At 38.5% G+C, this 144,179-nt stretch overlaps 2 protein-coding genes and 1 long non-coding RNA gene across 5 annotated transcripts; 2 read left to right on the top strand and 1 right to left on the bottom strand.

Moving 5' to 3' along the window:
• Nucleotides 1–4,815: 4,815 nt before the first annotated feature.
• On the top strand, nucleotides 4,816–87,414 carry chst10 (carbohydrate sulfotransferase 10). Of its 2 annotated transcripts, none has more exons than XM_026264338.1 (6): nucleotides 4,816–5,249; nucleotides 11,459–11,583; nucleotides 32,021–32,118; nucleotides 32,258–32,492; nucleotides 38,149–38,254; nucleotides 86,299–87,414. In XM_026264338.1, exons 2-6 carry the CDS (start codon nucleotides 11,484–11,486, stop codon nucleotides 86,846–86,848), a joined length of 1,089 nt encoding a protein of 362 aa, XP_026120123.1. In that variant the 5' UTR covers nucleotides 4,816–5,249; nucleotides 11,459–11,483; the 3' UTR covers nucleotides 86,849–87,414. The 2 variants fall into 2 exon arrangements, with proteins under 2 accessions (XP_026120123.1, XP_026120122.1); XM_026264337.1 differs by having other exon boundaries at nucleotides 4,819–5,249; nucleotides 11,459–11,586.
• A 7,936-nt stretch (nucleotides 87,415–95,350) lies between these two features.
• Nucleotides 95,351–96,115, top strand: LOC113099321 (uncharacterized). Of its 2 annotated transcripts, none has more exons than XR_003289391.1 (3): nucleotides 95,351–95,389; nucleotides 95,491–95,555; nucleotides 96,079–96,115. It is a non-coding gene; the product is annotated as an uncharacterized LOC113099321 (long non-coding RNA). The 2 variants fall into 2 exon arrangements; XR_003289392.1 differs by lacking the exon at nucleotides 96,079–96,115 and adding an exon at nucleotides 95,814–95,848.
• A 26,647-nt stretch (nucleotides 96,116–122,762) lies between these two features.
• On the bottom strand, nucleotides 122,763–124,161 carry LOC113099324 (uncharacterized). Its single transcript, XM_026264342.1, has 3 exons — nucleotides 123,597–124,161; nucleotides 123,283–123,472; nucleotides 122,763–123,118 (listed from the first exon to the last, which is right to left on the bottom strand). The coding sequence occupies exons 1-3, from the start codon at nucleotides 123,801–123,803 to the stop codon at nucleotides 122,784–122,786; spliced, it is 732 nt and encodes a 243-aa protein (XP_026120127.1). The 5' UTR covers nucleotides 123,804–124,161; the 3' UTR covers nucleotides 122,763–122,783.
• Nucleotides 124,162–144,179: the final 20,018 nt, after the last annotated feature.

Here is a 144,179-nt window from a genome sequence, read left to right on the forward strand (position 1 = left end):
GGTGCAAAACGCATTTAAATTTATGCATTTAACAGACACAGATCCAAAGCAACTTACAGTGCATTCAGGCTATCAATTTTTACCTATCATGTGTTCCTGGGGAATCAAACCCCCAACCCAGCATTTACACACACGCATCAAGAAATGTGAAGTGGTGGAGAAATTTTGCACATCCGCAAATCAGAACGTGAATTCATCCAATGAGAGTTGCACACTTGTAGAATATTTTCTCAGAAATGTCTTGTATAATTTTCTAACACAAACATAAAGTACATAACTACAGCTGCTTCAATCTGCTGCGACGAATCTCAAACACTGTTTTTCGCTTACAACTGACAGGTACAAGTTTCAAGCGCTCTCCCTTTTGCACCGAGATATTTGGTTCAAAAGTGAGTTGTGCATCTGTAATAATAATACAATACATTTTATTTGTAATACGCTTTTCTTAAACCCAAAGCGCTACAGTAATAAAGTAATAAATAAAATAAAACAAAACACCAAAAGCAATACAACAATTCATTAGAGAAAGACAGTCTTAAATAAATGTGTCTTAATCAACTTTTTTTAAAATAACCCAACGTTGGTGCATTTCTGTCGGGCAGAGGAAGCACATTCCATAGCTTAGGGGCCTTGTATGAAAATGCTCTTTCCCCCATGGTCTTTAGCTTACATGATGGCTGGTGAAGTGAAAGAGAGTTAGTAGAGTGAAGAGAGCGTGATGGAATATAAGGACTGATGAGATCACAAAGATACTCAGGTGCAGTCCAATGAAGTGCCTTGTATGTTAAAATAAGAATTTTAAAATCAATTCTCGCATTTACGGGAAGCCAGTGTAATTGTGAAAGAACCAGAGTAATGTGTTCATGAGGAGAAGTACAAGTGAGCACACCAGCGGCAGAATTTTGTATATACTGAAGCTTGCTCAACGATTTAGCTGGAAGGCCAGAGATCAAGGCATTACAATAATCTAATCTATTTGTTATGAAGGCATGTATAAGCCTTTCTGTGTTTGCAAAAGAGAGAAAAGGTCTAAGTCGAGCTATGTTTCTCAAGTGGAAAAATGCCATTTTAGAGATGTATTCAAATGATAATTGTGGATCAAAAATGACACCAAGATTTCGCACCTGTGGAGTGGGGATTACCGTACAGGAATCAACAAACAAACTGATCTGCTCGGCCTTACGAGTAGCCACCACTGTACCAATCTGCATCAGTTCAGTTTTGGAGCCATTCAGCTTCAGGAAGTTATGCATCCAGATAATTATCTCTGCTAAACAACCATGCAAAGCTATTAATGAGCAATGGACATCAGGACTAGTGGTGATGTAAATCTGCGTATCATCTGCATAGCAGTGATACCCAAGACCATGTTTTCTAATGATCTGCTCAAGTGGAAGCATATAAATGTTAAATAATATTGGACCCAATACTGAACCCTGAGGAACTCCCTGTCGAACAGGCATGGTATCTGATTTGTAGTTACCCAAGCCAACAAACTGGGCACGATTCGTTAAATAAGACCGAAACCAATTGAGGACAGCTCCAGAAAGACCCAACCAATTTTCCAGCCTGTCGAGCAGAAGAGAGTGACATATAGTGTCAAAAGCAGGACTGAGGACTAACAAGACCAAAATACTGCATGCACCGGAATCCGCCGCGAAAAGAAGATCATTTGCGACCCTAATTAAAGCGGTTTCAGTACTATGCTCTCTTCTGAACCCAGATTGAAAAGGTTCAAAGAGACTGTTCAGAGCTAGTTGATTATTTAACTCAACAGCCACAACACGCTCTAGAACTTTAGCCAAGAATGGGAAGTTAGAAATTGCCCTGTAATTTGATAAATCAGATACATCACAACCAGTCTTCTTAAGGACTGGTGTAATGGCAGCTATTTTTAGTTCTGGAGGAACAATTCCAGAAGTCAATGACAAGTTCACAATTGAAGTCATAAAAGGGCAGACTGATGCAAGGCAGTTCATAATGACTGAGCAGGGAACCGGATCTAAAATACTGGTTGTGGATCTCATGGACTACACTGTACTTATAATAAAATCATCTCCGACCATTTAAAATTTTGAAAAGGTAGTAGTTGGGAAGTTTGAAGGCTGGATATTAACTGTTTAGAGAATACAGAGTTTCAGCCAATCAGAAGAGCTGCTTTGGGTCATTGCTGAGTAGGGGGAGGCTGCAGACCTGGAGCCGGTAGACATCATAGACTGTATATATACGCCCAAAGCAGTTTTATGCCCCTGTTGTTCCTTATATAGGCTATGAAAACATAATTGTGCCATAAGAAATTTAGATTACATTATTAACATTATTATGATGTTCACTGATACTAGCACTAATTTATCGAAACAATGAGCACAATTACCACATAGCAAACATAGTTTACCACAGATCAAACAAATCACGTGAAAACCAAATCACAATAAAATAGTGAATGCACACTTACTCTAAGATTCTCAATAGAGCTGAAAACTGAATGAGCGTCTCCTTCCTGTGAGAGATGCAGGTAAAGGCAAGAGTGGTGTATTCAGTCCTAAAATAATTTTAAAAACAATTGTTAGCATTTTTTCCCATACAGTGCCAATAACAAAGAAACTACATTTTAACACTAACCACAAATAATATTATCATATAGTCTATGCATAATAAAAGTACAATTACTGTACTGTGCACTTAGTATGATTTTCCAGTAAACTCAAAACTGAACGACACGTGTGACTTTCTTGTGTAATTATGCCAGTGATGCAGCCACAGTCCTAAGTGAAAATCGTAACAGTTGTTAGCAATTACCAGAAGATGCACAGCTGATAATAAATTGCATCACTGATAAGAAATGATGCGTGTATATACACATGTCTTTCGATGGAACACTCATTTACAGCTTGCTTGATACATTTAGCCCTCAGATGATCATCAATGCCAATGACAGAGTATACATTTTTTTAACACATTTACACCAGAGCAGATGTTCACAAACAGAAGCTAAAGATGAATTATTATTAAGCACACTATAAAGTTATTCGCGAGCAGAACCTAGTAAAATTTTGTATAAACATTCTTACTCAAATATTATTAACATTATAACTCATATTACTTTTATATCGTTGCTGTCTATTTTATAGAACATAAAAAAGTAAAAGTAAAGTAGAGCTTAAAAAAAAGCAGAGCTTTAGCTTTAATCAGTTAGGAACCTAGGTGTGCAATTTGATCGCAATCTTTCCTTAGAAAGCCATGTTTCTAGCATTTGTAAAACTGCATTTTTACATCTCAAAATATATCTAAATTATGACCTATGCTCTAAATGTCAAATACAGGAATGTTAATCCATGAATTTATGACCTCAAGGTTAGATTATTGTAATGCTTTATTGGGTGGTTGTTCTGCACGCTTAGTAAACAAACTACAGCTAGTCCAAAATGCAGCAGCAAGAGATCTTACTAGAACCAGGAAGTATGACCATATTAGCCCGGTCCTGTCAACACCGCACTGGCTCCCTATCATACATCGTATAGATTTTAAAATATTGCTTATTACTTATAAAGCCCTGAATGGTTTAGCACCTCACTATTTGAATTAGCTCCTTTTACATTATAATCCTCTACGTCCGCTACGTTCTCAAAACTCAGGCAGTTTGATAATAATGCAGTTTAAATCTAGAATAAGACCTAGATCTCTTTAACCTGGCTTACACATAACATACTAATATGCTTTTAATATCCAAATATCCAAAGGATTTTTAGGCTGCATTAATTAGGTAAACCGGAACCGGGAACACTTCCCATACCACCCGATGTACTTGCTTCATCATTAGAAGAATGGCCTCTACGCTAATATTAGTCTGTTTCTCTCTTATTCCGAGGTCACCGTAGCCACCAGATCCAGTCTGTATCCAGATCAGAGGGTCACCTCTACATCCCTGAAAGACAGCGGAGACCAGGAAAACTAGAGCCCAAGATACAGATCCCCTGTAAAGACCTTGTCTCAGACGACCACCAGGACAAAACCACAAGAAACAGATGATTCTTCTGCACAATCTGATTTTGCTGCAGCCTGGAATTGAACTGCTAGTTTCGTCTGGTCAGAGGAGAACCCTCCCCCACCCCCCCAATATATATATATATATATATATATATATATATATATATATATATATATATATATATATATATATATATATATATATATATATATATATATATATATATATATGTGTGTGTGTGTGTGTGTGTGTATGTATATATATATATATATATATATATATATATATATATATATATATATATATATATATGTGTGTGTGTGTGTGTGTGTGTGTGTGTGTGTGTACACACATATACACACACACACACAGTAAAATAATTTATATATTTATGAGTGCTTGCTTTATCACCTGGGTCCATCTATATAGTGAAATTAGATTAAGATAGTAATATATAATAATAAGTTTGCATAATCATAATAATAATATTATTGCTATCTAGAAAAAGGTTAAAAAAGGAATCCATGAGGGTCATTAGTGCACCTTTAAGTAGAGATTCACTTACTCAATCAGAACCTTTTCAAAAAGTTAAAAAAAGAGATCCTTTAAGGTTCTCCCACAGTTGCAATGTAGAAGGAACCTCAAAAGGCTAATTTTTAACCTTTTGTACTTATTGTAATTAATGGGGTTATTAAGTATTTCCATGAATTAGATGGATAAATTGATATTTGCTTTTCATTAAATCCTTTAGGCCTCAAAATCATTGAGTTTGCATTAGTGTTGCTATTTTGTAATATCTTTAGTAAAAATAATAAAATTTTAAATGCACGTTTTTTAAGGGGGGCATCTTTCCCCAATATATTCCACAAAATTGAAACCGTAGAAACCAAATGTTATTTTAAATATAGAATACGGTATAGTAAATTATTCTGTATCCATCTTCGTCAGAGTACAGTACAGAATCTACAGCAGTAGATGGCAGTATGTTACAGTTGGATTGCAACCCCCAGTTAATTCACAGAAGAACACGAAGAAGAAGCCGGAACCGCTCTCTGGCCCACTGTAATTACGCCAAAGTCGAAATTCGATCATAATTTTTCTTCCCCTACTCGATTTAGGCCACTTAGTGAACTGAACAGTCAGTGTTATCTAGTGATGGATTACGGACGGAGCTAATGTTCACCGGAATACAGCACCCAGTTATTGTGGAAACCCTGACAAGAAGAGATGACGGAAGGCACTGACGATTTACATTGAGAAGGTTTGGCATGGGCTATTTAGTTATACAGGCAGTCAATGGTTGCGACCGAAAGCCTAAAAATGATGCCTCTATATAGGCAGCAAAGGCAAATTTGATTCCAATGATCGTTTCATATCCTGTATACATAGCCTTTAAGCTGGTCGGTTTTTGAAGACAGCCCTAGACTAATGCTTCGATACCTATGATATTCCACTATTCAGTGCGTTCGATTACGCCGGTCAAGCCAGCTGCACTTCAGAAAAACACGGTCAAGCCAGCCGCGATTGAAATTCGTATGCGTGCGTATTATCTTGATTACGGTACTGAAGGGAAAAAACACACACACACACACACACACACAGAGAGAGAGAACGCTTTCAGAGCACTTTTCATTTAACGTTAGACGCTCATTTCTCGATTTCTTTTTTGTACTTCTTTCTATAAGACGGTTTCAACGGCATCAACATAAACAAACGTTAATGCGCGTGAGCGCTTTTGTGGACCTAACTTAACTTCCGGTAGACTCCAAATAGAATCAATAACAACAGCCAAGTCCCTCTAGAGTAGATATTTTTTGATAACAAACAAAATGTGTTTTCTGTGTGGATCAGGCGGACTTAATGAAAATGCTAATTCATTATTTGCCAGCAGGAGATGTTTTAAAGCATAGACATAAAGCGCGAGAAATAGAGGTTTCCCTAACAGCTGTAAACAAAGCAGAGCTGGTACGCTCACACGCTGCTTTATCACGCATATAACATGCAAGTCTTGTTTCAGAAATACAGCGATATAAAAACACCCGTGCCTCGTTTTGATATTTAAACATAAATGTAAGGAATTATTATTATTAAACGTGCAGTACGTTACGTTACTCATGTTTATTTAACGAAGCCTTTTTGAAAATCGATCAGTTTTAAAATTGTGGCGAGTCTCCAAAAATAAATAAATGTATGGGAAACACATCCCGCAGCACAGCCACCTGAGCCCAACTTCAGTCTACTAATCACCTTGGCTTTAACTGCGTTTGTAGATGGCACTGCAGCCAGACCGATATACACAACACAGACCGGAAGTTAACTTAGGTCCAGGCGCGTGCCCCCGATGAAACCGTCTCATTGGTGTTTTAACGGTTGTGTGTTACTATATTTTTCGACCTTTCAAATCATAGCAGAGTTCTTAGGAAAGATTGAAATGTGAAATTATTAGATTTTAGAGGGAGTTATCCCTTACGAAAATAAACCATGGTTTTACTACAAATAAAACCAAAAAACTGGTTACTATAGTTAATCCATGGTAACCACAAATTAACCATGGTTTTGCTAAATTAACCATAGTATAACCATGGTATTTGTAGTAAATCTGTGGTTATACAAATGGAAGTCAACACGCCAAAAAACCATGGGTTACTACGGTTTTACTATAATAAAACCATGGTTATTTTTCATATAGGAATTATTACACTTTAGAGGCGATAAAGATACAATTTTTTTTCATGGTTTAAGTATTTATTGAATCGTTCAAATCAAACTTTTCGTTCAAAATGGCTGATTCCATTAGAAAGGAAACTTTTTTTTTTTTATTGACAGTTCCATTTACAAAACAAAGTGGCATGAAATTTCAGTAGTATTCCTTGAAAATAGATCGGGTGCAACAAATAAAAGACAAAACAAAAATAGTGCATCTTTTAACAATCATAAAGAACATTGTCAGAAAACATTGTAAGAAACATACTAGGGGCTAGGACTTGTTCAGCAAATCGTATCTTTCAATTAAATTATCAAGTTTAATTGCATATTTGCATTTCATTCTCTTTAAGGCTTTAGTTAAGGAAAAAGTCATTGTGAAAAACAGAAAACTTATACCTGTATTTACATTTATGTATGTAAAATTTACAAAGAATCAGGACATTGTTAATCAAAAAATCTAAATCATTGTTTTGTATGGTAATGCCATAAATAATATCATTCTGAATAAAGAGATCTAGTGAGATATTAGAAAGGAGCCAGTCATGAATGTCAGTCCACAAAGCATCTATGAAAGGACATTGGAAGAATAAGTGTTCTGTGGTTTCTATACCTTTACAAAAAACACAGCTATTTCTGTCAAAGCCAAATCGCAGATGTAGAAATTCATTTGAAGGATATATACCATTTAAAATTGTAAAATGCATTTCTTTAGATTGTGGAGAGATGGGGAATTTAAGATATTTGGTTCTTAGAGAGTGTATGTCCTTTGAAAAGAAGTTAGCTCTGGAGTTTCGGAAGGAAAACATTGGATAGGAGATTTCATTAAAAAGACTTCTGATTTTTTTATTGGGGAATTTGGTGGATGCAAAGTCACAACCGCCCACTAAAAGACGTGGAAGACAGGGAGTGACAGTCACAGAGTTTAAAAGGTTTCCCTTAATTAGGCCCAGAATGGAGGCAGGAATTGCTCTAGTTATCGAATGGAAACACAAAAAGTTGTGTTTCAAACAAAAATTTTCATGGGACATTATACAACCTTCTCCATCAATAAAGTGAATCCCAGACCAGATGTCTTTATCCATTAATTCCTTATTATAAATTGATTTGTTTTTAATCAGGATGTATCTGTTGTTCCAAATTGGTGTACTGTGTGGGGTGAAATTATGACTGTACAACATCTTCCAATATAAAAGCACTTGCTGGTGAAAAAGGGATAGCTTAATAGGTAATTTTTGAATGGTGAAGTCACATCTTAATAACATATCAATACCACCTAATTTCTTAAAAATTTCTCAAGGAATATGAAACCAAAAAATTTCATTACTTAAAAGGGACTTTAACCAGTTTATTTTTTTAAGGTTCCGTTTATGAAATCGAAATCTATGGCTTGTAAACCACCATGTTTATATTCTTTGGTCATTACAGCTTTTTTAAAATAATGGGTTTTCCTTTTCCAAATATAAGCAAAATTAATTTGGTTAATCTTTTTCACGGCTCTGCTAGAGATAGCTAATGAATATGCATGATAGATACACCTAGAGATGCCTTCCATCTTAGTCAAAAATACTCGGCCCAGTAAACTGATATCTCTTAGCAACCAGAGATTAAGTTTAGCTTCGCAATTCTTCAATACCTCATTTATATTCTTGTTTTCTCTTACAGTGACATCTTTAGAAATATGTATACCTAAATATTTGACAACTGTCCTTATGGGAATGTTGTATGCATTTGTTAATACACAATGATGGATTGGCATTAGTTCACATTTGTTTAGGTTGAGTTTGAGTCCTGAGGCTTTGGAAAAAGTATCAATGGTTTTTATTATCTTTGGGACCTCTGTTAAATGTTTCATAAAAACAGTTGTATCGTCTGCTAATTGGCTTATAATTAAGGGTTTACCAAACACATTTAAAGGAGCAATATTCAAGGTTTTGACAAAAATAGATAGCATCTCAGTGGCAATAATAAACAAAAAAGGAGATATTGGGCAACCTTGTTTGATTCCTCGTTTGATAGAGAACCTCGGCGTAGTGCCACCTGGTAATGAGACTGAGCTGTTTGCATTATCATATAGAGATTCAATGATGTTACGAAAATTGTCCCCAAATCCAAAATGTTTAAGGCACTGGAAAATAAAAGGGTGTTCAATCGAGTCGAAAGCCTTATAAAAATCAAGAAAAATAATAAATCCATCGTCTTCTATTAAGTGACTATAATCTAAAAGGTCTAGAACTAAGCGAATGTTGTTGTGAATCGATCTATTTTTCATAAAGCCAGATTGAGAGTCACTAATAATTTTGTCCAAATTGGATTTTAATCTGTTAGTATAAACATGTGTAATAATTTTATAATCAGTGTTCAGTAAAGTAATAGGTCTAAGATTATCTAAATTTTTTGGGTCTTTGCCAGGTTTTGGGATTAAAGTGATTACTCCTTGATTCATTGTTGGAGGAAAAGATAGATTATCAATTGCCTCTTTTAACATTAAAATAAAGTCTTCCTTAAGCAAGTCCCAGAAATGACGGTAAAAGTTGGATGTTAGACCATCACAACCCGGGGACTTGTTCAAAGAGAGGCATTTCACTGCCTTTTTGAGCTCATGAGCAGTGATATCAGAATCACACAACCCTGCAAAAGTCCTCATCTATAAATATATATTATAGATACAATTTTTAATAATTAGAAAAAAATGGTCAGTTCTTCTATGGGACTTTCCATTTATATGCAGTTCCCCATATGTATGGAAGCATATGGGTGGCGATATTCAGTTCGGAATGTAATATGTAAAATGACAATGCAATATGTAAAATGGCAATACATTTCTGTATTTATATTTACATTTTCCAATACATTTGTGCAACGTACAGTGCAAAATGAAAATTAAATTAAGCAATAATTACACACTGCAATAAATAAATAAATAATAAATAATAAAGCCCGACTGGTGGAGGGCTGCAGTGATGGTTGACTTTATACAACTTTCTCCCATCTCCCGACTCAATCTCTGGAGCTCAGCCACAGTGATCTTTGGGTTCTTCTTTACCTCTCTCACCAAGGCTCTTCTCCCCCAATACCTCAGTTTGGCCGGACGGCCAGCTCTAGGAAGGGTTCTGGTCATCCCAAATGTCTTCCATTTAAGGATTATGGAGGCCCCTGTGTATGGAGCCAAAAGAGTATCAATAAAGATAAATGCACACACTACATTCACATATGCACACATAGGATTCATACATGCACATACATAATTCATAAATACACACACAGGATACACAAATGCACACAAAATTCACAAATGCACACACAGAATTTAAAAAGCACAGAAGATTCACAAATGCTTACAAAATTCAGAAATGCACACAAAATTCAGAAATGCATATACAATTCAGAATTGCAAACAACATTCACAAATGCTCTCAAGATTCACAAATGCACAGGACAAAATTCAGAAATGTATTTCTGATGCACACACACATATATCTTGATTTACAAACTGCTTGCGGTCTGTGAACTTCACTGCATTTGTGTGTGAATTTTGAGACTCCTCTGACTTGGCTCGACACACAAATGCCTTTTTTTAAACAGGGAATGATCTGCAACCAATCAGATATCTCCCTTGTTTGAGCCAATCACAAGAATGCACCCCACGTGGGGGATTGTTCACTTATAAGCCAATCAGCGAACGACTCACTTTCCTCAGCGAACAACTCACTTTCCTCAATCAGCGAACGACTCACATTCCTCAGCGAACGATTCACATTCCTCACGCAGCGAACGACTCGCTTTCCTTAGCGAACGACTCACTTACCTCACGCAGCCGGCGACTCACTTTGCGCAGCCGGACACCCACTTTGCGCAGCAGGAGACTCACTTTCCGCAGCCGTAGAGTCACTTTCCTCTCGCAGCGAACGACTCACTTTCCTTACGCAGCGAACGACTCACTTTCCTCACGAGTCACGCAGCGAACGACTCACTTTCCTCACGAGTCACGCAGCGAGCGACTCACTTTCCTCAGCGAACGATTCACTTTCCTCACCCAGCGAAGTTGAGCGAACGATTCCCTTTCCTCACGCAGCCGGCGACTCACTTTGCGCAGCTGGAGAGACACTTTCCTCTCTCAGTGGACCACTGACTCTCTCTTCATGTAGGGACCGAATATTATAATTAAAGTGACTTCTATATTGCATCCAAAACACATTTGTGTATCCTGTGTGTGTATTTATGAATCGTGTGTGCATATGTGAATGTAGTGTGTGCATTTATCTGTATTGAGACTCTTTTGGCTCCATGCTGTGCTCTTAGGAATCTTAAGTGCAGCAGAAATGTTTTTGTAACCTTGGCCAGATCTCTGCCTTGCCACAATTCTGTCTCTGAGCTCTTCAGGCAGTTCCTTTGACCTCATTATTCTAATTTGCTCTGACATGCACTGTGAGATGTAAGGTCTTATATAATACCTAGGACCATGTGATATACTTTTTTTTTTTTTTTTTAAATCTGCAAAAATGCCAACAATTCTGTGTGTGTGTGTGTATATATATATATATATATATATATATATATATATATATATATATATATATAAGATATACTTTTTTTGTTCTCTCTCTCACTGTTGCACTGTATACATAACAGAAGTGGCCATATGTATTAGCATAACTATGTAGAAAATAAAGATTCTGTGTTATGTAAATTGTAATGCATCAAAAAATTTTAATCGTAGAAACTAATCATGTTTTTTTATGTTTTGATTTATTTATTTTTTTGTAGGATTTGACATCCTGTTCGTGTGCCAATGATGCGCCGTCATTGGTTGCTGGTTGGTGCTTGTGGCTGGGTGCTACTTATCCTTATGTTCGTCAGCAAGTTCATCAACTTCAGCTTCAGAATACCAGGTGGTATGTGTTTATCACATTAGGTCAGAGTTTCTATGCAGAGATATTGATTTAAAGTGTTTATCTATGTTGCAATGCAGTAACATTTAAAAACATTTTGAAAATGTACCCCTTTAAAACTTAATGCTTTATTTTTGACTGATCAGATGTTTTTTTGACATGTTTATCCTATGCATGTTTTTCAATTTTGCCAGCATTAGATCAGTTTTTACCGAGGTGAAAAGCATAGGCACCGATCACCCACAAAATACCTCTAGATCACTTTGGTCATCATAGTCAATTTCTCCTCTCAGTCCCTCATTCACATTTTAAAACCAAAGGCTACCTGGCTTTTGCTATGGCATCTTCTAGGATCTGGAACGATCTTCCCCTTCTATTTGTTTGTATAAATCTTCTTTGAAGATTGATTTGTATTCTGTTTGTTTTAATTCTGTTTGAGGGTGTATCTTTCATTTGTCCTTTTGTTATATTGAGGATGTATGTTTTTAAGTTTATTTTACATTGTTGTACAGAACTTTGGTTTCAACACCTGTTTTTAAATGTGCTTTAAAACTAAACTAAACAAATCAACCTTAGTCTTCAGTATGCCCACATATAGCTCATCGGCTAGCCCGTCTACCTGTGTTCGTCATACCAAAAACGAACATAAAAAAACTAAGATAAAAAACACTGTTAACCTTTAACATTGTAAAGAGTTACCAATACTAAACCAGTACTAATCTGCACATTTACCTTTCGCATACTGCATTATTTGAAATATACATTACAATGTGTTTTTGCCATAGTGAATTTATTATTTTACATATAAATAAATGCTATATAATTTATTTTTAGCAGTCTGGATGTTATGGTCAGCACACAGTAATGAAAGGGTTAAAGTCGGCATGAAACAGAAGTTGAGATTGTCATTTTTTCCTTGCTGTGACGTATATCCGAGTTAAACGGCTTCTGAAATTAGAAAAAAATGTAGGGCGGGGCTTGGTTTCGTCCATCGGGGAATTGATTGGATTGTTGGGCGTTGCAAACAAAATGGAGGCAGATTTGAATGCTAGTTTGCATTCAGTTGTGGATGATTGCTCTCCACCGTTACCCTCCCATCAAGGATTTTTTATTGAGGAGCCCGGCGACGAGAACGAGGAGCTAAATTTCAGGCAGGAATCAGCCCATATTTATACGAGCCTCCCGCAAACCAAGATGAGTCGAGTGAAGTTGTCGTTCAAGTTCACCCTCGAGAGTTTCTCTGAGAGGCGTTGCAGAAACGGGACAGACACCTATAGCCGCACCCTCATCGGCTCTGGCTGCACCCTTTCACCATGGCACGTGACCGAAAGAGAAGAGAGGTCGTTTCGAGGGGGGATGGTAGGGTAATGTATTTGATTAAAGATTATAAGGGTACATGAATTTTAAAAAAAAATAATGAAGTGCACAGATAAATCATTTATAATGCACACTACAATATTACATATAAAAATAAGATTTGTCAAATTTGATTTCATGCCGACTTTAACACCCTGACACAAAAATAAAATATATACAACTTTGGTAACACTAACTATATTGGTTAAAACGAACACTATTTATATAGCATTTATGAATCTTAGTTAATATTATGTTCAAAATGTACTACCGTATTTTCCGGACTATAAGTCACACTTTTTTTCATAGTTTGGCTGGTCCTGCGACTTATAGTCAGGTGCGACTTATCAAAATTAATTTGACATGAACCGAGAGAAATTAACTAAGAGAAAACATTACTGTCTATCTACAGCCGCGAGAGGGCGCTCTAATGCTGCTCATTGCTCCTGTAGTCTACACTGAGCAGCACAGAGCGCCCTCTCGCGGCTGTAGATGGTAATATTTTCTCTTGGTTCTAAATAAATGTGACTTATAGTCCAGTGCGATTTATATATGTTTTTTTCCTCATCATGACGTATTTTTGGACTAATGCAACTTATACTCAGGTGCGAAAAATAGTCCGAAAAATACGGTAATACCTTATTATGCATAGTTACCTAAAATGCATAGTTGATATACATTAGGCTAGTTAATATACCATGAACTAACATGAACAGTTTTATTAACTTATATTAACAAAGATGAATCAATACTTTTTAATAAATTAAATTAATGCATTAACTAATTAAAAAAATTAGATCTTATTGTAAAGTGTTACCAAAGATTTAATTATCTATAAGCAATTTTTATAATTGATTTTAATGATCTATAAGCATTCGCGAAAATGATATAAATCTATATATAACTGTTACGGAGGGGTAATCACAAGACTTTAGATCCACTTGCAAGCTTTTAATAAGAAACATCGTGGTCGTACAGGCAGGGGTCAATGACAGCAAACAAGACAGGGAAGAACAAGCAGAATCGTGGTAGGTACACAGGCAGAATGTCAGGGTGTCAAGCTGAGAATCACAGTCCAAAAAACAAACAATATAGTCCAGTAGGCAGGCAGCAGTAATCATAAACTGGGGAACAGACAAAATAAGCATCCGACAGACAATAGAAAATGCTCAGAAGTGTAAACCGTAGTAAAACAAGACATCGCGATAAACACAAGAATGCTGGCAGTTCAAATACTAAAATCCAATGAGCTACAGCTGGAGAGTAATTTGAGTCCAAGGATGGAGCTTGTGGGAAATGTAGTGCAATAGTCACTGTGTGTGTGTATGTGGTTGTAGGAAGAGTGGCAGGAGTGGCAATAGCTTGCATACAACTTTTACCTCATTTTCTCTGCTGCGGTCGAGTTGGGCTCTGCATTTGCTGGCATCTTCCATGAAGACGCGTCAACTTTCAGCAGTGATGCTGTGCCAGACAGTGCGACTCCTGTGAGGCTGTGACCTGTCCCTGAACCCTCAGGCGCGCTAGCGCGCCCACTCGCAAAGCAGACAACCACGCCTCTATTACAGCGGGCCTTTTTTTCCACATTTTTTTTAATTCAAATATTAATTTTCACCTTTCAAAATTATTTTTAAATTAAATTAATGCATTAACTAATTAAAAAAATTAGATCTTATTGTAAAGTGTTACCAAAGATTTAATTATCTATAAGCAATTTTTATAATTGATTTTAATGATCTATAAGCATTCGCGAAAATGATATAAATCTATATATACTCAGAATTTGTGCTCTGCATTTAACCCATCCAAAGTTCACACACACAGCAGTGAACACTAGGGCTTGCATAGACTAGTCGATTGATCGACTATTTCAACCACTAGTTGGCACTGTCAGAAACATTCGACCACTCAAGCATGCATTAATCATAATGCGTACAAAGAGTTTGCAAGTACGACGTGAATTTTAGGATTACAATATTGCTAATGTTACTTTCTATGACCTTATCTATCTGTGCCTGAAGCCGAATACCTTATTCCGAATGGCACTGATAATGGCTTCAAAAATGAATAACAGACAAGGAATAATTCTGCCTGAATACTCAGCTGAAGCTGCCACAGTCTGGAGTTTGCTAGATAGCAGGTGAGCCAGGGGATCAGTGCAGTATTATACAGAGACCTCTAAAGTCATGAGTGTGAATTGAATGAATGTATACTTTATGAGATAAAAGAGCGCAAATCAAACACAGCATTGCTGTTGTCTCTCTGTGCATCTCTCAGAAATCAGAGCTCGCCAAGGAATAATATCACCTATAATAATACATCATACACGTTCTATTGTTTATATTTAAAGGGCAATGCTTTAAACCACAATATGATAGGAATGAATAGATTAAGCACTGCACGCTCATCTATCAAACGGCCGCACTGCGCGTCTCAGTATCTCAAATACCAGAGAGAGAGCAGGCTAATAATCAACTTAGATATGGATACATTTTCTATTTGGCCTACATGTTTGCATCTTAATCTTTTGCTGGTTTGCGTGGCACACACACATTTGTTCACTAAACATTAAACATAAACATTACTCTTTAAGCAATCTTTGCTTTAAAGAGTTAATGTAATGAAAATGTGCGCAATGAATTGATTCAGTCGTGTTCAAATGATCACTGAATCTCTCTGCTTGCATGATAAATATTATTTTAGTTTAACACTGCATACTTGATCAGTGATAACTATGAAAAAAAAAAGATAGCCATAACGGTTTTATCAAGTACTGTACGACGTTGTATCTGTCATTTTTTTTTTTTTGATTGTTACAGACACAAATACACGTACTGGCTGTTTCATGAAAATGTAAATATGTAATGTCAAAATAGTTTTGACAATTTATATATGTAATTGTTGGATAAGGCTATGAATCTATGAGTATGAGGCTATGAGTAGTCGAGTAATTCAAGTATTTTTTAAATAAAAAATCGACTAATAGAAATCAGTAGTCGTGCAACCCCTAGTGAACACACACACACACTGTGAACACACACACGGAGCAGTGTGCAGCCATTTATGCTGTAGTGCCCGGGGAGCAGTTGGGGGTTCGGTCTTTGCTCAAGGGCACCTAAGTTGTGGTACTGCCGGCCCGAGACTTGAACCCACAAACCTAGGGTTCTAACCACTAGGCCACAGCGTCCCCTCATGAATGGATGGACTGTATCATATCTTGACATTGTATCTAGGGCTGGGATAAACGATTATTTTTTTAAACGATTAATCTAGCGATAATTTTTTTCCAATGTATCGATTAATCTCACAATTAATTTTCCTAGACCGATTCGATTTCGATTATCTCCCCATTAATTGACTACTAACAATTTATACATGTTGATTTACATATCTGAATGAAAAAAACATGAATTCTTTAACATTGCAATATATGTTTATTGCTCTTAAAATTACAAAATAAAAGACTGACTAAGAATGCATTACTTTGCACTTGTATAGAGATAGCATTCAATAAAACCTTGAAGCCTTGAAAACACATAGCTTACTGAAACAAGCTTACTGAGCACATAGGGCCTAGCTTACTGATAAAAAGTTCTTCTTTCAGATGAAAATAACAACAACTTGATGTCTAGCATTCAATAAAAAAGGTCACCCAAAATACTTTTTTAGAGCAATTGAAAGAATACAGTAACCAATGTAAACTTGAGGGCTTTAAGCTAATACAGAGAGTGCTTTTCCAAAAAAAAAAGTAACAGTGGGAGCCAGCAGCCTGTCATGGAGAAAAAAAAAATCTCTGAATGCTCCACGTGAAACTTTGGCGTTCCTCTCTTTTTCTATGGTGTCTAATGATTTTGGTTAATATGCACGAGGGAGAGAGAGAGAGAGAGAGAGACAGCGCTCGTGTAGTTTGAAGACTGTGCGTGCGTGAGCGCGCATGAAACTTTGGTGTTTCGCCCTTTTTCTATCGTGTTTAATGATTTTGATTAATATGCACAAGGGAGAGAGAGAGCAAGAAGCGCTCGTGTTGTTTGAAGACTGTGAGTGCGCGAGCAGCTGGGGCTCTTTCTCGTACGCGCCCTGTCAGGCGCAGCAGTCATTCTACATCACTCACCGATCAAATAAGGCTTTGACAGCCGCCAAAAAAAAAGATCAATGCAGAAAAACCCCTGGATTGGTTATATAACGTTGGACAGAATGTTGATCCGGCCATCGCGTATATTCAGCGCACATAAGGTAAACGTTTTGCAAACGTTTTTTAGAGAACTAAAAACAAGTCAACCAATCGATGCGCATATTTTGCGTCGGCTTATTTTTTGCGTCGACGTCATCGATGACCTCGACGCGTTGTCCCAGCCCTAATTGTATCATATCTTGACATGCACAGTATGTTACTACAGCTTGTGAGTGGTTAGATGTTGAGTGTTATTTGATTCTTTCCTGTGGAGCTAATGTTAATTAATTGATGTTAGCCTAACACTCCAACTGAAAAAAAAAAAAGTTTTATATGGTTTATTTTGATTGTCCCCTTAATCAGTCGACTGTAAGCAACTTTGCAAGAACATGCCAACTAACTCTCATTAGAGTATTAGTATGCTCAAGAATGTTTGCATCTAGTATGGTTGCAGAGAGCATAGTCAGTTTATCTGTTGGTTGACCATCAAGTCAAGTCACTTTTATTTATATAGTGCTTTAAACAAAATACATTGCGTCAAAGCAACTGAACAACATTCATTAGGAAAACAGTGTGTCAATAATGCAAAATGATAGTTAAATGCAGTTCATCATTGAATTCAGTGATGCCATCTCTGTTCAGTTAAATAGTGTCTGTGCATTTATTTGCAATCAAGTCAATGATATCGCTGTAGATGAAGATTAAAAATTAAGTGTTAGCATATTTACAGTAGCAGACATACTAATACTCTAATGACCGCTAGTTGATCTGTAGTTGCAGAGTTACTCATCAATAGCTGTCTAAAGGGGATCATCAAAATAATCAAACTGATATTACAAAAAAAAATATTTCAAAACAAATGTTTCACATTACACATTCATCTGACCTGATATGTGATCTTATGGCTGTTTGAGAGAATTTTTATTATTATTATTATTATTATAATTATTATTATTATTATTATTATTACTACTTATAAGTGGTCTTTGACTGCTTTAAGTAAAGAAGAATCAGAAAAATTTACAAGATATGAGACTTATAATACATTATAACTGAGAAATATAATCAATGCAAGTGGATGCAACGTGTTTATTGTGTTATAAATCATGATACTTTTAAAATGGAATAACGACAAATAAGTAAATAGTATAATATATTAAAACTGTTCTTTTTAATATTCATGAGATTATACAACATATTATAAGGATTTTTTTATAAGGCATTATGCATTCATTAAAATGCCTTATGAATGCACTTACAATGTATTATAAATATGGCAAATATTGACATTTCTGTCAATTGGAAAAAATTAGGGGAAAAGAAACATGTAGTGCATTTTTGTTGCTAAAAATTATCCCCATCACGGCTGCAGCTTCTCAGTGACAACATAGTGATGCTGCTCCCATCATTCACAGTTGGGTTATTAGCAGAAAACACAGAGCTGGACTTGAATTTTGGCGTGGGATTGTGGCTAATAATAACAATTCTTCTCATCCCCACAGGTTCCGTGCTTATAATGCGATGACAGGTGACGGAATCTATCATTTGCACGTGCTTTTTAGTCTTGAGAACTCACTCACGTGCTCTCATTTTCTGTGTGATTTTGCTGCGTTTCCTCAATGAAAATAGTTCCAAATATAGTAACAGCTCAGCCGCTTCGCATCTCTAAAAGCAAACACAGCCGAGTTTCATTCATTCAATGAAAGTGCGTTTTTGAATGAATCAAGTGAGTCAGTGATTCATGATTATCCATTCATAAAGACAGTCACTTGCTTCATTCCTGAATGAATCAGCCATTTGAATGAATTATTCAGTGATAAAAATGCTGACTTTAATCTCCAGATGAATGTATGAATTTAATTGCACTCATGCCACCTCTGAGCCTTATTAAACATCTGAATATCTACCTACAAGTCACTTTTGTGTTCTTCTGTGCCACCTCTGTATTACAAATTAATCTTTTATTAATACTAATTTCATATGATTGGTAAAAGTTTAGTTTAATTAGTATCTGTGCAATCATTTGCAATCTTGTCAGCAATATCGCTGTAAATAAAGTGTCCCCAACTAAGCAAGCCAGAGGTGACAGCGGCAAGGAACCAAAACTACATCGGTGACAGAATGGAGAAAAAACCTTGGGAGAAACCAGTCTCAGTTGGAGGGCCAGTTCTCCTCTGCCCAGACAAAACCAGCAGTTCAATTCCAGGCTGCAGCAAAATCAGATTGTGCAGAAGAATCATCTGTTTCCTGTGGTCTTGTCCCATTGGTCGTCTAGGAGACAAGGTCTTGACTGTGGATCTGTCTCTGGGGCTCATCTAGTTGTCCTGGTCGCTGCTGTCTTTCAGGGCTGTAGTGGTCCTTTCTAGGTGCTTATTGACCATCTGTACTGGATACTTACTGGATCCGGGTGACTGCAGTGACCATCTGATCTGGTGGCTATGGTGACCTTGGAATAAAAGAGACTAATATTAGCGTAGATGCCATTATTCTAATAATGTAGCAAGTTCATCGGGTGTTATGGGAAATGTTCCCGGTTCCGGTTTTGCTTTACCTAATCAATGCAGCCTAAAAATCCTTTAACGGATTTTGGATATTAGTAATGTGCTAGTGTGTTATGTGTAAGCCAGGTTAAAGAGATGGGTGTTTAATCTAGATTTAAACTGCAAGAGTGTGTCTGCATCCCAAACAATGTTAGGTAGGTTATTCCAGATTTTAGGCGCTAAATAGGAAAAGGATCGAATTGCTTTTTGAGTTTTGAGAACGCAGCTGATGTGGAGGACTATAATGTAACAAAAGCTCATTCAAATACTGAGGTCCTAAACCATTCAGGGCTTTATAAGTAATAAGCAATATTTTAAAATCTATACGATGTATGATAGGGTGCCAGTGCAGTGTTGACAGAACAGGGCTAATATGGTCATACTTCCTGGTTCTAGCAAGAACTCTAGCTGCTGCATTTTGGACTAGCTGGAGTTTATTTATTAAATGTGCAGAACAACCACCCAATAAAGCGTTACAATAATCAAACCTAGAGGTCATAAATGCATGCATTAACATTTTTACATTTGACATTAAGTGCATATGTTGTAATTTAGATATATTTTTGTGGTACTGCCGGCCCGAGACTTGAACCCACAAACCTAGGGTTCTAACCACTAGGCCACAGCGTCCCCTCATGAATGGATGGACTGTATCATATCTTGACATTGTATCTAGGGCTGGGATAAACGAATATTTTTTTAAACGATTAATCTAGCGATTATTTTTTTTTTGATGTATTGATTAATCTACAATTAATGAGCTCTATGAACAATGCATGGCAAAAAAGAAAAAGAAAAAAGTCCCTGGACATGGGGTTTATTTATTTTTTGCCATAAGTCTATACATTTTATTACATCTTTACTATAGTGATAATTTTGACTTATGTCTGTTCTAGAGACGTTACAACTTTTTGATAAAGCTCTAATTGGTTTTCTTTTGGAAATATATTTCAAATTAATCCTGAATGCATTTATGACTGTAAAAGCATATCGATGTGTGTCACAATCGCAAAATTGATCAAAGAAATCGCGATAGGTTTAGTTTTTTTGTCCATATCTCACAGCCCTAGTTCATTCAATAAATACAGTTAACAATCTAGCTTCTGAGTACTAAGTTATTAACCCAACAATAGCGGGGGTCAGTTAATTTTTTTGATGTGGGCCACGCAAACATATGTGTGTGGTTGTGTGGGCCGCGAGTTGAAAAAGGTTGGGAACCACTGTTTTAGGTTATTACATGCAGATATTTTAGGTCCTAAAATTAACACCTCTGTTTTTTGTTTTTTTTTCAGAATTTAAAAACTACTAGTCATCCATTTTTTTAGATCGACTATGCATTCCATTAGTTTTTAAAATTCGTATATTTCTTCGGGCCGCAAAGAAATGTAGAGCTGAGTATCATCAGCATAACAGTCAAAGTTAACACCGTGTTTCCTGATGATATCTCCCAAGGGTAACATGTAAAGCGTGAAGAGTAAAGTCCCTTGTACTGAGCCTTGAGGTACTCCATACTGCGCTTATGATCAAAATGATACCTCTTATATCACTGCTACGAACTGATGGTGGTCAATGCGTATGACCATGCTAATGCGCTTCCATTAATGTCAGCAAAGTTTTCTAGTCTGTGCTAAAGAATGTTGTGGTCAGAAGTGTCAAACGCAGCTTTAAGATCCAATAGCACTAATAGAGAGATACAACCACTATCAGATGATAAGGAGAGAAGTCTCAGAACTATGATGCGGTCTAAATCCTGACTGGAAATCCTTTTCTTATAACATTTTCCTCTAAGAAGGAATTTAATTGTGAGGATACTGCCTTTTCTAGTATCTTGGGACAGAAAAGTGAGTTTCGAGATTTGTCTGTAATTAACTAGTTCTTTGGGGTAAAGTTGTGGTTTTTTGATGAGAGGCTTAATAACAGCCAGTTTGAAGATTTTGGGGACATATCCTAATGACAATGAGGAATTAATAATAGTCAGAAGAGGATCTATGACTTCTGGAAGCACCTCTTTTAGGAGCTTAGATGGAATAGGGTCTGACATGTTGGTTTAGATGATTTAACAAGTTTATACAATTCTTCCTCTCCTATAGTAGAGAATGAGTGGAACTTTTCCTCAGGGGCTCTGTAGTGTACTGTCTGATGCAATACTGTAGCTGACGGCTGCATGGTTACAATTTTATTTCTAATTGTATCAATCTTAGAAGTAAAAGTACTTCATAAAGTCATTACTGCTATGCTGTTGGGAAATGTCAACACTCGTTGATGATTTATTTTTCGTTAATTTAGCCACTGTATTGAATAAATAAGACAGGTTACTTTTTACTTAAAACAAATATATACTTTTGTGTAGGGTAGAGCAGTAGGTCTATGTCATTATTTCTGAGGTGAATGAATGATCAGTTATTTAGGCAATATTTTTTTATTAATGTACTGAAGTCCACAAAATTACTAGTTAGTAGGCACTGTAGAATGAATTCTTTACAGCCTTTAAAAAATAATAATAATAATAATAATAATAAAGAGTAACAAAAATCTCTCCTGGTTTTAAAAGCAAATGAAATAAAATGCACACAATAATTACTAAAGAACAAACAAAGAACAAATATACCTGTGCAATTACATTCCCTGAGCCCCCCTTCAATGGACTTCAATGTGCTATCAGCTTCACTCTCTCTGTTTGCTGCTCCTCGATGCGTTGTGTCAGTGAGTCACGTGACGTCACAACAGTGACTCACAGCAGAGCAGCAGGAGGGGGAGGAGTAGCAAAGTTATGGAGCCAGAAGAGTCTCAATAAAGATAAATGCACACACTACAGTCACATATGCACACATAGGATTCATACATGCACACACATAATTCATAAATACACACACAGGATACACAAATGCACACAAAATTCACAAATGCACACACAAAATTTAAAAAGCACAGAAGATTCACAAATGCATACAAAATTCAGAAATGCACACAAAATTCAGAAATACACACACAATTTAGAAATGCACTCAAGATTCACAAATGCACAGGACAAGATTCAGAAATGTATTTCTGATGCACACACAGATATATCTTGATTTACAAACTGCTTGCGGTCTGTGAACTTCACTGCATTTGTGTGTGAATTTTGAGACTCCCTTGACTTGGCTCGACACACAAATGCCTTTTTTTAAACAGGGAATGATCTGCAACCAATCAGATATCTCCCTTGTTTTAGCCAATCACAAGAATGCACCCCACGTGGGGGATTGTTTACTTATAAGCCAATCAGCGAACGACTCACTTTCCTCACGCAGCGAACGACTCACTTTCCTCAGCGAACGACTCACTTACCTCACACAGCCCGCGACTCACTTTGCGCAGCCAGCGACCCACTTTGCGCAGCGAACGACTCACTTTCCTCACGAGTCACGCAGCGAACGACTCACTTTCCTCACCCAGCGAGCGACTCACTTTCCTCACGAGTCACGCAGCGAACGACTCACTTTCCTCACCCAGCGAGCGACTCACTTTCCTCACGAGTCACGCAGCGAACGACTCACTTTCCTCACCCAGCGAGCGACTCACTTTCCTCACGAGTCACGCAGCGAACGACTCACTTTCCTCACCCAGCGAGCGACTCACTTTCCTCAGCGAACGATTCACTTTCCTCACGAGTCGCGCAGCGAATGACTCACTTTCCTCACCCAGCGAGCGACTCACTTTCCTCAAGCAGCGAAGTTGAGCGAACGATTCACTTTCCTCACGCAGCGATCAACTCACTTTCCTAAGCGAACGACAGCCGGAGACCCACTTTTCGCAGCCAGAGAGCCACTTTCCTCTCGCAGCGGACCACTGACTCTCTCTTCATGTAAGGACTGAATATTATAATTAAAGTGACTTCTATATTGCATCCAAAAGAATATTTAGATATATTTAAATATTCAAAAAGGTTTAAACATTTTTTTTTTTTTTTACTTTCATTAAAATATTTCAATAAAATGAAATAATTGCCTATTGCAAATTTATGTATCCATGGTTAACTTTTTTTCTGCAGTTTTTAAATTTTTATTTAGTAAAAAATAATAAAAAATAAACCTGAATTGTAATCTAAACATCTGTATTTTCATACAATTTAATACAATTGCTGTGTGAACACGTTCATGTGATTGGCTTATAAGTAAACAATCCCCCCACATGGGGTGCATTCTTGTGATTGGCTAAAAGAAGGGAGATATCTGATTGGTTGCTGATCATTCCCTGTTTAAAAAAAAGCATTTGTGTGTCGAGCCAAGTCAGGGGAGTCTCAAAATTCACACACAAATGCAGTGAAGTTCACAGACCGCAAGCAGTTTGTGAATCAAGATATATGTGTGTGTGCATCAGAAATACATTTCTGAATCTTGTCCTGTGCATTTGTGAATCTTGTCCTGTGCATTTGTTAATCTTGAGTGCATTTGTAAATGTTGTTTGCATTTCTGAATTGTGTGTGTATTTCTGATTTTTGTGTGCATTTCTGAATTTTGTATGCATTTGTGAATCTTCTGTGCTTTTTAAATTTTGTGTGTGCATTTGTGAATTTTGTGCGCATTTGTGCATCTTGTGTGTGTATTTATGAATCATGTGTGTGCATGTATGAATCCTATGTGTGCATATGTGAATGTAGTGTATGCATTTATCTTTATTGAGACTCTTCTGGCTCCATAAAGTGGGCCAGGATGTGAAAGCTGCGTTTGCTCAGGATTGTAGAGGTAGAAGACATGCACAAAGTATAATGAACGTAGATGAGAGATATTTAAATTAAAACATCGATTCAATTACAGTTGTATCAATCTGATACCAATACCAGTGTTGGCATCGATACTATCAATATTTAGATTGATCCACCCATCCCTAGTAGCCAGTACAAAAATCACAGGGGATTTATCATTAACATTTGTTTTTCTGGATAATGTTATATGAAGCACCATTTCTTCAAATGACTTGAAGCCCGCCCTCTGATATATACTGAAAACATTGTTATAAATTGAAGCAACACCTTTACCTTTTGGCCGTGGCTCATGTTTATAACAGTAATCTTGGGGGGTGGACTAATTTAAAATTAAAAATCATCAGGTTTTAGCCAGGTTTCTGTCAAACAGAGCACATCTATGTTATAATCAGTGGTCAAATCATTTACAGAAAGTGCTTTCGTAAAGAGGGACCTGATTTTAAATATTTGGACTCTGTATCAATGATGCCAGAGCATGCGTTACAATGCTCATCAGCAGTTTTCAGGGCCTGCAGCTTTTTTCCTCTCAAGAATTTTCAGAGGATATTGGATCTTGTGGCTTCGGCCTCGGCAGTGCTCCAACTGAGCTTGCTTTACATGTGCTTCCTACAGCAAGCACTGGCTGAAAACACGGGTCCCACGTTGAGTGTGGACCTCTGGCACTATTCGCCTCAGGGTGACTCAGAACTGTGTTACAGCACTGTAGCCCTGGAAGGTGGCAGACTGTTATCAGTCAGGCGTGGATTTGGGGATGATCTCAAAGCGAAAAGTAATTTCTATGGATGCCAGAGACAATGTTTCCACAGGGGAATGGTCCCTGCACTCCCAGGTAGTCCAGTTACTATGGGAGACCTTTGGCAGAGTGGAAATCGATCTCTTTGCGTCACCAGAGAAAGCGCACTGCCCAGCATTTTTAACGAAAGGGAGGGACGTGCTGGACCATGTATGGCCCAGCCGCCTGCTTTGTGTTTCCCCCTGTCGCAGTGTTACCACAGGTGATCAAGCAAATCAGGGTTCCTGATTGGTTCCCATAGCTGATGCAGCTAGTGAACACGAACTCAAGCCTGATTCCGGTGAGGAGGGATCTCCTCTCTCAGGCCAGGGGCGCGATTTGGCACCCGCGGCACGACTTATGGGCCTTGCACATCTGGGCCATCAATGGGTACCTGCGGACCTCCCAGAGGGAGTGTTGAACACTATTACGCAGGCAAGAGCGCCTTCTACTAGAAGGCTTTACGCTTCAAAGTGGTCAGTGTTTTCCGGCTGGTGCTCGGATCAAAACATAGGAGATTCTCTCCTTCCTTCAGGAGCTGTTGGAGAAGGGCAGGTCCCCTTCCACGCTCAAAGTTTATGTTGCTGCCATAGCAGCGTTTGGCAAACCTATTCTTGGCCAGCCACTGGGAAGGAACGATCTCATCATTCGCTTCCTGAGAGGTGATAGGAGATTAAACCCTTCCTAGCCCCCTCTGGTTCCGTTCTGGGACCTCTCCACGGTCCTGGATGCTATGAAGGGCACCTCCTTCGAACCGCTGCAGTCCATGGATTTGCGGTATCTTTCATTTAGGACCACTTTCCTTGTAGCTCTCGCCCTCTGTCAAGCGAGTGGGTGACCTGGGAGCTCTCTGTGAGTGCTATGTGTATCGAGTTTGAACCTAACGACTCTAAAGTCATTCTCAAAACGAGACACGGTTATGTGTCCAAAATGCCTTCCACTCCGTTCAGAGCACAAGTCATTTCACTCTCAGCTCATTCAAGATCTGATAGTGAGGGCGATGTGAACCTCCTCTGCCCGGTCAGGGTGCTGAGGGTAATGGCAGACTGTCTGCTGCTTTCAGACAGTCAGAGCTCTTTGTTTTTTTTTGGTGGCCGTACTAAGGGACTAGCCATGTCAAAAGAGAGCCTTTCCAGAGCGATAGTTGACGCTATCGCTCTGGCTTATGAGTCTAAATGCCTTTGCTGCCCGCTGGGCATCAGAGCTCATTCCACAAGAGGCATGGCCTCCTCATGGGCATGGTCTAGTGGTGTTTCACTCCAGGACATTTGTATGACGGCAGGCTGGGCCTCCCTGTCTACATTCATGAGGTTCTATAACCTGGAAATTCCTCCTTGTAGGCTAAGCTGTTGTCAGTGTAGGTGTAATATCCACTGATCTGCCCGACTCGGTGTCGTGCAGACGGTGTTGTATGAGCGTGCTGCTAGCACGGGTCTAAGACTAACAGATCAGGCTGACTTAGGTCCTCCCTGACTGTAATTCTACAAGGATATCTGTCCCTCTGGCTCAGATGTCAAACTGATGTTAGCCTTGCTTCTATGCAGTTCAGGCTGACTTATGTCATTCCTGACTGTTATACTATGATAAGCACCCATGTCCTTTTAGATGGTCGTATTATATTCTTCGACCCACGTTCGTTGGTCTGGATTAACCCGCTATTATGTATACCTGGGCATATGCCCTTGGGAATATATGTGTGCACATTACTAAGCTAGTTTACGCAACACTCGTTCCCTCATCTAGAGAGAACCGAGGTTACGTTAGTAACTGAGAGCGTTTTACAAATGCTGGAAATGTGGCTTTCTAAGGAAAGATTGCTATCAAATAGCACAGCTAGGTTCCTAACTGATGACGAAGAACTGACAGAGCAACCATCAAGTCATAGAATGCATTCTAGGTTATTACTAGAGGTCGACTGATATTGGATTTTGCCGATTCCACACTCTAATAGGGCTCTATCAAATCTGTAAAATATTTTCCTAAATTCTTTATTTTCATTTAAATTTTTCTGGAAAAATTTTTTCCATTTAAATTTTTCTCCACTCCTTTTTAATAGTTAAATTGAAGTTTTATTAATCATAAAACAAGTCTAATTAAAATAATGAAACATACATTTTCACATCAGTTTAATAAAAGTTTAACAAAAATTACATTCTAAGGGCCCATGTTACATTTTATTTTTTAACACCATATTTTTTATTGTTACCAAATTCTGTGTTTTATTATGTATAATTATTTGATTGCAAAAAAAAAAAAAAAAAACTTTTCTTAAAGCCTTGATTTTTTTCCCCTTTCTCTGTATATTAAAATTTCTATTGTAATCAAATCAAGGCAGGAAACATTAATTTAATTTATCTTTTAATTACTAAAAATTAAGAAAACTTTTTTTGCCAAACAAAGGGGATTTACTATTGAAATTCAAACATGGAAGAAATGTTTTTAATCTTTAAAGGGGGGGTGAAATGCTCGTTTTCACTCAATATCCTGTTAATCTTGAGTACCTATAGAGTAGTACTGCATCCTTCATAACTCCAAAAAGTCTTTAGTTTTATTATATTCATAAGAGAAAGATAGTCTGTACCGATTTTTCCCGGGTCTTGGCATGGGAGGCGGACGCACTAACAAGAAGGCAGAGATATTTTAAGCAGTTTTACTCACCGCCTGCGGTTCCAACACACGATCGTGACCCTTTTTCGTTGGGATTGCATCATCCTTAAGAAATAAACGATACCCAAATCCGTCGTCAAACTGGACCTTGTTTGTAAAACAAGCATCTTTGAAATGCAGGGAACAAACAAAAACACTTGCACAACTCCGTTGATGCTCTGTAAAAATAAACTCCATCCACTGGTCCCTTAATGCTGTTTTTTTTTTTTTTGGTAAAGGTAATCTGTGCAGGGTTGTCTTGCCCTGGCAACCAAAAATACACTTCTTTTGTGACATTTCGCGACACTCTCGCTCTGATCAGTGAATTCTGTGCTCAGCCTCTAAGTGCTCTGCTATACGGGAGCGCGTGCTCTTCTGGCAGACGTGCCCTAGGACCCATATAAGGAAATTCCGCTCCATCTAACGTCACACAGAGCCATACTCGAAAAAAACTTTCCGAAACTTGTGACAAACCGGAAGGAGTATTTTTGGAACAGAAATACTCCTTCAAACGTACAACTTAATTTTTGAAACTTTGTCCATGTTTAGCATGGGAATCCAACTCTTTAACAGTGTAAAAAACTCAGTATGCATGAAATAGCATTTCACCCCCCCTTTAAAAAATAATGTTTGTTTCATTTTAGTTGTAGTAGTAGGCAGTGTACATCTACTGAAAAATAGACTTCAAAACCGGACTTTTATTTTGACGGGTTGCCGTTAATACCTGTACAGTTCTGTGCATGTGATATGATGCTTTTGGTCAAATCATACAGTCAAATGCTAATGAAGTGACTCTCAGAGCAGTCCTGGCGATGTTTTTCATGTGTTTTCATCCTCATTTAGTGAGACGACAGATGCTGAAATCACTGCTAGTGGCACGCACGTTAAACTGTAAATTCCATTTTTATGAATGGATTCCGCGATTCCATCCGCGTTTTCCGCGTTTTTTTTTTCTTCTTCAGTCATACCTTCACTTACTCACATTATCAACACCTCTCTTCACTCTGGTACATTTCTCTCAGAATTTAAGCCAGCTCTGGTAAGCCCACTGCTTAAGAAACATCCCTAATCCAGCAGTTCTAGAAAACTACAGACCAGTATCTCTTCTTCCGTTCATTGCAAAGACACTTGAGCAAGTTGTGTTCAATCCACTCTCTATGTTCCTTGTACAGAACAACCTCCTGGACAGCAACCATTCTGGCTTTAAAAGCGGCCACTCAACTGAAACTGCCCTGCTATCAGTTATTGAAGACCTGCGACTGGCAAGAGCAGATTCCAAATCCTCCTGTGGTTTAAGTCCTACCTCTCAGATAGAGGAAGTATCTAAGTTACAACTTCTTGCTACTGGGGTTCCTCAAGGCTCAGTACTTGGACCACTTCTCTTCTACATCTACTTGTCATCATTAGGATCTGTCATTCAGAAGCATGGCTTTTCCTATCACCTCTGTGCTGATGACACTCAACTCTACTTCTCATTCCAACCAGATGATCCAATGGTAGCTGCTCGCATTGCAGCCTGTCTGAGTGATATTTCTAGCTGGATGAATGACAATTACCTTTAGCTCAACCTTACTAAGACAGAATTGCTGGTGGTTCCAGCTAACCCATTGTTTCATCACAACTACTCTATACAGCTGGGTTCGTCAACCATAACTCGTTCCAGGTCAGCCAGAAACCTAGGAATTGTGGTGGATCATCAGTTAAGCTTCACAGACCATATTGCTACAATGACCTGTTCCTGCAGATTTGCCTTATACAACATTAGGAAGATTAGACCCTTCCTGTCAGAGCAAGCCACACAACGCCTTGTCAAACCTCTTGTTCTCTCCAGACTGGACTATTGTAATGCTCTTCTGGCAGGCCTTCCTGCATGTAATATCAAGCCTCTGCAACTCATCCAGAATGCAGCAGCGAGTGTTGTCTTCAATGAGCCAAAAAAAAAAAAAAAAAGTTGGCATTGTTTTTTTTATTTTTTTTTTTATGCACAACCTGTCAGTGAAGTATGGTTGAATGCATCTAAAAGCCATAGGGAGCTCTCACAGAGAAACTCCAAAAATTCCCCGCAGAAGTACCATAACACAGTTCCAGGAAATGGCAATTTCCATGATAAAGTATATTTATAATGATGATGTTTGAGGAGTGTTGCTTTTGCAAATGCACATTATAAGTGACTCAAACACTCATTATAAACGACTCAAACAAAAACATAATTGCAAGGTTTGCGATAGCATAATCACACTAGATAGTTCGATTTGCATGAGATTTAGTTTTAATCTTGATTTTTCATGCAGCCCTAGTACAGATGCGAGTAGGGTATATTTATTTGTTACACAGACAGATTTTTTTCACAGCACATGTGACATATATGTTGCACTGTATACAGACCTGTTATATTTAATGAATAATCCAACAGACCCCTCACCCAACAATAGGACTGGGTTCTGGGATGTCTGTGAACTACCCCCTTAGCCACAACTAACACCCCGAGGCAGAACATGCCCCTGGTTACCATAGCAACAAAGGTATATCAGCAAGAAAAGATGGTTTAACAACTCAAAGAAATTTGGGGAGAGTTAACTGTCACATAATTATAATTTGAATAACCACATATTGCCCATAGAAAGAACATTTCTCCATTAAATTTATAGATAAACCTTGCTATAAATTAACATGTATCCCTGGGACATTGTGTGTATTATTACTGTTTTGTATATTGTCTTTTGTATACAGCTTAATGCATGCTTTAGGAACAAATTATTAACTCTTGTAACCTTATTGGTGTCAAGTTTCATATCGAAATGATCCTCCCTTAAATTCCCCATGAAATAAAAATTAAAGTTTTTTGGGTGTTAGTATCAATATGTTAGTTATAAGTTTATCTATAAGCCAGTATGCTTCAAAACAGTGACAACATTTGCATTTAGAATATATAAGCATTCAAAGCTTGCAGTTTGTCATTTCTGCCAAAATGGATCGAAAAGGGATGTTCATTCCAGTTAATTTTCCTGACCCATTAAAAATGTCACATTAATTTTAATGTACAAACAGCAGCAACCTGGATTCACACATCATCAAATTATGACTCACCTGCAGCACTTCTCAGAACAGAGACAAACAATAAAATACTAAATAAGAAGAATAAAATAAATAGGGCTTGTAGTGTCGTCTGCCGCTGATTTTGAAGAATCAAGTCTGGGATTTTGTTTCCAGAAAAAAAAAAGACTTTATTTCAAGGAGAATAAAGCTGAATATCTTTTGAATGTCAGGTGGCATTTCCTTGTATACATTTTTTTGTGTTTTTTTTTTTTTTATACAGGGTAATGTTATACACTATACAGGGTAAGGCATGTTCAATATATTTCATATAGTTTTCCTTATGCTTACAATTTGATTCCTCCCTAGAGAGAAGGGTCCCCCTAGACTTTTGTTAGGGTAAGATGTTTTTCCAGATGTTTCTCATCTGAGGGTCTATATTTCTGCCAAGCAAGCACATTCTTTTCACACACAGGCTATATCATTATAATGGAATAATAACTGTACATATAAATGGCTAGATTCACCTTGATTATACTTGATTAATACAAATTTTATGTGACGCTAGTTTTACTCAAATCAAACGGTCAGATGCTCATGAAGAGACTGTCAGAGCAGTTCTGGAGATGTTGTTCATGTGTTCTCGTCTTATTTAGTGAGACAGCAGACACTGAAATTACCGCGAGCGTCACGTGCGCTTCAGTGTGTGTTTATAAAGGAAGTCGCGCTTCTGCTCCATTCATTAACAGAGACACGCAGAACATGCAGGATTCATAAATAGACTGTTCCGGCTTAATATTTACGGATATTAGTCCATCACGTGAGATCAGGTGGTTGGCTGGCTGCTGTCAGCGACTACTGAGAGGGGCCCCCTTGAGGGGGATCCCGATAACAGTGTGATTACACGTTACTGCATTGACGATCAAAGGGGCGCTCACACAGTGTCGTTGCATTTTATTCTTTATTCTTAACCAGGCCAGCTCGGGGCCCCAAGCAATTGCTTGGTTTGCCTGCCTTGTCGTGATGGGCCTGCAGAAATCAGACCAGCTATCAGACCAGATTTGCACCCCTGCTATGTTGTATCTGTCATTTAAAACATCCCACAACTTATTTGTATATTTATATTCATTGACCATAAAGCACTCTGAGAGTTTCCCCCTCCAATATGTTTTCAGACTATGCAGAGAGGACAGAGATGTTTGTTTGGACCTTGCCATCTGTTACGATGAATCTACAGTGGCCAGACAAGGGAGCATCGCAGCCATATATACTGGTAAGACAGTTTGCCAGGGTATACTGGGTTCACTTATTTGCTTTATTTTTAAAAGCAACTTGAATTAAATTTTTATTTATAATGTGTTTTTGACTGTTATGTATATGTTCATGTATGTTGATTGGGTTGTGGGTATTAGTCCTCAGTTGGTCCCTCTTTGGTGGAGCCCACAAACTGGCAGTCAGTGAATGAGAAGCGTCTGGAGCTGTTAGCAACTGTTTGCAGAAATTCATCTCTGTGGAACCTCACCCACACAACTGTGGGCAAGTTTGTGTTGGACCGCATTTTTGTGTGTGACAAGCACAAAATACTCTTCTGTCAGACACCCAAAGTTGGAAATACACAATGGAAGAAGGTTCTAATTGTCTTGAATGGTAAGATATGTCTTCAGGTAAAATAGCTAATTGTCCTTAATGGTAAGATATGTCTTTAGGTATAATAACTTATATATTTGGGATATAAATCTTACAACTAATTTGAAACTGTAAAAAAAATAATAATAATTCAGCATCACATTTCAAAGGGATAGTTCACCCTAAAATGAACATTTTATGTTTATCTGCTTACCCCCAGGGCATCCAAGATGTAGGTGACTGTTTCTTCAGTAGAACACAAACTGAAATTTTCATCTCAAACCATTGCAGTCTATCCGTCTTATAATACAAGTGGATGGGAATCACGGCTAAAACATACAATATATTTAAAAAAAATAATAATAATAATTTAATTAAACTAATAATTAAACTAATTAAAACTAATTAAATCCTGTGGCTTGTGACGATACATTGATATGAAAAGACACAAAACGATTGGTCTGTGCAAGAAACTGACTGACAAATATACCATTGTATTGTACATTGATTTGAAAATAAATGTTTCTGCACGTGGCCAAATATTAAAATTTAATGGATTTAAACATTGTTTAATCAAGCTGTAAAGTGAAACGTCTCCAGGCCGTTTGCGCCCTCTACAGGTATTTGTTTTAATACATTAATGTACTTAAGTTATGTTCATGTTATATATATATATATAGGCATTTTACATTATGAATTTTAACAGTGTTGTTCAGTGTTGTTACAATCTTGTAAATTCTTGGTTTTGATGTTTTATTTGAGCCAATTATTATTGGTTCATTGTTAGTTTATATATAAATAGTCATACTAAAGCCTGGTTTTCACTTAAGTCTGTTTGTGTTACAAAAAATTAAAATAAATTAAATAAATAAAAAATAGGATTACTCAGTTGTCAAAAGAATCAGTAGGTTAATTGATTCCCAAAAGAATCATTCGTTACATATGGGGGTAGGATTGTAGAAATATTCCAAATAAATAGATTATGATCCACAAATAAATGTAAAGCTATTCACAAAAAATAATCGTATCCACAAATGAATAGAATGAGATCCACAAATATATGTTAGGAGTTTAACAAAAAAATAATTAAATTCACAAATATATATAAAAATAGATTTGCTAGTAAAAAACGTATTCACAAATTGTTTTTATGTCACAAGCACAATTCTGCCTACATTCATTTGTGAATCGCTTTGTGTACATTTGTGAATTGCTTTCTGCGCATTGTCGATCACCTCACGCATTTGTGGATTCTAGAGTGACCAGTGGAGAAAAATGTATAGGTATACATTTACAACATAAAAGTATAGGTCTCTGCAGGAAAGTAATGGGAGTTACCAGATAAGGGTGTTTTTACACAATGATACCTGATTGGTTGATGCCATAGTGACGTTAGGTTTAGATGTGGGGTTGGGTAAGGGGGATCATTTAGATTGCATGATTTAGAAACACCCAGCAGTTTCAAAACACCCACATGGTGATAAACGCCCACTTTTGCTCTGCAGAGACCTAAGTCTGGAAAAATCCACAAATAGGTCGACTCCACCCACTGTCTACTTAACCCAATCAGATAACGCCCGTGTTGCGCTGACCAATTGCAGCACGCTCTCTCTCCAACCAATCACGTTTTGCCTAACAACCAGGGCGGGAATAGACACATGAACGTGAGTCACTCGTCGCTACAGTCTCTTCGACATGGCCGATGAGGAGGAGTAAAGACAGGTGAGTGATGCCAATTGAACACAGTAATTAACTGAAGTTTTACCAGATTCTTGATATGTCATTATTTGTCATAACTAGTGAGGCAGTTTGACAATTTACACAATAATTGAATCAGTTATTATTTGCTACCAACCACCATTTCGGAGTCTGTCGCATTTGTCGGCCACATACATGAAGGGTGTCTTAATTCTAAAATGGACCATTATTCATTGTGAGGTGTAAATTGTTGTAAATTGTTGCCTAGTTAAAACGAGGCAACTTCTATGATGTATGTGGCCTACAAAATGAGACCTCCTTGAGGAAGCAGCCATCGAAACAGTCTGCGGATATAATTTACATTTAGAATTACTGAATTAGTTTATTAGATTAAACTATAACGTAAACAATATTGAGTGCAAGATTTAGAATATGTGTGAAGTTGCGGGTAGATTAGATGTGCACCTGTAGTAGGGTTGCCAACTGCCTTAAAGGTGCCATCTGTAATGTTTGGCAAAAAAAAAAATCAAATCATACTCCACATTCCATACCAGATGGGGGCAATATGCCTCAATAAAGTGAATTGGTCTACTCTAGAGTAACAAACGAGAAACGGCATAGTCTCTATGCTCCGCCCCTACTTTCACAACAACACTACAGCCATAGCCAAAGCCTAACTGTGCGTTCACACCGCCGGCGTCTAGAGCGTCAAAAATCGTTCTTGCCGCTCTGCTCACGACGCTGCAGAATAATTCGTGAGCGCTCAGACGCTCTAACGTAGATCAAATGCTTATTTTGTATTTAAAGCGGCCGCAAAGCAAACAAGCTTGTTGATCTCGTGCAGACTAACCACAAGGAGTTATAAGTTAACCTCATTAAATATTGTTGTGGACGAAATATTATGATCCTTTACTTAAAATGAACAATCTCAGACACCTTGGTCCACGTATCACTTTTAATTTATTTTTTATGTCCTTGTACACATCATAGATTAATACAAACACTAAACAGCAATAATCAACCTGTCCTTTATTCTGCTTTGGATCTATTGTGCCAACCCTCAAGCATTCACCGTGAGACACACACAGTTGACTCTTTTCACACGCTTTCACACCACACATCAATTTTTTCACGCACAGAAAAACCACAAAGCAAACAGGACACGGAGACCAACAGGCTAGACAGAGCAGGTTAGTTATGATATAATAAAATGGGTAATGTTAAGTTATAGCTAGCTAATTATCAAACGCAGCTACGGTTTGCCATCGCTAACATTAGCACGTTTATCGAACAGCCTTCGATACATTTCTATGTTATAACTTCCCGAAAACAAATACACAAACATATAAAACAAACTTCTAGCGAAATACTAACAGCATCTAACTTACCAATCGAAAAGAAATGTTGCAAGTTCAGAGTCGAACCTCATTTCTTTCATGTCCATCAGTTGTCTCCAGCGATTAAAAGCAGTGCCGATGTTTACTCTGGTTTGGCTCCTTTTCTTATCGGATTTGATTTGTGATTCCGAGCGCGGTTGTTTCCCTGTAGCGGGTGGTGGTCTCTTGCCAAGGGCTTGAGCCATAATTTCTCTCTCTTCCCTGAACTGAAATGAAGTACTGTGCTGTACTTTCCACATGATTGACATCAGGTTCAGGCACGCCCACAAGACGTGCGTGTTATTTGTGTATTGAAGGTTGGCTGGTGGTTATGTTGCCCGCATACTGCCTCCCATGGCCGAAACTGGTATTACGACACCTGTCGGGCCGGGGCTAGTAATGCTAATGCTAATTAAGGTTGATATCTCTGCAGCACTATAACTTGACATTTTTTTAATGACATCATCGTCCTTATTTCTTCTCATTCTTTTGATGCGTGTAGGTCATGTTATGGATATTTTTACCTCAATTTTTGCATATGGCACCTTTAATTATACAGACATATGTTTGGGTTCAGATCTTCCACTGCATATTATATGAGACTCGGTTTTCCCATAATGAATCAGAAAAATGACCCCTTGTCCCTATTAAACAGGCAAAACGATTGAATGAGTTTCCCCTTGTCACCCCCTGCAGTGGCATCGTCTCTGATACTACGAGCATGCGTGAACTGAGGGGAGTTATGCTGTTGTTACGTTACCTGTAATGCAATGTACTGCATGACATGTTAATTGAAATTAACTGACGAAAAGAACCAGATCGGTGAAACACATTTTTTAAATAGATGCTGTCATTATAAATAAAACGCATATTTGAGTTTAAAACAACTACTTTCTCGCCTGAAATGCAAATTCGCGTCTGTTGAGTTGTGAAGTTAATTTCACTCGCGAATAAAACGAATTACTCGCGCGAATTATCTCAAAATGGTCAAGCGGCAAACTAGACGCGGTAGACGAGAATTTGACGCTCTATTCACATTTGGTGTGAACACAGCATTACGTTCATGTGTCTGTTCCCACCCTGGTTGTTAGGCAAAACGTGATTGGTTGGAGAGAGAGCGTGCTGTGAATGGTCAGCGTTAGGGTGTTATCTGATTGGGTTAAGTAGACGGTGGGTGGAGTCAACCTATTTGTGGATTTTTCTGCATTGGTGACGCTAGAATTGTGTCAAAATCCACAAATACGTGAGGTGATCGACAAATGCGCAGAAAGCAATTCACAAATGTACAGAAAGCGATTCACAAATGAATGTAGGTAGAATTGTGCTTGTGACATACAAAAATATTTTTGAATACGTTTTTTACTAGCAAATCTATTTTTTATATATTTGTGAATTTAATTATTTTATTTTGTAAGACTCCTAACATATATTTGTGGATCTCATTCTATTCATTTGTGGATACGATTATTTTTTGTGAATAGCTTTACATTGATTTGTGGATCGTAATCTATTAATTTGGAATATTGCTACAATCCTACCCCCATAGTTACAGCCCTAGATTAGTTAAAATATTTCTAAATACAACTGCATTGTTTTCCTTTTGTAATAAAAAGACAAAACATTTTATTAAAAACTTCTTAAAAACAGTATTAAAATATTGTCACATTCTAGTGAACCAAGTATCTGTATTTTGTCTCATCTCGTGAGCTAAGTGTATTGTCACACCCCTAGTGTCGATAAGCGATGATATAGGTCATAATTTTCGAAGTGTAAAATCAATCATATATTCATGAAAAAGAAAATCAGTTTGAATAAAGAAAGCAATAACTTTGCCGTAGTATCCTTTCAAATGTTAAAGTTGTCACAGTCATTGCATGCTTTGCATGTGCTGCCCCGCCCTGCCCCCGGAAAAAAGTTCTCTTCTGAGCCCGTCCACCTATTTGTGTTCTCAAGCAGGCACATGAGGACGGAGTGTTCTTCTTCGCCTTGCTTTATGGGGATGCATTACCACTATCTATCTCTCAAATGGACCACTGACACTATCTACAATCTCAATTAGGAGTGTCAATGGTTCACTTAAAATTGGTCCTGTTAAAATTATTGGTTTGTGTTCTAACTGAAGAAACAAAGTCACCTACCTCTTGGATGACCTGGGGGTATGTAGATAAACATAAAATTTTCATTTTTGGGTGAACTACCCTCTTAAGAGGGTTAGAGGGTTGGACTCCCAATCGAAGGGTTGTGAGTTCTAGTCTCGGGCCGGACGGAATTGTGGGTGGGGGGAGTGCATGTACAGTTCTCTCTCCATCTTCAATACCATGACTTAGGTGCCCTTGAGCAAGGCATCGAACCCCCAACTGCTCCCCGGGGGCGCCGCAGCATAAAATGGCAGCCCACTGCTCCGGGTGTGTGCTCACAGTGTGTGTGTGTGTGTTCACTGCTCTGTGTGTGTGCGCATTTCGGATGGGTTAAATGCAGAGCACAAATTCTGAGTATGGGTCACCATACTTGGCTGAATGTCACTTCACTTTCACTTAAGTATGACATCAACCTGCATATCTCCTTTAGACTTAAAACATGCTTAACTTTTTTTTGTCTTTCAGGAAAGTTCTCAAAAGTTGAAGATATACCAGAGAACCTGGTTCACGATCATGAAAGAAATGGTTTACCCCGCCTGTCCTCTATGACGGACACAGAAATTCATCAAAGGTTTACATCAGTTCACTTCACAAAAATGTTTTGTAAAGAGATGTTTCTTGGAAAGCATGTTACCAAACAGGGTAACAACCAAAATTATAATCAAGTTTCAAGTTTCTTTTATTTATATAGCACATTTAAAAACAGTTAGCACGGCTGACCAAAATGATGAACAAACAAAAGACATAGAACACATGGCAACCCATGGATTCATATCATAAACTCACAAAAAATTAAAAGCCAAAGAAAATAAATAGGTTTTAAGAGATGATTTAAAAACATTTAAAGTCTGTGCCAATCTGATATATGCTGGAAGGTTGTTCCACATTTTAGGGCCAGCAACCCCAAAAGCTCTATCCCCCCTATGCTTTAACCGTGATCTGGGGACAGAGAGAAGCCTGATCACCAGACCTCAGATTTTGTGTAGGATTGTATGAATAAAGTTGATCAGATAGATAGCTTGGTGCCAGATTATTTATAGATTTAAAACCATAGAGAATATTTTTTTTAGCAATTCTAAGATGCACAGGTAACCAATGCATTGATAAAAATTAGGAGATAAAATAATTTCATGATCAACTGTATCAAAAGTTGGGTTTAAGTCTAACAGAATTCTAGTTTTCAGCATGTGCATACTATTGCTTCTAATGCTTGGCATTCAAGCTCTCACTATCTTACACTGGCTTCAGACTATTGGGCCAGTCCTTTTTGTTGAGCCCTGCTTAACTTTACCAAACCAAAAAAACAAACAAAAAAAATTAGATATGTCACAATACAGATTACAGGTCTGCAACCCTAAATTGGATGTACAAAGAAATTACCTAGATTATAGTGCAATTTCTTGTTGTTCTTTCAGTCCATTTGCACCATCAGATTAATGGGGATGTCTAGACTTGTGTCAACGTTATTACTACACATTTTCTACCCTATAAAATTTGGCCACAATAGGCTGGTGCATTTATTTTTCAGAACAAATGTTTAACTTGGACACCGTGGTCTAAAAGCATTTGGTCCCTACTGACTTCTAATGTGTGGCCAGAAAAGATGCTAAAAATATTTGTTTTGCATTTCACAAAAGAAAGAAATGCATACAGGTTTGAATTGAAATGATGTGAGGTTGAGTGTTAGACTTTGGTGATTTCTGCATGTACAGAACTGTGAATTACATTATATAACTATATATATATATATATATATATATATATATATATATATATATATATATATATATATATATATATATATATATATATATATATATATATCAAGATTCAACAATATTTCCTGTTCCTTCTCAATGACCCCCTACTGAAACATTAGCAAGTTTTCCTATTCTGTAAGAAGCTGGCCACACGTTTCTTACACAACCAAGAAGGTGTTTAGTGTGGGAATCCCTCATGCTTCTCTCTGTCAAAATGTTTAAAAGATATATGTAAACAGTTCACTTCCTTTAGCCTAAAAGAGCAATGTTTAAGGGTAAAATTAAAGCTTAATCCATGCTCTCTGCCTTATGCAAACTCACTGGCTTGTAGCTTCCTGAGCATCGTATTTATGACACAGCCAATTATAGTGGTATAGTGGTATCTGTGTGCGTGCGTGTGTGCATGCGTGCGTGCGTGTGTGTGTGTGTGTGTGTGTGAGTATAAGTTTGGGCAGTGACATAAATTTTGTGTTCTGGAAAGTTTGCTGCTTAAGCTGTTGTGGTGCAGCTTAAACCAAACCTCTCCAATTCGGCTTTTTTTGTTGGTACCATGATGCTGTTCATCAACTTTCTTTGTCAACTCAGGCTTTGATCCTGAGCTTGTGGAGCTCTGTGCACATGAATGTGTGACATCACGGGCGAACAGCCAATCATGAGCCTTGCAATACAAAGCAAGTTTGATGTACTTCTCGTGAGAGTCCCAGCAAGATTCAAAATTAAAGGTTAAAGGTTTTGCTAAAGGTTAAGAGACAAATTTAAACATCATATGAAACATGAAAGAGGAAAAATAAAATAAATTATCTTGCTCTATCTATCAGTGAAGGCACAAGTGAAACTTGTTAAGTTAGTTTATACATTTGAAAATATATAGTGATAGAGAATAGAACGTGTAAGGTCACATGTATTCTTTTTAAAATACTATCTATTGATCTGGAAAGCATCTGCTGTTTACAAACATCTTAAATACATCTAAAAAAAATGTCCACTTGACATCTGAGAGGAAATGTCCTATAGACGTATTGCAAATGTGGAAATACTGTAAAAAAAAAAAAGTATAATCTTGCAGACTTCAAATAGACATCACCTAGATAAATGGGGCAATCATATAGGCTAACGAATTTATTGTATACGTAAAGCGCTTTACCATCACATGAGGGGATATTAATCCTCAACCACCAGTGTTCAGCGCCCATTTGGATGATGCGAATGCAGCCACAGTACAACAGCGCCAGTGCGCTCACCACACAACTACAGGTGGAGAGGAGAAAGGGACAAGTGATGTAGCCTATAAATGCCATCAGGGAATATACTACGTTCAGATGCAATACCACCCAACTTCAAATTTTCAGCATAATGGATGCACTGACAGCGCAAAAATTTTCGCGCTGTCAGTGCATCCATTATGCTGAAAGTTACATTTTTGCCCATATGCAAGTGAGTGGGGGACTTTGAGCACTTACAATCACTTACACAATACATATGTGCCGAACACCATGGACCCCGTCAAAGGAGTATTCTTCGAAAAGCTTGCACTCACGACCTTGCGTGAGATGGAGCAGAGATGATGGTGATGGACCAGCACCCTGTACAGGAGGGGCTGTATCTATTCCCTCAGTGGCAATGTGTACAGCAGGGCTCTGGACTATACAAGCGAAAAAGCACCCCACTCTAGATATGGCGCTGGTCTGCCCCATATCCAGAGTGTCCATCCCAATTGTAGGGGAAGAGAACAAAAGATCCCTTGCCAATTATGAACAAAACCACATGTCGTATTTCTCTTTCTAACAAAAACGTTTGCCCTTCTGGGCCAAAAGTCTCAGCACCCAGAGAACTACTCCAAAACATTTATTTGACAGTCTTACAGCGCTGTTGACCATTCTCCAACTACAGACTTCCTTGTCCATTTTGTGAGTGACGCATTTGTTGCCACTACTACACATAGCGTAACCCTGCCTTGGGGATTCCCTCTGTCAACAGTTTAGGGTTTCCCACAGGGTTAATGACATGTGTCTGTTTTAAATGTTGCTCTGTATACAGTGACCAGTGCCAGGACCCACACATAAAGAGAAGATCAAGTTACTGCTATTGAGGCCATGATCCCCAGCAGTCTTAATTCTCCAAGAAAAAAATGCACTCGTCTCCTTAGCCGAAACTGAACCAGACAGCTGTGATAAACCTCTGTCCCTGTTGTGCTTTGAGTCTATTTGTCAACTATTTGATATACTGTAGGAAACCAATCTAAATGCTGCAGGGCACGGCGTTAACTGCAAGTCAGTCAGATGTTAAAGACTTTCACAAAACTACTGCCAGGTGGTACAACTGGTTGCAGTTATATTTTGTTTTGTAAACCGAGATCAAATAACAAAATTCAACAAAAATAACTTTATAATATAACATCATAAGAATCTTAAAAATCATAAGAAAATTAATTTTAAATGTATTTTTAGAAAGTGAAATTCAACGTGTGAAATAGACATATAGGCTGCAGCCTAATGCTTAAAAAAAGTAATTTACACAAAGGCTCTTACTGCATGTTATGGTTATTAAACATTCATTATGAAACCATTAAAACCACACAATTTCCATATGTTGTTATTAAGCACTTTCATTTCAATCTATAGGCTAATGAAAGATTTTGAACAACCTTGGCCGTTGGTCCACTGTACAAGCATACATATCGATGTGTACAAGGCTGCAGGTTCATGAGACTTTATTCACGTCGCAGTTTTCTCCGACTCGCACCATAAAAATAAATAAATAATAATTGATCTAAATATCTTTCAAGAATAAGAAATCAAGAATAATAGGATAAAAATATATATATATAGATTACATTTAAGGATGTGTGCATTATGCCATAAAAAAAAGAAAACGATTGAGGGGTTGAGGTGGGTTATTGTTGAGTGTTTTAGGCTAGGCCTAGTTCTAACATATTTTGGCACTATAGTCATATTTATGTCACAAATTATGAAAGGCTTGAAACTTTTCATAATTTGCTTATTTATTTCAGCAGTTCAAACGTATTTATTAGTTATCTGGCCTTTTTTGACACATTTTATTCCTATATACAGAGCTTATGACATGCCGAAAATTATTTCCACAAGTTCCCTTGTATTAATTAAAACTTGTTTAAATAATAATGAATCCATTTTAAATAAATAAATAAATAAGTTTCAAATACAGAATTTGGTCGTGCGGGAGATTGGGGGAATCCATAAAATGTTAAAATTAAAACCCTATTGGAATTGCTCCGTTTATTAGGGCCCGAGCACCGATGGTGTGAGGACCCTATTGTATCTGCTCTGTTTATTATTATTATTCCGGTTCTTCTTCTTCTCCAAAATAAATCGCATTTTTGAGGGCTTAAACATGCTCAAAAAGTCATGAAACTTTGCACACGCGTCAAACCTGGTGAAAATTTTTGTCTAATATAGGATTCAGAAGAGGGTGTGCCGAAATGGCTCGACAGTGCCACCTATACTAAGAAAATCAACTGCCTTCCAGCTATGTCTCACGTACATGCACGAAAATTGGCACACACATGTAACACACCAATACCTACAAAAAAAGACTCTTGGAGCAAAATTCTAAACCCAACAGGAATTCGGTTATTTTTAATATTATGAGCAAATTTTGTGTAATTTTTGTCATTTCCATGCGTTGTATTTAAACGAACTCCTCCTAGAGATTTATTCAGATCAACACCAAATTTGGTATGCCTAATCTAAAGGCCTTTGCGATGTTAAATTGCGAAGATCTTGAGTTTTCGTCGAAGGGCGTGTCCGTGGAGGCCTGGCGAATTTCGATGATTCGCCATGAAAAATAAAATTGCTATAACTCAGACATACAATGTCCAATCTTCCCCTAACTTCAGATGTTTGATAAGACTCCGAACCTGAACAGATTGACATTCCCACATTCAGTTATAGTCACAGCGCCACCTATTGGCAACAGAAAGTGACATATTTTACACTGTGACGAACTACTACTTTTTTGTGGTCAGTCTAATCTAAAGGCCTGTGCGAAGTTCAGTTGTGAGGATCTTAAGTTTTCATTAAAAGGCATGTCCATGGCACCGTGATGAAGTTCGATGTCTCACCATGGGAATAAAAGATGTTATAACTCTGGCATAAAATGTCCGATCTTCCCCAAACTTCACATGTGTGATAAGAGTCCTGGCCTGAACAGATCTGAAGGCCAATATTCCATTGAGTGTGGCAAAATGGCTCGATAGCGCCACCTATACACTTTCAACAGAGTGTGCCTCGAGCTATGTTTCATGTACATGTACGAAAATCGGTACACACATAACACACCAATACCTATGAAAAAGTCTCTTGGTACGAAATCCGAATCCCAACAGGAAGTCAGTTATTTAGAATTTTCTCTGCTAAATTGGTAGTCAGTCTAATATAAAGGCCTGTGCAAAGTTCAGTTGTGAAGATCTTGAGTTTTTGTTAAAAGGCGTGTCCATGGCGCCGTGACGAAGTTCGATGTCTCGCCATGGGAATAAAAGATGTTATAACTCAGGCATAAAATGTCCGATCTTGCCCAAACTTCATATGTGTGATAAGGGTCCTGGCCTGAACAGATCTGAAGGCCAATATTCCATCGGGTGTGGCAAAAATGTCTCGATAGCGCCACCTATACCCTTTCATCGGAGTGCGTCTACACTTTCAACAGAGTGCGCCTCGAGCTTTGTTTCACGTACATGTAAAAAAAATGGTACACACATGTAATACATGAATAAGTCTCTTGGTACAAAATCCGAATCCCAACAGGAAGTCAGTTATTTAGAATTTTCTCTGCAAAATTGGTGTTGTTTTTGCTATTTTCATGGGTTGTACTTTAACAAACTCCTCCTAGAGATTTATTCAGATCAACACCAAACTTGGTCAGTGTAATCTAAAGGCCTTTGCGAAGTTAAATTGCGAGGATCTTGAGGTTTGTTAAAGGGGGTGTCCATGGCGGCCTGACAAATTTCGATGTTTCGCCATGAAAAAGGAAGTTGCTGTAACTCAGACATACAATGTCCAATCCTCACCAACCTTCACATGTTAGATAAGACTTCTGCCCTTAACAGATCTACATGCCCATATTCAGTTATAGTCATAGCGCCACCTGCTGGCAACAGGAAGTGGCATATTTTACGCTGTGACAAAGTACTCCTAGAAATCTTTTGACATTAATGTTTTTTTTTTTTTTTTTGTGGTCCGGGTGCGAGGGCCCATTCATCGCTGCTTGCAGCTTTAATTAGGGCTCAAGCCTGAAGGGGCGAAGAGCCCTATTGTTCCCCTAAGTATTATTATTATTATTATTATTTTTTCAACCTTCCGGGGGGTTTTGGCCTTAACATACTCAAAAACAAAGAAAATTGGCCTACACATTTGAACCTGCGGCCATCAGGACGCCTTTCAGAGACTGGGACCCGGGCGTGGCACAGGGGCTCTACAGCGCCTCCTGGAACACCGTCAGAAAATCCTGAACCATAGCTCACACAAACTTTCATGTATTTATATGAAACTCAGTACACTTATAGATCTCATTGAGCCGAACAAATTTCACGCTCTATGTCATAGGCTCCGCCCAACAGGAAGTCAGCTATTCAGGGCTGTTTAAAAAAGCATGCTCTGGAATTTGAAATACTCCTCTGAAGTTTTTCACCCGTTCGCCACGAAACTCAGTGAACATGATCTCAAGACATTGAGGATGAAAAATTACGAGGGGATTTTTGATATCTCAAATGGTTTGCCCGTGGCGAGGCGTTGAATTTAGGTCAAAAAATTAGAAACAGGAAGTTGTAGCAACAATCACTTTCTGGGGAATAATTAACTCAAATGAAGTGAATATTCATGAGTCTATGAATATAACGTGCTTATTGCTTACAAATATTAAATTACCCAAAGAGGGAATATTTAATAACTTAAAGGTAACCTTTACTCGAATTAATTTAAGATACTCTAGACAATCTGTTCGTCCAGCGAACTGGAAGCTAGACTTCCTTATCAAAATTCAATAAAAATACCCTTCTTACAAACTCCAAGAAATATTAATCTTCTGATCAGGAAAAAACAATATTTTCTGTGTCTGTACTACTAAGATTACTGAAATTAATTTATATAAAACAAAGCTCGTAGCGTAGATCACACGATTCAGGGACTTCGATCTCAATGAGCAATAAAACAATTCAATTCAAGCAAATTATATGATTTAATAAAAACAGACTAAAGAGTACATAACTACAATTCACACGAAGTAAATATGAGTATATAGCAAAATGAAAATATAATTTAAACAAGGTAAACGAACAAGAATAGTAATGAGATAAATGAGAGAGAGAGATAAAGAGAGAGGGAGATAAAGTGAAAACCAATCTCAGCGTGACAATTTCAAACAGTTAACTTTGCAAGAGACCCCAAGTCATTGAATAATTCCACAAACATGGAATAGCATAGACAACCTTAAACAGAAATTTTAGTTGCGATATAAGAAAGTACTTGCTTTGATCTGGCTATTGTGTGTAGTTGCGTTCAAATTGTCCGTCCGTGCGGCTTCAGCATGGTTCTTTCAAGAACAGATGATGCGTGAGCTCGATGGTTAACGCGAAGGTAAACTTTGCCAAAAGATGATTAGACTTAAGTTCGTTTGGCTCGTGAAGACAATTGAACGAAGTCAAATATCCGAAGACAATAAAGAAAAACTAAAATGAAACAAAAAGTAAAGAAGAATAAACGAAGAACTTCTTGAAGTCCAGTTGCAAAGCTGGGAACCCTCTTTTCTCTCTGGCGGAATGCCCAGAAAACAGGTTTCCCTGAGGTTTTACGTAAACTTATGTTTACACCTATTTTTCAGTATGAGCCAATGAAGTGTAAACAAACTGAGGCGGAAAAAATCTTCTTTGTTTGCTGATCTCCGCCCACTGGTCTAATTTATGGCGATGACAAAATTAAACATTTTTCTTAAGCAAGATCGTTCCTCTGAAACAATGCATCTTTTTGTAATTTGCTATCAAGATTCGTTACAGTCGTATTTTTACGATTATACAGACACCAAGAACTATGATTTTACCAATCAAGTATACAGAGATACAGAGTTATTCTTAACTAAATGCATATAAAGTTTGCATTAAACACACAGTAACATTTGTATATTCCACTATGCCGCATACATACCTTTGAGCACAAAAAGGGAGACATTAAAATACATTTAGAGGTAGTTTTATAGAAAAAAAAGGTCCATGGGCTAGCAAAAATGCTTGTGCCTGTTTGTGAATGTATGTGCGTCTTGTGAATGTGTGTGCGTCTGTTTCACTGGAATGTGTGATCGCTGCGAGTAAAAAGGGCGGGTGTTTGTCTTCCCTTTGAAGATCGATATTGTATCTCTGGATAGTCTCCAAGGCGTTATAACTCTCATCCACGCCAGGACGTTGCCGTCATGGCAGCGCCCAGGGTGGTGAGTTAAGTTGTAAGAGGGTTGTAAAACGAAGGTACTTGTTTTTTTCTTTAACTCACTTTCTGGTCTTTGAGTGTAGAATGTGTTAAAGAGTCAGGATTCATTAATATGGAAGAGATGGTTGAATACCATCCGCTCATTGGTGTTACAAAGTGCCTAATAACATCCACATACATTTCCTGAGTTTCATCAAACTTCATTGGTTTGTTCATTGTAATATGTTGCTCACATATATGTAACTATAAGGTGTCAAAGTTTCAGCGCCACCAACTGACAGCAGGAAGTGTTTCATTGTCAAAATGGTTTTAATTCTGCGTCTTATTTTTACTTGATTTGCTTCAAACTTCATCAGAATAATGACAAAACACAGCCGATGTAAATCTGTTGTGGTAATATTGATATCTAATATAGTGTTGCCATAGCAACATTCCAAAACTTGAATATTCTGTCATGGTGATTTTGAGGCAGACAACAAGCTCAGATTTACATTAAACTCAGAACACATATCAGTATTAGTGACAGCTAGACAATGGCAAAAGTTTTTAAAAGGGCGTGGAGGCACTCTCTAGCGCCAGTTTTTGTCAGAAGTGGGGGGTTAGTTTTAGCTACAGACACCAAACTTGGTACATAAATTGTTCTTATCAAGACGGACAACTTTCTCATTCACAGTCATAAGCTACGACCAACAGGAAGTCAGCTATTTTGATTTGAAAATGTATTTTTGGGCAAATTCTGCTGTGAATTAATGCATACTCCTCACAGGGGAAGTCAACTATACACACCAAACTTTGTGTACATGATGCAAAAACATTGAGGAACTTAACAGAGAGACAGACAGAGAGAGAGAGAAAGAGAGAGAGAGAGAGTTAACATCTCTTTAATCACCGGAATAAAAACAGAAATTGTATGTTGTTGATTTTTTTCATCATTACAGCTTAAGAAATCTCTTAGGCCTTATCATTTTCTGTCAGTTTTAGGGACGAAAAAAAAAACCTAGTACAATTTGTAGGGCTCAGACAACATGATTTTGTATAATAAGGTTAAGAATTATGTTCATTTCAAAATTTTAAAAAAGTTTTTAAAAATACATACACGTTGACTTGTATATATTTTTTATTCTGATAATAATTGTAAACTTATTTGATACTGACCTATGACAGACATTCTGTGACATGACATTTACCTGAGTTTACACAATCTTGATGATTTAACAGTAAAACAGTTCAGCTCACAGTCACAGATAAAGACTAAGCTGTAATGCAGGAAAAATATTTGACAAATGCTTATAGATCAATAAATTCGAGTGCAAAATAATACGGCATGTTGATATTTTGATGACATTTTTTTTCCAAGCACATTTTACCAATTTCAAATCACATCAATCTTAATAAATACTACAGATTTAGTATTTCATGATTTATGAGTGATATATATAATTGTCCTCGAAGGCTGGAAGTGAAAAGCTCATTCATATTCAGAAGTGCTGAATTGCATTGGTCATAGAGCTCATTGTAGCGATGCTTCAGATGTTGAAATAGATTTGTTATTCATTATACAGGTTCACTGTTTGCAGAGTGAATACAGTATGTGTATGTGGTGCAGACGCAGCAGCGAGAGCACGTTATTGTAACCAGTGCTTTAAGTGGCCCAAAAGAGGTGCCGGTACTCTATTATAGCCTTTTTTATATAAACGGGGGGGGGGGGGGGGGGGGGGCGGGGGGGCGGTTGCTGTGGTCTTGGGTGACGGGATTGGGGGGCTTATGATATTAGACTTTGTAGCCTATAATAAAAGATAATGACTTTCAAACCTTAACTAAACACATTTTTATTCAAAGATCAACCGTCTGTCATTACTCTTTAGTCTGCCACAAGAAACAGCAACATTAAAATCATGAACTCAAATGTCATTGTAAAAAAAAAAAAAAAAAACAATGACTGTTGTAACAGTGCGTAAATCAGACCTTTCTGTAACGCTAACGTTAATAAGCTTAAACGAAAATAACGAAAAAAAAGCGGAGTATTTTTTGTACACAGTGCCGCAAACTGTCAATCACTCCTGTACGCGTGCATCACTGTCCTCCTCGCAGCTGCAGCAACTTGCGCTCTCTTCATCAAGCTTTAAAACAAAAAGGGGACAAAAAGATCATATTGTCTTTGTGCATAGGCTATAGATTAATTAGATAAATGAATATCTAAATTTGTGCCCAGCCGCCTACGGTATTTTTTTAGAACTTTGAAAAAAGATGCTGCAGCCAATGAGCAGCGGCTGCAGGACGACTCAACCTCCGCAGACAGTTTTTAATGTTTATCAGACAATAAATACTCAAGATTTTGCTTTAGTATAATTTTCAGGACAATTAGGGCCAGATTCGGGAGTCGGGACAAGAGTTTAGATTTCGGGACTGTCCCAAATTTTTCGGGACGTCTGGTCACCCTACCTGAAAGAGCTGCATTACTTCATTAGTTTGAGTCTGACCTGCAGTGATATCATTCAAACTTGCTGAGGTGTCAGTCAGCGAAGCATCTTCTTATGATCTTGTTCTTTCGGTATTCAGAGTCTGAAGCCAAGAGAACATATTAAGTGCTGTTAACTGTATTTGATTATTAACAGTACCAAGTGTATACTCATAAAGACTTTCACACACCTTCTCCGGCCACGTTGAGTTGTTGACACTAACAGTGGGAAAAGCGACACATGCGCTATTCACTTGTATAATTTAAGGGTGAATGGGTAATGTAGTTTCTGCTCTCGGTGGGATGAATTAGGAAGCTTGCATTGTGAAAGGCGCTCTGAAAATCGGCAGTGCAGGTAAAAGATTAAAATCTCTATTAAAACAAATGACCAAATGAGCGTACCGGTATGCTAAAAGCACGTTCTGGGCCCACTGGGCCCACTTAAAGCACTGATTGTAACACAAAAACGCATTAAAATAATGCGCAAGCTTTCGCTCGGAGAGCGTGCGCGCACTTAAAACTCGTTTCCTCTGCACAAACTGTGTCCTGTGCACTCACAATTCTCTCTATGCTCATGCGCTAGTCCATTAACATGGGCTCTGAAAAAAATATGCATTACAGATAGAGCTTGTGAACCTGGCCTTGCATAGGCATATGCACAATCTGTCCTGTTCTCTCCATTTAGGAACGCTTCATTCGGACTGGTTCAGATAGCAACACCAAACGTGCAGTGTGTAATACCAATCATGGGCATGGCCACCACCAGATGGAGCTATAGCATTACTTTTAAATAAATGTCTTAGAAACGTGTATACAGCATTTAAATCATTTTAAAAAAATATTTCAAAGAAAAATAATACGTATTTAAAAAAGCTAATGAATTTACTGGTAATATAGTTTTATATAATAATTTCAGAAATGTTTATAGATGATAAAAGTATTTTTTAAAATGATTATAGAGCATGAAAAGTGTTTTGCAACAATTTATAATAAGCTCTCTTTGGTTTACATTAGTTAATGCATTAACTAACATGAACTAACAATGAACAATCTATTTTCCAGATCATTTATTCATCTTTTTTTATGTTAGTTATTCCTATCATTAAAAATATTATTGTTTATATTATTTCACAGTACATAAACTAATCTTAAAATAAACTGTAATTAAAAAATTTATTTTTATAATGTATTAAAATATTTTAACTAAGCTTTAATTAACATTTATGTAAACACTTATATTGAAAGAGACTGAAATGGAAGTAATTTTTACTTTAAACTCAGAAAAAGTTTTTAAAAGGGCGTCGAAGAGGCACTCTATAGCGCCACCTTTTGTCAAAAGTGGGGGTGTTAGTATATTGTACTTATCAAGATGTACAACTTTCTAATTCACAGTCGTCAGCTACGACCAACAGGAAGTCGGCTATTTTGATTTGAATATGGATTTTTGAAAAAATTGAGCTGTGATTTAATGCATACTCCTCAGAGGAAAAGTTCACTATACTCACCAAACTTTGTCTACATGTTGCAAAAACATTGAGGAACTTAAATTGCGAACGGATTTCGGGGATTTTGTCGTGGTGATTTTTTGAAATGACAGTAAAAATGGAATCATTAATTGTCTTGTATTTTTTAATTGCAGCTTCCAAACACTTAAAAGCATTTTTCATACAGCGATCAAATCATTCTGAGGAAATATGCATAGTTTCATGACTTTGCAACAATGTATGATTAAAATAAAATTAAAAAAACTGTCAGACATCTCAACTCACTCTGTCCCTTTGTTTGAGGAATGTATGTGTGCTGACTGAGGCCCCGTCCACACGGAGACGGAGCTTACCCCAATCCGATCTTTTTTTTCCCCATCTCAAGAAATATCCGCATCCACACGAAACCGCATAATGATGTAGTATACATGCCAGACCAGTATGTGGCACTGTAATTCTGGCACAGAGATACACTAAAAACAGAGAAGACTTGCGCGTGGTACACAAACGAACATGGAACAATACATTTATTAATCAGTGTTAATGTTAGTTAATAAAAAGACAATCGTTCAGTGTTTGTTCATGTTTTTGTTGCTGTAACGTGACGTAGAGGTGTCTGACTAGGGGGGAGATGTGGGCTGATGACGTCATCGTTTCAGAAAATATACGGATTAGCCGTCCAGACGAAAAAGCAGAGATGGCGTTTTCAAATTTATCCACTCTGGGACACGGTTTCAAAAAAATTGCGGTTTCACCTTATGAAAACACCGGATCCGTGTGGACGAAACGCCTATCCGATAAAAAATTTGTGCATATTCACAGAAACGTGTCTCCATGTGGACGGGGCCTGAGTGTGTGTTTGAGTGTGAGTCAGGGATGGGCTGAGCTGAGTGGCAGACAGACAGCGAGAATTAAACATCTCTTTAACCCTTTCGAGTCGATTAACGCATATATGCGTTTTGAGTCATTTTCACCTGATAACCCCGAAAAGAACTTAAATTACACTCTCAGTTTTAATCGTACAGCATTATTATTTGCAGCACAAATATTTTTATTTTTATTTTTTTTTTATTCCTGAAACTGTCAGAAAAGAATAAGGCCTAAGAGATTTCTTAAGCTGTAATGAAAACAGCACAATTAGCAACAACAACAAACAAATAACAACATTTATAACATTTATAATAAAGTGTTTTTTTTTTTTTTCTGGTGAAAACATCCACTAAATTAAACTGCTGTAAAAATGTATCAGATTTTTTTTTTTTTTTTTCACATTTTTTTTTTTGCATAAATCTATTAATCAACCTCAGGCCTGATCAAAACTACCCAATTTTTTTTAAAAATTCCAAGATTTTAACTTTTTAATTACCAAGTTCATAAATGATGTCACTGATTTGGGAAAAACACACACAAAATTACATATTTTCAATATAAAAAGTGATTGTGGACTGGATATTTTTTTTACCTTTTATCACAGTCTTGGGCATGTCAAAGATTAGTAACAAGATTGGCTTTGATGCATTGTTCGTTTTTGTGCAGCATTAGATTTACATTTGTTCTCCCTAATTTGTTGTTGGTGGCTGATTTTGCCCCATTGACTTCCATTTTAACGACATTTTTTTGATTGCAAAGCCATGACACCATATAATCATGCATTCTTGGTTGTTTGTGGTTTTCCCTTTTGGGAAGAGGTAAAAAAAATATATTTTTTTACACTAGGTGGGACCATTAACCCTTTAGATAGGCGTGTGCAAAAAAAGGCTTGGTTTCTGGCTTGTATATGGAGTTGTATGGAGTATAACAGCAAATTATAGTGTTTGTGTGTGTGTGTGAGATTCTTGATTCTTGGTGGTTTTCCCTGTTGGGAAGATGTAACATTTGTTATTTTTTACAGTTGCAAATAATAATTTTAAACTCATTTGATACTGACCTCTGACACCCTGTGACATGCATGCATGCTTTTGTTTTGTCTATTCGCTTGTTAAGTCTGACGTCACGTAGCAGCGCTTCCGTGTCCAAATGCTCTATCAGTTACCACAAGAAAACAACAAAAGGTGCTAATATTAACTCACAATGTTATAGAATACTAGCGAAAAAGTTATAATATTAACCTTTAACTCCATACCGAGATACAAGATAGCCAGACAATGAAAATATTAATATAAAAAATATATATAAAAATTATTTGTGTTTGAGATGCTGGGAGCACGGAGACTGTAGTGTATATTGTAAGTTTGAAAGCGTTTAACTGAAATTATCAATATGAATAAACAGTGCTCATAAATGGCTGCTGAAGTCATATTCTCAAGTGAAGTGAGTTGAGGCCTGGACCCGGAAACAGCGCTTCTTACGTCATCACTTAACAACCGAATACATTCACCACCATTAAAAGGCAGCAGGTGCATAAATACACTTTTGTTTACTCCATGTAGTTCTGAGAGCTGAGGTGTACATTGTGATTTTCTGAAATACATTAAGGTAAGTGCGCAAAGGTCTCTCTCACACACAATCTCTCTCTCTTTCTCACACACACACACATACACACTCAATATAATATGCTATTATGCTCCATATAGCTTCAAACACAAGTCAGAAACTAAGCTTTTTTTGCACAGGTCTATCTAAATGGTTAATGGTCCCACCTAGTGATCAACTGTAAAAATAACAAATGTTACCTCTTCCCAACAGGGAAAACCACCTACAATCAAGAATCTCACACACACACAAACACTATAATTTGCTGTTATACTCCATATAACTCCATATACTAGCCAGAAACTAAGCCTTTTTTTGCACAGGCCTATCTAAAGGGTTAATGGTCCCACCTAGTGATCAATTAACAAATTTTACCTCTTCCCAAAAGGGAAAACCACAAACAATCAAGAATGCATGATTACATAGTGTCATGGCTTTGCAATCAAAAAATGTCATTATAATGAAAGTCAATGGGGCAAAAACAGCCACCAACAACAAGTTAGGGAGAAAAAAATTTAATCTAATGCTCCACAAAAACTAAAAATGCATCAAAGCTAATGTTGCTACTAATCTTTGACATGCCTGTTATAAAAAGCAAAAAAAAAAAAAAAATTCCAGCCACAATTACTTGTATATTGAAAACATTTTGTGTGTTTTTCCCCCAAATGACATCATTTATGAACTTGGCAATTAAAGAGTAAAAATCTTGGATTTTTTAAAAACATTTGGTAGTTTTGATCAGGACTGAGGTTGATTAACAGATTTATGCAAAAAAAAAAAAATATGAATCTGATACATTTTTACAGCAGTTTATTGAGTGGATGTTTTCATCCCGAACAACTCGAAAGGGTAGTGAATTTGAACAATCCACAAGGGTTAAAAATGGTTATACATCATGAAAAAAATAATAAAAATAAATAAGATTATTGTTCATGTAAAATAATACAATAAATGTTAATGACTGAAACCTTATTGAAAGTGTTAGGTTTTATATATTGTATTGTGTGTGTTGTGTGTGTGTGTGTGTGTGTGTGTGTCTCTTGATGGTTCGGATTAACCCTTTCATTGCTGTATCTTTTAATTCCAAACTGAACAGATGTGCACAATCCTGTTCCTGGTGATTGACTGTCCTGCAAAGTTCAGCTCCAACTCTAATCAGTCACACCTACCTTTAATTTTCAAGTGATCCCGCAGACCTCAATTAATGGCTTCAGGTGTGTTTGATTAGGGTTGGAGCTAAATTTTGCAGGACAGTCAATCGCCATTAACGGAGTTGGACACCCCTGTACTAGAGGGCTACTTTGTATGTGCCTGCTGGGAACAGTTTTACTGATGCCACTGGGGTGGTGTTTGTAATTTATTATACTTAAAGTGTGAAAATACAATTATTGAACTTTATAGGTTATGTTCAAGAACAAAACATTTATAGCTGTATTTATGAACTGCTTAATAATAATGCCTATTAAAGAAGCGCTATTACAGTATGCTTTTTCACTTTTTCAACTTTAGTTAGTCTGTAATGTTGCACTACAACAAATATTCTCTGGGATTTGTGAATTATTAACGAATGAGATGAGACTTTGGTTGAGCTGCACTAGAGAAAGCAAAGAGTGTAATATATGCATAGTTGACCACGGAGGCTGGAAGAGAAAAAAAACTCCTTATAATAAGGTGTGAAGAATTATTAGGCATGTTTTCCTTTACTGATAAAATGAGCCAAAAAAAGAGGTTTAACTCAGACTGAAAAATCCAAAATTATTAGATCTCCATGAGAAATATTCAAAATTAGAGCAGTACAGTAATTGCAAAGTTAAGACATTACCACTGGACAGCAAAATGCTTACTGGATCAGAAGGGTAAAAAAAATTAAAAATAAAACAGGTGGAGAAGAACAGAAACATGTTAACTGCAAAAGGGTTAAGAACTAAAGTGAAGAATTAGGTGTGAAACTATCAGGGAGCATTTAATCTCCAGTGCCAACATTTTCCCAAACTGCAACAAGGTGCCCAAACTGGTCAAGTCTTAACTTTGCAATTTCTTGCATTTGTTTTTGATATTTCTCATGGGGACACTCATAAAGGATTAAATAAAAAATAATAGTAGTTATTAAGATTGATATGGTTTGGAAAAAATTATGTTTTAATATTTAAGTTTGGAATATTAACTGACATGAATGAATGCATGTTAACATAGTTAATGTTTATAAATGAAATAGTATTGTAAAGTGTTACTAAAGTTATATATATTGTTTTGTGAATGTGATTTCAAAGTCTAGATGATTCTGATTAACCCTTTAACTGCCGTATCCCTTAAAACCTGACTGCCAGTGGGCTATTGTGAATGCATATTGTCGCTGGGCACAGTTTACCTGATGCCACCGGGGTGGCGTTTGCACTGGTGGCTTGAGCCCGCCATCGCTGCTTGCAGCTATATTTATTATTATAAGGGCCCGAGCACTGCGAGGACCCTATTGGAATTGCTCCGTTTCTTCTTCTTCTTCTTCTTCTTCTTCTTCTTCTGCTCCATAATGAATCGCATTTTTGAGGGCCTGAACATTCAATTCAATTCAAGTTTATTTGTATAGCGCTTTTTACAATACGAATTGTTACAAAGCAACTTTACAGAAAATTATGTTTCTACAATATTTAGTAGTAGCTTATGATGGTGACTGTCAGTTTGTGCACGTTTGACAGGATTTTTAGAAAAAATTAATACAAGATGTAGTCAGCTAGACGATGAACATTACTAATATTAATAATTAGTTCTGTTGTTGATTCAGGGTTAGCATCATCTGAGGTCCTCTGAGGGTCAGCATCATCTCTTCTCAGGTGTTCTGGATCCAGCTGCTGATCCAACAAACTAAAATTAGTTTAACCCAAGCTAATGAATAAAAATGCACATTTGATCAGATGCAACTACACTCACAATTTAAGATACATTATTCGAATGCTTGGCGAAAGAGATGCGTTTTTAATCTAGATTTAAACAGAGAGAGTGTGTCTGAACCCTGAACATTTTCAGGAAGGCTATTCCAGAGTTTGGGAGCCAAATGTGAAAAAGCTCTACCTGCTTTAGTGGACTTTGCTATCCTAGGAACTACCAAAAGTACAGCGTTTTGTGACCTTATGAAGTTATTTTTGATTCAAAACAACTGAACACCTGTGACAGTGCGATTTGTAGTTGTAAAGAAAAGCCACACATGTGTATCAGTAAATTTGAAGTCACAGAGAGAAGTGTTTTAAGAGTTGCAAACCTGTAGACTTTTTTTCCTCTCCCACAAACACAACACAACAGTTACACCTTCTCAAATTCTTCATTGCAGGTGCACAAATCCTATTCTACAAATCACACATTTAGAAACTCGTACGCTCACATTTTTGAAACAATCGCTGCAGTGAATGTGGTGCAAAACGCATTTACACACCCGCATCAAGAAATGTGAAGTCGTGGAGAAATGTTGAACATCCGCAAATCAATACGTGAATTCATCAAATGAGAGTTGCACACTTGTAGAATATTTTCTCAGAAATGTCTTGTATATTTTTCTAACACAAACACAAAGTACATAACTACATCTGCTTGAATCTGCAGCGATGAATCTCAAACACCGTCTTTTGCTTTCAAGTGACAAGTTTCGCACGCTCCCTTTTGCACCGAGATATTTGGTTCAAAAGTGATTTGTGCATCTGTAGAGTTAGTGGGCGGGACTGTTTAGAGATTAATGAATTTTAGCCAATCAGAAGAGCTACTTTGGCTCATTGCTGAGTAGGTGGAGGCTTGGGAAACAGTTTTACGCCCCTGTTGGTCCTCATGCGTCCAGTAGGGTGAGGCTGCAGACCTATGACCTACTGTAAAATGTATTATTTATATTTATTTATAAACTGTTTTTATATACAGGAGACTGACTGATATATGATCTTGTGAATTTATATTAAGTTATATTTAGATATTAACCATATTCAGGCCATTAGACATACAGTACTGTGTAATCATATGGATCCTAAATGAAATATTTGCTGTACAATTCACAATTGCTCGTCATACAGCAACAAAACATGCCCTACATAGCATTTTATGAAGACAAACACAATTTAACCCTTTTCTAAAGTTCCAAGGGTCATTTCAAAGAAAGAGACAACATTGTTGTTCAAAAAAAAATTATTTATTAACACCATGACTTGGTCATTTCTTAACAGCATGACTCCTGTAGATGACTCTCCAATGGCTTGCCACTCTTCTTTAATTGTTTCTTTATCCTGCTGTCAAAGTGATACAACTCTCTGATAAAAATAAATAAAAAAAGCAAAAGTTGCATAGTGGTATAAACAATGGTTATTTATATATTATGGCAGGATGTCATGTTTCAACATTTTGTCCTTTATAGGATCCTTACAGTAGCTTGCGTCAATGACAGGTCCTCGCAGTAATTTCTCCTCAGCCTCCAAGATGGACACATGTTTCACAACAGCAAGAGCACAGATGATGGATTACCAGAGAAATATTTATCACAGCCCAAATAAACCAAGCATCATTTAGCATTTTTATTTTTTATTTTTTTTACAACAAAATCAAAAGTGCCTTTTCTATATTAAGAACAAAACTATTATTTTATAGCAATGGTCTAACATTATGGATAAACTATTTGACATGAAAAACAATGTTAATATGACACCATGAGTCTATGCTCAGCAACGAGCCAAAGTAGCTCTTCTGATTGGCTGAAATTCATTAATCTCTAAACAGTCCCGCCCACTACCTCTACAGATGCACAAATCACTTTTGAACCAAATATCTCGGTGGAAAAGGGAGAGCGCGAAACTTGTCACTTGAAAGCGAAAGACGGTGTTTGAGATTCAACGCTGCAGATTCAAGCAGATGTAGTTATGTACTTTGTGTTTGTGTTAGAAAAATATACAAGACATTTCTGAGAAAATATTCTACAAGTGTGCAACTCACTATCGCACTGTCACAGGTGTTCAGTTGTTTTGAATCAAAAATAACTTCATATGACCTTAGGGTGCGTGATGGGTTGTAGCCTGGTAAGAAGGCTAGTTAGGTACGCAGGAGCTAAACCATTTAGGGCCTTATAGGTAAGTAATGATAATTTGTAACTGATACGGAACTTAATAGGTAGCCAGTGCAGAGACTGTAAAATTGGGGTAATATGATCATATTTTCTTGACCTGGTAAGGACTGTAGCTGCTGCATTTTGGACTACCTGTAGCTTGTTTATTGACGAAGCAGGACAACCACCTAGAAGTGCGTTACAGTAGTCCAGTCTAGAGGTTATAAATGCATGAACTAGCTTTTCTGCATCAGAAACAGATAACATGTTTCGTAGCTTGGCAATGTTTCTAAGATGGAAGAGTGCAGATTTTGTAACATTGGAAATATGATTTTCAAAAGACAAATTGCTGTCTAATATGACACCCAGATGTCTGACTGTAGAGGAAGTTACAGTACATCCGTCTAGTTGCAGATTGTAATCTACAAGATTCTGTGTAGTGTTTTTTGGTCCAATAATTAATATCTCTGCCTTATCTGAATTTAATTGAAGAAAATTATTTGTCATCCAATCTTTTACATTTTTAACACACTCTGTTAGCTTAGATAATTGAGAAGTTTCATCTGGTCTCGTTGAGATATATAGCTGACTATCATCAGCATAACAGTGGAAGCTAATTCCGTATTGTAGTAAGTTCGTGTGGCAAGGAAGAGGACAAAGGGGTCGGCTGGACTGCTGACGTATTTATTTAACCAAAACTAAACAAAGAACAAAGAAAATCACAAACACCCAAACGGTGACTCTTATTCTGACACGCTCTGTCAAACTTCCGGTTCACTCCTTCCGGTTCGGGTCAGCAGTCCGTCTCTCTCTCCCTTGCATCCGTTTCTCCCGGCGTTTTATACTCTCTCCACGCCAATTACTAGAACGAGAAACAGGTGATGATAATTTTTGCCCAAACCACTCACTTACCGCTCGTCTCCTGATTCTCTCTCCCGCTGCAGACTTCGCTAAACCACGCCCCCCCTGCCACACGTATTTTCTAATAATATTACCAAGGGGCAACATGTATATTGAAAATAGAAGGGGACCTAGGACGGATCCTTGTGGCACTCCATATTTTACTGATGATAAATGAGATGACACCCCATTTAAGTAAACAAAATGGTAGCGATCGGACAGGTAGGATCTAAACCATCTTAGAGCCTGCCCTTGAATACCTGTATAGTTTTGTAATCTATCTATGAGTATGTCATGATCTATGGTGACGAACGCAGCACTAAGATCAAGTAAGACTACAAATGAGATGCAGCCTTGATCTGACGCAAGGAGCAGGTCATTTGTAAATTTAACAAGTGCAGTTTCTGTGCTATGGCGGGGCCTGAAACCTGACTGAAATTCTTCATACAGATCATTTTTATGCAGGAAGGTGCTCAATTGAGCAGACACAACTTTTTCAAAAAATTTTGACATAAATGGAAGATTTGAAATAGGCCTATAATTTGCCAGTACACTAGGATCTAGTTTCGGTTTCTTAATAAGAGGCTTGATAACCGCCAGCTTGAATGGTTTTAGGACGTGACCTAAAGATAACGACGAGTTAATGATATTGAGAAGCGGTTCTTCGGCTACAGGTAACAACTTTTTCAGTAATTTAGTGGGTACAGGATCTAATAAACATGTTGTTGGTTTAGATACAGTGATAAGTTTATTTAGCTCTTCCTGTCCTATGGTTGTAAAGCACTGCAGTTTATCTTTGGGTGCGATGGATGAAACTGAAGTGTTAGACGCTGTAGAACCTACATTCGCTATTGTATTTCTAATGTTATCTATTTTATCAGTGAAGAAATTCATAAAGTCATTACTATTTAACGTTGGTGGAATATTTGAATCAGGTGGCGTCTGGTAATTTGTTAATTTAGCCACTGTGCTAAATAAAAAAACCTTGGATTGTTTTGGTTATTTTCTATGAGTTTGTGTATATGCTCTGCCCTAGCAGTTTTTAGAGCCTGTCTATTGCTGGACGTACTGTTTTTCCATGCAATTCTAAAAACATCCAAATTAGTTTTTCTCCATTTGCATTCAAGACTACGAGTTACTTTCTTGAGAGAATGAGTATTACATGGCACAGTACGTTTTTATCTAACCTCAATTTGATGGGGGCAACAGCTTCTAATGTATTAGAGAAAATATTATGTTGTCAGTCATTTAATCTAATTCATGTGTATTTTTGGGTACAGATAGCAGTTGAGATAGATCAGGCAGGTTATTTGCGAATCTGTCTTTGGTGACTGGAACAATAGTTCTGCCCAGACGGTAACGCTGAGACATATAGTTAATATCAGACGCAGCATGCAAGATTCAAGGAAATGGTCTGTAACATCATCACTTTGAGGTACAATATCTATAGCAGTAAGATCGATTCCATGCTATATAATTAAATCTAGTGTGTGATTAAAACGATGAGTGGGCCCGGTGACATTTTGCTTGACCTCAAAAGAGCTTATTAGGTAAGTAAACGCAAGTCCTAATGCATCATTTGTATTAGCAGTGTGAATATTAAAATCTCCCATGATTTGCGCCTTATCAACTGTGACCAGAAGGTCTGAGAGGAAATCTGCAAATTCTTTTAGTAATTCTGTATACAGCCCTGGTGGACTATACACAGTAGCCAGAGCAAGAGATACATTAGATTTCTTTTGCATTTCTGAAAGTGTAACATTAAGCAGAAGTATTTTGAATGAGTTAAACCTGTATCCTGTTTTCTGGGTAACATTGAGAATATCACTATGTATTGTTGCAACACCTCCTCCATGACCAGTTTGACGAGGCTCATGATTATAACAGTAGTTTGATGGAGTGAACTCATTAGGCCAAAATAATCATTTGGTTTTAGCCAGGTTTCAGTCAAGCAGGGTACATCAAAACTATTATCTGTAATCATTTAATTTCCAATAACTGCTTTGAGTGTGAGTGATCTAATATTTATGAGCACAAACTTTAAAAATAGTTTTTGTTCATTTACTTTACATGTTTCTGGTTTAATCACGATAAGATTTTTTCTAAATCCTACATTAAATTTATATTTTGACCTCACTATTCGGGGAACAGACACAGTCTAAATAGTTTTTACCACGCAAGTTCTTTTATAATTTAAGCGGGTGGAACAAAAGTCAGCATAATAGTTATTTGAGAATTGTCTTACTAGTCACATGGAGCGAAGCATCCTGGAGATGTTGTCAGAGAGCAGCTCCGCTCCGTCTCTGCTGGGGTGCAGGCCATCAGCGCAAAACAGCCTAGGACGCTCCCAGAAAAGATTCCAATTATTAACAAATAGCAATTTCTGTTGTTTACACCATGACAACAACCATTCATTTAATGCAAAAAGACTACTGAACCTTTCGTGTCCTCGTCGATACGTGGGCAGTGGTCCTGGCACGATGGCATCGTGCTGCAAACTGTCTCGATCACGCTCCTGAAGTCCCTCTTCAGCATCCCTGTCTGCCGCAGCGTGGTGTCGTTAACCCCGGCGTGAAGCATGATCACTCTGGGGCTCTTGTCAGCCTTCAGGATCGAGGGTATCTGCGCAGAAACATTGAGAACACGAGTACCAGGGAAACAATGAGTGTGCACTTTACCTTCGGCTAACGTAGCATGGACGTGTGGGACGATGGAGTCTCCGATGATCACAGCGTCGCATCCCATCTCGCGGAGGGGAGCGAAGCGGTTCCGGGTGGAGAAGTCATCGCCCGGGGCCTGGCTTGCATCCTCCACTGTGGATGCACCCAGGGTCCGTGTGTCCCGGCGCCGGAGTGAAGGACATCTGGGAAGATCGCGTCCTGGGTGCACCCGGCCTGTGCAAAGAAACACACGGAGTATACGTGGTGGGACTGTTAACAGCATGCTGTATACTTCCCCCGGACTTGTGATCGTCAGCCCGGGATGATTCCAGCGCGGCTCTCCGTTCTCTCAGCTGGGCCTGCCTCACCTCCAGGTCGCGAATCTGCTTCTCCACGGCCTCGAGCTCGAGCTGCACCGAATGCAGCTTGAACGTGTCCTCACCTGCAATCAAAGGTAGACATTAATCCGCCATTAACCCTCTGGAGTCGATTAACGCGTATTAATCATTTTCTCCTGATAACCCCAAAAATAACTTAAATTACACTTTCAGTTTTGATCATACAGATAAGAGCAATACATCAATCGAATCTGTAAAGGGTCTACTTTTTTTTTAATACAGACATAATAACAACAGAACTTTGTGCACTTATAATATAAAGATAACAAACAAGGTTTGCTGTCTGCAGCCTTTGTCTGCGCTGATCTTCATTTACAAATACGTCATTAAATATATATTCTGTGATATTCTGTGGTAAAGTAATCCATATGAAAACGTGATGTCTGTTTTTCACGTCTCCCTTCATTATATCTAATGTGACCACGCCCCCGCCCTGAACGCGCGGCTTGAATACGCCCACAGAGAAGAAAAAGCAGCGAGACTGTTCTTCAAGTTCTTTTTATTTTACTGTTTGTTTCGAGATGAGAGGAATAAGACCTAATTAACCCCGAAAAGATGTGATGTGGTTGAGGTTTTGAGATTTGGATTTCCTCAGAAAAAAGTGCTTTATTCAGCAGAGATCATAAACATGAGTAAGTCTCTTTTTATTTATTTATATACTTGTACTAGTTTTTACATAACGTGTAAACATTTTACTAGTTAGACTTTTTCCAAAGACTTTTTCCCAACTATAATTCCTGACAAAATGTATAATCAAGTGAAAGATTATGAAGTTTCAGTAACAATATACAATACTATACAATTCAAAAGCTTGATGTAAATAATATAAATGTAACAAATAAATGTAACTGTAACAAATGTAATAAACAATGCTGTTCTTTCAATTTATCCCCCTTAATAAACCTAAAAAAATATTCTCAGCTCTTTTCAACATTAAAAATAATGATAATGGTGATGATAATAATAACAACAAATGTTTTTTTGTAGAAAATAAGATTGTTAAAAGGATTTCTGAAGGATTGTGTGACTGGAGTAATGATTCAAAAAATTCAGTTTGAAAGTCAGCTTTGATTGTTCCTAATAAACTGTTTAACTGCTCCCCCAAGTGGATATTAAATTATTTTGTGGGATAATTAAATACATTCTAAATAAACTACAAACATAAAATTATATAATTTATTTTGTCCTCACATTCTTTCTTGTAACTCCTCCCTCTCAGTGGCACAGCTGACTGAAATGCTCATTATGCAGCTCATTATGCAGGCCTTTGTCTTCTCAGGTGTAAATCACAATAATATTCATGATTGTTGACGCCTACTCGCATTTGACTTTTACCAACAAAAAGTGTCTTAGAAAATTTAAATCAATATATTGTTTTCTGTAAATGAGAAAACAAGATGATTTTCACATAATTTAGAAAGAAAAATTCTAGGCGACAAGCTCCAGTTCTCAAAAACCCCGGGAACCAATGTTCTTTATGTGTTTTATTGCCTTATTCAAGTGATTTAACATTTTAAGTTTTTTACTAACCACGCATATTTTTTTTCTTCTCAAAAACACAATCATGTACATACATACTGCTCACATATTATTATAGCCCAGAATTTTGCTGATTACAGCGAGATTAGACTTTAGCCATTTAGGTATTTATAAGCAACAATCACACTTGCTGATGCTAACGAATTAGCTGAAAGCTAATAGCGGACCTGGGAGATCAAAATAAAACTAGTGATAGCGAGTCGCTCTGATTGTTTTTGTTGTAGAATACATTAGAGGATATATTCACACATTATATAAACGGAAACGATGGTGTATAAAATTGATTTTTAAATTAAAATTAGTTGATAAAAAGAATATAGTGACGGAGCTCAAACTGCAGTAAAGACGGCAACAACAAACAGGAAGTTTGAATTTGAATTGAATTAATTGAAGGAAATAGATCAAGCCATCAAGCCACAAGCCACTCTATGCATTAAATTTCTACCACAAAGTGTTTCTGACCATAATTCTGTATTAGCACAGCTCCAAACTAAGTCATCCTGCAAACCGTCCCGATGGAGATTTAACACTCTGCTACTACAAAGCGAGGACTTCCTATCTCAACTGAGAGCAGAACTGATGGAATTTATTAGGTTAAATCAAAACTAAGTCTCCAATTATGATATGCTTTGGGGATCTACCAAAAGGCTTTTTAAGGAATAAAGCCATTTTCTTTTCAGCTAGACTTGGAAAAAAATATTTTGAACAAATATCAGTATTAGAAAAAAAGATGTGGGGACTTAGAAAGTGAATTAGGTTACAACTTTTCCAGTATTAAACTATATGATTTAAATGTAGAAAGGGCTGCACTCAATGATTTGCTTCACAGAAGAGCAGAATACCTCATGCATTTTACAAAACATAAATACCTCATGCCATATTTTTGGGACTATAAATCGCACCTAAGTATAAGTCGCATCAGTCCAAAAATATGTCATGGCGAGGAAAAAAACATATATAAGTCGCACTGGACTATAAGTTGCATTTATTTAGAACCAAAAACCAAGAGAAAACATTACCGTCTACAGCCGCGAGAGGGCACTATATGCTGCTCAGTGTAGGCTACAGGAGCAATGAGCATCATAGAGCGCCCTCTCGTGGTTGTAGACGGTAATGTTTTCTCTTGGTTCATGTCAAATTAATTTTGATAAATAAGTCGCACCTGACTATAAGTCACAGGACCAGCCAAACTATGAAAAAAGTGTGACTTATACCGGTGGACTCATCTCAGACAGGTTTAATATTCATAGAGGTACAAGGCAGGGTTGTCCACTTTCCCCCCTTTTGGATCGGGATTTAAAATTAATCATTCAAAAACTATTTTGATGCCTCTTAATTCAGATGGTCTAATTTTCTAATTCTAAACAATATCTTATCAACATCACAAGTTAAATATTTAAGGATCAAACTCAGACCTACTTTACCCCTAATCTCAAAAATAAACTATATGTCAATCTATGGGAAAATTGAGTCTGATATCCAAAGATGGATGTATCTGCCCTCATCACCTTTAGCCCGAATGTCAGTAATAAAAATGAATATTCTGCCTCGCATTAATTTTATTAGTTCCATGATTCCTCTCCCTCCACCTACAAATCATTAGAAAAAAATTGATTCTTTACTTATAAAATATATTTGGAATGGAAAACGTCCCCGCGTTAAGTGGTCTACACTTCAAAGACTTAAAATGAAAGAACTTTAAATTGTATCACTGGTCTTTTATTCGTTTAAGAAATGGTTTGATCCTTGTTCACAGTCCTCATGGAAAATAATAGATCAAGAGATTATTTTACCAATTCGATTGGAATATTTTTTTTTTTGGTCTTATATATAGGAAATGCTAAATGCTAATTACATTATGTACCTATACTTTCCTATACTTTCCAAACTTTTAAAAAGATTGATTACATTTTCCCTTCTAAAACTATATGGCCTACCAATTCTCCCATATGGCACAATCGAAATCTGCTTTCTGGTGGACAACCATTTGTACAGCCACAAAAAAGGTATTCTAATGCTAAAAGGCATAAATGGAGAGAAATCAATTTTACATTTTCAACTTAAAGGTCCCGTTCTTCGTGATCCCATGTTTTAAACTTTAGTTAGTGTGTAATGTTGTTGTGTAAAATTCTAAAGCTCAAAGTTCAATGCCAAGCGAGTTATTTTATTTAACAGAATTCGCCTACAAAAAAACGACCCGTTTGGACTACATCCCTCTAGTTCCTGCAGTAATGATGTCACTAAAACAGTTTTTTGACTAACCTCTGCCCACATGAATTCACAAAATCTACTCTTTTTGTGCTCAAACAGAGTAGAGGAGTCCAATCATCTTTGTTTGGCCTTCCCAGGGACGCTGTACTTGGATATTAATGGTTACAATTTATGTTTAATTCGGTTCCCAAAAAATTATAAACCACATGTAAAACTATGTGCAGAACATTTTGCTGAGGACAGCTTGCTGAGGACAACTTCCTCAATCTCAATCAGTTGTAACAACGAGTTTTACAGAATAATTAACTCAAATGATATATAGGGAATTTGAATAATTAATCAGGAATATGATAAATTTATATCTCAGGTGACAGTTACATTAAATTTGATTGATTATGAAAAATAGCTCAATTGCTTATACCAATAAATAATCACAGGGCGTTGTAATTTACTCATTAATATGTCAATATTCCATTCTCCATATCAATTGTTGTGATATGCCTTACTGTAAATTATTGCAAATCAAACAGTGGTTTGTCCAGCAAACCAGACTGACCTATCAATTTCCAATAAAGTTATCACTTATTATAATTCAAGGAAAAATATTCTCTGGCCATGAAAACATTATCCTATCCTTATGATAAATTTAGTTTCTAAATTTAAAGCTTGTAGCTAAAGATCAGACATCTCAGTGACTCGTAATGTAAGTGGGGTGGAGTCCAAGCCAATCGTCAGTATATGGGTTTTTAATAAATCAACTAGTAATACATCAAACTACAAATCACACAGAGTAAATATGCGTACGACAATACAAACAGTAAGCTTTATACAAGACATAACGGAATCCAAATAAAAGAGAGAGAGAGCGAGAGAGAGAGAGAGAAAATAGAATGAGATCACATAAGGAGCTCAGGTATGGAAATCATAGTCAGTAACTTTTGGAAGCCAACAACGATCAGATCATAGCAACAATTTAAAGCAGCATTTAAATCTCCATAGAAAACTGATACTTGCATGGCCCAGTGTGCGTGGGGTGAGATCGGCGTCGAGTGTGTGAGCTTTGCGCGCTGTTCCTTTTGAAAACAGCGTGCGTGGTCCTGGAGGCCGCGCACAGGAGCACAGCGTGTCCGAGGACCAAGAACGAGAAGAGGAGAGGAAGAGAGGGCGGATCCAATGAATGTCCGCGATCTGCAGCGGAGGGAAAAGTTCCTTTGTCTCTGTGGAGACAACCCCCTGATGATTTAGGGCTTCTCCGAGTTCATCGGGGAGTTCTAGCAAGTTTGTAATTCCAGATTAAAATACATTTTTCATTACTTTGCTCTAGATAAATGGGTCGGTCACAACATGACGATTCGAAGAACACCAAACAGTACATATATATAACAGATAGAAACACGAAGGTATCTTTAAATGCAGAATTACACACATTTAAAGATAACACAACATAACACACGCTAATAAATTGCAGATAGTCCCAATTTATATGGGAAACATCTAATGTACCAAAAAGAAATACGTAATACATTTAGAAAACATAAAAACAAAAAGGTAAGTTTAGAATGCATAAGGAAAGAAAACCAGTGATTTGGCTTCTCTCCTGTCCTGTTGTCCAGGGTGGTCATAAAGTTTTACGACCTGCAGGGGTGGGGGTTGAAGAAACATGGCTCTCTTTGAGAGAGTTAAAGTGAGGAGAGACATTTCCTAAAGTATAAGCTAGCAACTTATACTCTCACATAACAAGGATTAACCATTTTATGCAATCCATAAACATATTTAAAATACATATTATTAATAAAATTATGAAAGTAAGGAACTTCTAAGAAAGGTTTCCTTCGTCTTCAGGAATTTGGTTGGGGGTTTTCATTTCTCCTTTGAGGCTTGCACGGGTATCGTAAATTTATTTAAGTCCAGCCAGGCTGGTGCCAGGCCAGGCAATTAGTGCAAAATGGGTTTCATTTTTTTATGCCTGAATTTAACCTATGAATCGATGATCTGCATATCCGTTACACCTTCCCCCTTTACGTCAGATGAAGTCCCTGTGTGGACATCATTGGACGGCAATCATCAGGATGGGCAGATGACAGGTGAATCGTGATGGTCATGTAGCAGGTGGGTCATGATGGCAGGTGGTTCCTGAAGCTGAGGATTCAGCTTGATGAGGTTCGGTGTTGTCTTTGACTTGGCGTCCCTTTTCCGGGGATTCCATCGGAGACCTCCAGCCACAGTTGTCGTGAGTTTGGCTGTAGAGGTTTGCATCTCGTTGAGTATCCTGTATAGGATGAAGGTCACGCCAAGAGTCAGGGCGGGACCAGTGACGGTGGAGATGCACTGTGCAGTGTCGGCAGCAGTCCAGGCTCGGACCGCAGATGACGGGTTCAGAACGGGCTCTCGAGGCTGTGCTTGGAGGGCTGTGTCGACAGGAGTAATATCAATGTTTTGGGTGGTACCTTTCAGTACTTGGTCAAGCAGGTTGGCACGGGTGGCAGTGTCATGCTGGTCGTAGGTCAGCGTAGCTGAGCGCACAGGAGTGTTGACGAGCCATCTGTTACCCGCAATCTCTGCTTGCGTTTCTGTGACTTGTGTACGAGGCTTGGCTTCGGCAGGGCAGCGCGTATCGCTGACCCAGGGTTGCAGCTCGCAGATTCCTTGTGTCTGAGGAGGGGTTTGCTAAGGCAGAGATAATGAATGTCTTTGGACCAAGCACACATGTGCATGTTTGGGGCCAGGTACAGCTGTGTGTCGCTGTCGTGGTAGGCCACCGCATTTGGAATGTGTGTTTTGGTGTGGGTGTTGCTTTTCCACATCCTGACACTGACAATGTCTTTAGGTCTGTAGACTTGGCTTGACTCGCTGATAGGTTGGTTCAGGAGCACGTTCACTTCTCTCTGTTTGGGGTTGACGTGCTGTAGGAAGGCGCTATCCAGAGAGTTGGCCAGGTGTATTTGTCGCAGGTCAGCTGGCATGGTGATGGCGTAAGACAGCACAGTTAACACAAGGCTTAAGGCTTTATTTCAAAATTCATAATAGCTTGGCGAATTTAAACGAAAACAGCCACGTGAACATAAACTGTTGAGAAATAAATCGAAAATAGGTATTGATGCTGGATTGATTGCTTTCAGTATGTTGTCCACACGATGGCGCCACAGGATAAATACTAAATACTTCAAGCTATATTCAGAGACAAATCAGTTCATACAAGTGAATACATAAATATCCTATTTTCAAGTAAATTATGAGTCCTTCTGTGAGTACTATGATATGCACAACGTGAAAATAGAGTCAAACTGAATGGTATTTAGGAGATTATAGTTTTTGCATTATTACTATATTGGGCCTTATTAAAGTTTATTAAAAAAATATAATGAATATTTATAAATGTTTTATTTCTGCACATAAATAAATTTGAAATATTACATGAGTTTGAATGAGTTTAAATTGATTAGAAATAGTTCATAGAAGCAAAGTTTGATTGAGTCTAATGGGATTTGGAGCTTGGCTCATCTGAACATCCTGACAATTAAAGTCTATGGGATTTTTATGATTTTATGAAGTCCAATTAGTTAGAAAAGATATAGCACACCTCATCTGTTCAAAGACTTGAACATCATCTCCTAGATATCATTAAATTTGAACATATTTTAATAGTATTGCCAATATTTTTATCAAGTTATCACACATTACTGAAAAAGTGAAGAAGGGACACTATGATAATTATCTATTTTCATGTTGTGCATATAATAGTACTCACTGTGCTTGGACCTCTTATGATCACCTTGATTTAAACCGCATTGTTTCAGTTATCTTGTGTGTCGTTGCCCACAAAGCAACAGTGACAGGACTGTGAAATACATACACGAGAAAAATAGGCATGACTTATTTCACATCCAGCTAGACAACCCTGTCGTAGCTGTTATCATAGCCCAGGCTTTTTATTAAAAAAGAAAACAGCAAGGGACCATGGAAAAAGACTGTTGCAGGTGTATTTTTTTATGACATTATTGTATTTTTTTTTTTTTTTTTTTTGCAGCGGGGCAACTCAAGAATGTTGGGCACACAAGTACTGTGGCTCTTTTGCTCCATGGCCAAGATGGCCAAGCCAACATCAAAGTTAGTTCACTAACTTTTAATTCTAGTTATTATTATTATTCTTCTGATCCAAATTTTAAACACTATCTCCTCCTAGAACTAGAACCACCAAACTCGGGTCAGACCTTCAGACTGGTCTGACTCGGGTTGCTATATCTCTTCTAACTGATCCGGCTTATGGTTTTCGTAAACCAGACTACCAAAACCACCTTAAATCCCATAGACTTTCATTGAGGGGGTACAAACTTTTGAAAAATAAGGCTTATAATATATTTAAGCTGTCTACTACCATAGCAAACCTTAAAAACTCTCTACTGAGTATACAGCTAAAACCAGCCTAAGCTGATCAGTTGTTTTGGCTAGTCTCCCAAACTGGTTTTTAAGTGGTTTTGACCAATCTCACGCTGGTCTTAGCTGGGTTTTAGCTGGTTTTTACTGAATCCAATGTTTTTAGCTGGTTTTGGCCAGATTCGCATAGAAACATGCTAACAACATGCTAGTTACTCACTAATCAGACTAGAAACATGCCTGTAACATGGTTTTAAAGTGGTTTCGGCCACTGTCACGCTGGCCTTAGCTGGTTTTAGGTGGTTTAGTATAGAAAAATGAAAACATTATGCTAGTAACTTGCTAATCAGTCTAGAAACATACTTCTAACATGGTTTAAAGTGGTTTTGGCCACTGTCAAGCTGGCTTTAGCTGGTCTTAGCTGGTTTTAGCTGGTTTTCTTTACTGAATCAACTGGTTTTAGCTAGATTATCATAGAAACATGTTAACAACATGTTAGTAACTTGATAATCATGTCAGAAACATGCTTTTAACATGGTTTTAAAGTAGTTTTGGCCACTGTCACGCTGGTCTTAGCTGGTTTCTAACTGAATCTACTGGTTTTACCTGGATTAGCATAGAAACATGTTAGTCACTTGCTAATCATGCTAATGACATGCTAGTCACTTGCTAGTCATGCTAGCCACATGCTAGTCGCATTTTAATCATGCTAGCAACATGCTAGTTGTATACTTATCATCCTAAAACATGCTAGAGACATACTAGCAACATGCTAATCATGCTACAAACATGATAACGACATGCTAGTCACTTGCTAATCATGTTAACAAAATGCTAGTGTAGCAGAAATGAGTCGAACCAGACAAATCAAAGAGTCTATCAGAGCTGTGTGCATTGAAACGAGAGCCGAACTCCTCAGGAAGTCATAAATCAGTTCTAGTGCCACAAGAACCAAGCAAGATAACCAACCAACTAACTTGTTCACACAACAGCTTTCAACATTAACACCAATAGAACAATTATTGACAATTTTAATTCGAAGAAGAGATTGTCAAATTTATTGTTCGTGAATGAAATGCAATGCTGGACATCACATGTAAACCCAGGAGATCAAGTTAAATACTTGCATTGACTTCCCCCATCCAGCAGAACCAGACTGAAATTCCTAAGGGGGAAGGGCTTTAAACCTTTGTCTTCACAGAAAAGTCCCTTTGCCAGAGAATGGCAAATAAACTGCTTTTTATACATTATATATGGACCAGAATGAACTCAAAAAGACTTCTAAATGAATCGTTCCATTGCTTAACTCCATATTCATTTATGTGTAACCCACACATTTGACTATCATGTATAATCGCTTATTGTGTATGTCTTTTGATAACTATAGGATACTGTCACGGGAGGAGCACAAGACAGACACAGTGGGCGTGGCGTCAGGCCTCGGAGAGGCTTTTATTAACAGAAATCATAAAATAACACAGGGAATAAAAGTGGCCAAAGGGGGAAAGTGTCCAAAATAACAGGGAATCTGGTGTCCTCGTCGTGCTGCGGGGTTTGTGTAGGTCGGGCAGTGTTCATCGAGGAAGGGTCCAGGCAAGGGGCGGAGTCCGGCGGCCGCATGCGCTCCCCTCCTAGGTCCGGGGCGCGAGGGGCGGCGGCTTCTCCTAGCGGCCGCGTCTCTCTCGTTGGCCGCGGCGCTGGTAGGGGATGGACGGCCCGGCATCCTGGCCCGTCGGCCGTGTAAACGGGTGCGGTTCTCCTCCGGATCGCGGGTCCGGCAGCTCACGCCTTGGTGGCGCGGGAGTCCCTCAACGCACCCTTCCTGGACCCACGAGGACACCAGTGTGCATGCACGGGGAAGAGACCGGTCTCCTGAGGAGAGGCGCGTTGGGCTTTTAAACAGCGGCGGTAATGAGGCTCCACTTCCTTCAGGTGTGCCCCATCACACGCCGCCAGCCCTGACTCGTCCAGCGCCCCTCCTCTCACACACCCACTCCAGTCGGGAGCCTGGTGAAGGGCGGCGATTTAGGACGGGGTGCCGGTGATAATCAGGGAGGAGGCAGCTGACTCGTCACAATACATAGTTATGTCTAGTATTGATATAATCAAATTTTCTTGCTTGATATTGTCCTGACAATCATTTATTTGTAAAATATATCATAATTTTGTTATAGGAATCATGTCCAAAATTAGATCCTGCGAGGCAGGAACCACATGCTTGGTAAGATAAACAAATGATTTATGATCCCCTGAGCCAAGACCATATCTGATTGGTCAAGGCAACATTTGAGGGGTGGCCCACAAGGAAGTTTAAATACTTTGGACCCCATGAAATTTTGCTTTTAGTTCTAGCATTGCTTGTGCTATCAGTCATGCCTTGCTTTTAGTCCCTAGCTGCTGCTATTAGCCATGTCGGCTTTTAGTTCTAGCCTTGCTTGTGCTATCAGTCATGCCTGCTCTTAGCTTGTAGCTTTGCTACCTAGCTTTAGCTTGTAGCATCTAGCCATGCGGTTAGTCATCATTGTTCTTTGAGCGCGGTTCCAGCGTGCCTGCCTGCTGCTACTATGCCACAATGAGAAGGAACACAACCTAGTCTCGTCAAACTTTATTTCTTTTCTTTTCTGTTTGAGAGTTTCGTGTTCTGAGTTAAGTTTTGTAACGTCGACCTCGTCTGCGCGTTTGAACTCCAACCAGCCACACAACTCCAGCTTCAGCCAACGCCCAAGCACGGGCTCCCCAAGACGTCACTTCAGCCACTACTGAACTTCCAGCCAATCAGCGACACCGGGATACCCCTTTCAACGGGAGTCCCTTTCACAGCAAACGAAGGCAACGTATTCCCAGATATTTGTTGTGCTGGATCATCTAATATAATTTTAACCCCATTGAGGAACTCAATGCGAGTGCTAATTACGTGATTGATGGTTGTTCATGTTTATGCAATTTAACGTATTGCTGTAAACTTGGGATTCCATATTTCCATTCTCTTAAACTCATCTTTCCCTAACTTTCAACCTTCCTGCAACTTGTGTGAATGTGTGTGTGCGTGCGTTTATGTGTTAGATTAGGTTATATGTCTTAGATTTATCTAATAAAGCCTTATTCATATTGAAAAGAGAAGTATCTTGTGTTTTGTGCTTACAAGTTAATGTCTTAAACTGCCGATCTTGTTACTGTGCTAATTGATAGTGTTTCACTATAGTTTGGATATTAGTATCCAGCGCAGATTTGATGTTAAACGGCTAGTTCACTGAATCGCAGGGCATCTCCGTGACCAGCCGTGAAACAGTGATTCTGTTCAAATTCCCTTTAAAATCTTAAATGATTCCCTTTGAGCTAAATTGACCTGTTTCCCTTACATGAATGGTGGAGGATGCGGGCAGTTTAATCTAAATTGTGAGCATAAACCAAGTTATTTAATCTTTGATTTTGCTAAAGGAATGAAAGATGACAAGCTTGCGAGACCGGAGTATGTGTGTGTGTTTGTGTGACGCGTGACGTAAGCAGCGCGCGCCCTCCCGCTTGAATGAAAGGAGCTAGAGGAGACTTTAACTCAAGTCCGTCTCTTCAATGTTAACAGCAGTAAGTGAACTTAAAAGTAAACATCTGAGATCGTACAATAAGGTAGAAATTGAGCGTGTTCCTCATTTGTGTAATGCCTTGTTTTATAGCTGATTTGATTTCACTGCGTGTTCCAGTGTCTCAAACGCTATCTCAGTCACTGTTTGCTGAATGGAGCTAAACTGTTAGTGTTTCAAAAGGGATATAAATCGGTGAATAAAGAATAGTTTTGAGCGTGTTCCTCAATCTATTTATCAAAGCCCCCGTATTCACTGCGTGTGTCCGAGAGTAATTTGAATGGGAGTGGGAATTGATCAAGTAAATTTTTACTGTGTACCAACAGCGAACAAAAACTTTTATGTTTGTGTCCAGAAAAACTGGCACGGAGATTCAAATTGCTGAGATTGATATAATAACTACAGCAGGAAGCTGCTATTTGAATTAAGATAAATTTAACTCTATACAAACTGAGAGTTTAAGTGCCACATCGCAAAACCAACTGAAAGGCGGTGTTGTTATTTGTACAGTGTTGAAATGAGCCGACATTTCATGTAACATGCTTAACTGTATTTGCAACAATGCAACGATTCATGTGCTAATCCACTAGAATGTGTTTTGGTTGCCATAGTGACGACCGTGACCCGGAAGCCTTAACGTACTTCCGGAGCAACTCTGAACAAACTCCGCGGTGTCGCTAAGCTAACGAAACCATTGCATTTACATTGAAGTCCATACTAAAGCCACTAGACTCAAAGGTTAGCCGTTAGCATTACCATCCAGTGGTAGAATAATGTGTGTTTGGGCAACGCTGAAGTGATTTAACCATTTTAAACATCTTAACTAACACTTGTTAGTCCCTTTCTTTTTATCGCTCTCTTTTCTCACTAGACCACTTATTTTCATTTTACTAGAAAGGGAAATACTGACTCACAATTATTAATTGTCAAATTGAAATTTAATTGAAACATTAAATTTATTTTGAATCATTTAAAATTTCCCTCTCAGATCATTTCATATGATCTTTTATTTCTAGTATTCTCTTTTGGGTCTAATTATTTTAGGAATGAATAAGCCTTGAACTTTGGAAGTTAAGTAAATTTATTCTTCCTAATTTATTTATTACCCATCTGAATATATGCTATTCAGACCTTTATTTATTTGAATGCGTTTTACCCCTCTTCCTGTTTTGGTTATACACTTAACCACTATTGTTTTACGTATTGATTTCCTCTTTTTAATTTCATTTTTGCATATTTTGCCCATTTATTAATTTTTTTAATTTTCCTATTTCTTACCATTTCTTTTGTGTATCCTAGCCTGGGAACGACAAACCTGAGCCCCTAAAAGGAGACATTGTTATCCCTCACTACGAGTTCAAATAAATTAGAAAGACAACTCTCTTTCACTTAAAGTTTATTTTGTTTGATTAGTTGTGCAGCAACTAACACAACGCTCTCCTTGTAGTTGAGATAACCGCTACTGAGACTTACCATCTCCATCCTCTCTCTCCTTTACTTTCCTCTTCTCTTTTTACATTTGTAGGACATGTAAGAACCATCAATCAATTCTAAGTAAATACACAATCGTGCCAAAGACGACGAATCATCCTTATGAATTTGATTGTAATCATCCTCTCATTTGTTCTTCCTAACCTCCCTACAGTTGAAAACGCAATCCAAGTTTTAGCATCTCATCCGTTTTTGATAACCTTTAATTGGAAAAAATAATTTTCCTCATTTGAAAAACAGAAATTTTGCTTGTCATTTGAATTTGTTTTTCACCTCTGTCTCTCTTTTCCTCTTCCTCATTAGAGTGACAAAGTCTTTGCATCTCTAGTCTACTTAGACACCCTGAGACCAACACAGTCATCACCACATTTCACTAGTGGTTCACAATCACTGATACAACACTTAGTTGTCCCACCACACATAGGCTTTTACTCCACACAGATCTGTGTCAGTCTCTCTTCTCCCCAGCGTGCCAACATGCCGCAGACTGCAGACCCCATTTCCCATGGGGAAGATGTGAACATTTGGCTGAGAGGCATAACAGACAGCCTCACTCCAAAGACATTTGAACTGTTATTATTTTTAATAATAATCCTAATCCTGAGAAGATTCCTGACACAAGATTCAAGCCAGAACAACAACCACGAGGAGCTAGTCAAGATCACGAGCTCACTAAGCTATGCCTTCACAACCCAGCTGAAACTGAGCGACAAGCACATCACCCACCTTCAAGAGGAGCTGACACGTGCTCAACGTCGCATAGACAAGCTGGAAGTGAAAGTTCAAAATCAACTCAAAGCACCCAGCGAGAGGGAGCAGGATACAACAGAACAAGTTATGAAGCTCCTAGCAGCCCTGGCAGCAGCTCAGCTCGACCAGCAACATGCAACGGCTGCTCAGAAAGACCTGGTAAACAGACTCCAGTATGCCGAACAGCTACTGGAGAAAGCCAAGATAGACATCAGAAGCAAGAATTCTGAAATCAGTGCTTTGAAAGACCACCTTGAAAGGTACAGAACTGAAATGGACAATCTGACCCAACAACTAGATGATACCAACGATGCGCTCTACATGGTCAGAAAAGAACTCCAAAATGCTTACAAGCACAAACTAGAGCCAAGAAAAGAGAAACATCTCTTAGCCTCATCACTGCTGAGCAGAGCAGAGTCCCACGTCCAAGAACTGGCATATGACGAAAGGAGCGAAGGGCCACAACCCAAAACCTCACCTGCCTTCGCCACACAACCCTTTCCTGCCAACGACAGAAAACCTCCCGTCCAAGGCCTTGGAGCTGCCCATGGGATGACAATCAAAGACCTCAACAAGCTGTCTAAAAACATCAGCAGGTTCAACCCGAACTCCACAGAGAGCCCCGACATCCAAGCTTACCTGCGAGATATTGAATTTCACCTGGAAGTGAGACCTTATGTGACTGAGAGAGACTGGTTATACCTCCTTAGAGCCACGTCCAGTCCCGAGGTACGAAACTTTCTAGATCGACAGCCCAGTCAAACCAAGTCAAACTACCAGCGACTTCGTGAGGTCCTGATTAAAGAGTTTACAGACCCAGAGTCTGAACATGGACTGTTAACTGCCTTGGAAACCAAACAAGGTCGTCAAGAGACTCCACAAGCTTATTACAACCGACTCCGACAAGCCTACTTTGGTGCACACAACAGCCCTGACCTTGAAGAGGATGTGAACTTCAAAAGCCTTTTCCTAAGAAATCTGCACCCTGGAGTCAGTCACCATCTAGGTGTCATGGCCTGTCCGAACTCCATGACCATCCAACAGTTGCGTGACCTAACACAGAAGGCCTATAACAAGCAGAAGTTGGCCTCAAAGAAAGGTAACAAAACATCCACACTCTTGAATTCTGTCAACAAAGACTCAAGCCTTGCACTGGACGACACCCAGTGGCATCACAACACCAGAGTCTTCCATCAAGAGCACAGAGAACGTGACGCCCATATCCACGACCGCTTTCAGCCCAACTGCTGGAAAAATCCATGGGACCAGCCACGCTTCTCAAGAAACCAAAAGGATAAGAACATCTGGAAACCTAACCAGATATCCAAAGGTAATCAGCTGACTCATCCAAGAGCAACTCGTGTGGGTAAGCGACAACAAAACCCACCTCAGCACTCAGCTAAGACATGCACAGTGCTGAGTATGCACAAGAACATGACCGCTTACCATTTGAAGACACGGAACAAGTCATGGAACAACTAAGAGAGTTCCTTCAAGACAATTTACATGCAGGTGACCACAAATTTGAGTCATGCTCGCTGTGACCAGCGACAGAACGGAAGGCCGGTGATCACCTGGTGCACCACATCAGAGATGACAAGCACCTGTTCAACAACAACCCAGAACGAACAAGTCTTTCACGGCCAACTGTTGATGAAAAATCTGAGGTACTAAAGGACATCACCTCAGTCACTAACAAACTGTCAAATTAACTCCAAGTACCACATTCCCTGTCTGTGCAACAGCAACCACCAGAGCACAGAAGGTCAGAAAGTCTGCTACAGCCAGAAGGCATCACAAGAAAAATGCAACATAGAAGACAAGTTTTGCAACTCAGCTTCACACAGCCATGCCAAACTGCCTCCGACTGTCTGCCAAAGAACTTCCTGCCTTGCTGGACTGACCCTCATTAGACCATGGACACGCCCTCATCCAAGCCAAGGATGCAGAGAGCCAGTCTTCAGTGACATGCTAGGAAAAGGGGGAGACAACACAGACTTGAACAGATCTGACCACACATGCACTACACCAGTAACACACAACATTACCTACACCCAGAGGTAAACACATCTACTGATAACACAGTCAACAAACATATTCTTCAATTTAACGTATTGCTGTAAACTTGGGATTCCATATTTCCATTCTCTTAAACTCATCTTTCCCTAACTTTCAACCTTCCTGCAACTTGTGTGAATGTGTGTGTGCGTGCGTTTATGTGTTAGATTAGGTTATATGTCTTAGATTTATCTAATAAAGCCTTATTCATATTGAAAAGAGAAGTATCTTGTGTTTTGTGCTTACAAGTTAATGTCTTAAACTGCCGATCTTGTTACTGTGCTAATTGATAGTGTTTCACTATAGTTTGGATATTAGTATCCAGCGCAGATTTGATGTTAAACGGCTAGTTCACTGAATCGCAGGGCGTCTCCGTGACCAGCCGTGAAACAGTGATTCTGTTCAAATTCCCTTTAAAATCTTAAATGATTCCCTTTGAGCTAAATTGACCTGTTTCCCTTACACTAGCAACATGGAAATCATGCTAGAGACTTGCTAGCCACATGCTAATCATGCTAGAAACATGCTAGCAACATGCTTACCATGTTAGCAAAATGCTAATCATGCTACAAACATGCTAGCGACATGCTAGCAACATGCTAATCATGCTACAAAAATGCTAGCAACATGCTAATCATGCTAGAAACAAGCTAACAACATGCTAGAGACATGCTAGCCACATGCTAATCATGCTAGAAACATGCTAGCAATATGCTAATCATGCTAGAAACATACTAGCAACATGCTAATCATGTTAGCAAAATGTTAGCGACATGATAACAACATACTAATCATGCTACAAAAATGCTAGCAACATGCTAGCAAAATGCTAATCATACTAGAAACATGTTAGCAAAATGCTAATAATGCTACAAACATGCTAGCGACATTCTTGCAACATGTTAATCATGCTACAAACATGCTAGCGACATGCTAGCAACATGCTAATCATGCTACAAACATGCTAGCAACATGCTAATCATGTTAGCAAAATGCTAGCGACATTCTAGCAAAATGCTAATCATACTAGAAACATGTTAGCAAAATGCTAATAATGCTACAAACATGCTAGCGACATGCTTGCAACATGCTAATCTTGCTACAAACATGTTAGCAACATGTTAATCATGCTAGAAACATGCTAGCAACATGCTAATCATGCTAACAACATGCTAATCATGCTACAAAAATGCTAGCAACATGCTAGATACAATGCTAATCATACTAGAAACATGTTAGCAAAATGCTAATAATGCTAGCGACATGCTAGCAACATGGTAATCATGCTACAAACATGCTAGTCACATGCTAATCATGCTAGAAAAATGCTAGCAAAATGCTAATAATGCTAGAAAAATGCTAGCAACATGTTAATCATGCTAGTAAAATGCTAGCGACATGCTAACAACATGCTAATCATGTTAACAAAATACTACCGACATGTTAACAACATGCTAATCATGCTACAAAAATGGTAGCAACATGCTAGCCACATGCTAATCATGCTAGAAACATGCTAGTAACATGCTAATCATGCTGGCAAAATGCTAGTGATATGCTAGCCACATGCTAATAATGCTAGAAACATACTAGCCACATGCTAATCATGTTAGAAACATGCTAGCAACATGCTAGTCGCATGCTAATCATGCTAGAAACATGCTAGCATTATGCTAATCCTACTAAAATCATGGTAGCAACAAGCTATTCACATACTAGAAACATGCTAGCAACATGCTAGTCACATGCTAGAAACATGCTAACAACATGCTAATCATGCTAAAATCATGCTAGCAACATGCTAATAATGCTAAAATCATGCTAGCAACATGCTAGAAACATGTTAGCAACTTTGTTAATCATGCTAACGACATGGTAGTCACTTGCTTATAATGCTAGTAATATGTTAATCACTTTCTTTTTTAAACTTCCTAATCTTTTCAAACTTTTAAATCTTTTTAAACTTTTTAAGCTTTTCAAACTTTCTAAATTTTTCTAACTTTCTGGCCAGGCTTTTTCAAGCCAACTTAAAGTTTGAAAACAAACTTTACTATCTAGTTCTTATTTAACCTTGTATTTGATAGTTTTATATATAGCTATTATTTAACCTTTACTTCGCCTGTTTAATTTAATTTAATTATGTCCAGTTTAGTTCTTTGCAGTCCCGAGTTCTGTGTTTTTTGTCTCTGTAGCACCTTGGTCCTGGAGAAACACTTTCTTGTTTTTACTGTATACTAACTGTATAGAGCTGGAATGACAATACAGCTACTCTAACCCTGACTCTGACAACCATCGGCAAAAGACCAGGAACCAGACAAGTCTTTTGCACCTGTTTTGCAGACTGGAATTAAACCACACTGTGCTGGTGTCAACTGGCCAGAGAACTGGCCCCCTAACTGAGCCTTGTTTCTACCAAGGTTTCTTCTCCATTCCGGTCACGGATGGAGTTTTGGTTCCTTCCTACTGTCACCATTGGCTTGTTGGGGTTGCTTGACTGGTTGCACAGACACTATTGGAAGAGAGCTGAACAGGATAATGACATCACTGAATTCAAAAATGAACTGACATTAGCTGAAGAAATTACTGTTATTATCTTCTTGCATTGTTGATAAACTGTTTTCCTTTTTAACATGGTAAAATTGCTTTGACACAACCAGTATTGTATAAAGAGCTATACAATTTTTTTTTTTTTTTTTTGACTTGACAAGACTTCACAGATTCCCCTTTTGGTGAGTTTCTATTAACAGGACGTCAAAAGACATACATAAAAGTCATACATAGCAATGGGGTTAGCCCTTCCTCCTAACTGAGATGAAAGTTTTCTTAAAGAAGCTCTCTGAAAGGATTCTTAGAATCTTTAAGAATATAGGCCAAGATTGTAGAGGAAACATTCACTCCACATGTACGGGAATGTCTGCGGTTTTAAACAGAAATCACTCTGCAAAAGGCGATTATGATCTGGGGAGTCTGCAGTAGTTTTTGCTAAAGCTATAGAACACACTGAAACTTCAGTTAAAGTGGTGAATACTGGCTCACGTGAAGGTGCAAAACAGCTGTGGTGACAGAGATCTTATCCACACAAGTCCATCCATAGATTGCTTTTTACATCTAGATCTAGCTGCTTTCCACAAAGCTCCTTGGACACGTAGACATGAGCATTGCCCGATGGTCTGCACGCTTCTTCTTGTGCTTTAATTACAACATGAAATACAAGCCTGGGTGAGACAATGTGACAGCTGTTTGTTTTTCCAGACTTCTGCTTCCAACCACTGATTACAGCCGAGAGCAAGAGCCTGGTGGCACTAGAGCTTAAGTCTACGTGTGATGACTGTCCTATTCTTCATCAGGTTAAGACTTGCATTGCAAAGTGGCGGCCTCATAGTGTGAAAAGCTCACCTATTGCTGTTTGTCAGCATCTTTGGAATGAGCTGTCTGTACAAGATGGGTACGTAATCCTGGGCACACATTGAGTGATCGTTCCAGAAGCATTGCAATCCAAGTTCATCCAGTTGGCGCATGCCACCCATCAAGGGATGGTGCGTACAAAGCAGAGGCTGATTGACTTGTATTGATGGACTATCAAGTGGAAAATTGCATCAAATCCTGTTCTACCTGCCTCCAGCATGATAAAACTACTAATACTCATGTAGCTCCACACCATCCTGCGCCTACTCCAACATCCACTTGGGTAAAGCTGGCTTTTGATGTAGTTGGGCCCTTGAATAATGCTCTTCAAGGATGTTGCTTTGCTATGACACTGATTACAACACTAAATGGCCCGATATTGCAATCACACCTGATGTTACTTCTATGACTCTTGTGTAGTTCTTCTTGTGAAGTGTTCAAAGACTGCTAGAATTGAAGGTAAAGAGTGGAAAGCTTTTGTGAGTTTCTACATGCTAACAGAGCAACTCCACATGTATTTGCATGGCAAAATAATTTGAAATAAATCATCCAACATTCACAAAGCAAAGTCATCCTGTGTCACTGCATCTGATACAGCTTCTCTAGCAGAAGACTCTTTCAAGCTTCTTGAAGCACCTTCCCAGACACCTTAAATGTCATTATCTCTTTTTTGTACCTCACATCCTTTGTTGAGTGTGTCAGGCCCCAGTTTGGTCTAAGGACTGCAGGTGCTTCTCGATAAATTAGAATGTCATGGAAATGTTCAAACTTGTTCTTAAATAAATTCAGTGCACACAGACTGAAGTAGTTTAAGTCTTTGGTTCTCTTAAAGGGGGGGTGAAATGCTATTTCATGCATACTGAGTTTTTTACACTGTTAAAGAGAGGGACTCATTTTGCTTTAATTACTGCCCTCAAAAAAAGGTGATCAGTTTGTGGCACTGCTGAGGTGGTGTGGAAGCCCAGGTTTCTTTGTCAGTGACCTTCAGCTCATCTGCATTGATTTATTTCTTGTTTATCATTTTCCTCTTGACAGTAGACCATAGATTCTCTCAAGCAGGTGAATTTGCTGGCCAGTCAAGAACACCAACACCATGGTCATTTAACCAACTTTTGGTGCTTTTGGCAGTGTGGGCAGTTGCCAAATCCTGCTGGAAAATAAAATCAGCATCTTCAAAAAGTTGGTCAGCAGAAGGAAACATGAAGTGCTCCAAGATTTCTTGGTAAACAGGTGCAGTGACTTTGGTTTTTAAAGAACACAATGGACCAACACCAGCAATTGACATTGCACAGCAAATCATCACAGAATGTGGAAACTAGCCAAGGTAAGATGGCTCAGGAGTGGCTTAACAAGAGGAATACGACAACTGTAGCAACAATTCCATGACACGTCTGTGTGTGGTGGCTCTTGATGCCTTGACACCAGCCTTAGTCCATTCCTTTTGAAGTCAACTCAAACTCTTGAGTCGATTTTGCTGATAATCCTCATAAGACTGCAGTTCTCTCAGTTGGTTGTGCATCTTTTTCATCCACACTTTTTCCTTCCACTCAACCTTCTGTTAACATGCTTGGATACAGCACTCTGTGAACAGCCAGCTTCTTTGGCAATGGGTGTTTGTGGCTTACCCTGCTTGTGAAGGCTGTCAATGATTGTCTTTTGGACAACTGTCAGATCAGCAGTCTTCTCCATGATTGTGTAAGCCTAGTGAACCAAACTGAGAGACCATTTTGAAAGCTCAGGAAACCTTTACAGGTATTTTGGCATGTCACCATATTTTAATTTGTTGAGATTGAGATTCTGATTTATTGAGTACATGTATAGTAAATTAACATACTTTCCAGAAGGCCAACAGTTCACTAAAATTGAATTTTTTTATTGGTCTTATGAAGTATTCTAATTTGTTGAGATAGTGAATTGGTGGGTATTGTAAAATGTAAGCACACAATTAACCCTTTAAAACCGCACGTATCATATTTGATACACGAGTTTCTAAGACATATATTGAATCAGTGAGAGCAATACTTTCTTTGAAAACCTGTTGTATCTATTTTGATACGTGTATTCTGCCATCTTGTGGAATTTCACTCTACTGCAGGCAGTAGAGGGGTGATTTTTTAGCTTTTCAAAATGGCAGCTGCGATTGGATCAAGCCAGACGCTTTCGGCAGGAAAATAAAGGCTAATTTCAAGTTGTTAAGGTAAAAAATGATATTGGATTGCGCCTGATATAATTAATTTAACACTTTCTGAATTGAAATAATGCATAATTACTTAATAATTTAATCATTAAATTACAAGTAAATCGTGTTGGAAATTGTGTATCAAATTTGATACATCAGGTATTAATGGTGCTTTATGTCTAAACAGTAATGTCAAATTGTAGTAATGTTATCTACTTTATGACTACCACAGTGCAAACACACACAATATTGGGATGATTCAATTAATGGCAATTCATGACTGAAATGTCATATTAAAATATATATTGTGTTAAAAATGCACATATTAAATTTGAAACTGCAGGTATAAGGTTCTTTATCCCTGAATAGTCGTGTCAAATATTTTTTTAATGTAATCTACAATATGCCTACCACAATGTCATCTTACAATACATTTAGGTTATTTTTACAGTAACAATTCCTCTAAAATTATAATCAATATGCTGGAATCATCAATTTTTATGTGTATTTTTAGATGCCAAAAAGATTAGAGGAAGAAGAAAGAGAAAAAAAAGCATCTTCAAAATGTAATCAACATAATAATGGATGGCAATTCAAGTGACCTAGAGCAGTTAGAGGAAGAGGAGGAGAAGGAGGAGGAGAATGATGAGGAATGGATTCCTCAGGCCATGCATGATGATGGAAGTTCAGACAGCAGTGATGAAGAAGATTATCAATTCGAAAGTGTAGTCCAGAGCAGCATAGAAGTTGAGGTCCCAACAACACAGGACAGATTCAAATGGCAGTCGGTGAAGGATAATGCAAAAAAGAAAGAATACAGATGGAGATAAAAACAATTTCAACCTCCATCTGTCGATTTCATTGCATCTGATGAGGAAGGGACAGAAGACAGGTGTAACTGGACTCCATACATGTATTTCAAACAGTTTGTCACTGATGAAATGCTACAGGAAACGGCAGAACAAACAAATATGTACAGCGTACAAAAAGAGGGCAAGTCAGTAAACACAACTGCCAAAGAGATAGAGAAAGTTGCAAGCATTGAACCAACAATCATTTCTCACATGTGTACTGTAAGAAGTGTAAGGTGCATCTTTGCCTGAACAAAGACAGAAACTGCTTTCGTGACTACCACAAAGTGAAATAAAAGGACTGGAAAAAAGATCTATGTAAAAAAAAAAAGAGAGAAAAACTGCCTAAAATGTTCTATATTTTCAAATTGTTAAAGGCATAATAGATTTTTTTTGTATCTAAAATCTACACTGTTGTAAGCAAAACGTTCCCTAAAAGCCTGATGTATCAAATGTGATACAAAAAATATATCATAAACAATATGAGTTGGCAAAAATTTTTGGGGGGGATTTTGATTCAAGGATTAATAAACATCTAATTTCCAAAAATATATAATTTTCTGCCATTTTTTTAATGTGTCAGGCTTTAAAGGGTTAAAAGAACCAAAAGACTTAAACCACTTCAGTCTGTGTGCACTGAATTTATTTAATACATGAGTTTCATTGAGTTGAGTTACTGAAATAAATAACCTTTCCACGACATTATCATTTATTGAGAAGCACCTGTATGTAAAGGGGCATACTTTGTAACTTAATAGGGGATGGAGATACAAGGTGTTGGAAAAAATTATTATAGTCTAATAAAGGTGTTTCAGACATGTTATTTTATATATATATATATATATATATATATATATATATATATATATATATATATACATAATACACTCATGGTTGTTGTTTTTCTGGTGTTCTGTGATTCATTTCATATAATCCAATTTTTCTTTCTTCCACAAAAAAGGTGGGATGTAGTAATGAAAAGAGTTGTTAGCCTTAAGTTAATTGCTGTGAAAAATACAACACGAGTGCATTGGGGGTTATGGGAAGTGCTCCTGTCTGGTGTTCTGTGTTTCATTTCATTTAACTTATAATCCAATTTTTCTTTCTTCCACAAAAAAGGTGGGATGTAGTAATGAAAAGAGTTGTTAGCCTTAAGTTAATTGCTGTGAAAAATACAACACGAGTGCATTGGGGATTATGGGAAGTGCTCCTGTTTCCAGTTCCTTAAGGGATTTGAATCATAGAAATGTGATAGTGTGTCTGCCTTTAAAACAACACTAGGAAGATGGACCTTGTTTCTAAAGGTTTATCAATGCATTTCTCACTTTGTGGGTGAGTGTCCTGAACACACATGATGGAAAAAGAATGTACTGTCATGCATAAATTCATTTGTATGTTAACAGCTACAAATATCTTTAATTTACTTATTACTAAACAAGTATGAAGTAGGTCTGTGAAAATTACATCAATTTGAAATGTTTAAAATAATAGTTTATACTTTTATCCTGACTTTGTGTTTTTGTTTGGTTCACAGGTTAAATTCCTATTTCAAGTTCTTTATTGTGAGAGACCCATTTGAGCGTCTCATATCTGCTTTCAAGGACAAGTTTGTGAAGAACCCAAGATTTGAACCTTGGTACAAACATGACATTGCCCCAGCCATCATTCGTAAATATCGCAAGAGTCACCATGATGATAGTGGAAAAGTGGGTCTTCAGTTTGAAGACTTTGTACGGTACTTGGGTGACAAGTCAGGCCGACAGCACTTGGATAGGCAGTTTGGTGACCACATTATTCACTGGATGACATATGCTGAACTGTGTGCTCCTTGTGATATCCCCTACAATGTTGTGGGACACCATGAGACTCTGGAGCATGATGCTCCTTATATTCTAAAAGCTGCTGGTATTTCTGACCTGGTGTCATACCCAAATATCCCACCAGGGATAACCCGCTACAACCACACCAAAGTGGAACGCTATTTTACTGGAATCAGCCAACGAGATGTTCGTCGACTCTACGCTCGCTACCAGGGAGACTTCAGCCTGTTTGATTACCAGAGACCTGCCTTCCTAGTGGGCTGACATTGAGATTTCCTGACTCCATTATATATATATATATATATATATATATATATATATATATATATATAGAGAGAGAGAGAGAGAGAGAGAGAGAGAGAGAGAGAGAGAGAGAGAGATAGATAGATAGATAGATAGATAGATAGATAGATAGATAGATAGATGTGTTGTTCTTTTGCACTGATCTGAGACTTAATTAGTTACTATACACATAATAGTATGTTTGAAGACATTCATGTGTGGATTTGGGTTGGTCCGGAATCTGCACTAGAGAGTAAATTTTAAGATGAATTACTAAGATCAAACAGTGCATAATTAAAGTTTATATTTTATTTTATTTTTATTTGGTAATATCTGTATTTACCATACAATAATTAAGTGCCATAATATTATTTTGAAAAGTTTTATAAAAAAGTTTATTTAAGACAGTGAATTAGGTAAAACTGTAAACCAGTTTACTATGGATTCATTTTCTAAAATACTGTCTTCTCTATCCTTTCTACTTAAGGGATTGTAGTACTCAAGGATCCTAAAAGACAATTTAATAAATCTTACAGTTTTGATCTTAACAATGTTAATTTTCATTATTCATCATTTCATTCTGGTACTATATAATAAATCATCCCTCTTATATGCTCTTCATTATGTATCTATATTTATATTTTTCAAAGCTACCTTTATATGTCTGTATGTAACTAAATTAGTACCAAAACATATCTAAATATCCAAAAAGGTTTGGGATATGATTTAGGATATGGAGCTCTTAGAAAAAAGTTCTTTTTTTTTTTTCTTTCAGCCCATCAAATAGGTTCAGCATTAAATTTACAGGTTCTATTGTGGTAAAAAAAGATTCAAATGTGATGCTATCTGGGAGAACCTGTACGATGTCATATCTTGTAGGGCTAGGTAAAAAAAAATTTAATAAATTTTTATTTTATTTTTTTTTATGACGTCAATTCACATGCTCGCTGTGCTTTCAGTATCTGTCATCTCACTATGATGATATGAATACGCAAATTTCATCCCCAGCTGCTCTGAGAGTCACTTCATTAGCATTTTATTGTTTAATTTGACAAAACTACCATCATATCACATAGACAGCTGCTGCAAGTTCCTTACAGCAACCTATCAAAATAAAGGTTTATTTTAACAAGAAGAAACTGTCAAAAATATATTACTATTTAGCACTCTGGGGCCCTTCTTTTAATGATGTAGCAAGTACATTGGATGTTATTGGAAGTGTTCCCAGTTCCGGTTGACCAAATTAATGCAGCCTAAAAATTATTTAATGGATTTGAATATTAGAAATGTTTTAGTGTCTTATGTGTAATTCAAGTTAAAGAGATTGGTTTTTAATCTAGATTTAAACTGACTTTAAACTGAGTGTACTCTGCCTCCCGAACAATGTTAGAAAGGTTATTCCAGAGTTTGTGCACTAAATAGGAAAAGGATCTGCCGCCCGCAGTTTATTTTATAAAATTTTTCCAGCGATTTTTATCATATTTCACTGCTGTTTCTATACATGCTGTTTTTATGTCCCGGTGACCGGTGAAAGTGCAGTTCTGATTCTCAGCCCATTCATTTAGATAGGAGCTGGTCTTGTTATTCTGAAATAGCTGCCCGGAGGCGTTGCCAAGATGGCAGGCCGAGTGGCACGACTTGCCTGAAAGGACTTTGACTATAATGTAACAAGATATCATTCGAATACTGCGGTGCTAAATTCAGGGATTTATAAGTAACAAGCAACTACTACTAATATATATTAATAAATCTTAATTTTTAAAGGAATTATCAAATTTGTTTTCTTTTTAATTTTAACAGTAAATCTCTGTTATGCAGCACTTTGCTTGCCAAAAAATAAGTTTTTTTCACTTTATTAGGATACATTAAATTGTTTTATGCCTTCATCTGTTTACCAGAAAAAAATAAGAACATTTTATATGGTCTATATTATTGTTTAAAAAATAAAATAAAGGTTTAAAATACAGGCTTGTGGCTCTTAAGTTCTTTTTATAACTTCACCATTTGTAAACTGATGTTTTCTGATCTTATTTTAGAAATATCAGTAACATTTGTATTAAAACTATATTCACTGAATGTAATAAAAAAAAAAATCAAGAATCGATTCAAATCAAATCGAGAACTTGTGAATCGAATTGGCACATCTGAATCGATACCCAGTACTAAAATCTTGTCTATAATCTCTGAAAATATATTGGCAAAATTCACTTGTTTAGTACAGAAAAATTGCGATTTATTGAAGCAAGAAGAAAAGACTGTCTTTCTATCATGTTAAGAACATGCTGCTGAGGTGCTTTCTCTTAACACACAAAAACATAACATATATAATAAATGTGTATCAATGCACATTTCCCACCAGTCCTGTGAGAAGAATGGCATATAAGCTTATATTAGTTATTGCACAAAAACTGCTCTCTGGCTTGCTTAGTTCGGGACACTTCATTTACAGCGATATTGTTGACTTGATTGCAAATGATTGCACAGATACTATTTAAACTGAACTGAGCTGGATGATGACATCACTGAATTCAATGATGAACTTTCAACTGTCATTTTGCATTATTGATACACTGTTTGCCTAATTAATGTTGTTCAGTTGTTTGACATAATTCATAATTAAATACCATAATTTTGAAAAAAAAATTTGTTTGTTTGTTTAAAGCGCTATATAAATAAAGATGATATCCAGAGAGTAAAAAAGGGCTCAGAAAATCACTCTGGATCCCTCACATCCAAGTTATCCCCTTTTTGAACTTTTGCCATCTGGCCGGCACTTCAGAGCTGCAAATACCAGGACAGCCAGGAACAAGAACAGTTTCTTCCCCCAGGCAATGTACCTCATGAACAGTTAAATGTTCTCCAATTATGCAATACAAATGTGCAATAACCGATATAATTATTTGTTACCACCATCTTAGTATATTCTTGCATTTCACTCTAGTGTATTTAATATTATCTATAACACAACTGTTCATACAATGTATTTTTTTTGTTTGTTTGTTTGATTTTGTTTTTTTTTCAATATTTGTCTATTTATATTTACATATATGTATTATTATTATTATTATTATTATTATTATCATTATTGGTCTGTGTATTGTTGTCTCTGTGTACTGGAAGATTATGTCACTAAAACAAATTAGTTTAATGCGCAAGCATACTTGATAATAAAGGTTTCTGATTCTGATTCTGAAATCAGAAAAACAAGTGGAGTGTTAATGCTCACATCTAAAAGCTAGTGTTTCAGCACAGTCTAAGCAAGATGCACTTTAAGCTGCTGTTACAGCTGAATTCAATTCAAGTTTATTTGTATAGTGCTTTTTACAATACAAATAATTATAAAGCAACTTTACCGAAAATTAAGTTTCTACAATATTTAGTAGTAAATTTATATGACAGGATTTAGTTAGTTAGGTACACAGGAGCTAAACCATTTAGGGCCTGGTAGCACTTTATTTTACAGTCCTGTTCCTCATGTACATACTATGTACTTATTACAGTAATTACAATAACTGTAATAACTAGGCACCATGTAGTTACCTTGTATTACCAGAACTTTCTTAGGTAAATACACTGTAAGTACACTATAAGTACATGTTATACAATAATGTTGAAATAGTGCTTCTGTTCAAATGAAGTGAAATCTAGCCCAAATCTGATCAAAAGCTGCTCTCTCAATCAAGGAAAGCTGCTTCATTCAATGTTTAGTGCAAAACTTGCTAAACTGAAAGATGCTTATGTCTTATGAAATAAAATGTTTTCTGAAATGCAGTGAGACAGTTTTTAATGTGTTAGAAGTTATATACACAAAAACTTATGTTAGAGCTTCAATGCTCAGGTTGGTCAGTTTTCAGGTTTCTGAGACCAATAATGTTGAAATAGTGCTTCTGTTCAAATGAAGTGAAATCTAGCCCAAATCTGATCAAAAGCTGCTCTCTCAATTACAGAAAGCTGCTTCTTTCAATGTTTAGTGCAAAACTTGCCAAACTGAAAGATGCTTATGTCTTATGAAACAAAATGTTTTCACAAATGCAGTGTGAAACAGTTTTTGCAACGTGATCTAATGAGAATACGTGTGTATTTTTACGTTAATTTTGGTTCTACCACACGTACATTTACTTACGTTTTCATGCACATAAAAACTTACAATTCTGACGTACCATTTATAGCAGTAAAACGTACAAATAGTTACGTGTTAGTAGCGAAAAAAAAACGTAAATAATCTAACGTAAAGTGTGAATGTATATGAATTCCCATGTATTAATATTAAAATTGTGGCTTTAATGATTTAAATCTGTTGTAATTAATTGTTATATCAATACATGTTTTTTATTGAAAGCAGTTTACTCATCTACTTAATAGGAAATGACATTTCTGTGCAATACAACCATAGATACACAAAAGCACAGCATAAAATTACGAATCACGTCCATTTTATTTGTTTGCTGTACTCCATATCTTTAGAATTCCGATGTTTGCAAGGAACATATCCAAATTCAGCCCTTTATCAATCGATCTTCATCTTCATTCTCAGCAACAGCGAAAGCCCGCTCTGGTTATGATTCGAATTTGAAAATAGTGCCAGTGCTCCACGACTTGGTTTAAGGCACTGATATCGAACGCTAATTGGTTCTCACCTAATTCGTCACAGATTGCGACATGTCGTCTTTTGAAACATTTGAAATCAGTACTGGTACTGCGCCAGTGCGCCTTCACGGAGAGAAGACAGACACATAATTTCACGGATTAATAAATTAAATTCTGCTCTGTACCCTATAAAAACGATTACCTCCAGAGAGGACTGCGCCTGGAACTCATTATCATTTGAACTACTTTTGGTACCACTTTTGATATTTTTGCAAAAAATAAATGATTAACATTACGTTTGTTTTTCTGTTATTTGTTTATTTATAACAGTAACGTTATGTAGATTTAAGAAATGCTTATGGGTAGGTTTAGGGGTAGGTGTAGGATTAACATTAGTGGCACAAAATAACGTTTTAATGTTATATTTTTACTAAAATTGTTTTATTATGTTTTATTCTTTTAACATTCTGTATAAAATGGGTAGGTTTAGGTTTGGGTGGGGTATAGGGATCTTACATTTATCAAAAAAAAATTATAAAAAGGGAAAATATACATTAATTTAAAAAAAAATCAGATACGCATTGAAAATCAGCTTCATGAGCAAATTTCTATGGATAACTGGTCAGAGAACATGTTCTATCTGTACGTATTTGAGGTTGTTTTTACGTAAATTTAGATACGTATCGAACCTGTAATTACGTCCAGATAATACATAAACGACACTATAAATATGTAAAGACACATACGTATTGGACAGTTTTAATTTACGTCTAAATATGTACGTTTTGATTGTGAGATCAGGCTGGTTTTTTATGTGTTAGAAGTTATATACACAAAAACTTATGTTAGAGCTTCAATGCTCAGCAGGGTCGGCGCCATGTGGGGGCCCCAGGGGGCCTGGCCCGGCCACCTAGGTTACTGTGCCCCCTCACCTCTAGTCAGCACACCACCCTCAGGCTGGCAACACACTGGATGCGTGGCGCAAGCGTCTCAGAAGCATGGCGTGTCGGTTTTTAATTCGGCTCCCACAGGTTAGAGTTTACAGACCGCCTGCGTGAGAACCGACGTCTATTTTTTACAGCGACACGCGCGCGTGTTGGAAGTGTTTCCAGGCAAAATATAATAGGAAAATGTGTTTATATGTCATTTTGTACACAAATACATATGAATTCATGATATTTAGATATTTGAAAGTCTATAGGTTGACATAAATTCAGATATAAATGTAATTTAAAAAATAAATAAATAATTATCGATTTTCAAATATTGCACCTGTCAAACAATCTATTTCGCCGTCAATACTTTTGACGGTGTCCTTTATCAGTAGGCGTAGGTGTAGGTGTGTAAAAAAAGTTGATATTGTTGTCATGAAGACAAGAGCCTGGTCTGTCAACGGTCTCCCTCTACAGCAGCAGCGCGCCAGCGCTACACCACTGGTTGCCACCCTAGGTTCTTTTTTTGCTCAATCCTGCCAATATCACTCTGCAAGGAGAGGATACAGACCTTTTAACTGAGATGAAACTTGTATCTTCACCGGCCGAATGTGTGCCACAGATAGCATACATATCCGGGCCTCATCTGGGCCAACTATGGCACATCTGGCTCAGTTCTGGCAGCGGCAGAGGTTATATGGACCATCTCTGGCCCACACATATCAAGCCGGTTTTAGTTTGAGTTGTGGCATGCTGTTTATGGGCCAGATCTGGCCCGTGTGCAACAAACCGGCTTTAGTTTGAGTTGTGGCTTGCTGTGTGTGGGCCAGATCTGGCCCGTGTGCGACAAACCGGCTTTAGTTTGAGTCGTGGCTTGCTGTGTGTGGGCCAGATCTGGCCCGTGTGCGACAAACCGGCTTTAGTTTGAGTCGTGGTTTGCTGTGTGTGGGCCAGATCTGGCCCGTGTGCGACAAACCGGCTATAATTTGAGTCGTGGCTTGCTGTGTGTGGGCCAGATCTGGCCCGTGTGCGACAAACCGGCTTTAATTTGAGTCGTGGTTTGCTGTGTGTGGGCCAGATCTGGCCCGTGTGCGACAAACCGGCTTTAATTTGAGTCGTGGTTTGCTGTGTGTGGGCCAGATCTGGCCCGTGTGCGACAAACCGGCTTTAATTTGAGTCGTGGTTTGCTGTGTGTGGGCCAGATCTGGCCCGTGTGCGACAAACCGGCTTTAATTTGAGTCGTGGCTTGCTGTGTGTGGGCCAGATCTGGCCCGTGTGCGACAAACCGGCTTTAATTTGAGTCGTGGCTTGCTGTGTGTGGGCCAGATCTGGCCCGTGTGCGACAAACCGGCTTTAATTTGACTCGTGGCTTGCTGTGTGTGGGCCAGATCTGGCCCGTGTGCGACAAACCGGCTTTAATTTGACTCGTGGCTTGCTGTGTGTGGGCCAGATCTGGCCCGTGTGTGACAAACCGGTTCTAGGTTGAGTTCTGGATTGTTGTATGTGGGCCAGATATGACCTATACCAGGTGACCAGATGTGCCATTTTCTGAAGACACGTCCTGGCAGATCACCTTTCTTTACCAGTCAGTGGTTCTAAAACTATTTTGAGTACTGGACGCCCATAATATTTCAGGACACATAATATAAATACATACACACATTTATTTGACCTACACGGATCTGTTATGAAGCTGCAATGTAATTCGATTTTTTTACATTTTTGTACCATGTCCTCTGGTGTGACACCATGTGCTTTGAACTTTTTTGGAACCACTACAAATTTTTTATGCTTTGTTTTGCATTAATATGACACCCCTAAATTATATATATATATATATATATATATATATATATATATATATATATATATATATATATGTATATATATATATATATATATATATATTTTTTTTTTTTTTTTGTTTTTTTTTTTTTTTTATTAAAAAATGCATGTTAAGCTACATAATCCTAGAAAATTTTGCAAATGTGTCTTGCTTGCCACTAATGACAGGTTAGCTTGGAATAGCAAGGTCATTAATTGACAGAAAAGGCTGAAACGTCCTTTGGTGTGATAAAAAAAAAAAAAGTCCTCCATTGTAACACCTGTACTGTCACACCACAGGACAAAGTTTCTTTAAAAATAATTTTAAATAATTAAATAATATTTGTTTAACTCCTTTTTTATACTTTTAAATGCAATAATTACATTCATTAAATTAAGCTCTAATCATCAAAAAAAAAAAATTATGAATCTTTAGAATATATGAAAATTTCACTTTTTAATAAAAAAAGTTACAAAAAATGAACTTTTTTCATGATATTCACATTTCTTCAATATGCACCTTACACACACACACACACACACATACATATATGAGTGTTCGTAAAAGCAACAATACAAAATCTTAAACTATAAAAGTTCCACTTTGTCCCACTATTATGTGCAGGCCTGGCATTTTGCACTGGGCTATAGAACTACAAAATGAATTTTAAATTAGCAATATCATAACTGAATGACATTTTGAATTATGTAGTGATCTAATTCTATCCACCAAACAATTGTATGTGAATGTGTGAGACTTATGGTCATGGTTATAGGGAAATAACAAGAAGAACAAAGTGCAGTAAACGGTAAAACTGTTTGCACTACAAACCAGTACGTTCATAATTAAGACAATACATTAAAAATAACATAGTAAGATACAGCAGTTTGCAACGGTAAACAGCAAAACAAGCTGTTTGTACAGCTAATATAGCTGGAATGACACCGAGAGCCAGACACATAAAATTTACAAATGTCCGCGCCCCCTCTTACAGAAAAAAATAAGGGGCATATGTTTATTCATATGTTTATTTATGTAACGTAAGCGTGTGACTTTTAATTCGTGACGTGCTTTCATGGGCGTGCGCGCGGACCGGATGGAGTTGCCATGGAAACGGAGCGCAACACTGCAAATGTCACGAGGAAACACCCCGTTTCTCGCTGATTTCACTGTTTTCAGGTGAGTTAAGTCCATAAAATCACACAAATATTACTTATAACTGTTGTTGACACTTCTCTTACTTGTATTTGACTCGCTTCTGTTGTTTATTTACTTTATAGGAATGGTTTAATGTCTTCGAAAAGTCCGTTAGCATTTCTACCGTTTGAAGACGACGTATGGTCAGGTATGATAACTCTATTGTTCTCTTATTTATGAAAAGTTGGGCTTTTAATCAAATCTTCATCTGTAGATGCTAGCTTTTGACTGTTTTGTTGGTAATCTTTCAATGGATGATTGGAAATTGCTTAATTTATTTAACCTTAACATTTGCACTTTACTGTTTATCGATGACGTCACGTTATCAAGGAGCGCGAAAATTGGCAGAAAACTAAAGTTGTTTTGATCTTTTATGGTAAACATAAAACTGTTCTGCGATTTCAAGAGTGACAAAATAATCCTACTACAACAGAAGGGAGTGTCCAAGATTTTAATATTTCTGATGGGAGCTGCTGACAGAGATGTAGGAAGCGCTGAAAAGGTTAAGTAACCTAATATGCATGTTTTTCACAACATATATCGCAATGAATCTGTTATTTTATTTATTTATTTTTTGCATTTCACCTGCTCTAGCTGTTTCCATCTAATAAACCTGGAACTGCAGACTAAATATTGTTGGCTCTGTGTCAAATAGCTTGTTTTGTTCCTAGATTCTTCAGTGCTGATGGCCTGCTGCATCCAGCAGAGTCGGAGTGAACCTACTGTAAGACAACATCTCCAAGATGCTGTGGACCACAAGACTAGTACAGTAAGTCAAACCTCAAATATACACTACACTAGTGTTCAAAAGCTTGAAGTTGATACAATTTGAAATAATTATCTTCTGCTCACCTCTGTAGTAATTATTTGATTAAAATATGTAAAAAGAGTAATATTGTGAAATATTATTACAATTTAAAATAGCTGTTTTCTATGTGAATACATTATAAACTAATTTATTCCTGTGATGTGCGGCTGTATTTTCAGCATCATTCCTCCAGTCTTCAGTGTCACATGGATCCCTCAGAAATGCTGATTTGCTGCTCAAGAAACTTATTATCAGCGTTGAAACAGTTGTGCTGCTTCATTTTTTTTGTGGAAACCGTGATGCATTTTATTTTTCAGAATTCACAGATGAATACAAAGTTCAAAAGACCTGCATTTATTTATCCATTTATGCAGACGCTTTTATCCAAAGCGACTTACAGTGCATTCAGGCTATCAGTTTTTACATATCATGTGTTCCTGGGGAATCGAACCCCCAACCTTGCGCTTGCTTGAGCAGTGCTCTACCAGTTGAGCTACAGGAACACTATTTGAAACAGATGATTTTGAACAATTTGATGCATGTAACACCAACATTCAAATGTTTGGAGTCTATGTAACAACGAATCCAACAAAAAAAAAATTCAGCACGTCTGTATTTTAACATTGATCATAATCAGAAATGTTTCTTGAGTAGTAAATCATCATATTAGAACGATTTCTGAAGATGTTTCACTGAAGACTGGAGTAATGATGCTGAAAATTCAGTTTTGATCAAAGGAATAAATGACATTTTAACATAATATTCACATAGAAAAGAGTTGTTTTGAATTGTAATAGTCACAGTGTTACTATTTTACTGTAATTTGATTCAATAAATGGAGCCGTGGTGAGCATAAGAGATTATTTATAAAGGCATAAAATATCTTACAGACCCCAAACTCTTGAATGGTTGTCTAAATTACAGTTATGATGTTCCTCCCAGTTAAATTTTATTAAAATGTATTAAATGTTACTCTGGCATATGCAGTCCATTCTATAGAGACTGTGTCTGTTCCCCAAAAAAGGATAACAAATAATATGTTTATTAAGGGATCTAGAAAAATTATTTCAGTTTAAACCTACTAGATTAAAAATAGTACTCAATGTACTCCATTGATGAAATAGTAAAAAGTGCACATTGCCTGAAATGATATGAACAGCAGCTATGCTAATCTTTCTCCCTTTTCCTTCCTGTTTCTGCAAATGTCCATCCCAAGGTTATTAGAAACTGCACAGCACAGGACTTGCAGGACTTGTGAGGACTTCAGATGATACCAGTACTCAAAAGACCTTAGATGATGGCAACTATAGATGGGCATACAAACTACCGCCACTGCAGAAAAGGTAATGTTAATTTGAAAGAGCTGTGTCACAGTATCAAGGGCTCCCTTATCAGTTCTGCTTTCATTACTGGAGAGTAAAAGATAAAAAAATTTTGTTTGATGTTTTTTGTTTGATGTTTTTATTAGTACATATAGGTTATCTTGCACATTTTATCTCCCCAACAGTTTCTAATTTGAAAGAAGTTTATAATGCATGTTCACTACTCCCAATTCAGAAGACTGAATCAGCCTGTGTATCTGAATGTTTCTCATACTCACTCCTCTCTGCCGCGTCTGAATTTGGGATTTTCCTTAGCTGTCAGTTATAAACGTCAAAATTAAAAGAAATAAACATTTGAAATATATCAGTCTGTGTGTAATGAATAAATATAATATACAAGTTTCACTTTTTGAATGGAATTAGTGAAATAAATCAACTTTTTGATGATATTCTAATTATATGACCAGCACCTGTATATCATTGCTCTTTTGTTGATTTTGATTGCTTCCATTGTCCTCATTTGTAAGTTGCTTTGGACAGAAAAGTGTCTGCTAAATGTAAATGTAATGTTAATGTGTATTTAACTATATTTATAAATATTTATCTGTATTTTTTATTTTGTAATAATGTAAATGTATTTGTTTTATATCTATACATGCAGTTGTATTCATGTATGTATATTTATTTGTCTAATTTTTATATTTTAATAAAGCAGTTTACATGAGTGTTTTCTTTATTCTGGATGAATTACATATTCTTTTGTGTCTAAAAGGGTAAATATGGGCCATATCTAACCCAGAAGTCAGCCACAACTGGGACGGATCTGGGCCACATCTCCGAAATGGCATGGTTGACATCTGGGCCAGGTGTCGCCCATGCCATTTGTGAGATGCGGCATGGATCTGGTACAGTTGTGGCTGACTTCTGTCAGACAAAACTGGGCCAGATCTGGCCCAGATGTCACCCACACCATTTCTGAGATGTGGCCCAGATCTGGTTCAGTTGTGGCTGACATATGTCAGCCAGACTCAGGTTGAGTCATCGCCGTCATTCCGCGCGGTATGTGGGCCAGAAGAATATGGGAGATGTGGGCCAGAACTGGGCCACATGTCATTTGCTATCTGGGGCGCAATCTCCGCAGCGAAGATTAATTCTGCATTCTCTGTGACACAGTAACAGCAATCACTAAAATACACCTGTTTGAGCAAAACGGAGGCGACAGTTAAACAAGAACCTGACTGAATATGTAGTTGAAGAAACAACTGGAGCCAACATCATTGATAAAGTGGAGCTACGCAGGCTGTACTTCAGTGCTTTGGATCAGTGGCGTAGCCACCCAAAAATATATACAGAATTATTTTTTATAGTCACAATAAAAAATGTTTAATTAACTTGGATATTGTTGTTTACTTAGAAAATATAAATATTTTTTAAATCAACCCTTTCACGCGTAAGTTCAAATATTTTTAAATGACCCCTTGTTTCTATGGCGACGCGTCATGATTGTCACGTGACACAGCAGCCACAATAACTAACAGATGTATCGCTATTCGTTTTATTTAGTTTTTCATTTTTTATTAAAATATATATGCAAACTTGCTTACCATGTCAACTATCTGATATTCCGATTCTTCTTTATAAATTATCTTGATCTATAACGAGATGAGCGCTCAGCCGGATTTAACTTGCAGCACTTGAAATCCCCAGTTTCTCCCGACTTACATGGAAGTAAGTGGCTGTTGAACTGGGCGAAGAATAGAGTAAACTTTATTGTTCTGCCATGTGTGTCTGATATATGACTAAAACACGTCGGCAAATTACATTTGATTCAATAGTTTTTGTTGCTTCCATAGACATATGTGTGTATTTTACAAACTACCAATGTATTATTTTAATAGTGATTATGTATATTTAAATGTATGAAACCAAAATAAACATTATGTGGTTGAAAACACTGCATATTAATTGTGATATATGACAAGCTCTGAGCGCGTCCGTCTCTGGCTCAGTGCCAGCCAACACGTGAAAGCTGTTTGAATCTGTGACTCCACTGAACATTCTAAATCATACTCTCAAGGGCACAGAAATAAGAATCCAGTATATGGTGCAATAATGCTAAAAATGTTAAAATGTAATTTACATTTTAAGTTATTTTTGTTAAAATATATCTGCCGTGGAGGTATGCCCCCCGAGTGACACAACGAGGCCCCCTCCTTTCGTATGTCCTGGTGCCCCTGATGCTCAGGTTGGTCAGTTTTCAGGTTTCTGAGACCAATAATGTTGAAATAGTGCGTCTGTTCAAATGAAGTGAAATCTAGCCCAAATCTGCTCAAAAGCTGCTCTCTCAATTGATTATTACAGAAAGCTGCTTCATTCAATGTTTAGTGCAAAACTTAACAAACTGAAATATGCTTATGTCTTATGAATAAAATGTTTTCTGCAATGCAGTAAAACAGTTTTTAATGTGTTAGAAATTATATACACAAAAACTTATGTTAGAGCTTCAATGCTCAGGTTGTGGAAGATTTTTATTAATAAGATTTGTATCAGTCAAGTATAATCATGTTAAATCTAGTCACATATATGTATGTGAGATTCCATTATAATCATATAGCTTGTGTGTGAAAAGAATGTGCCTGTCTGCAGAAAAAACATCCTGTCCCCAGATAGGAAACATCTGGAAAATACATACAATGGGTTTTGCTTTACGAATAGGTCTCAGCTCTCTAGGGAGTAACTAAAATGTAAACATAAGGAAAACTATAGAGAATAAAATACGCCCTGTTAGAAACAGGAAAACTGTATATAAGGAGATACCACCTAGCATTCGAGAGATTTCCTTGCAAGGACTCTCGAGTTTATTTTCCTGGAAATAAAGTCTTTTTTTCTGAGAGAAAACCCCTGACTGAGTTTGATTCTTCTGAGAACCGGTAGACGACACCACAAGGTTTGTCAAGTTTCAGGTTTCTGAGACCAATAATGTTGAAATAGTGCTTCTGTTCAAATGAAGTGAAATCAAGCCCAAATCTGCTCAAAAGCTTGTCTCTCTAATAGAGAAAGCTGTTTCATTCAATATTCAGTGCAAATCTTGCCAAACTGAAAGATGCTTATGCCTTATGAAATACAATGTTTTCTGCAATGCTGTAAGACAGTTTTTAATGTGTTAGAAGTTATATGCACAAAAACTTATGTTAGGACTTCAATGATCAAGATTGTCAGTTTACAGCTTTCTGAGTCCAGTAATGTTGAAATAGTGCTTCTGTTCAAATGAAGTGAAATCTAGCCCAAATCTGCTCAAAAGCTTGTCTCTCTAATAGAGAAAGCTGTTTCATTCAATATTCAGTGCAAATCTTGCCAAACTGAAAGATGCTTATGCCTTATGAAATACAATGTTTTCTGCAATGCTGTAAGACAGTTTTTAATGTGTTAGAAGTTATATGAACAAAAACTTATATTAGGACTTCAATGATCAAGATTGTCAGTTTACAGCTTTCTGAGTCCAGTAATGTTGAAATAGTGCTTCTGTTCAAATGAAGTGAAATCTAGCCCAAATCTGCTCAAAAGCTTGTCTCTCTAATAGAGAAAGCTGTTTCATTCAATATTTAGTGCAAATCTTGCCAAACTGAAAGATGCTTATGCCTTATGAAATACAATGTTTTCTGCAATGCTGTAAGACAGTATTTAATGTGTTAGAAGTTATATGCACAAAAACGCCTCAAGGTTACGTATGTAACCCTAGTTCCTTGAGGGAACGAGACGCTGCGTCGAAAACGCTTTGGGGAACGTCCCTGACGAGACCGACTCTGAATATCGTGTGCAATCTGTCCAATGGACGGCCGTGACGTCACGGAGCGGGGTGACGTAGCGACCAGGAAGCTATATAAGCACGTGCCGTGCAGCTGGCTTCAGCTTCGAGTAGGGAAGCAAGCGCCGGCAGGGGTGCCGGGAGTATGGCTCTGCGACGCAGCGTCTCGTTCCCAGACTACCAAAGCCCTGCCTAGTGTGTATCCGAAGAGCACAGCTTAGGACGAGAGAACAGAAGAGCCCGGAGTGGCTCGCATATCAAGATCTTAGAATCTGACAAATGTAGAGGGCGTGGACCACCCCGCAGCGTTGCAGATGTCCAAGAGGGACACACCTACTGAGAAGGCCTTGGAGGCCGCCATACCACGAGTAGAGTGAGCCTTGGCCCCCAAAGGGGGGGGAAGACCAGAGGACTCATAGGAAACGTTGATAGCCTCGACTATCCAACGACTAAGGGTCTGCTTGGTGGCAGGAGAACCCTTGTTAGTAGGACCGTAGCAAACAAGCAATTGGTCAGACTTTCTCCACAGGGCAGCTCTGTGGACTTATGCGTTCAGTGCTCGCACTGGACACATACAGTTTAGCTTCTCTTGGTCTGGCTCCCGAAAGGGAGGAGGACAAAAGGCCTGCAGTACGACAGGTTGTGGTGTAACAGAGGGAACCTTTGGAACATAACCCGCTTGAGGGTATAAGAATGCTTTGGCCATACCAGGGGCAAAGTCTAAATAAGTAGGGGCCACCGAAAGGGCCTGGAGATCTCCAACTCGTTTTAGCGAGGTGATTGCCAGTAGCAGGGCAGTTTTCAGTGTCAGATGTCTATCTGAGATATCTTGTATTGGCTCGAATGGAGCTTTACAAAGAGCCTCTAGAACCACAACCAAATCCTATGGGGGAATACGGGACCGTACTGGAGGTCTCAGCCTCAGTGCACCTCGGAGGAAACGTGTAACTATGGGGTGTCTACCCACTGACTGATGATTGAAAGGGACATGGAAAGCAGCTATGGCCGCCACGTACACCTTTAAGGTGGAGTGGGATAACCCCGCAGAGAGCCTAGCTTGTAAGAACTCCAGAACTGTACCAACTGGGCAGTTAACAGGGTCAAGGTGGCGATCTCTGCACCATGAAGTAAAGAATGACCACTTCAGGGCGTACAGTTTCCTCGTAGAGGGAGCTCTGGATTGGAGTAGGGTCTCAACAACCTCAGTTGAGAGACCAGCTGCTAACAGTTGTGCCCCCTCAGGGGCCACACCCACAGCTTGAACGACTCCGGGCGAGGGTGAATTATCGTGCCCTGCGCCTGTGAGAGTAGGTCTGTCCTGATCGGTATCTCCCACGGAAAGCCGTCGAGGAGCGAGACTAGATCTGAGAACCATACTTGGCCCGGCCAGAACGGGGCTACTAATAGAAGACGGACCCCGTCCCGGCGTACTCTCGCCAGAACTCCCGGGAGCAGAGCGATAGGGGGAAATGCATACAGACGAAGCCACGGCCAGGTCTGTACCATAGCGTCCAGTCACAGAGGAGCTGGATGAACTAGAGAGAACCAGAGGGGACATTGCGATGTCTCTTGAGTCGCAAAGAGGTCCACCTGAGCTTTGCCAAAAACTCTCCATATCTGCTTCACCACCTCGGGGTGAAGCATCCATTCCCCAGGCCTCGGCCCCTGTCTCGACAGTATGTCTGCTCCCACATTCAATCTCCCAGGAATATACACTGCTCTGATCGAGAGGAGTTTGCCCTGGGACCAGAGAAGGATCTGGTATGCCAGCTTGTACAAGGGGCGTGAGCGCAGACCCCCTGGTGATTGATATAAGAGACCACTGATGTGTTGTCGGTGCGCACCAACACATGGTGACCTCTCAGGTCTGGGAGGAAATATTTTAGTGCTCGATAGACTGCTAACATCTCTAGGCAATTGATGTGCCATGTCAGATGGCGACCACTCCACAGACCGCGGGCAGGGTGGCCACTCATGACCGCACCCCAACCGGTGAGGGACGCGTCTTTCGCTAGCGTTACACGGCGACGAAGAGCACCCAGCACCGGGCCCTGATTCAAGAACCAAGGTTTCTTCCATATGTCTAAGGCACGAAGGCATCGCCGCGTGACCTCGATAACTCGAAGTGGATTTCCCCTCGGGGAAAAGCCCTTGGACTTGAGCCACCACTGTAGGGGTCTCATGTGCAGCAGGCCAAAAGGTATCACGTTGGACGCAGCTGCCATCAGCCCTAACAATCTCTGGAATTGTTTGACAGTGAGTGACTGGACTTCTTTGACTCTCTCGACTGATGTGAGGATCGACTCGATCCGAGCAGGAGACATACGTGCCTGCATCATGGTCGAATCCCACATTACGCCTAGATAGGTGGTTCTCTGAACTGGAGAAAGTACACTCTTCTTGGCATTTAGTCTCAAACCCAGCTCCCCCATGTGTGCGAGAACGACATCTCGATGTCGAACCGCCATCTGCTCTGATTGAGCTAGGATCAACCAATCGTCGATATAATTTAGAATGCGGATGCCCTGCATACGGAGGGATACCAGAGCCGCATCTACACATTTCGTGAACGTGCGGGGTGAGAGTGCAAGGCCGAAGGGAAGTACTCGATATTGATAAGCTTTGCCCCCGAAAGCGAACCTCAGATACTTCCTGTGTTGTGGAAGGATGGATATATGCAAGTATGCGTCTTTGAGATCTATGGTGACAAACCAGTCCTCTGATCTGATTTGAGCTACAACCTGCTTGACAGTGAGCATTTGGAACTTCAGTGGCATAACTGAGCGGTTCAGGTGACGTAAGTCTATGATCGGACGCAACCCCCCATCCTTCTTTGGAACTATGAAATACCGGCTGTAAAATCCGGATTCCCTGTCTAGAGGAGGGACCACCTCGATGGCCTCCTTCCTTAATAGGGTATTCACTTCTTGTTCCATAACCAGAGCCTGCCGGGGGCCGACCACAGTCGGTGTAACCCCGTTGAACTTCGGTGGTGGATGACCGAACTGAATGCAATAGCCTTTTTCTATTGTACGCAGGACCCAATGAGATACATTTGGCAGTAGCTTCCACGCTGCTAAATAATCTACTAAGGGAATCAGTCTCTCGAGACTGACCTCTGGTGTAAGAGGCCCCCGAAGGGGCGGCGAGCATCCCAGGTCCGCTGCGCTCACGGGCGGAAATAACTGGGAGCAGTGCTCGCTGGAGGCCGCTGCGCCCTGAAGCTCTGGCAGGGTTGGCAGACCGACCTCCTGAGGGCACTGAGGTGAGGCGGGCACCGTATACTGAGGTGGACCGCGCTCTACCCCAGTAGGGGCTACCCTCTGGACCCTGATGTCAGGATCTTTTCGTCGAGGACTTCCGGGCCTCGATAACTGTTCTTAAATCGGGCTTTTTAGCTCTGGAAGTCCCCGACTTCGGCCCTCGGTCCCGACGTGGGGGAACACGAGCGGCGACACTCTGTTTTTGCGCTTCCCGGTATGAGGAGCCGGTATGTGGCGTGGTGATCTCCCACCCAGATGCACCACGAGAGCGACGAGGGAGGAAATTCTGGAACGCCGCTGCCTGTTTGCGTGCCTCCTGGAACCTGTCGACGACAGTGTTGACTCTTCCATATGTCTAAGGCACGAAGGCATCGCCGCGTGACCTTGATAACTCGAAGTGGATTTCCCCTCGGGGAAAAGCCCTTGGACTTGAGCCACCACTGTAGGGGTCTCATGTGCAGCAGGCCAAAAGGTATCACGTTGGACGCAGCTGCCATCAGCCCTAACAATCTCTGGAATTGTTTGACAGTGAGTGACTGGACTTCTTTGACTCTCTCGACTGATGTGAGGATCGACTCGATCCGAGCAGGAGACATACGTGCCTGCATCATGGTCGAATCCCACACTACGCCTAGATAGGTGGTTCTCTGAACTGGAGAAAGTACACTCTTCTTGGCATTTAGTCTCAAACCCAGCTCCCCCATGTGTGCGAGAACGACATCTCGATGTCGAACCGCCATCTGCTCTGATTGAGCTAGGATCAACCAATCGTCGATATAATTTAGAATGCGGATGCCCTGCATACGGAGGGATACCAGAGCCGCATCTACACATTTCGTGAACGTGCGGGGTGAGAGTGCAAGGCCGAAGGGAAGTACTCGATATTGATAAGCTTTGCCCCCGAAAGCGAACCTCAGATACTTCCTGTGTTGTGGAAGGATGGATATATGGAAGTATGCGTCTTTGAGATCTATGGTGACAAACCAGTCCTCTGATCTGATTTGAGCTACAACCTGCTTGACAGTGAGCATTTTGAACTTCAGTGGCATAACTGAGCGGTTCAGGTGACGTAAGTCTATGATCGGACGCAACCCCCCATCCTTCTTTGGAACTATGAAATACCGGGCTAGATTTCACAAACCCCATGCTGAGGCTGCACTCACTGAGACTTCATGTTTCAATTGCTCATAGCGGTAGAAGGGTTTACAGAACGCTTCACTGCAGCACAGAAGTCGTCCCAAGCCATGCGACACTTCCTGCCCAAGCGCTCCACCTCTGCCCCGAGTCGCCCCAGGACTGCGCCGACTCAGCACCAGAGCAAACCTGCCCCTTCTACCCCCCAGGCGGCACCCCCTAAGGAGCAGCACCCAGCTCGCCCCACTAGGCGCGCTAAACCGCCTAGACGTCAGGGCCCCCGGCAAAGGATTGTGCTGGACCCGACGCCCTCTAAATCCTCCTGATCGTTGGGGAAGAAAGAGGAAGGGGCAAAGTCCCGCCACGGCCGGACCACCCCAGAAGCTCTCTCGCCTGTCTGCTGTGCGACCTGGGCCCACTGTTGTTGCGTCCACGCAAAGCGCCGTTGTTATGGCGAACACAATAAATATTTCACATTTTCAAAAAGAGAGCAGTTTTCCTCTTCCACACTCGTCAGTGTTCAGGCCCCTAATCAGCGGTCTGCCATCCGACACTATCCAGCCCCTTGTCACGCGGGCCGAGGCCTGGCAGGCCATCCCCGGAGTGTCCAAGTGGGTGTTGGGGATAATAAAACATGGATACTCACTGCAGTTCGCCCGAAGACCCCCGCGTTTTCGCGGAGTGATTCCCACCTCGTTAGAGCCGGACGACGCTCAGGTCCTCCGCACCGAAGTGATGACGCTGTTAAGGAAGGGAGCCATAGAGATAGTTCCTCCCTCAGACAGCGGGTCAGGGTTCTACAGCCGTTATTTCCTTGTCCCCAAGAAAGATGGCGCTCTCAGACCCATCTTAGACCTCAGACACCTGAACCTTTCCCTCATGAAACGGAAGTTCAAGATGTTGACACTGAAGCAGATCCTCACGCAGATTTGCCCCGAGGACTGGTTCTTCTCGCTGGACCTGAAAGATGCTTACTTTCACATCCAGATAGCCCCCCATCACAGGCGATTCTTGAGATTCGCGTTCGAGGGTGTGGCTTACCAATATACAGTCCTTCCCTTTGGGCTATCACTAGCTCCCCGCACTTTCACGAAGTGCATGAACAAGGCGCTCTCCCCTCTGAGACAGATGGGAATTCGCATTCTGAACTATCTCGACGACTGGCTCATTCTAGCCCAGTCACGAACCGAGCTAGACCACAACAGATCCGTGCTCCTGAGCCACTTACAGTGCCTAGGACTCAGGGTCAATTTCGCCAAGAGCTCACTGCTCCCCAGCCAACGTATTACGTTCCTGGGAGCAGTTTTCGACTCCGTCAATATGAGGGCGGTCATATCACCAGAGCGCGCTCTGGTACTTCAGCAGCTCGCGGCCTCTGTCAAGAACAAAGCCTGTTTCCCTCTGAAGTTCTTTCAGAGGATGCTAGGGCTGATGGCTTCCGCCTCCCCAGTTTTACAGCTCGGCCTCCTACGAATGCGGCCCTTGCAGTACTGGCTAAAACTCCGGGTCCCACCTCATGCTTGGCGGCACAGCCGCTTTCGCATCAGGGTCAACCAGGCCTGTCTAGCAGCCCTGGAGCCTTGGATGAACCCTGTTTGGTTCAGTCGTGGAGTACCCCTACAGGCGGTTTCCAGAAGGACGGTGCTCTCAACGGATGCGTCCAACCTGGGTTGGGGTGCTCTGTGCGAGGGCAGACCAGCCTTCGGCTCGTGGTCACACGAAGAAAGCCATCTTCATATCAACTGCCTCGAGATGCTGGCAGTAGAACGAGCCCTTCAATCCTTTCAGGCAATCTTGGAAGGGCGCCACATCCTAGTCCAGTCGGACAGCATGACAGTGGTGTCCTACATAAATCACCAAGGCGGCCTTTCGTCCAGCCGCCTCTGCGCACTGGCAAAGCGCCTCTTGGAATGGGCATTACCCAGGTTGCGATCGCTCAATGCGACACACATACCTGGCAAGACGAATCTGGGAGCAGACATGCTTTCACGGAGCAATGTCCCCTCGGACGAGTGGATGCTCCATCCCCAGACGGTTCTCAAAATCTGGGAGATTTTCGGGAAGGCAGAGGTCGACCTCTTCGCCTCAGAAAGCAACTCTCATTGCCCAACTTATTTTTCAAAGGAAACAGATGTGCTGGCCCACAACTGGCCCAGCCTCCTTCTTTATGCTTTTCCCCCGATCGCTCTGATCCCTCAGGTCATCAGACGAGTCAGGGAAGACAGACACAGAGTCCTCCTAGTGGCCCCACTCTGGAGGACCCAAGTTTGGTCCTCTGAGCTTTTCAGGCTTTCCATGAAAGCCCCATGGCCGATCCCCCTGAGGCGGGACCTCCTCTCTCAGGCGAACAGGACAATCTGGCATCCACAGCCAGAACTCTGGGCTCTGCATGTATGGTCCCTTGATGGGAGCCTCTGAGCCTCCCCGGGGACGTACTACACACCAAAAGGGTCTTCGGTCTCAAAGCAACGCCTCTCGCGTTGGATAGTTGAAGCTATCGCTCTATGTTACTCCTCTATGGGCCTTGAGTGCCCCATAGGAGTTAGAGCCCACTCTACTAGAGGGATGGCCTCTTCATGGGCCTGGTCTAGTGGTGTCTCTATCAAGGACATCTGTGAGGCGGCCGGCTGGTCCTCGCCGTCCACTTTTGTCAGGTTCTATAACTTGGATATCCCGACCTTGCATGCTCGGGTTCTTTCGGTTTGATACGACGGCCTCTAGCAGACTCTGTCATCATACCACCTCCAGGGAGCTAGCTCCCTCTCAGCAGTGTAGCGTCAAGGGTTCGATGGCTCCGGCCCTCTCACTTATCCTCTGGACCCCAGGGTGTTCAAGTTAAGTCTTGTCGTTCCCTACCGTGGCACGGCGCGGTTGAATTCGTTCCCCATATGCAGTATGAGTGAAGTATCGAAAGGGAACGTACTCGGTTATGAACGTAACCTCGGTTCCCTGAGATACGGAACGAGTACTGCGTTATATGCCGTGCCACGAGGCTGCGGGTTCAGTGTCGTCGCTTCAGTCGTATGACCTGATTTCCTCTGGCAATTGCCTGCTTATATAGCCATTCGCCCCGCCCATTCTGGCGGGCTTTGGCGCGCTGCATCGCCACAGGCTCGTGCAGCTACGCAGCACTGTCATTGGTTTAAAAAAGTTTCGCCAAGAGCGAGTCCATGACAAGACCGAGACCATTAAAATACGGTCTCGAGACCGAGTCCAAGACCGAGTCCGAGTCTCGAGTACTCAACACTGAGGACTACAATGCTCAAGATTGTCAGTTTACATGTTTCTGAGTCCAGTAATGCTGAAATAGTGCTTTTGTTCAAATGAAGTGAAATCAAGCCCAAATCTGCTCAAAAGCTTTTCTCACTATTAGAGAAAGCTGTTTCATTCAATATTCAGTGCAAATCTTGCCAAACTGAAAGATGCTTATGCCTTATGAAATACAATGTTTTCTGCAATGCTGTAAGACAGTTTTTAATGTGTTAGAAGTTATAGGCACAAAAACTTATGCTAGCACTACAATGCTCAAGATTGTCAGTTTACATGTTTCTGAGTCCAGTAATGTTGAAATAGTGCTTCTGTTCAAATGAAGTGAAATCAAGCCCAAATCTACTCAAAAGCTTGTCTCTCTAATAGAGAAAGCTGTTTCATTCAATATTCAGTGCAAATCTTGCCAAACTGAAAGATGCTTATGCCTTATGAAATACAATGTTTTCTGCAATGCTGTAAGACAGTTTTTAATGTGTTAGAAGTTATATGCACAAAAACTTATGCTATGACTTCAATGCTCAAGATTGTCAGTTTACATGTTTCTGAGTCCAGTAATGCTGAAATAGTGCTTCTGTTCAAATGAAGTGAAATCAAGCCCAAATCTGCTCAAAAGCTTTTCTCTCTATTAGAGAAAGCTGTTTCATTCAGTATTCAGTGCAAATCTTGCCAAAGTGAAAGATGCTTATGCCTTATGAAATACAATGTTTTCTGCAATGCTGCAAGACAGTTTTTAATGTGTTAGAAGTTATATGCACAAAAACTTATGTTAGGACTTCAATGATCAAGATTGTCAGTTTACAGCTTTCTGAGTCCAGTAATGTTGAAATAGTGCTTCTGTTCAAATGAAGTGAAATCTAGCCCAAATCTGCTCAAAAGCTTGTCTCTCTATTAGAGAAAGCTGTTTCATTCAATATTCAGTGCAAATCTTGCCAAACTGAAAGGTGCTTATGCCTTATGAAATACAATGTTTCCTGCAATGCTGTAAGACAGTTTTTAATGTGTTAGAAGTTATATGCACAAAAACTTATGCTAGGACTACAATGCTCAAGATTGTCAGTTTACATGTTTCTGAGTCCAATAATGTTGAAATAGTGCGTCTGTTCAAATGAAGTGAAATCAAGCCCAAATCTGCTCAAAAGCTTTTCTCTCTATTAGAGAAAGCTGTTTCATTCAATATTCAGTGCAAATCTTGCCAAACTGAAAGATGCTTATGCCTTATGAAATACAATGTTTTCTGCAATGCTGTAAGACAGTTTTTAATGTGTTAGAAGTTATAGGCACAAAAACTTATGTTAGGACTTCAATTGTCAAGATTGTCAGTTTACAGCTTTCTGAGTCCAGTAATGTTGAAATAGTGCTTCTGTTCAAATGAAGTGAAATCAAGCCCAAATCTGCTCAAAAGCTTTTCTCTCTATTAGAGAAAGCTGTTTCATTCAATATTCAGTGCAAATCTTGCCAAACTGAAAGATGCTTATGCAGGGCTCCAGACTGCGACCAAATGGTCGCATTTTGCGACCAAATTTTGAGAGTGTGCGACTGAATTTTACATCCAGTCGCACATGTGCGACCAGTAGATTTGCACACGCACGCACGCACACACACAAACACACACACTTGCACACATACTAATGAGACGCGAGCACACACTCGCGTCTCATTGAGTGATGCCTGTCTGTGAGGCGGCAAATGCGTGTGAGAAGAATAGGGAATGGCCACTGCAAGTGGCTAAAATGTGTGGAGGGGGAGGGGCCTAGAGATAATTGAGCGCGCGTAAACATCTGTGGGAAGGAAACAGAGACAAATCTCATCACAACCTGATATGTGCGTGCGTCTGAGCTATGAGCAAGCGAACTATTGATTCGTTCTTCCGACCTTCGGCTAGTGTACCAGTGCCAGAGTCTACAGTGTCACCGTCAGATGATGATTCAGAGTCAGAGGTTGGTGTTGCGAAAAAAAGTCCGCACCAGGGCCGGCCCGCGGCATAGGCAAATGCTAAGGGCGCCACTCATCCATAGGGGCGCCAGAATGAGTGAACTTTTTTTTTTTTTGTACCTATATTTTTTTATAATAGTATACTATTTAAAAACCAATAATTCGAAACACTTCCAAATAAAGCAAAAAAACAAAACAAAACAAAAAAAAATCTGGCTCTTCAATCTTCCCCCGCCCATCGAGTGCTTGAAGTGCATCAGAAACAGAGCGCGCGCACGATTAGTTGTTGGTAATTTGTTGTGTAGTGTGCCCGACGCCGCATCCAATGTAGACAGCACTGTTTTTGTTAACACACAGCTCGTAGAAACGGGCCTGGCGGCTCGCGCCCGTTCTAGACACGGTGAAAGTTTCCTGATTGTGACGCAAGGCCGAATTTACATGACACATTATAAATGATCATAGTCTGCGATAGATACACTGCCAAAAAGAAGAGAAGAGGATAAAGACAGAGGTAAAGAGATGTAGTGAAAGAACAATTTATTGAATAGGAGTAAGATACTATAATTTCATGGCAGTTATTTTTACCTTAAACTTAATGTTAGCAGTTGTTCTGAGTTCTGAGTCCCCAGACTGTGATTTTGTACAATCTTGTCAGTTTTAAGACGCATTTTTTATTATCACTTTTTTTAAAATAATGTTTTACTCTACAGTTGTGCAGTTTTGGGGGGATACAGTACAGGCCAAAAGTTTTGAAACATTACTATTTTTTTTAAGTTTTTGAAAGAAGTTTCTTCTGCTCATCAAGCCTGCATTTATTTGATCAAAAATACAGAAAAAAAATGTAATATTGTGATATATTATTACAATTTAAAATAATTTGTTTTCAATTTATTATACTTTAAATGTAATTATCTATGAAGATTCGGGAGGAGCGCGTCAGATACTTAGCCTAATCATCACAGGTGGACCACAATCAAGTAATCAATCCCACAGTATAAATATCGCTGACTTACCTCTATCCATTGACGGTTTATCAGCATGCTGGTTCGCCTCGTCAGTCACCTTATCACAGACCCAATTTTCGTACCAACGAAGAGTGCTACACAGGGGATTTATAAGACCTGCTGCTTTTGCCGGACCCGAGATCATTTCTACCCAGCCAAACACGGCCGTTGAGCAGCATTAAGCGTCATCGCGACAGCTGCTATCCTCGCCAAGCCACACATCGTGGCCAATAGACCGTGCAACTCCGAGCTTGCCTGCTCGATACACGATCGCGCCGCCCGAGACCGAGCTCTCGTCGAGCGCTGGATTGCAGCAGAAAGAATCCAACCACGGTTCAGCCTTTCACCACGGCGTTCCGGCCGAGTGGCAGTGTGAGGCCGCTTCCTCTAGCGGCGCGCAGACTAATACATTTCCAGGCGAAGACGCAAAAAAACAGGTTCTTCTTTTTCTTCATTGGATTTTTACGGCAGTTTGCATTCAAAGTGTTGCATCTAAAAGCAGTTTTGCGGCTAAAGTTTTGTTCCGTCTTCTTCTAGTAGTGTTTTACGGAGGTTTTGGCAAACCAACGTAAAGGTGCATTACCGCCACCCGCTGATCCGGGGTGTGGATTCCGCATAGATTTGGACTACAGATACACCGTTCCGTCGGATGATGATGCCACTTTTTAACCACGAAGCCAAAGGCATTAGGTTAGATTATTGTAATGCCTCGTTCTCAGGCCTTCCAGCTAAATCGTCGAGCAAGCTTCAGTATACAAATTCTGCCGCACGCTTGTACTTCTCCTCGCGAACACATTACACCGGTTCTTTCACAATCACACGGGCTTCCCGTAAACATGAGAATTGATTTTAAAATTCTTATCTTAACATACTAGGCACTTCATGGGACTGCACCTGAGTATTTTTGTGAACTCATCAGTCCTGATATTCAATCACGCTCCCTTCGCTCTACTAACTCTTCACTTCACCAGCCATAATGTGAGCTAAAGACCATGGGGGAAAGAGCCTTTTCATATAAAGCCCCTACGCTATGGTACGTACTTCTTCTGCATGCACCTATGTTGGGCGATTTTTGTTGATTAAGTCACATTTATTCAAGACCGTCTGTCTTTAATGAATTATTGTATTGCTTTTGGCGTTTGTTCCTACAAATAAAATGCATTATTATTATTATTGTTACATTCGCCTTACCGCGCACGTTTAAACCTCGCCGAAATGATACAGACATAAGTTTAAAAAAAAAAAAAAAAAAAAAAAAAAGTCTCTGGATAAAAGCGCCTGCTAAATGCTTAATTTAATTTAAAAATTTTCATTTGCATGCAAGTCTTCTGGTAGGACCAAATCATTTAGGGACCTATTTTACCATTCACTGGCGTGATCACTCAAAATTAATCTAAAACGCATCTGCCCTCGTGTTTTGATGCAGGATAGCAAGCATGAGTAAAATTACCATCGCCTTTTAAGGACCGTAATACGGAAAACCGGAAAGTAAGTCTCTTTAGAAACCACTTGGAAGCAAATAGCACATAACTGCCGTTAACCCATTTGCTGCAAGCATCGCCAACGGCCCCAGTCTATGTTTCGTTTTCACAGCACGTTAAACATCACTCTCTTACTTGATCTGGATAAGCCGCGCATCAATTGAAGTCCAAAGACTTTGGCTTTTATATCTGACCAATATTTCGATAAAACATAATTCCAGTGATTAATTTTCCATCATGTCAGGAAAACTATTCCTATTCCTGAACGGTAAACGTCAAAGTGTTAGCTCGTGGACAAATGTTGATCATGGATCTAGTCAGAAAGAATCATGAACAGAAACATCTTTATTTTGGGTATATAATTTCTGCCTCCATGCCAAAAATGGGGGGTATCTTGTAAGGGGTTAACGTTACTGCTATAATCATGTCTTTCGGTACAACGCCTTACAAGACTAAACATGCTCAATCGTTTCCAAAAGCCTCTGTTTCCACAGTCCATAATACAACGTGAAAACAGCGTTCCAAACGTATCCACTCGGGAGTCCGTCTAAAGAGCCCGGAGGCCAAATGAGAGGAAAGATGCTTTTCCAACAGGAACATAATAAGGTGGACAAGGCCTGAGGAATCGTCAAATCAGGCAACAAATTGCTAAGCTGGTAACACAGTAGGCTACCCATCCATTTTTAGCTTGCCCCATCAAATATTACTAACACTTTTTACTCTTCCCACAGCCAACATCTACAGCAGCCGAAGCAAGTAGCCTTTCATGTACCTCCTCACTGCCGCAGCAGTGTCTGCTCCCGCAGGGGCCTTTCCTGTACCTCCCCACCGCCGCTGCAGTGTCTGCTCCTGCAGGAGCCTTTCTTGTACCTCCCCACCGCCGCTGGAGTATCTGCTCCCGCAGGAGCCTTTCCTGTATCTCCCCACCGCCGCTGCAGTGCCTGCTCCCGTAGGAGCCTTTCCCGTATCTCCCCACTGCCGCTGCAGTGTCTGCTCCCGCAGGAGCCTTTTCCGTATCTCCCCACTGCCGCAGCAGTGTCTGCTCCCGCAGGAGCCTTTCCCGTATCTCCCCACTGCCGCAGCAGTGTCTGCTCCCGCAGGAGCCTTTCCCGTTCTCCCCACTGCCGCAGCAGTGTCTGCTCCCGCAGGAGCCCTTCCTATACCTCCTTGTCTGCTCCCGCAGGAGCCTTCCTACACCTTCTCCCTGCTGTGCAGCGTCTGCTCCCGCAGGAGCCTTCCTACACCTCCTCACTGCCGCGCAGTGTCTGCTCCCGCAGGAGCCTTTCCTGTACCTCCACACTGCCGTAGCAGTGTCTGCTCCCGCAGGAGCCTTTCCCGTTCTCCCCACTGCTGTTGCAGCGTCTGCTCCCGCAGGAGCCTTTCCTACACTTAAATATATATAAAAAATAAAAAAAAAATATAAAAAAAAAAAAAAATAAAATACCACACATCACCTCCGCCTAAAGGCATGCCATGCATCTGAGGTTGCGGTGATAGCATCATGTATCGACAATAGCCAAGACGATATTAGGCCCATTCTCCAACCAACGTTTTTTATAATAATCATTAGGCGGCCTACCTTAATTCGGCCTACCTTAATTAATCAAACCGCTCTGTTATCCCATCTCAGCACTGCATTTCCCGCTCGCCCGTGCCCTCAAAGGACGATGTGAGCCCGTAGGTAAAAAAAAAAAAAATCATTGGACAAGCGAGATGATCGTAGTGCCGACTACATGAACCAGCAGTATTTAAATATAGTATTTATACTTAATACCAGTGTATCAGTACTTCCGAAAGTATATATATATTTTTTTTGATTATGGGCGATTCCATAGGCTCTTTTCGTGCACCTGCATGGTCAAAATGGTAAATAGTAAGCTCAGACAGTATAAAGAATCTTTCTCTTACTCCACCCATGCACGATTACATCGTCGATATGTACCATCGATCTCACGTGCTGACAATGACCACATCGCCGATACATGGCACCCATTTGGGGTACACTGGCACAGGAAATCCTAATTTATTTTTGCACGCTTAATTTCGGATACTATGACTGCACCAAGATTTTTTCGGACTCATTATCGGAAGCAGCTCATTGGATGTGCTAAACAATTATCCAAGTAAGCCTCACAGCGTCTACCCTCGTAGACAAATAAATCATCCTTAGTATCGAACTCCCTGCCAGGCGCTGCAAGAGGGCTCCCGGTTGAACCAACCTTTGCCTTCTCCATTCAACTATTATAAATCATCCTTAGTATCAAACTCCCTGCCAGGCGCTGCAAGAGGGCTCCCGGTTGAACCAACCTTTGCCTTCTCCATTCAACTATCAGCAAAGCTTACTCGTTTGACAATGCAAATATTCAAATCCTGCCAGATGCTTTCCCACTTAATCAATCTTGGACTTTCCATCCAACCACCAGCGAAGCTTACCCGATTAAAAAAGCAAAAAAAAAAAAAAAAAAAAAAAAAAGCGACATTTACCTATCGAACACCAATGAGTACATTGCAGCCCAAATAAATTTTCCCTTCGATGGCAAGATGTACCCATTCAATACCGCAAGTTACGCTTTCGCCGAACACTAACGGGCTCTTCGCAGATAAAACAATCTCAATTTTCCCTCCGATGGCTGGAGAGACTACCCATCTGGTGTCGCAAATTTTAATAAATATAATAAATGAAAATACAAATAAATATAGAAAATAAATAAATAAATAAATAATAAATAAAAAGACACCGGATGCTGGCCATAGCCTCCCGACCAGATAACCTTACCTTTTTTCAATCCTATGGCCGGCAAGGCTTCTCTCTTCGATGCCAAGAGCTTGAGCTCCCATCGGATGCTGACGAGAGCCTCCCGGCCAGACAACCTCACCTTTTCCATTCTGCGGCCAACAAGGCTTACCCGTTCGTTGCCTGGAGCTCACACTCCCTTCGGACGTAGGTGAAAGCCCCCGGCTACCTGCTTTTCCATTTCTGTCTTTCGTACGGAGAAGTTTACCCGCCCAACGCATGGAGTTAAGGCTCCCATCTAACGTAGGCGAGAGCTTCCCGGCTAGACAACCTTACCTTTTCCGTCCTTTGGCCAGCGAGGCTTAACCGTTCTATCCGGGAGCTAAGCTCCTGTCGGACGAAGGTAAGAGCCTCCCGGCCGGACAACCTTTTCCGTCCTTCAGCCAGAGAGGTTTACCCGTTCGATTCCTGGAGCTAAGCTCCTATCGGACGTCGGTCCGAGCCTCCTGGCTAGACAACCTGACCTTTTCCACCCTTGGCCAGCGAGGCTTACCCGTCCGATGTGAGTGCTCCCATCGGACGCCGGCGACAGCCTCCTGGCCAGCCAACCACGACCCTACTGTGTGTTTCAGGTTACTAACCTACAAGCAAGCTGCTTAAATGCTGCAAGTACCTAACACACAATAAACTCTCCTTCCTTCCTATGGTCACCAAGGCTAAACCGTCTCTTGCCAGGAGTAGCAAACTCCCTTAAACGCCGACGACAGCCTAACGACCACGCAAACTTACCTTTTCCAACCTACGGCCTGCGAGGCTCACCCAGTTTGTCCCCGCCGGACGCTGGCAAGAGCCCCCTGGCCACCTATCGTTACCTTTTCTGTCCGCCATCCGGAGAGGCTTACCCGTTCGATGCGCGTGCTCCCTTCGGACGCCGGCGAGAGCCTCCCGGTTAGACAACCTTACCTTTTCCTTTTCTATGGTCAGCGAGGCTTACCCGTTCGATGTGTGTGCTCCCTTCGGACGCTGGCGAGAGCCTCCTGGTCAGACTTGCTTTACGTTTCCACCCTACGGTCGGCGAGGCTTACCCGTTCGACGTGTGTGCTCCCTTCGAACGTCGGCAACAGTCTCTCGGCCACACAACTTACCTTTCCATTTTGACGGTAGGCGAGGCTTAACCGTCCGACGCCACGAGTCTCGTCCTCTCGCCAAATCCTGCAAAAAAAAAAAAAAAAAAAAAAAAAACAAAAAAAAAAAAAAGCTACCCTCAGCTACTCTCACATCTTTTAACCCCGTCTGGCGAGGCTTACCCGTTCGATGTTCTGAGTTTGAGGCCCCATCGGATGCTGCGAGAGTCCTCCCAGTCGGGTTTTCCTTTCCAACCCTCCCCGTCCGCCGAGGCTTACCCGTCTGTCGCGTGCGCTCCCTTCAGACGTCTGGCGAGAGTCTCCCGGACGGGCCTATGCTTGCCAGCCGCAAGTGAATCTCATCCAGCCGATGCCGTGAGTCGGGATCTCCCTTCGGATGTTGCCAGAGTCCTCCTTGTCGGCTGGCCCAAAAGCTTTTTATCTGCCTAACCGAGAGGACCCAGACGTCCGTCATCCTGAGTCTCAATCTCCTGTCGGAGGCTTCATGGGCCCTCTCGGTCAGCGTTAGGCCCTTCACCCACTGAATAGCAGGGGCTATCAGCCAGTAGGGCCCGTACGCCGACACCGTGACCTATTCCGGTCGAGGCAACTCGGGTCCTCCCGGTCGGGCACCACAACCACGCCGCTCCTCCTCATCGGCCGGCAGGGCTCACCGATCCAACGCCAAAAAACTCCAGTTGAGCATCGGCCCGAGCCCTACCGACCGGGCGCCAACAACCACGTAGTTCACTAGCTGCAGCTGGTAGGGCCTACTCTCCCAACGCCCAAGTCGCTCCCTCCGGAGTACGTAGGCCCTTCCAGCCTGCCAACGAGATAACTTCTCAGAAACCAAATCAGCCCCCGCCAGTACTCTGCTTTTTGGGGGGCATTCTTTAAACTGGCGGCTGTCCTCCTGTACATTTGCCTTTTTGGGGGGTACTCTAGCTTCGGGCAATTCCCGAGCTCGGAGCCCTTCCCCGGACAGCACGCCAAATACGCATACCATACCTCAGCTAATTATATGTAAGCGTGAACTAGTGAAATGTAATTATCTATGAAGATTCGGGAGGAGCGCGTCAGATACTTAGCCTAATCATCACAGGTGGACCACAATCAAGTAATCAATCCCACAGTATAAATATCGCTGACTTACCTCTATCCATTGACGGTTTATCAGCATCCCTCCTCCACCCCATCTCCTCACTTCAAGTTCACTTTACAATATACGGGGAAGGGGGGGTACTCTAGCTTCGGGCAATTCCCGAGCTCGGAGCCCTTCCCCGGACAGCACGCCAAATACGCATACCATACCTCAGCTAATTATATGTAAGCGTGAACTAGTGAAATTATCATTTATTTCTGTGATGCAAAGCTGAATTTTCAGCATCATTACTCCATTCTTCAGTGTCACATGTGACATCCAGTCTATCACGTGATCCTTTAGAAATCATTATAATAAGATGATTTATTATGAGTGTTGGAAACAGTTCTGCTGTAGTGTGTGTATGTGTGTGTATATATATATATATATATATATATATATATATATATATATATATATATATATATATATATATATATATATATATATATATTAGGGATGCACGATATTGGATTTTGGCCGATATTCGATATGCCGATATTTTCAAAATAATTTTGGCCGATGCCGATACCGATATATATACAAATATATACTGATATATTTAAACTTTAATTTTACTGAAGAGAAATCCATGTATCTCTTCTGTACTGATTCTACCATAAATGTATTATTTTACAAATGTAGACAGACATTCACATCTGAAAAACAGGTCAATTATTTCACTTGGAGAATATCGGTTTGGCTCATCGGCAGAAATATTCATATCGGCCGATACCGATAATGGTCATTTTAAGCTTTTATCGGCCGATACCGATATTGTGCCGATATTATCGTGCATCCCTAATATATATATATATATATATATATATATATATATATATATATATATATATATATATATATATATATATATATATATACATGTACATACATACATACACATGGGGCGCCAGGTAAAATCATGCCTAGGGCAGCAAATTGGTCAGGGCCGGCCCTGATCCACACTCACCATTTTCGAGAAGACTGGCTGTAAGAATTCAGATGGCTGAGGTACTACAAGCATTAGAACTACCTTTCACCAAATACAAAAGCCAGCTCAACCTTCAAAGGAAGAATGGCTTAAAACTTAATGAAACATACAACAACGATACAGCATGCACACAAACTTTTTTACTATGCACATTTTTTATTCTGAGTGTATGGAATTTTGTTTACTATTTGTACTGTCTTGACAGCGATGGTGCTGTCAGTTTACCTTGTTGTTGCATTTTCAAAAGTGCAGAATAAAATGTGACACTGAATTTGAAACAGCACATTGTAGTTTCTGCATCTATTATTAAAGTATTTATTAGTAATACAGTGGAAATTAGTAGATTTGGTTAGCATGTTGATTTACGGTGTGCGCCCCTAAATTTTCTGGTTGTGCCCCTAAAATTTTCAGTTGGGGGCCACTGTGCTCCTAGTGAAAAAAGTTAGTCTGGAGCCCTGTTATGCCTTATGAAATACAATGTTTTCTGCAATGCTGTAAGACAGTTTTTAATGTGTTAGAAGTTATAGGCACAAAAACTTATGTTAGGACTTCAATTATCAAGATTGTCAGTTTACAGCTTTCTGAGTCCAGTAATGTTTAAATAGTGCTTCTGTTCAAATGAAGTGAAATCTAGCCCAAATCTGCTCAAAAGCTTGTCTCTCTAATAGAGAAAGCTGTTTCATTCAATATTCAGTGCAAATCTTGCCAAACTGAAAGATGCTTATGCCTTATGAAATACAATGTTTTCTGCAATGCTGTAAGACAGTTTTTAATGTGTTAGAAGTTATATGCACAAAAACTTATGTTAGGACTTCAATGATCAAGATTGCCAGTTTACAGCTTTCTGAGTCCAGTAATGTTGAAATAGTGCTTCTGTTCAAATGAAGTGAAATCTAGCCCAAATCTGCTCAAAAGCTTGTCTCTCTATTAGAGAAAGCTGTTTCATTCAATATTCAGTGCAAATCTTGCCAAACTGAAAGGTGCTTATGCCTTATGAAATACAATGTTTCCTGCAATGCTGTAAGACAGTTTTTAATGTGTTAGAAGTTATATGCACAAAAACTTAAGCTAGGACTACAATGCTCAAGATTGTCAGTTTACATGTTTCTGAGTCCAATAATGTTGAAATAGTGCGTCTGTTCAAATGAAGTGAAATCAAGCCCAAATCTGCTCAAAAGCTTTTCTCTCTATTAGAGAAAGCTGTTTCATTCAATATTCAGTGCAAATCTTGCCAAACTGAAAGATGCTTATGCCTTATGAAATACAATGTTTTCTGCAATGCTGTAAGACAGTTTTTAATGTGTTAGAAGTTATAGGCACAAAAACTTATGTTAGGACTTCAATTATCAAGATTGTCAGTTTACAGCTTTCTGAGTCCAGTAATGTTGAAATAGTGCTTCTGTTCAAATGAAGTGAAATCTAGCCCAAATCTGCTCAAAAGCTTGTCTCTCTAATAGAAAAAGCTGTTTCATTCAATATTCAGTGCAAATCTTGCCAAACTGAAAGATGCTTATGCCTTATGAAATACAATGTTTTCTGCAATGCTGTAAGACAGTTTTTAATGTGTTAGAAGTTATATGCACAAAAACTTATGCTAGGACTTCAATGATCAAGATTGTCAGTTTACAGCTTTCTGAGTCCAGTAATGCTGAAATAGTGCGTCTGTTCAAATGAAGTGAAATCTAGCCCAAATCTGCTCAAAAGCTTGTCTCTCTATTAGAAAAAGCTGTTTCATTCAATATTCAGTGCAAATCTTGCCAAACTGAAAGATGCTTATGCCTTATGAAATACAATGTTTTCTGCAATGCTGTAAGACAGTTTTTAATGTGTTAGAAGTTACAACCCATTCTCACTCCAAAGGCGTCAAAAACCGAAGCATGGTCAAGCGCCCCTAGCGTCACTTTTATGACGCCAAATGTGCCTCTCGGCGTGGAATATCGAAGCACTACGACCTTCATTGCTTTCAGTGGGAAACTTTTGGCGTCAGAATTCGACACGAGGACATGAGGGGCCGGTTTCCCGTACGGGAATTAAGCCTAGTCGTAGACTAAATGTCATTTTAAACCTGGATTTATTGAAGTAGCTTTCTCACACATGGATTACAATAGTCTCAGACTTGCACTAGTCTAGACTTAAAACAATCGGATTTCTAGAAGTAGGATTAGACCTAATTCAGATCTAAATGAAGTCTTAAATTAAACCTGGTCAGAAGCAGGTTTAACCTCAGATTAAAAACGTCTTGCCTCAAGGCTCACGTTCATAGTAGCAGAAAATGGATTACCTCGACTATTTCAACGACAATCAGAGACCACCACCAAGACCAGAAAGAAGGTTGCTGAAAGACAGGAGCAACCCACTAAATGATTTTGATGATTTACATTTTCTTGACCGTTTCCGTATGTCAAAGGAAACTGCAACAGAAATAATTGGTTTGCTGCAGCCCAAGCTTTCAGGTGACTTAGTCAGGGGCACTCCTATTTCTCCTTCCTTACAAATATTAATTACCTTAAGGTTTTTGGCATGTGGAACCTTCCATCGTGAAACTGGGGATTTGTGTGGTGTAGGTGAATCAACAGTGTGCAAAATAGTACACAGAGTCTGCAGTGCTATATGTGAACTGAAAAAGGATTTCATCAAATTCCCAAATGCTGCTGAACAGGCCACCTACAAGGTAGATTTCTATGAATATGGTAACTTCCCTGGAGTCATTGGTTGTATCGATGGCTGCCACATTCCCATCAAGTGTCCCTCTACAGCAGATGCTGAGGAATTCAGAAATCGTAAAAACTGGTTTTCAATAAATGTACAAGGAGTGTGCACTCCCACTATGCAGTTCTCCAATATTGTTGCACGTTGGAAAGGTTCAACCCATGACTCAAGGATTTTCCACAACTCCTCTTTGTACGGTCAGTTTGAAACAAGACAACACTCTGGAATTCTACTTGGTGACAGTGGGTATGCACAGACAAACTTCTTGTTCACCCCCTATCTCCATCCAGTCAGACCAGAGCAACAGCGCTATAACCAAGCTCACATGCTCACCAGAGGGCTAATAGAGCGCATGTTTGGTGTATGGAAGAATCGTTTCCAGTGTCTCCGAAATACACTGCGGTTTGAACCTAGGAGGTGCTGCATTGTTATTATTGCAACAGCAGTGCTTCATAATTTTCTTAAACAGTGTGGCTGCCCGGACCCTGATATTGCAAATGATGATGACCAACATGTCCCTATCGCTGAGCTAGCCAATGACAGAAATGGACTTGCTTACAGAGATGCTTTTGCTTTGCAGCACTTCTCATAAATGAGCCTTGAGTGATACATAAATGATTGGCATAGACAGATAAAAAAAATTCATGAAATTATTTATTTAACTGAGATTTTGTTCCAAAGTCAGTTGACACTGCTGCTGCTTCATGTCTCTCTCTTTCATAGACAACTCAAGATGAAGGATTTTCATTTTGACTTCATGTTCTTCTTTTAAATATTGTAAATTACGTTCATGGAACTCTATGGCAAGTTTCTCATGAATGGTCATCCTTTTCCCTCTTGACCTGCTGCCTGGATTAGAGACTGCTGGATGCTGACTACTGCTACTGCAGGAGACTGGATGCTGCTGCATGTTGGTGCTGGCTGCTGCTGGATTCATTTGAGCATCTTGACTGTTCCCTGCGCCCCCCAAGTCCTGTGTCAAGATCAGGTCATCTTTGTATGAAAAAAATAAATAAATAGCATTACATTTGACTTCAACAATAAAGGTCATTACATAATTTTTGTTACAAGACATGACTTGCATTTAATTATGTTGGATGGGATAGCACGTTACTGTAAATGAGACGTGTTAAATGAGTCTTTGAAGGATTCCTCACCTGAACTGTCCAAATGGTCATCATCTGGAATACCTTCCAGGGGTTGCTGACTTTCAATAATCCCAGCCAACAAGTCCCCCAACTCCTTTGTGTCTGGTGGAACTGGGAGTCCCCCGCCTGTCTTGAAACGCTCTTGACGCGTAGCAGCAGTTGTTTTTTTCAGGTTTATTTTTATGTTTTTCCACAGGACCTTTACAAGATAATATATACTCTGAAGAAGGACTTCTATATAATATTGTTTTCTTTTTACATTTCATTAATGAAAACATTTATAATTGACTGATTTGTAAGAATGGGGCAACAATAAATCTTACCTGAACTTGTTGGAGTGTCCGTTTGGTTACTTTTTCATTTGAGTTGAATTGATTCAATATGGAAATCCATGCCTTCTTCTTCTTGTTTTCTGTACCTGAATCATGCTGTTTGTTTTCAATTACAGGATAATTTGATACAATTTGTTTAAAAAGGGTCTTCTCAAATTCACTGAAGTTTTTTGAGCGTTTTCTTCTGCCTTGATCCATTTTTTGGTTAAGTGTAATGACTCCTGCTCCACACACTCCTTAAGACTAATGAATTACAAGTAGTCCATACCAGGTTTTTATAACCTCTCCTTAGCCACATGTGCATGCCATTAATCTAATCGGGTTTCCAAAAGATGATCTCACTTGTCCTTGATTACCTTAATCTGAGACTCTGTAGTCTAGAACTAGTTAATCCAAACTTAAGCAACATCTCAGAAAGTCAGTTGTTTAGTGTGGATTAATTTAAGTAGAATTAGCCTAGTCCTGGTTTATTTTAAGCCATTAACGGGAAACTGGGCCGAGATGTTTATCGCTGTGAAATCACATTCAAGAAGTCTCATTCAGCACACATCGCGATACTTGCTATCAGTGACAGTTCCACAGTTTGGGTGAGTAGTCGTAAATACGCTCTTTTAATGCCTTTTATAAAATGTATTCTGTCTTATTTATTAATCAGATTAGTGCCATATGTTTAATCGCTTTATTATATTGGTCATTCATCCGCGGCTGTCTTTGAGTTTCATTGCGTTTAAATAAATGAACACAGCTGCTAATTAGTCTGATTAAACTCTATCTGTCACGTGACGTGCCATAGACATTCGATCCCTTTTATATTATTATTAATTTCAGGATCAATGATGTAAGTTGTATTTGTAGTAAAATCATGGTAATCACGACACTTACAATAGTAATAAATGAAATGTGAAGTTAAAACACAGTAAACGGGACATTAGTAACTATAACTGTAGTTTTACTATGGTATATTAATAATCAGTACAACAAAACAATAATTGTTTGTATCACTGTAATGTTAGTGTTTTTATGTGCTTTTATATGACAGATATCACAGTAATCATATGTTCTGTACCATGCTTTTAATACCTTTAAATGTAAATCAAAAAAAAAAAAAAATCAAATCAAAAATAAATAAATAATAAAACATGTATTTTTCGATCTTGCAGTTCATTCATATCAGTTTATATATATATATATATATATATATATATATATATATATATATATATATATATATATATATATATATATATATATAAATATTTTGCTCACAGATCATTATTAACATTCTGTATATAATTCAATTTTATTTTCTCTCCCCTTTTTTATTATTTTTATTTTTAGCTGAAAAGACGTAAAGGAAGCCCAGTGGTGTTTCTGGAGAGGGATTCCTTCAGAAATGGAGAAGACAGAAAGCTGCGGAGGCAGATATTTGCAGCAGTAAGTCTGTGATAGTTTGTCCCTTTTATCAAACATTCCTGCTGTTATAATTTGTACAGCATTTGTTGTTTCTTAAACTGTTGCACTGTCCAAATACCCACACTTGCCATCTTTGCACTTGACCACTTGATTACTTATTTGACGTCTTTCCTGTATTTGGCCTAGTGTTCAAGTGAGCATGATGACCACAAGTGTGTGTCGAACTTTTCATGACCTGATGACTGTGTTTCCCAATCCTGGTCCTGGAGAACCCCAGCACTGCACGGTTTTGATGTCTCTCTTATCTGCCTTGGAGCCTTCACTGATGAGCTGATGAGTTGAATCCGGTGTGTTTGATCAGGGAGACATCTCAAATGTGCAGTGTTGGGGTTCTCCAGGACCAGGATTGGGAGCCACTGCCTTATGGGACACTTATGTGTTTACAGAGATTTTTAATATCTAATTAACAATATTTCACATACTGTACATTGGACAGCTGTCCGTAACCTCTTGTGTGATCTCGGCAAAATTCTGATGATTTATTCCAAAACATTGTGCATGATGGGATACACTATGCTTTGTATAGCGCTCAGGAGCAGAATTGGAGATGTTTAGTGTGTGTTAAGGCATTGTGCTTTGGCATTATTAAGACCGGGGACAGTCTCGTTCACACACTGTCACGTACACACACTCTCAAGTTGTCAAGACTGCAAGTGTGGGTATCTGGACGGGGTCAAAGTCTTAAAAATGATCCCTAAACACAGTCGCACATCACAGTCTTAATAATCCAGTTTAACACTTGTATGATATTGTACAAGCCCCAGGACGGTTTCATCTGACACTATCAAAAGAATTCATATGACTATAGCTTGCTATTAATTACTTGCTTTCAATAATGGATGCATTTAACATTTATTTATACATTATCTTTACAGAGGCTGCTTTTATGGTCTAAACAAAACACAGTGTAATGTATAAGTTGAATGTAATGTAATATTTCCTTCCTTTCTGTCTTACAGGATTGTTTGCTGGTGACGCTGTAGTTCTCCATCATGCACAAGGACTCACCTCGTTAACTCTTGTTTTTTTTTTTTTTTTTTTTTTTCCCGCACACACAGAAATGGTCCCTGGATCAGTGATTAGACTTTGCAGTGGTTTGATTTTTGCAGAAGATGTAACTTTTATTTTAATTATAAGCTCATAATGAATACATTACAGAACTTTTTGTTCTCTTTTTCAAGCTTCATACAGTAAACATTTTAGACTTTAATTAAGAGTTTTAGTAAAGGAGATATTCATACACAGTCATCCCCTAGTTCCATTCATGAAGTGAATTCATGATGTTATTGTCAAAGCTAGCAGGTGTTTGTTTTCCTGAACACTTTCTCTGTCTTTCATTGTTCAATCAGTGTTTATTTGATGCTGTGCTGATAGAGTTTTATAGATGATATTGCACACTTGACATGCATGTCTTCATGGTGTTTTTTTGTGAGTTTGAAACATTTACATTGTGTTGTATAACATTTTGGTCAATTAAATTTTTAAGAAAATTGATCTTTTTCCAGTGTTCTCTGAAAGACATACTGTATTTACTGTTTTGTTTTTTAATAAAAGCATTTTCATTTGCATACTGAAAATAGTTAATGTTTAAAACATAACTGCCTTTTTATTCTTTATGGTGGCAAAAACGAGCTTGGTGACAGAGGATGCAGTGTAGTAATTTGGGCATGTTGTCTTTAAATGAGTTTGACATATCAATAAATAATGGAAGATCCTTACATAAAGCATAATAAACATGCATATTTTTGTATTTATTTGTTCATTCATTCATTCATTTATAATTTCTGTTTTTATTCCTAGAGTTCAAATGGTAGAGAATGGTAAATCACAGAAACACAAATGTGAACAATTTTAACTTTAAAACACACTGTAATATACAATGTAAATTTTAGAAGCACTTCATTTGATTAGTAAATATATTTGTCTTTGGTCAAAAAAAAAAAAAAAATCTTAAAAATGTGTCATATTTAATGAGAGGAATCTATCTGTTGGATACAACTGCGACTGCTGGGCATGTGCACATCAATATTGCCCAATTTTTGTCAAGCTGAACAACGGAGGAAGGTGTAGACGTTAATAAAACAGAATCTAATAAGTAGCAAGCTTAATCTATTGTTAACCGAATCTATCCTTTCAGCCGAAAAACGAAAGACATCTGCTCAGCTTTGATGTCATTGGCTATGAATTTTCTTTTAACCCATATTAAACAGCGCATCATGTTAAAAAGTATGTTTTGCTGCTATCATCACATTAGTAATATATTAAGTCAACAATGAAGTGCTGCTATCTTGAGAAAAATGACATCTTTAGCGAGATCCTAATCCTAACCTAGCATAACTTCAATGAACTACAAAAAAAAAACAGCCCCCTAGTGTTGCCTTTCCATAGATAGAACGACGGAGGCTTGTGGGTAATGTAGTTTAAAACTTTTTATTAACGAAACGAAATAAATTATTTATTTTAAGGAAAACTGGTTATCTAAATATGTTTATTGTGCAAACCTCTATGATACATTTGAGAGGCAGGCTGAAATGTGGTATTTTACAGTGAGCAATATTTACAATGCCTTTATGCCAGCTTTCCATTTATTTCTGAAAACTGAGCTCAACATTATTTTATCAGCATAGCATAAGTAATAATCCTACCCATTTCCTCTTTGATTCGTTAATTGGACTCTGATTTACAGCCATTTGAAATATACAGTTTTGGGCTCTTCCGGGGGGTGCTACTGGGCCCCTGGGGGTAGAAGGGCAGTAAAACCTACATATATGTATTCTCCTCATCATGGACAACAAACTGAGCTGAGTCACATTTATATCTGACAGTTTTCACAGTCCTCTGTTTTCTAATTCTTACATCATTGCTATTATACCTTTTGACAGGACATTGTGAAGCCATCTGATGAAACATGGAAAAATTAGAAAGAAATGATTTAACAATGAAAATAATAGATTATTTCTTTGATTTTTGAAGTAAATGGCAAGAAATATAATGGATGAACCAGCAACAACTTGCCTTTATCTATTCCCCACTGTTAAGCAGTAATCAAGGACAATGTATACACATTGTGATACTTTCATGCAGTGCTAAGAATATTAATTTATATATATATATATATATATATATATATATATATATATATATATATATATATATATATATATATATATAAAACTAATTAGCAAAAATCAGTGTAAAAATGTCCTCCTCACCCTCACCGTATCTTGCTCCTCAGGTGCTGGACATCAGTAATGTGCCTGCTCTTGGTTTTAATGCAGTACAAGATCCACGTTGATCATTCCTGCTACATTCTCAGTTATCCCTCAAGTGTTTGTAACAAAAAAGCCCATGGAACCATCTTGTAATGCAAAATAATTAATCTTGTAACTCCCTTTATTTCACAAAAAATTTGCATATTTGCTACTAATATATCAAAAAATTACTTTCTGGTGTACTGATGTCCCAGATGTTATTAATCCGATCAAAAATGTTTATATCTTAAATAAAAAATAATCCCAATAATTAATATGTAGTTTTTCCAAGTCTAAAATAAACACATTTCAGCCTAACTAGTAAAATTATGTATTTACCAAGAATCTTCAGAACACAATATTCACCATTTTCATTTTATTGAAGCATAGACTATAAAGTTGATAAAGTAGCATCAAGACAAATAAGATTCAATGAAAATAATTATCATCAAAAATACATTAACCTCATATATAAATCAGTTCACACAAATGAGTGATGAAATGTCTTTAAAAGTCACACAGTCCCATTCAGTCAACTGTGATACAGATCATGTGATACATATAAGACATGTGATACTGTTCCAGAAAATAATGATTCCCATCATCACATCTAAACTGGTTTCATCTGCCCATCATGATCTTCTTCTCTCGTGTCTGGAAAGCAGTTTTGTTATCTCTCAGTCCTAAGATGCCAGACAAAGTGAAACAAACAATCCAGATGAAGTTGTTTAATGGACAGAGAGCTCATCTTATGTTCTGTGTGATTTTACCCTTGTAGTACTGTACACTTACCATTCTTCAAGCTGTTTTGAGACCTTTTGAGAAGCTTTTTCTCTGAAGACAATTTACCACATCCTCTTCTTTCACTCCTTTCAAGAGCATCACTTGGTCAAAACCCCTCATTTGGCTAATGAGATCATCTGTACAAATTAAAATACTGCAATAAAAATGTCATTCTGCAAGAATTAAGAAAAAGTTACAAAAGGCAAAGGTCTTGCTCATGAGACTGCATTAGCATGTGTAGTTCTCAGAGACTCTAGAATTCATCTATTGTTGCAGTAAATGTGTTTTCTTCCTCTAGAATCTTTCTCCAAAGTTCCTGACTTCTCTCACAAATGTGTTTTAGTCTGTGCAGTGTAAGGCCTGGCTTCAAACCAATCAACTATCAATTCACAATTTATAACATAACATTTACAAAACAATGAAATAATGTAAATTGGTGTTTATATCAACTAAACCAATTTCATGATACTTGTCTACTTTTAAAACAGGTGGTGTGTTTTTAAAAACATAATATTAAAAATGCCGAGTAACACTTTGCTAACATGCTGTAAATGTAATAGTATAAAAAGAAATCAAGGCTGACATGACCAGTTCTGTGAGAGATCATCATAAAATGTTGTATAACACAGCATTGCTTCAACACACACATACCAGAGGACTTCTGTTTGTTTGAGCACAAGATGGCCATCTTCATTTCTCATCCTGAGCAAATAATTTCCTTGGTCTTCCTTCTCTTCTGTGAAACAAGATAATCTCTACTTACTCTGTGTGCAATTAATATTGCTCATTAAACATACTTAAGTTAATTTAAAGTAAGATTCAGACCAGAGCATTTGATGAGTAAATGTTGATTAAAAAATATTCTAAACTAATGTACCTGGGAAGAGCTGATCATGACAAGATTCGCTGAGACTCAGTAATAGCTCTTTTAGTTTTTAGGAAGGTTTGTGAGGGTTGGCTCTTAAAATAGCTGTTGAGCTCAATATTTTAGACCTGAAAAAGAAGAACAGCATTATCTGCAAAAAATCCTGTAAGACAGAAAGAAGGAAATATTATTAATTACGTGCAACTTGTACATTACACTTCTGTAAAGTGACCCCAACTAAGCAAGCCAGAGGCGACAGCGGCAAGGAACCGAAACTCCATCAGTGACAGAATGGAGAAAAAAACCTTGGGAGAAACCAGGCTCAGTTGGGGGGTCAGTTCTCCTCTGACCAGACGAAAACCAGTAATTCAATTCCAGGCTGCAGCAAAGTCAGATTGTGCAGAAGAATCATCTGTTTCCTGTGGTCTTGTCCCGGTGGTCGTCTGAGACAAGGTCTTTACAGGGGATCTGTATCTGGGGCTCTAGTTGTCCTGGTCTCCGCTGTCTTTCAGGGCAGTAGAGGTCCTTTCTAGGTGCTGATCCACCATCTGGTCTGGATACGTACTGGATCCGGGTGACTGAAGTGACCCTGACTGGATCTCGTGGCCACGGTGACCTCGGAACAAGAGAGAAACAGACAAATATTAGCGTAGAGGCCATTCTTCTAATGATGTAGAAAGTACGGTGTTATGTGAAGTGTTTCCGGTTCCGGTTTACCTAATTAATGCAGCCTAAAAATCCTTTAACGGATTTGGATATTAAAAGCATATTAGTATGTTATGTGTATGCCAGGTTAAAGAGATGGGTCTTTAATCTAGATTTAAACTGCAAGAGTGTGTCTGCCTCCTGAACAATGTTAGGTAGGTTATTCCAGAGTTTAGGCGCCAAATAGGAAAAGGATCTGCCGCCCGCAGTTGATTTTGATATTCTAGGTATTATCAAATTGCCTGAGTTTTGAGAACGTAGCGGACGTAGAGGAGTATAATGTAAAAGGAGCTCATTCAAATACTGAGGTGCTAAACCATTCAGGGCTTTATAAGTAATAAGCAATATTTTAAAATCTATACGATGTTTGATAGGGAGCCAGTGCAGTGTGGACAGGACCGGGCTAATATGGTCATACTTCCTGGTTCTAGTAAGAACTCTTGCTGCTGCATTTTGGACTAGCTGTAGTTTGTTTACCAAGCGTGCAGAACAACCACCCAATAAAGCATTACAATAGTCTAACCTTGAAGTCATAAATGCATGGATTAACATTTCTGCATTTGACATTGAGAGCATAGGCCGTAATTTAGATATATTTTTGAGATGGAAAAATGCAGTTTTACAAAGGCTAGAAACGTGGCTTTCTAAGGAAAGATTGCGATCAAATAGCACACCTAGGTTCCTAACTGATGACGAAGAATTGACAGAGCAACCATCAAGTCTTAGACAGTGTTCTAGGTTATTACAAGCAGAGTTTTTAGGCCCTATGATTAACACCTCTGTTTTTTCTGAATTTAGCAGTAAGAAATTACTCGTCATCCAATTTTTTATATCGACTATGCATTCCATTAGTTTTTCAAATTGGCGTGTTTCACCAGGCTGCGAGGAAATATAGAGCTGCGTATCATCAGCATAACAGTGAAAGCTAACACCATGTTTCCTGATGATATCTCCCAAGGGTAACATATAAAGCGTGAAGAGTAGCGGCCCTAGTACTGAGCCTTGAGGTACTCCATACTGCACTTGTGTTCGATATGATACATCTTCATTCACTGCTACGAACTGATGGCGGTCATATAAGTACGATTTAAACCATGCTAATGCACTTCCACTGATGCCAACAAAGTGTTCAAGTCTATGCAAAAGAATGTTGTGGTCAATTGTGTCAAACGCAGCACTAAGATCCAATAAAACTAATAGAGAGATACACCCACGATCAGATGATAAGAGCAGATCATTTGTAACTCTAAGGAGAACAGTCTCAGTACTATGATACGGTCTAAATCCTGACTGGAAATCCTCACATATACCATTATTCTCTAAGAAGGAATATAATTGTGAGGATACCACCTTTTCTAGTATCTTGGACAGAAAAGGGAGATTCGAGATTGGTCTATAATTAACAAGTTCTCTGGGGTCAAGTTGTGGCTTTTTTATGAGAGGCTTAATAACAGCCAGTTTGAAGGTTTTGGGGACATATCCTAATGACAATGAGGAATTAATAATAGTCAGAAGAGGACCTATGACTTCTGGAAGCACCTCTTTTAAGAGCTTAGATGGTATAGGGTCTAACATACATGTTGTTGGTTTAGATGATTTAACAAGTTTATACAATTCTTCCTCTCCTATAGTAGAGAATGAGTGGAACTGTTCCTCAGGGGGTCTATTGTGCACTGTCTGATATGATACGGTAGCTGACGGCTGAATGGTTGAAATTTTATCTCTAATAGTATCGATTTTAGAAGTAAAGTAGTTCATAAAGTCATTACTGTTGTGGTGTTGGGAAATGTCAACACTTGTTGAGGCTTTATTTTTCGTTAATTTAGCCACTGTATTGAATAAATACCTGGGGTTATGTTTGTTTTCTTCTAAAAGAGAAGAAAAGTAATCAGATCTAGCAGTTTTTAATGCTTTTCTATAGGATATGCTACTTTCCCGCCAAGCAATACGAAATACCTCTAGTTTTGTTTTCCTCCAGCTGTGCTCCATTTTTCGGGCTGCTCTCTTTAGGGTGCGAGTATGCTCATTATACCATGGTGTCAAACTGTTTTCCTTAACCTTCCTTAAGCGTAAAGGAGCAACTGTATTTAAAGTGCTAGAAAAGAGAGAGTCCATAGTTTCTGTTACATCATCAAGTTGTTCTGAGGTTTTGGATATGCTAAGGAATTCGGATACATCAGGAAGATAACTTAAAAAGCAGTCTTTTGTGGTAGAAGTGATGGTTCTTCGATACTTGTAACAAGAAGTAGAATTTACAATTTTGGCTATATGAAGTTTACACAGAACTAAATAATGATCTGAGATATCATCACTTGGCTGAATAATTTCAACACTATCAACTTCAATTCCATGTGACAGTATTAAATCTAGAGTATGATTTCGACAATGAGTAGGTCCTGAAACATGTTGTCTAACACCAATAGAGTTCAGAATGTCTATAAATGCTGATCCCAATGCATCTTTTTCATTATCGACATGGATATTAAAATCACCAACTATTAAGACTTTATCTGCAGCCAGAACTAACTCGGATGTAAAATCACCAAACTCTTTAATAAAGTCTGTATGGTGCCCTGGTGGCCTGAATACAGTAGCCAGTACAAACATAACAGGGGATTTATCATTAACATTGGTTTCTCTGGATAATGTTATATGAAGCACCATTACTTCAAACGAGTTATACTTGAAGCCTGCCCTCTGAGAAATTTTTTAGTAAAAGAAGGTCCATGGGCCAGCAAAGATGCTTGTGCCTGTTTTTGAGTGTGTGTGCGTCTCATGAATGTGTGTGCGTCTGTTTCACTGGAATGTGCGATCAAGAAGGGGGGGTGTTTGTCTTCCCTTTTGAAGTTCGATATCGCATCTCTGGATAGTCTCCAAGGTGTTATAACTCTCATCCCCGCCAGGACGTTGCTGTCATGGTGGCGCCCAGGGTGGTGAGTTATGTTGTAAGAGGGTTGTAAAACGAAAGTCCTTGTTTTTTCTTTAACTCACGTTCTGGTCTTTGAGTGTAGAATGTGTCAAAAGGGTAAGGATTCATTAATATGGAACAGATGGTTGAATACCATCCGCTCATTGGTGTTACATTATTAATATACCATAGTAAAACTACAGTTATAGTTACTAATGTCCCGTTTACTGTGTTTTAACTTCACATTTCGTTTATTACTATTGTAAGTGTCGTGATTACCATGATTTTACTACAAATACAACTTAAATCATTGATCCTGAAATTAATAATAATATAAAATGTCTATGGCACGTCACGTGACAGATAGAGTTTAATCAGACTAATTAGCAGCTGTGTTCATTTATTTAAACGCAATGAAACTCAAAGACAGCCACGGATGACCGATATAATACAGCGATTAAACATATGGCACTAATCTGATTAATAAAGAAGACAGAATACATTTTATAAAAGGCATTAAAAGAGCGTATTTACGACTACTCACCCAAACTGTGGAACTGTCACTGATAGCAAGTATCGCAATGTGTGCTGAATGAGACTTCTTGAACGTGATTTCACAGCGATAAACATCTCGTGTCGAATTCTGACGCCAAAAGTTTCCCACTGAAAGCAATGAAGGTCATAGTGCTTCGATATTCGACGCCAAGAGGCACATTTGGTGTCATAAAAGTGACGCTAGGGGCGCTTCACTATGCTTCGATTTTTGACGCCTTTGGAGTGAGAATGGGTTGGAAGTTATATGCACAAAAACTTATGTTAGGACTTCAATGATCAAGATTGTCAGTTTACAGCTTTCTGAGTCCGGTAATGTTGAAATAGTGCGTCTGTTCAAATGAAGTGAAATCTAGCCCAAATCTGCTCAAAAGCTTGTCTCTCTATTAGAAAAAGCTGTTTCATTCAATTATTCAGTGCAAATCTTGCCAAACTGAAAGATGCTTATGCCTTATGAAATACAATGTTTTCTGCAATGCTGTAAGACAGTTTTTAATGTGTTAGAAGTTATATGCACAAAAACTTATGCTAGGACTACAATGCTCAAGATTGTCAGTTTACAGCTTTCTGAGTCCAATAATGTTGAAATAGTGCTTCTGTTCAAATGAAGTGAAATCAAGCCCAAATCTGCTCAAAAGCTTTTCTCTCTATTAGAGAAAGCTGTTTCATTCAATATTCAGTGCAAATCTTGCCAAAATGAAAGATGCTTATGCCTTATGAAATACAATGTTTTATGCAATGCTGTAATACAGTTTTTAATGTGTTAGAAGTTATAGGCACAAAAACTTATGTTAGGACTTCAATTATCAAGATTGTCAGTTTACAGCTTTCTGAGTCCAGTAATGTTGAAATAGTGCTTCTGTTCAAATGAAGTGAAATCTAGTCCAAATCTGCTCAAAAGCTTGTCTCTCTATTATAAAAAGCTGTTTCATTCAATATTCAGTGCAAATCTTGCCAAACTGAAAGGTGCTTATGCCTTATGTAATACAATGTTTTCTGCAATGCTGTAAGACAGTTTTTAATGTGTTAGAAGTTATATGCACAAAAACTTATGTTAGGACTACAAAGCTCAAGATTGTCAGTTTACAGCTTTCTGAGTCCAATAATGTTGAAATAGTGCTTCTGTTCAAATGAAGTGAAATCTAGCCCAAATCTGCTCAAAAGCTTGTCTCTCTATTAGAGAAAGCTCTTTCATTCAATATTCAGTGCAAATCTTGCCAAACTGAAACATGCTTATGTCTTATGAAATAAAATGTTTTCTGCAATGCTGTAAGACAGTTTTTAATGTGTTATAAGTTATATGCACAAAAACTAATGTTAGGACTTCAATGATCAAGATTGTCAGTTTACAGCTTTCTGAGTCCAGTAATGTTGAAATAGTGCTTCTGTTCAAATGAAGTGAAATCAAGCCCAAATCTGCTCAAAAGCTTGGTCTCTCTATTAGAGAAAGCTGTTTCATTCAATATTCAGTGCAAATCTTGCCAAACTGAAACATTCTTATGTCTTATGAAATAAAATGTTTTCTACAATGCTGTAAGACAGTTTTTAATGTGTTAGAAGTTATATGCACAAAAACTAATGTTATGACTTAAATGATCAAGATTGTCAGTTTACAGCTTTCTGAGTCCAGTAATGTTGAAATAGTGCTTCTGTTCAAATGAAGTGAAATCAAGCCCAAATCTGCTCAAAAGCTTTTCTCTCTATTAGAGAAAGCTGTTTCATTCAGTATGCAGTGCAAATCTTGCCAAACGGATAGATGCTTATGCCTTATGAAATACAATGTTTTCTGCAAAGCTGTAAGACAGTTTTTAATCTGTTAGAAGTTATATGCACAAAAACTTATGTTAGTACTTCAATTATCAAGATTTTCAGTTTACAGCTTTCTGAGTCCAGTAATGTTGAAATAGTGCTTCTGTTCAAATGAAGTGAAATCAAGCCCAAATCTGCTCAAAAGCTTGTCTCTCTATTATAAAAAGCTGTTTCATTCAATATTCAGTGCAAATCTTGCCAAACTGAAAGGTGCTTATGCCTTATGTAATACAATGTTTTCTGCAATGCTGTAAGACAGTTTTTAATGTGTTAGAAGTTATATGCACAAAAACTTATGTTAGGACTACAAAGCTCAAGATTGTCAGTTTACAGCTTTCTGAGTCCAATAATGTTGAAATAGTGCTTCTGTTCAAATGAAGTGAAATCTAGCCCAAATCTGCTCAAAAGCTTGTCTCTCTATTAGAGAAAGCTCTTTCATTCAATATTCAGTGCAAATCTTGCCAAACTGAAACATGCTTATGTCTTATGAAATAAAATGTTTTCTGCAATGCTGTAAGACAGTTTTTAATGTGTTATAAGTTATATGCACAAAAACTAATGTTAGGACTTCAATGATCAAGATTGTCAGTTTACAGCTTTCTGAGTCCAGTAATGTTGAAATAGTGCTTCTGTTCAAATGAAGTGAAATCAAGCCCAAATCTGCTCAAAAGCTTGGTCTCTCTATTAGAGAAAGCTGTTTCATTCAATATTCAGTGCAAATCTTGCCAAACTGAAACATTCTTATGTCTTATGAAATAAAATGTTTTCTACAATGCTGTAAGACAGTTTTTAATGTGTTAGAAGTTATATGCACAAAAACTAATGTTATGACTTAAATGATCAAGATTGTCAGTTTACAGCTTTCTGAGTCCAGTAATGCTGAAATAGTGCTTCTGTTCAAATGAAGTGAAATCAAGCCCAAATCTGCTCAAAAGCTTTTCTCTCTATTAGAGAAAGCTGTTTCATTCAGTATGCAGTGCAAATCTTGCCAAACGGATAGATGCTTATGCCTTATGAAATACAATGTTTTCTGCAAAGCTGTAAGACAGTTTTTAATCTGTTAGAAGTTATATGCACAAAAACTTATGTTAGTACTTCAATTATCAAGATTTTCAGTTTACAGCTTTCTGAGTCCAGTAATGTTGAAATAGTGCTTCTGTTCAAATGAAGTGAAATCAAGCCCAAATCTACTCAAAAGCTTTTCTCTCTATTAGAGAAAGCTGTTTCATTCAATATTCAGTGCAAATCTTGCCAAACTGAAAGGTGCTTATGCCTTATGTAATACAATGTTTTCTGCAATGCTGTAAGACAGTTTTTAATGTGTTAGAAGTTATATGCACAAAAACTTATGTTAGGACTACAATGCTCAAGATTGTCAGTTTACAGCTTTCTGAGTCCAGTAATGCTGAAATAGTGCTTCTGTTCAAATGAAGTGAAATCTAGCCCAAATCTGCTCAAAAGCTTGTCTCTCTATTAGAGAAAGCTGTTTCATTCAATATTCAGTGCAAATCTTGCCAAACTGAAACATGCGTATGTCTTATGAAATACAATGTTTTCTGCAATGCTGTAAGACAGTTTTTAATGTGTTAGAAGTTATATGCACAAAAACTAATGTTAGGACTTCAATGATCAAGATTGTCAGTTTACAGCTTTCTGAGTCCAGTAATGTTGGAATAGTGCTTCTGTTCAAATGAAGTGAAATCAAGCCCAAATCTGCTCAAAAGCTTGGTCTCTCTATTAGAGAAAGCTGTTTCATTCAATATTCAGTGCAAATCTTGCCAAACTGAAACATTCTCATGTCTTATGAAATAAAATGTTTTCTACAATGCTGTAAGACAGTTTTTAATGTGTTAGAAGTTATATGCACAAAAACTTATGTTAGGACTTCAATGATCAAGATTGTCAGTTTACAGCTTTCTGAGTCCAGTAATGTTGAAATAGTGCTTCTGTTCAAATGAAGTGAAATCAAGCCCAAATCTGCTCAAAAGCTTTTCTCTCTATTAGAGAAAGCTGTTTCATTCAGTATTCAGTGCAAATCTTGCCAAACGGATAGATGCTTATGCCTTATGAAATACAATGTTTTCTGCAAAGCTGTAAGACAGTTTTTAATGTGTTAGAAGTTATATGCACAAAAACTTATGTTAGTACGTCAATGATCAAGATTGTCAGTTTACAGCTTTCTGAGTCCAGTAATGTTGAAATAGTGCTTCTGTTCAAATGAAGTGAAATCAAGCCCAAATCTACTCAAAAGCTTTTCTCTCTATTAGAGAAAGCTGTTTCATTCAGTATTCAGTGCAAATCTTGCCAAACTGAAAGATGTTTATGCCTTATGAAATACAATGTTTTCTGCAATGCTGTAAGACAGTTTTTAATGTGTTAGAAGTTATATGCTCAAAAACTTATGTTAGGACTTCAATGATCAAGATTGTCAGTTTACAGCTTTCTGAGTCCAGTAATGCTGAAATAGTGCTTCTGTTCAAATGAAGTGAAATCTAGCCCAAATCTGCTCAAAAGCTTGTCTCTCTATTAGAGAAAGCTGTTTCATTCAATATTCAGTGCAAATCTTGCCAAACTGAAACATGCTTATGTCTTATGAAATAAAATGTTTTCTGCAATGCTGTAAGACAGTTTTTAATGTGTTAGAAGTTATATGCACAAAAACTAATGTTAGAACTTCAATGATCAAGATTGTCAGTTTACAGCTTTCTGAGTCCAGTAATGCTGAAATAGTGCTTCTGTTCAAATGAAGTGAAATCAAGCCCAAATCTGCTCAAAAGCTTTTCTCTCTTTTAGAGAAAGCTGTTTCATTCAGTATTCAGTGCAAATCTTGCCAAACTGAAAGATGTTTATGCCTTATGAAATACAATGTTTTCTGCAATGCTGTAAGACAGATTTTAATGTGTTAGAAGTTATATGCACAAAAACTAATGTTAGGACTTCAATGATCAAGATTGTCAGTTTACAGCTTTCTGAGTCCAGTAATGTTGAAATAGTGCTTCTGTTCAAATGAAGTGAAATCAAGCCCAAATCTGCTCAAAAGCTTTTCTCTCTATTAGAGAAAGCTGTTTCTTTCATTATTCAGTGCAAATCTTGCCAAACGGATAGATGCTTATGCCTTATGAAATAAAATGTTTTCTGCAAAGCTGTAAGACAGTTTTTAATGTGTTAGAAGCAGTGTTAATTTCGTTGACTAAATATTTTCGTCATTATTTTCGTCACGAATATATTTTTGCCGACGAAAACGAAACGAAAACTAAAATAGAAGGCACTGATGGAGACTAAAACTATGACTAAATTGATTGACATTATCGTCAACGAATAAAGGACGAGACGAAAATAGACTGTGACGAAAATCAAATCAGCAGACGGGAGAGATGCGAGGAATGAGCAAAAGAACCGGCAAAACAGAACAGACTGCATGAGAGAAGAGAACCAATCAGAGCCTGACTTATTGAGACGTGAAGCGAAGGTTTTCAGTTTTTATGAGCTCCCGGGAAGTCGGCATTCGAAGAGGTGATAGGGACTTTAAGCAACAGCCTCTGGTGGAACGGCAACGCCATTCTGGCGTTGTATTGCGCCTGCGCGAATTTAACTGCTACTTTGTGACGTTCTAATTTAACGGTCTACTACGGGAGAACAGCTGATTTGCCGGAGTCGCTACAACGTGAGAGGTTAGGTAAATAAATGTTATGTTTTTAGACTTATTTACATCATACAATATTAAAAACTCCTCTTCTGACAAAAGATTGTCATTTAACGCCAAAAGCAATCCTTCTCTTGCTTTTTTAAATTATATTTTTTTTTGGATCTCAATAAATGAATTAATGCTGCGTTGCGCTGTTCTGTTTTACCGTTGCTTAGTGACTTTTACGTTCTTGGCTACAGCGGTGTGACGGCAAACTTCCGGTCGCTGTAAGCCGTTCCATTCGCAGCTGTTGCTTAAAGTCCCTACTGTCTAAAAGAGCGACAAAATGTCCACAGCTCACTTCACGTTTGACGACGAACAAAACAAAACAAAGTGTAAAGCACGCAGAGCGCTCATTCGTGGCAAGAACACAACCAATTTGAAAAGACATTTACAGACGAGCCACCCGGACATTTTCTCAAATGTAATTTCACAACGATGTTCTTTTGTTTATTGAGCTAAGCAAAATTGGAATAGTGCAGTGCGTAGATGTTGTAGCATTAAATATTACGAACTGAAAAGTACTGTAAAATAGCCCCTTCTTCAGATTAGATGCGAGCACAATACTAATACGTAATATCATGATAAATACATTTGATTAATACTAATGTTTAGTATATTTTATAATGTTCTACTTGTTGACAATATCACAAATATTTCTATATTAGTCATGTGAAACATGAATGTTCACATCCTATCATTATACATACAAATCTAGCAATATTGTAGTATTTAAAACATACAATATTGCTAGACAAATGAATACCTTATAAAATCTTGTTACTTTTTTTATCCACCCAACTTATTAAATATTTACTTTAAATGTATGCACTTATTGTTCAGCTCAGCTGTAAGCTTTAAGGTCCTGGACTTAACGTTATTTTTCTTTTATTGATGGTCAATTGGCAGCTAGTTATTGTTTACATTATCATGACAGTGTTTGTTGCTGAAAAAAAGCTTTTGAATCAAAATAAAGACACAGTTGTGTTGAAATAAAGTTGAATTTGTGTTTTATATATTTTGGTTAAGTTTGTTTCCTATACCAGCTGTAAAAAAATTGTCTAGTAAATCTGTTATTGATTTTAGTCTTATTTTAGTCGACTAAAATACCAAGCAATTTTAGTCGACTAAAATACCAAGCAATTTTAGTCGACTAAAATACCAAGCAATTTTAGTCGACTAAAATAAGACTAAAATTAAAACAAATCAGATGACTAAAACTTGACTAAAACTAAAAAGAATTATAGTCAAAAGACTAAGACTAAAACTAAATTAAAATTTCGTGTCAAAATTAACACTGGTTAGAAGTTATATGCACAAAAACTTATGTTAGGACTTCAATGATCAAGATTGTCAGTTTACAGCTTTCTGAGTCCAGTAATGTTGAAATAGTGCTTTTGTTCAAATGAAGTGAAATCAAGCCCAAATCTGCTCAAAAGCTTGTCTCTCTATTAGAGAAAGCTGTTTCATTCAATATTCAGTGCAAATCTTGCCAAACGGATAGATGCTTATGCCTTATGAAATAAAATGTTTTCTGCAATGCTGTAAGACAGTTTTTAATGTGTTAGAAGTTATATGCACAAAAACTAATGTTAGGACTTCAATGATCAAGATTGTCAGTTTACAGCTTTCTGAGTCCAGTAATGTTGAAATAGTGCTTCTGTTCAAATGAAGTGAAATCTAGCCCAAATCTGCTCAAAAGCTTGGTCTCTCTATTAGAGAAAGCTGTTTCATTCAATATTCAGTGCAAATCTTGCCAAACTGAAACATTTTATGTCTTATGAAATAAAATGTTTTCTACAATGCTGTAAGACAGTTTTTAATGTGTTAGAAGTTATATGCACAAAAACTTATGTTAGGACTTCAATGATCAAGATTGTCAGATTACAGCTTTCTGAGTCCAGTAATGTTGAAATAGTGGTTCTGTTCAAATGAAGTGAAATCTAGCCCAAATCTGCTCAAAAGCTTTTCTCTTTATTAGAGAAAGCTGTTTCATTCAATATTCAGTGCAAATCTTGCCAAACTGAAACATGCTTATGTCTTATGAAATAAAATGTTTTCTGCAATGCTGTAAGACAGTTTTTAATGTGTTAGAAGTTATATGCACAAAAACTTATGTTAGGACTTCAATGATCAAGATTGTCAGTTTACAGCTTTCTGAGTCCAGTAATGTTGAAATAGTGCTTTTGTTCAAATGAAGTGAAATCAAGCCCAAATCTGCTCAAAAGCTTTTCTCTCTATTAGAGAAAGCTGTTTCATTCAGTATTCAGTGCAAATCTTGCCAAACTGAAACATGCTTATGTCTTATGAAATAAAATGTTTTCTGCAATGCTGTAAGACAGTTTTTAATGTGTTAGAAGTTATATGCACAAAAACTTATGTTAGTACTTCAATGATCAAGATTGTCAGTTTACAGCTTTCTGAGTCCAGTAATGTTGAAATAGTGGTTCTGTTCAAATGAAGTGAAATCTAGCCCAAATCTGCTCAAAAGCTTGTCTCTCTATTAGAGAAAGCTGTTTCATTCAATATTCAGTGCAAATCTTGCCAAACTGAAACATGCTTATGTCTTATGAAATAAAATGTTTTCTGCAATGCTGTAAGACAGTTTTTAATGTGTTAGAAGTTATATACACAAAAACTAATGTTAGGACTTCAATTATCAAGATTGTCAGTTTACAGCTTTCTGAGTCCAGTAATGTTGAAATAGTGCTTTTGTTCAAATGAAGTGAAATCAAGCCCAAATCTGCTCAAAAGCTTGTCTCTCTAATAGAGAAAGCTGTTTCATTCAGTATTCAGTGCAAATCTTGCCAAACTGAATAGATGCTTATGCCATATGAAATACAATGTTTTCTGCAATGCTGTAAGACAGTTTTTAATGTGTTAGAAGTTATATGCACAAAAACTAATGTTAGGACTTCAATGATCAAGATTGTCAGTTTACAGCTTTCTGAGTCCAGTAATGTTGAAATAGTGCTTCTGTTCAAATGAAGTGAAATCAAGCCCAAATCTGCTCAAAAGCTTGTCTCTCTATTAGAGAAAGCTGTTTCATTCAATATTCAGTGCAAATCTTGCCAAACTGAAACATGCTTATGTCTTATGAAATAAAATGTTTTCTGCAATGCTGTAAGACAGTTTTTAATGTGTTAGAAGTTATATGCACAAAAACTAATGTTAGGACTTCAATGATCAAGATTGTCAGTTTACAGCTTTCTGAGTCCAGTAATGTTGAAATAGTGCTTCTGTTCAAATGAAGTGAAATCAAGCCCAAATCTGCTCAAAAGCTTTTCTCTCTATTAGAGAAAGCTGTTTCATTCAGTATTCAGTGCAAATCTTGCCAAACTGATAGATGCTTATGCCTTATGAAATACAATGTTTTCTGCAATGCTGTAAGACAGTTTTTAATGTGTTAGAAGTTATATGCACAAAAACTTATGTTAGGACTTCAATGATCAAGATTGTCAGTTTACAGCTTTCTGAGTCCAGTAATGTTGAAATAGTGCTTCTGTTCAAATGAAGTGAAATCAAGCCCAAATCTGCTCAAAAGCTTTTCTCTCTATTAGAGAAAGCTGTTTCATTCAATATTCAGTGCAAATCTTGCCAAACTGAAAGATGCTTATGCCTTATGAAATACAATGTTTTCTGCAATGCTGTAAGACAGTTTTTAATGTGTTAGAAGTTATATGCACAAAAACTTATGTTAGGACTTCAATGATCAAGATTGTCAGTTTACAGCTTTCTGAGTCCAGTAATGTTGAAATAGTGCTTCTGTTCAAATGAAGTGAAATCTAGCCCAAATCTGCTCAAAAGCTTGTCTCTCTATTAGAGAAAGCTGTTTCATTCAATATTCAGTGCAAATCTTGCCAAACTGAAACATGCTTATGTCTTATGAAATACAATGTTTTCTGCAATGCTGTAAGACAGTTTTTAATGTGTTAGAAGTTATATGCACAAAAACTAATGTTAGGACTTCAATGATCAAGATTGTCAGTTTACAGCTTTCTGAGTCCAGTAATGTTGAAATAGTGCTTCTGTTCAAATGAAGTGAAATCAAGCCCAAATCTGCTCAAAAGCTTGTCTCTCTATTAGAGAAAGCTGTTTCATTCAATATTCAGTGCAAATCTTGCCAAACTGAAACATGCTTATGTCTTATGAAATAAAATGTTTTCTGCAATGCTGTAAGACAGTTTTTAATGTGTTAGAAGTTATATGCACAAAAACTTATGTTAGGACTTCAATGATCAAGATTGTCAGTTTACAGCTTTCTGAGTCCAGTAATGTTGAAATAGTGCTTCTGTTCAAATGAAGTGAAATCAAGCCCAAATCTGCTCAAAAGCTTTGTCTCTCTATTAGAGAAAGCTGTTTCATTCAGTATTCAGTGCAAATCTTGCCAAACTGAAAGATGCTTATGCCTTATGAAATACAATGTTTTCTGCAATGCTGTAAGACAGTTTTTAATGTGTTAGAAGTTATATGCACAAAAACTTATGTTAGGACTTCAATGATCAAGATTGTCAGTTTACAGCTTTCTGAGTCCAGTAATGTT

Source organism: Carassius auratus, unplaced genomic scaffold (assembly GCF_003368295.1).
Source record: "Carassius auratus strain Wakin unplaced genomic scaffold, ASM336829v1 scaf_tig00216899, whole genome shotgun sequence".
NCBI lineage: Eukaryota > Metazoa > Chordata > Actinopteri > Cypriniformes > Cyprinidae > Carassius > Carassius auratus.

Bases quoted from the DNA above. Each gene is read 5' to 3' on its own strand.
- chst10 (XM_026264337.1), top strand. From the start codon at position 11,484: ATGATGCGCCGTCATTGGTTGCTGGTTGGTGCTTGTGGCTGGGTGCTA. The intron at 32,119-32,257 runs GTAAGACAGTTT...TGTGGGTATTAG, and splicing joins CATCGCAGCCATATATACTG to TCCTCAGTTGGTCCCTCTTT. The intron at 32,493-38,148 runs GTAAGATATGTC...TTTGTCTTTCAG, and splicing joins GGTTCTAATTGTCTTGAATG to GAAAGTTCTCAAAAGTTGAA.
- LOC113099324 (XM_026264342.1), bottom strand. From the start codon at position 123,803: ATGGATCAAGGCAGAAGAAAACGCTCAAAAAACTTCAGTGAATTTGAG. The intron at 123,473-123,596 runs GTAAGATTTATT...TATCTTGTAAAG, and splicing joins GGACACTCCAACAAGTTCAG to GTCCTGTGGAAAAACATAAA. The intron at 123,119-123,282 runs GTGAGGAATCCT...TTTCATACAAAG, and splicing joins TGACCATTTGGACAGTTCAG to ATGACCTGATCTTGACACAG.